The 144,179-nt window shown below is 35.3% G+C and overlaps 8 protein-coding genes, 1 long non-coding RNA gene and 6 pseudogenes across 12 annotated transcripts; 9 read left to right on the top strand and 6 right to left on the bottom strand.

Annotated features, from left to right (window-relative positions):
* Window positions 1-2,709: 2,709 nt before the first annotated feature.
* LOC125218879 (protein NRT1/ PTR FAMILY 6.3-like) lies at window positions 2,710-5,828 on the top strand. Its single transcript, XM_048120670.2, has 4 exons — window positions 2,710-2,968; window positions 3,055-3,272; window positions 3,534-4,120; window positions 4,732-5,828. Exons 1-4 carry the CDS (start codon window positions 2,842-2,844, stop codon window positions 5,585-5,587), a joined length of 1,788 nt encoding a protein of 595 aa, XP_047976627.1. The 5' UTR covers window positions 2,710-2,841; the 3' UTR covers window positions 5,588-5,828.
* Window positions 5,829-7,684: 1,856 nt separating this feature from the next.
* On the top strand, window positions 7,685-12,732 carry LOC148934420 (protein FAR1-RELATED SEQUENCE 5-like; annotated as a pseudogene).
* LOC148934421 (uncharacterized) lies at window positions 8,021-10,136 on the bottom strand (annotated as a pseudogene).
* A 4,983-nt stretch (window positions 12,733-17,715) lies between the features above and the next one.
* Window positions 17,716-22,358, top strand: LPPBETA (Phosphatidic acid phosphatase (PAP2) family protein). The gene is made up of 2 exons (XM_048121987.2): window positions 17,716-18,476; window positions 21,235-22,358. The coding sequence occupies exon 1, from the start codon at window positions 17,825-17,827 to the stop codon at window positions 18,461-18,463; it is 639 nt and encodes a 212-aa protein (XP_047977944.1). The 5' UTR covers window positions 17,716-17,824; the 3' UTR covers window positions 18,464-18,476; window positions 21,235-22,358.
* A 6,359-nt stretch (window positions 22,359-28,717) lies between these two features.
* Window positions 28,718-34,919, top strand: LOC125223628 (oxysterol-binding protein-related protein 2A). 3 transcript variants are annotated; one of them, XM_048126862.2, is made up of 11 exons: window positions 28,720-29,352; window positions 30,307-30,666; window positions 31,362-31,458; window positions 32,020-32,459; window positions 32,805-32,960; window positions 33,266-33,433; window positions 33,530-33,670; window positions 33,789-34,010; window positions 34,119-34,232; window positions 34,441-34,625; window positions 34,706-34,919. In XM_048126862.2, the coding sequence occupies exons 1-10, from the start codon at window positions 28,984-28,986 to the stop codon at window positions 34,615-34,617; spliced, it is 2,244 nt and encodes a 747-aa protein (XP_047982819.1). In that variant the 5' UTR covers window positions 28,720-28,983; the 3' UTR covers window positions 34,618-34,625; window positions 34,706-34,919. The 3 variants fall into 3 exon arrangements, with proteins under 3 accessions (XP_088926315.1, XP_047982820.1, XP_047982819.1); XM_048126863.2 differs by lacking the exon at window positions 34,706-34,919 and having other exon boundaries at window positions 28,719-29,352; window positions 34,100-34,232; XM_089070189.1 differs by lacking the exons at window positions 34,441-34,625; window positions 34,706-34,919 and having other exon boundaries at window positions 28,718-29,352; window positions 34,083-34,232.
* Window positions 34,920-43,269: 8,350 nt separating this feature from the next.
* LOC125220015 (uncharacterized) lies at window positions 43,270-48,412 on the top strand. The gene is made up of 14 exons (XM_048122123.2): window positions 43,270-43,792; window positions 43,896-43,960; window positions 44,543-45,415; window positions 45,521-45,584; window positions 45,655-45,717; window positions 45,903-45,966; window positions 46,068-46,161; window positions 46,233-46,316; window positions 46,403-46,492; window positions 46,628-47,090; window positions 47,300-47,361; window positions 47,587-47,696; window positions 47,768-47,855; window positions 47,926-48,412. Exons 1-14 carry the CDS (start codon window positions 43,384-43,386, stop codon window positions 48,178-48,180), a joined length of 2,784 nt encoding a protein of 927 aa, XP_047978080.1. The 5' UTR covers window positions 43,270-43,383; the 3' UTR covers window positions 48,181-48,412.
* A 1,568-nt stretch (window positions 48,413-49,980) lies between these two features.
* On the top strand, window positions 49,981-52,742 carry LOC125224149 (bax inhibitor 1-like). Its single transcript, XM_048127507.2, has 6 exons — window positions 49,981-50,165; window positions 50,800-50,943; window positions 51,047-51,138; window positions 51,980-52,166; window positions 52,270-52,425; window positions 52,517-52,742. The coding sequence occupies exons 1-6, from the start codon at window positions 50,049-50,051 to the stop codon at window positions 52,565-52,567; spliced, it is 747 nt and encodes a 248-aa protein (XP_047983464.1). The 5' UTR covers window positions 49,981-50,048; the 3' UTR covers window positions 52,568-52,742.
* A 505-nt stretch (window positions 52,743-53,247) lies between these two features.
* On the top strand, window positions 53,248-54,671 carry LOC125224150 (uncharacterized). Its single transcript, XM_089062295.1, has 4 exons — window positions 53,248-53,274; window positions 53,485-53,709; window positions 54,155-54,331; window positions 54,416-54,671. Exons 1-4 carry the CDS (start codon window positions 53,248-53,250, stop codon window positions 54,473-54,475), a joined length of 489 nt encoding a protein of 162 aa, XP_088918421.1. The 3' UTR covers window positions 54,476-54,671.
* Window positions 54,672-55,844: 1,173 nt separating this feature from the next.
* LOC125217718 (subtilisin-like protease SBT2.5) lies at window positions 55,845-60,032 on the bottom strand. The gene is made up of 9 exons (XM_048119240.2): window positions 59,873-60,032; window positions 59,652-59,799; window positions 58,584-58,981; window positions 58,411-58,506; window positions 58,269-58,338; window positions 57,674-57,956; window positions 57,255-57,583; window positions 56,904-57,171; window positions 55,845-56,587 (listed from the first exon to the last, which is right to left on the bottom strand). Exons 1-9 carry the CDS (start codon window positions 59,977-59,979, stop codon window positions 55,893-55,895), a joined length of 2,394 nt encoding a protein of 797 aa, XP_047975197.1. The 5' UTR covers window positions 59,980-60,032; the 3' UTR covers window positions 55,845-55,892.
* Window positions 60,033-68,593: 8,561 nt separating this feature from the next.
* Window positions 68,594-73,903, top strand: LOC125219469 (copalyl diphosphate synthase 2, chloroplastic-like; annotated as a pseudogene). The gene is made up of 14 exons (XR_016137814.1): window positions 68,594-68,878; window positions 69,263-69,441; window positions 69,514-69,808; window positions 70,418-70,604; window positions 70,685-70,899; window positions 71,305-71,425; window positions 71,660-71,772; window positions 71,851-72,080; window positions 72,157-72,272; window positions 72,348-72,446; window positions 72,537-72,774; window positions 72,864-72,963; window positions 73,172-73,369; window positions 73,448-73,903. The product of XR_016137814.1 is annotated as a copalyl diphosphate synthase 2, chloroplastic-like (transcript).
* Window positions 73,904-76,096: 2,193 nt separating this feature from the next.
* On the bottom strand, window positions 76,097-81,036 carry LOC148934419 (uncharacterized; annotated as a pseudogene).
* Window positions 81,037-84,331: 3,295 nt separating this feature from the next.
* LOC148934417 (receptor-like protein EIX2) lies at window positions 84,332-110,304 on the bottom strand (annotated as a pseudogene).
* LOC148934418 (uncharacterized) lies at window positions 93,027-94,000 on the bottom strand. Its single transcript, XR_016135580.1, has 2 exons — window positions 93,651-94,000; window positions 93,027-93,544 (listed from the first exon to the last, which is right to left on the bottom strand). It is a non-coding gene; the product is annotated as an uncharacterized LOC148934418 (long non-coding RNA).
* Window positions 97,984-104,341, bottom strand: LOC125198275 (uncharacterized). The gene is made up of 7 exons (XM_089070161.1): window positions 104,299-104,341; window positions 99,325-99,551; window positions 98,952-99,044; window positions 98,787-98,851; window positions 98,579-98,694; window positions 98,375-98,460; window positions 97,984-98,141 (listed from the first exon to the last, which is right to left on the bottom strand). The coding sequence occupies exons 1-7, from the start codon at window positions 104,339-104,341 to the stop codon at window positions 98,088-98,090; spliced, it is 684 nt and encodes a 227-aa protein (XP_088926287.1). The 3' UTR covers window positions 97,984-98,087.
* A 21,221-nt stretch (window positions 110,305-131,525) lies between the features above and the next one.
* On the top strand, window positions 131,526-132,107 carry LOC148934416 (uncharacterized; annotated as a pseudogene).
* The last annotated feature ends 12,072 nt before the right edge of the window (window positions 132,108-144,179 follow it).

Below are 144,179 nucleotides of genomic sequence, written 5' to 3'. Positions count from 1 at the left end.
GTTACCGACCAATGAAAAGTCAGAACTTGAATCCCCATCAGCTTATAAATTATTGTCACAAGTCAACACCCAAAGCTTTTGTGGACAATTGATTCTTTAGCTGGGTGTAGTGTGTATCTGTAACAATATTTATTTAGACTGTATACTAAAAAAATGATATTTACTAATTTCAATATAAAAAGAACAATACATATACGTATGATTCTTCTATTGCCATTTGTCATATCATTAAAAACGTGGCTCTTATCACATTCATCACAATTTCTATAAAGGAAATACAAGAATGATTCCTTATTTGAAAATGTGAAGAATCAATTACCAATATATGATATGTCCAGAGATGATACCAGCGCTAATATGCTATTGTGTCTTTATTAATTATAAATATAATTGTAAATTCTATAATAAAATTGAAACTCCGTGTTACGAGACATATTAATTTATCTTTCACGCTGTATAGTGCTAATTAAGAGTATGATGTTAGTTAATGATTATATATATGTAATTGATTTTATGATTTAGAGAAAATGAGACTACCATATTTATAGAAAAGGTTAAAAAAATAAATGCCCAGTTCTGATAATATAGTAGTAGTAGTATACATGAGAATACTAGCTAGATTATTTTTAACCCAATCTTGTGTTGTTCAATAAATTTTAAATTCCACAAGAGACATAATTCTAAATGTTACATTTTTATGTTATTTTACAGCCCTTTTAATCTAACTATGTGAAGTCGCAGTCTGCAGTGTGTACATACAACACATAAATCATAAATCTATTTTGTCAATTGAGAAGTCATGCATTCACCAGCGACATCCAATTTTAATTTGTAGATTAGCTTAAATTTTCCGTCAACAAATGCAATTATGTTTCGATTCAATTTTCATTCATCGTTCGTCAAATTCACTCTCGAAGGTATAGAGTTTTGTAGAAATGTAGGAGAAATATTTGGGTGACAATGATATCACCTGCAGTGTTTACTTACTCACTGAAGACAATTAAAAAAACATCTCATTAGAGTGGAATGGAGGAAATATAAGATCTAGTCCAAAAAATATATAAGTGTATATTTATTTTTAGCATATTTAAAATTCTATTTTACATGTCATGAAAATATGATGATCTAATTAAAAAAACATAGCTAGCTAGTTAATTGACAACCACAACCTGCAAATTGCTAAGAGTCACGAGTTGTCATGTACAGGTAAAACAAAAACAATGGAACAGGAACAGACATACAAGAAGATTTGCAAATTAAAATGCAATATTACTTCTTAAGGATATTTGTATAAAGTACTCTAAATTAGTGAAGTTATTTTTAGTTTAATTTTCTTAGTGTTATCTTAATTCCCATATACCACTCTTTAACCATACAAACATCAATGAAACGATTTTCATTGGACGAACAATTACGCCAAGTGTCATAATTTGATTACATATTAATTCGCTCTAGGTATACGTAGTACTCCCTCTATTCTATAGTAATGGAGGCGTTTCTTTTCGGCACGGAGATTAAGAAAAATTGTGTTAGGTGAGATAATTAAAAGGAGAGGAAAATGGAAAATGAAAAAGGTAGAGAATAGAGAGAATAAAGTAAGAGATAGTAAAGTAGGTGTAGAATAATGGGTTGACTTTACTAAAAAGAGAAATGACTCTATTACTATGTAACGTACCAAAATGACAAAATGACTCTATTACTATGGAACGGAGGGAGTATTAAATATCTAGTTCAATTTTTTAGCAAAATTTTGTTTTATCGCGTAGGATCAGCTGGCAAATTTTAAAAAAAGAAAAGGCAAACACGTTTATTAAACTAGAATTTGAAGTTATTAGAGCTGGCCAAATTAAAGAATCTCAAAGACTCGATGGTATTTTTATTTTTTATTATTCTTTTGGAATTTCTTGTGTACAATCATTATCAATTTTACAAATTTTGGTAAGTTAGTCTGTATACTTAGAGGGTATTCGGTTGGCAAGACTAAATCTCAGAATTAAATATGTATCATGTGTGGTTCATAAGATTGAACCATACAACTTAATCCTAGATGGATAGTCTCATGATAATTAGTCATAGCCTCCCCCCTCCAACTAAAATAATCTCGCAACTTAATCCTAGATGAATAGTCTCATGATTATTAGTCATGGCAACCGAAAGCCACATTATTGAATTAGTACTACTATTTATTATGAATAGTTTATTGTAAGTATACTAAACTAGGATATATATAGAATTTTGTGTTATTCTTATTAGAATAATTGATTCTAGACTTGATAAATTTGAAAGTGATTTGAGAAAATTTTGTGCATGCTATGTACTTGGGATAAATTGTCAAAAAAATCTTGAAGTACTTAGAATAATGGAGTTTGTCTTCTAACTTCAATGTCTTTGTCTGTCTACAAGGGAGAAGACGTTTCTTATTCATGTAGCTCTTCGTGCCTCATATTCATATCTCGAGTGTTAATACAAACTTTTGTCCAGTTAGGAAGAGCCAAATATGTCAGATTGCAGAATATACGAATCTTAATTATGAGTGGGCTAGGTTTTGGTAATATTTTCTAATTTAATTCTTACTTCTCCATTTAGTTTTAGTATGTGTGGAAGACCTCCGATCACAAAATTGTAGTTTAACTTAATAGTAGAATAATAAATCCAATGACGACTATATGGAACTTAAATATAATTTCCAATTCAATAACACTTCCACCCCACAAATAAAAAATGTACAAACACAACTATAAAAGGAAACATCTCCACACTCTTTGCTCCACCCATCATCAAAGAGAATTAAGAGCTTAAGTTATCCATTGCTCCACTCTTTGCTTAGACACACATTCATACATGGCGTCGGTAATCCCCCAAACAAATCTCGAGGCGGCGGAAACCCTCCCCGACGCCTGGGACTACAAGGGCCGCCCCTCTCTCCGTTCTTCCTCCGGCGGCTGGACCAGCGCCGCCATGATTCTCGGTACCTACTTATACTCAATTTATCTCATCACACACCATCGTCCATCGCATTACGTATATATAAGTTTTGTTGTGATATGTTATTAGGTGTTGAGGCCTTCGAGAGGCTGACCACGCTAGGCATCGCCGTGAACCTCGTCACTTACTTGACCGGCACCATGCATTTGGGCAATGCCGCCGCCGCCAACAACGTCACCAACTTCCTCGGCACCTCCTTCATGCTCTGCCTTCTTGGTGGCTTCGTCGCCGATACTTTCCTCGGAAGGTACCTTACCATCGGCATCTTCGCCACGGTTCAAGCTACGGTGAGCATTAAAAAACAAAGTTACTCTTTATTTTTCATCATGGAAAATCCGAAATACCTCCTTCGTCCCACAATAAGAGTCTTATTTTGTCATTTTTGTCCAACAATAATAGTCCTAATTTCACTTTTATAATAAATGATAAATAGTAGGTCTCACATTCCACTGGCTTATTCAACCCAGTGCCAAAATCAAACCGGACTAATAAATAAAATTAAATAGAAAAAAAAAATTAAATAGAATTTGACTGATGGAAAATTACAGGGAGTGACGCTTCTGACAATCTCCACCACAATCCCGAGCCTCCGGCCGCCGAAATGCAACCCTAGCAGCGAGGCATGCATTCCGGCGACCGGAAAACAGTTCGCGGTGCTCTACCTAGCGCTATACCTGACGGCCCTCGGCACGGGGGGCCTTAAATCGAGCGTCTCGGGGTTCGGGTCCGACCAGTTCGACGAGTCGGACGGGAAGGAGAGGAAGCAGATGATCAAGTTCTTCAACTGGTTCTTCTTCTTCATCAACACGGGATCGCTCGGAGCGGTGACCGTGCTTGTGTATATCCAAGACAACGTGGGGAGAGAATGGGGGTACGGGATCTGCGCCTGCGCCATTGTTTTGGGGCTGGTGGTGTTCCTGGCCGGGACCAGGCGCTACCGCTTCAAGAAGCTCGTCGGCAGCCCGCTCACGCAGATCGCCACCGTCTTCGTGGCCGCGTGGAGAAAGAGACTCCTCGACCTTCCCTCCGACCCCTCGCTGCTCTTCAACGTCGACGACATTCCTGCCACCACTGCCGCTCAAATTCAGAGTAAGAAGAAGAGCAAGCAGATGCTGCCGCACAGCAAGGAATTCCGGTATGTTGACTCGAACCTCTGACATATTAATTGGAGTAGAAACGTCGTACCAACTAAGCTCACAAAATAAAGGTCCAGTTTACTGTTTGGTTTAGTTAATTACACCGAGATTTTCATTAAAAATAAACAAATTTTGATCATGAGAGGTTAACTAGTGAATTTTTTCTCTGACACAAAGAGGTTAATAATGATTTTTGATCATGAGATAATCATTCATTGAGTTAAAATAATGGTCAATGTGTCTAGTAATGATCTAGTTGATGCAAAGAGTCACTTCTTTTGGTAAGGAATGTTGCATTATTAACATAAAAAATGACATATTTCAAGAGATGACAAAAAAAGTGAGGGGTTGAGAGTTGTTGGACCAGTTGAACTTGGAAGCTTGTCACATATCATGTGGTCAAGCCCCATTTCTTGATTGATGGTAGTATCTTTATAATCTTAGACCACTCATAAATATTCTTAAATTCATTTGTCCCTATTTGAAAACAAATATTTTCTGAATAAGTATCTTATTTCAAAATTAATGACGAATATGAAGCATACAAAATTTCATTAGTTATTATCATTATCAATTCATTAGTTATAATCTTATCTCAATTGTATTGCAGTTTCTTGGACAAGGCAGCAATAAAGGATACTGAGTCAACAGCCAAAGGCAAATGGTATATTTCGACACTAACAGATGTAGAAGAAGTGAAGATGGTAATAAGAATGCTACCAACTTGGGCCACAACAATAATGTTTTGGACCGTGTATGCCCAAATGACAACATTTTCAGTCTCCCAAGCGACAACCTTGGACCGCCACATTGGCTCATTCGAGATCCCGGCCGCCTCCCTCACCGTGTTCTTCGTGGCCAGCATCCTCATCACCGTCCCAATATACGACCGCATAATCACCCCCATCTGTCGAAAGCTGTTAAAAAACCCACACGGTCTCACGCCCCTCCAGCGTATCGCGGTCGGTCTAGTCCTATCCATCATTGCCATGGTTGCGGCCGCGTTGACCGAAGTCAAGAGGCTTCATGTAGCCCGGTCGCACGGCCTGACACATGACAGTGAGGCCACTCTGCCGCTTACAGTCTTCATCCTAGTCCCACAATTCCTGCTGGTGGGGGCCGGGGAGGCATTCACTTACATCGGTCAACTCGATTTCTTCCTGAGAGAGTGCCCTAAGGGCATGAAAACGATGAGCACGGGCTTGTTCCTAAGTACGTTGTCTCTAGGGTTTTTCTTGAGCTCAACATTGGTCACCATTATCCACAAGGTCACTCTCAACAAGCCATGGTTAGCTGATAACCTAAACGAAGGCCGGCTTTACGACTTCTATTGGCTGTTGACGATTCTCAGCGTTTTCAATTTGGCAATATTTTTGTTTTGTGCCAAAAGGTACGTGTACAAGGAGAAGAGGATGGCTGAGCTAGGTATTGAGTTGGAAGAAGATGATGACCTAGTTTGCCATTGATAGTTCTTTTTTTTTTTTTTTTGTGATAATCAGTTGCATTTCTACATGCCAAAAGGGTAGGTTTCCTTTCTTGAATGCTTTTGTATAAAATGGTTTGTGGAAAAGAGTCACAAAGGAAGTGACCTTTTCTTTTTCTTCTTTTTGGGTTGTGAGAGTAGTTAGGTAATAAGCATGCAGAAAAGTCAAATACTATTTGATTGCTTTGAAGCCAATATATATGTATTTGCATTCAACTTTTGTACATGTTTGGCTCCTTCTTTAAGCTTTAATTTCCCCAATTATAAACACTCGCAAGCTATCTATATTTGTAAGAAGATATGAGGATTGAGGACAATGCTAAATCTGAACTTACAAATTTCACTTTGTAATTATGTAGCATTATATAAATGCATAAGACAAAGAAATGCATAATTTCATTGAGTTTGATATTTCAAATGGCATCATAAACACCCATACAATACCTTATAACTATATACTACCAATAAGCATAGTTAGCCAAAAGAAATGCAAACACAGAAAATTAGCTGCATGACATAACATTAATGTGTGGCAAAACTGCTCTATAAGTTCATGACTTTGTATGCTACTTTTGGGAAAAATAAGAAAATCACATACTCTTAAAGCAGTTTGCCTTAAGAAAATTATAAGTAATAGATATAACTCTTCTCTTTTCTTTCGAAATGAATTAATAATAGTTCCTCATTTACTTTCGTGATAACTCGAACTATCAGCCTATTGGTTTATCCCCGTGATAACTCAAACCACCTTTTCTTCCCTGCAATTTACCCATCCCGTTGTCGTCCACCCCGACCCTGATAGATCTACTCTTCCTTGCGTCCCTCGATGTTCCAAAAATATTCTCATTCACCATTGAGTTTAGCTCACTCTCGGCCATTACCACATTGGCGGTCGTAAATACACAACGGACTATGTGTATGTTGAATTTAACGACTAATACATATTTCCTCTAGAACTCAAAGTTCACGATTTTGGTATTATCAAAATTTAAGGGTAAATTAATGTACAATTTTAAATCCAGAACTATAGCCAATTTATAAATCAAAAAGTGTCTCGAATTATAAGAAATTATTTAATTAAATCCTAGTACATTATTGATTTTGTATAAAAAACTGGAGTATTACGTGATAATTTTCCGGCCTCCGATTTCTCAATGTAGCTCACTCAATAAAACTATGTACTGGATAAAACTATGTACTGGAGTACTTAGTATTTTATTTTTTGAGTGATAGTTTGACATAAACCGATGTTTCATAGCCTAAAAAATAGATGTATTATATATTAATATTGTAGTAGTACTATAATTTAGGATTTAAAATTATATTTATCCAAATTACTAATATAGGTCTTTCTTTGTAGTTCCATGGTCAAGAGGGGAGCAGATCCTCTACTGTGATTAAAACACAGAAGGGCCTGCTATGGTAAAAAATGGTGTCGTCTGCTCCCATTAAATCAATGCATTTTATTTAGTTTTTAATTCCCTTCAAATCTGCCAACAAACCAAAAACGTGGATACGCTTCTTCCTATATATCAATTGCCAAATATTTCTTTTCCCTCCTTTTTCTTTTTTGCGTACAATGGAAACAAAATAATCTCTTCATCTCTTCTTTCTGATCTGCTTCTATTTCTTTTACGCCGGTTGTGGAGAAAATTAATCACTCTTCTATGTTATCTCACAAGTATGAAATTTTTTCTAATGAATGTCATGTGATTCATCTAATATTTGTTATTCCTATTTCTTTTTATGAACCGATGGTATTTAAATATTTTTTGTTCCTAAGACTTTGTGGGATGCATTGTTTTCCTTCATGAATATAATCTTAGTTTTACCTGTTATTTGAGCTTGCCAAATATTGAAAGTTGCGAACCATTGTTGCTTTTTCCACCATTTAATTCCAAGAGAAAAAGTGAGATAGGTTAAAAGAGTTAAAATTTATATTGAAGTTGAAGAAGCAAAGGTTAATCTCACATATAATATCATTGATGTTTCTATCTGCATAAAAATTTCTCATTGCATATCATCTAACATTTTCATCTTTTAGTGGCTACAATAGAGTTTTCCAACAACTTTTTCACAGATGAATATGAGCTCTGATTTTGATTTCAAGCCTAGAATCGATATGGAATTTGATAGCTTAGATGATGCTTGGATGTTTTGGGTTCAATTTGGGGGGAAAGTTGGCTTCGTTGTTCGGAAACATAACTTTACCAAATGTAAAAAAACTGGTCGAATAACATCATGTAAATATGTTTGTTGCAAGGAAGGCGTCCGTAAAAAGGACACAAGGGATTCTTTGAAGCTCAATCAGTGGCGAAGCTAGGATTTCGGCACTGGGGGGACCCAAGAATTTTTTTAAAAAATAAAACATAAATATTATTATAAAAAAATTCAATGTTCAAAAAATGAAACTACATCATAACATTTGTCTTCTATTCTTCATTTTCTGAAATCGCTGCATAATAGCTTCGTTAGTAACATTAAGAAGCACATCCCTTTCAATATATGGAACTAAACAATCATTTAATACTCCCTCCGTCCCCCATTAGGAGTAACACTTTGACCGGGCACGAGTTTTAAGAAATGTAAAGAAAAGTTGGTTGAAAAAGTTAGTGGAATGTGAGACCCAATTTTTTATATTGGTTTTATAATAAAATGTGAGTGAAATGAGTTAGTGGAATGTGGGACCTATTTACCATTTATGGTAAAAATGAAGTGCTACTCTTAATTGGGGACGGACCAAAATGAAAATTAGTAACTCTTATTCGGGGACGGAGGGAGTAATTGGTCTCCCATACTATTGCGTAGAGAAGTCTTGATGAACTTCATTGCTGAAAAAGCTCTTTCTACCGAGACGGTGACAACTAGGAAGATCAATGACAACTTAATCAACAAATAAACCAATGGAAAAACTTCATGTTTCCTAATCGAAACCATCTTCTGTGAAAGACCTCCTATCCCTGATATATGTGAAAAAATTTCATCTATGCGCACATTGATAATAAATGTTTCAAGTTTCCTTTCAAGCTCATATAAAGTAACTTTCGAAAATTTTGATGGATAATACCTTGCAGGGCGAAGCAGCTTCTTCGAATCAAATGCAGAAAATGAATCTTTAGGATCAAGACATGCCATGCATAAAAGTAAATATGTGTTGACTTCATCAAAACATTGATTCAAATCTTGAGATTGCATGTCAATCACTGAACAGAATAGCTCAACTCGATAATGGTGGAGATTCTTCATTTTCTCTACTCCTCGTCTTACTCTTCCTTGAGGTACAAACTCATCTTCCATGTCAAGCAGAGGTATTAAACGACCGATAGTATTAAAAAAAGACTCAATACTTGTATGTTTTTTAGCAACAACAACAATTATGAGTTGAAGCTGGTGAGCAAAACAATGTACATAATAAGCACTTGTATTTATCAAAGTTTTCAATCCCTTGAGCTCACCTCTCATGTTGCTTGCACCATCATATCCTTGACCTCTCAAACTAGATACACTTAAATCATAAGTAGATAATAAGGAGTCACGTGCCCTCTCAAGTGAGGTCGTTGTTATGTTACTAACATGCGCAAGACCAAGAAAGCGTTCCAGAACACATCCACTCTTGTCCACATATCGTACGACAACACCCATTTGCTCTTTGATAGATACATCTCAACATTCATCAATTAATATGGAGAAGAAATCATTTCCCATATCGTGCACAATAAGTTTTTTTTGTCTCAACAGCAATTGCATTTACGATATCTTTCTGAATATCTGATGAAGTTAGTTTGAGGTTTGCAGGAACATTTTTTAGTACAACATTAAATATCTCTTCACTGCAAGAAGCAATAACTTTCAAAAGCTCAAGAAAGTTGCCTTGATTTGAGGATTCTTCGGACTCATCATGTCCTCGAAAAGCCATGCCTTGCGTGATAAGATAACGAATAGCCATAATTGTTGCATTTAATCTGCAACGGTATTCAAGCTTAGATTGTGTTGACTGTTTTACTAAAGTAACCTCAATGTGTTGGGCTTGATTAATCAAATCTTGACATGCTAATCTACATCTATGATGAGCACTAGTATGATCTCCACCATGATCTCTCAATCTTTCTTTCTTGTGCCATGTTCTAAATCCTCCGGACACAAAAGCATCTTGTCCATTTCCATAGACTCTCGAAAAAATATAGCAATACAAGCAAAAAGTTGCTTCTTCGGTAGTACTATACTCCATCCAACCTTTAAATTCATCAAACCAAAAATTTACGTTTTCGATTTCCATCCATTGTAGGACGAAAAGCATGCTCGCGTGGTTGACATGGCCCTTTAAGTAAGTAAGCTCTGCGAACTTGTTCTATCAAGTTTGGTGGATAACTCATTATATCCGGTCGTTGCCCTGGATCACTTGGAAGATTGTCTAGATCAACTTCATTTTTCTTTTCATTCAATAATTCTAGTGGTTCAGTATGTGGAGGTCTACTAACTGGAGAAGATGAAACATCAAGACTAGGAGAAACTTTTTTGAAATAACGTTCCATTTACCTAATTATAATTCAACATATAATACTTTATTAATCTAAAACAATAGATAAATTATCAAATAATTACTGCAGTTAGCCAGTTAATGTTCTTAATAAATCAAAGTATAAAACTAAAACACATTAAATATCGAATCTAATATAATCTCTATTTCGTATGATCATATTCAATCATTCAGAAACTTTTGATGTTTGAAGTTAATCTCATAGCACAAGTTACAAAAATCAATAAATCAAATTATTTGTTATTTATTGTAGTCTTTTTTCATAGCGCAATTCCAAAAATCTAAACAATCATAATAGGAAAAACCTAATTCAATCGTCTATCACAAATACTTACAGAATGAGAATGAGATGGCTACTACTTTAAATTGTAAATAATAATAGTAGAGAACGACATCTGCACTAGATCTAGGAGAGGCAAAACTAATTCAATAGGAGTATACGTGTAAGGTATGTCATATTTATATTTTTATTATATAGCGAAATTACCAAAATACCCCTGGTTTTTTTACAAATTCATGGGGGGACCATGGGCCCCCTGGCCATTCTTTACCTTCGCCACTGCGCTCAATCCTCGACTTGAGAGTCGAACAAATTACCAAGTAAGGTTGGGGGTGACCTATGTGAAGGGTATATATAAAGTAAATGAGTTTAAGGAAGAGCATAATCATCTCCTTCACCTTCCCGAGACAGTACATATGTTATCTACTTAATGCCGCATTACTGAAGTTCAAACACATGAGATTGATTTAGCTGATGATGTTGGGCTCAATCATAAATAATCTTTTGATTTGATGACTAGACAAGCTAGAGGAAGAGATGGGATTGGTTACATTATCTTAGACGCTAAGAATAATCTTCGATCTAAGAGACAAAGAAACATGGTGTATAGAGAAGTTGATTGTTTAATGAGTTACTTTCAATATCAGTTATCTAAAAATCCATCATTTTACCATGCGAACCAAATGGATATGGAAGAGCAAATAACTAATGGTTTTTGGGCAGATGCAAGAATGTTTATGAGTACTTTGGTGATGTTGTGTCGTTGGATACGACATAATGTACAAATCGTGATAATAGACCACTTGTCGTGTTCTTGGGTTTCAATCATCATAGAATAGCTGTCATTTTTGGCGCAACACTTTTGTATGATGAAACAACATCATCATTCAAATGGTTGTTTGAAACTTTTTTAGATTCACACAAACACAAAATGCCTCACCGTCTTCACTAACCGGGATCAAGCTATGGGAAAAGCCTTGCATGAGGTAATCCCGGAGATATTTCATGGATTATGCACATGACATTCTATGCAAAATGGAATCAAACATCTGGGAAACCTTATGAAGGAAGGATCGTGTTTCTTGACAGATTTTAAGAGGTGTATGTATGGCTTTGAGGATGAAACCGAGTTTGAGGAGGCTTGGAGCAACTTATTGACACAGTTTAGTCTTCAAGACAATACATGGTTGAAGCATATGTATAGTGTGAAGGCAAAATGGGCACGATGCTACATAAAATCCTTCACACTTGGTATGAGAAGCACACAACTTAGTGAGAGGTTCAATTCTAGTATCAAGAATTATACGATGTCCAACTTAAACATTGCTCAATTTTTAAAGAATTTTGAGCGGGTTGTGGAGGATAAACGGTACAGTGAACGGAAGTGTGATTTTGAGGTTAGAGAGCTCTTCTATGTTAAGACAACTGTCTAAGATCTATACTCCATCAGTTTTTTATATATTTAAGAATGATTTTATCCTATTTGCAATTGCATACATCAAGCATAAAGATGAATCGGGATCATCATTTGAGAGTATGTTATTGGACTATCGATCATGATAGAGAATGGATAGTGACATATTATCCCAATACAAAGATGATTCACTGTAGTTGTCGAAGGTTTGATATGGTTGGGTTAATATGTTGTTACTCTGCGAAAGTGTTTGATGTGTTAAACGTGAAGTTGCTTCCTGAGAATTATATTCTTAAAAGGTGGACAAGAGAAGCTAGAACTAGTGTAGTCCACGACCATATTGGTAATGAAGTTGAAGAAGATTCTAAATTACAAAGTACTGAGCGGTATTGGAGACTATGTCAAATTCTTATAAGGTTGGCTAATGATGCCCATCAATCCACTTTCACCTTGGTGAATAAAACAATGTCGGATTTATACATAAAAGGTAATGGAAATGCGTTCAACAGAAAAAGATCAAGAACACAGTGACAGTGTGAATACCACTTCAACGGTCTCTTCTCTAATGGCATCAAAAGGATTCAAGAAAAAAAATTGGTGCAAAAGGTTCGAAATGATTGAAGAGTTGAGTAGAACTTCAGTCAAAACGAAGAAAAAAAAATCATAAAGTAAAGATATATACACAAATTATACTGTTACGTATTTGGAAAATAATTTTATTAAATATAAAATTTACTTTAATTGTAGGTTTTTGGAGCACGGGGTACATTGCATGTTTCTTGTTCGGCAGTTCCAGCACCTCGTGCGTGCCCTGAAAATCTGGCAATTCCAGCACCTCGTGCGCGCCTCGAAAGGACTTCAGATAATTTGAGTTTCACTGAATTGTTACTAGTATAACTATTTAGACTAAAGGTCCTTTTTTATCATAAAAATATCGCGATTTTACGATTTTGGTCCAAAACATTATCTTTTGAATTATTCGGTCCCTCACAAATAAAAACGGGTCACATAGTCTGAATAGGACAACACTGTTAAAATTTAGCAGTCAACGAATCTTAATTGGATTTTGACCGAATTAAGTTAAAGTATTCGAATTTTTATTCTTTTTTCAAAAAAATTCTAATTTTATTCGAAATTATTTTTAACAAAATGAACGGCTTGTCATTTATAAACCCTAGTGATAATTTTACATTCTCTTTCTCTCATTCATCTTCTTCCTCGGTTCTTAGGGGAGAGAAACCCTAGTTCTTGTAAGAACCCCAAGTAACCCGAACTCGCCAACCATGGATCGTTCGAACTACACAGAGAGACCGGTGAGAGTGGCGGTGGACGCGACCTTGATTCCGGTACGAGTTTTGTCATTGCAAGAATCAGGTTTCACTCCGAATCGACGAAGATTGCCATTTTTTCAAGTGGTGTGAGCCAATCGACGAAGACGACGCCGTGACTTCTTCAATGTCACTGCCGAAGACCGAATGTGAGAGTTTTAGTTTAATTTTGTCATCAATCAAGGAGAATAATAGGGCAATAGATAAATTACGTAGTGTGTGATGTATGGATTTTGTTTCTTTGTTGTGGTGTTTGTTTGTATATTCAAGTTCAAGTAATGAAATGTCGTTTCCATTGGTGAATCAAGTCTAGAATTTCGAAAGATGTATGAATTGCACTCCAGAATGGTATGAATTGCACTCCAAAGTGAAATATTTGTTCATTACAGAGTAGAAGTAGTACATACTTGGTTGCACACCAAGTGTTTGATAAAATACCCATTCGAAAATTACAAGCAATTCACTTCATTGATGTCTTACAAATTTGCTCCAATTCAACAATCTCGAGTTAGAGTTGATGATCGACCTTCTCTTTTTCTTCTCCAACTTTTGTCATGATTAGTGTATTGGATTTCACTTCGGCTACCAATTGTGTATTCGACGAAGTAGTGACGATGTCACCCGATTTCCTCAATTTTTTCATTATCTTCTCAAGCTCGGACCCCGAAAGTTTGTTGTTGTTATACATTTTCTATAAACTAGCCAACAGTCATTCCATGGATGACTCAAAGATCTTCCTTGTAATTCTTACCGAGATACCGTGCATTGGCACATCCATGGTTATAGGAAGCCCCGTCACACTTACGTTTGTTGCGGAGCTGTGAAACCTGCCAAAACCCATGGGCAGGCCTATGAGCCAGTTGCACGAGCCACGGACATTCGGTTTTCTTCTTGCTTCCCCAACAATACTCTTTAGTGACGAATTAATTCTTTGAAGTCTGCCTTGGAATTAAAATGCAACCCAATTTTCCATCCCGGGTCGTTGCGATCAGTGTCAGCCTTGTATCTTCTAGCCAAACGCTTTGTATCATCATAATGCTCTTTCGCTTCTTCATCTTCTGTTCCCGAACTTGGTGAGTCACTAGGTAGTTGATCACTGTCACTAATATCATCAGTAAGGTGCTTTACCATTACATCCACAACCCTTTTCCATCCTACCACTTGGGCAGCCCTAATATTATCTTTATCCTTATAACTGAGGTCTAGTCACTATTAACATATGGAGGCACCTCCACATTGTCCTCCTCAACAACATCAACCTTGCTCTTCCCCTTATCAGCCGCATCTAGCCTTTCATTTCCTTTGTCAGTGGACTTTCCATCATCAACAAAATCCCCCTTACTCGCTACCTTAACCTTCCCCTTACCCACTGCCTTAGCCTTCCCCTTACTTTTTCCCTTTTCCTTATCTACTTGTTAATTCTCTACTTCATCAGTATCCCACATCATTACCCACAGCTCTATCCTCATCCTCATATTCACATCCAGTAGCACCCATAACTCTATTCCCATTCACCCTTTCCCCATCAGTGTCAGTCACCCCATCCACATTAGTAGCATTCATATTATCTCCATGGTCTTGTGTTACTTAACTGACCAATACCCCAGTTCACATTATCTCCATGGTCTTGTATTACTTAACTGACCAATACCCTAGTTGTTTCCACAACATAGAGGTCAACTACCCCTGCTTTTACTCCAATTTAAGCCATATCCATAAAAGATATATTGTCAAATAAGTGGACCAAGCCTTCTTTTAAATTCATACCAGTCTAGGTAAAAGTACTCCAACTCACTTACATCTAGACCAAACCTTCTTTTAAATTCATACTAGTCTTCAGGTAAAAGTACTCCAACTCACTTACATCTAGACCAAGCTTCTTCTCAATAAAATCATCTACTTCAAGTTTGGACCATTTGTCCGGGTCACATTTGTGGATTTAATCAATCATCCCATCCACATATTGTTTTCCACGGCTTTCATCCATCTCACCAGAATAATGCACCCGTGTTGTGAAGGTCTCATATTTTATACAAAAAAAATAAAAATCATATCAGTCCTAAACATTTATTTTAAACAACCAAATATTTATGTCAACAAGTGTGGTCCCCACTACCAAAATTGTTCCCCGACACCAGCCCATAAGCATTTAAAATTCTAAACAGAACATACATCAAAGATTATACCCGACATGTTGACCATCACCAACCTTGGTCCCCACCAACACACATCAAAGAATATACACACATACTCCAGAAAACATATTCCCCACATGCTCAGCCAATGTTTTAAAAACTGGATCAGACCGGCCGATTCGACCGATTGGACCGCGAACCGGTACCGATCCGGTCTGGTTCGCACTATAAACCAGTTAGTACATCAAACCGCCGTGACCCGCAAGAACCGGCCGGTTAAACCGGTTGGACCGAGAACCGGAAACCGATTTAAATGCCTTTCAAAATTTTATTTTAAAATTTCAGCCTTGATAGGGCTTGAACTCAAGACCACTATGCAAACTTACCAACAAATCTACCACTACACCACAAGGACTTCTTGAATGTAATATGAACATTAGTTATTCTTATACTATTAAACATGAAATATTTTATATATATCAACTAATAATTCGTTTAATAGCAAAGTAATTAGTACTAATTATGATATTTAATTATCATCAACTTTAATTATGTATTGCTAATTACTTATAGTATTCATAATATATATTATTAATTATATTTTATTATTGTTTACTAAACATATATTTTTAATTCATGCTTATTTATATATCTTTACGTATAAAATTATTTTTCCATAATAATTTTTTAAAATAATATGAACTTATTTATTTTTATACATAAAATACAATTTTTTTTAGTTAGAATAACTTAAAATTTATATATTTAATTATATTTATTGATAAAAATATTAATAAAGTTCTATCATTCACTAAAATTTTATATGTAGAGGTGTAATGTTTTTAGGATATACTATTAATATTATATATTTTATCATTCAATAAATTAAATATAGTATATTATTTAATTATATGTATACATTTATACAGTATAACGGTTCGACTAGTAATTAAACCGGTTGGACCGGTTGAACCATGAACCAGTAGCTTCGCCGGTTCACTCACCGGTCCGATTTTTAAAATATTGTGCTCAACACACTTAGCAAGCACACCACATAGCACATATACTATATCATGAAAACCCAAAATCGTAAAATCACGATATGTTTAGGACCAAAAAGGACTTTAAGTCAACTATTTATAGTACGAAGTTTTTGGTGCAATTGGTTGTAATTTATCTTTATTTGTTGTTTTTTTTTTTTTTTGCGTAGACACCATTAGATCAAACTTTTTATGCTGCCAATGGAACATATTTTGATGGATCAACATGCTCAACTCCGATATTGTGTTATTTTTTGTTTTATGTACATTGTTTTCTTCTCCCTCTTTGAAATGTATATTTTCATCTTAGTATACATCACTTTGTTGATTCAACTCTTAACACTTATGACTTAAGATTTAATAATTTATGTGCGTATTTGAGTCTTGTATCACTATACAAAGCTCTGAAGGTACATCTGGTGCTAATTATCAATATCAAGATGGAGATCGAGATCATTGAGATGTCTTGAATGCCTTGCAACTCTATACAAAGCTTTGGAGGCACACCTTTAAATTTAAATGTAGTTTTTGATAAAATAACATCTCATGCCTTTTTGAACAAGTATTTTCAAATTAGTCATGTTTCAAAGTATGTATTTTTTTATTGTTTTTATCTAATTAGTTTTGCTAGTGTTATTTTGGATAATGAGAGCGTAGATATTTCCTTAAAGTTTTTTTTTGGATTATTCTTATCTAATTATATTTGTTGATGTTTTTATCTTTTGAAGAGGTATTCCTTTTGTCCTTGCCATAGCCATCTTTGTTTGTAGCCTTTAAGGATAAAAAATTGAACTAATACTCACTATATCAGCAAATATCATCTACAATACATAATCTGTCAAAACAATTTATGCTCGTCAAAAACTTACTAAAAACTGAATTACAGCTAAGTATATGTAGCCAATCTTATCTATAATGCATAAGCTGTCAAAACTATTTTATACTCATCAAACAATTATTAGACACAAAGCAAGATATATGTAGTAAATTTTAAGTTGCTAAGATCAAAATTGGGATTTTGAATACAACACTTTTCTATCTTCTCTCTTAGTAATTCATTTCATCAAGCCATTGATGGGTGTTCTTTAGCAAAAATTTTGGAAAAAAAATATTTTAATGCCTTCAATCGTCTACAAGATAGAGACTGCAAAATATATACTCCTTCCGTCTCATACGTCACACTTTCCTTTTTAGTTTGTTTTACAAAAAATATCACATTTCTTTTTTTTAAAAAAAAAAATCCCCCTCACGTTAATATAAATATATTATTTTCTCTCTCGAATCAGGCGTACAAAGTAACACCATCTAAAATCATGTTCACTTCTCTACTTTAGAACACAGGTCTATAAATAGATAGAAGAAGGAAATCGTATCAGGTTTTGATTGGTTGGCAGATTTGGAGGGATTTAAAAACTAAACAAAATGCAATGTTTTAATCGAAGGAAACGACGCCGTTTTTTACCACAGCGGGCTCCGGTCAAGAGTGATGGAATCGAAACCATCCGCGCATCCATCTCTTCTCCGCCGGTTGATCAACCTCGACGCCGCCGTCTCCCTCCACCTCTACACCTTCTTCCACCCCATCCTCCCTTTCTCTCTCCTCAAGTCCCTCGAGCTCTCCGGCGATGGCCGTCTCTTCTTCCCCATCACCCTCTCCATTCTCCTCTTCAACACAACCCCCACTTCCGCCACCATCCTCCTGCTAAACCTCCTAATCGGTTTAATTTTGGACCTCCTCCTAATCGGGCTAACCAAGCACCTCATCCAGCGCCCCCGACCCGTCTACAACAAGAATATGTTCCTCTCCTTCGCCGTTGACCATTGGTCTTTCCCCAGCGGCCACTCATCTAGGGTTTCGTTCATCGCCACATTCTGCTCTTTCTATTCTCGCCAAATTGCGGATTTTTGGCTTGTGAAGCTTCCTAATTTCGATGCTCAGAGTTGGATTGTGGAGTATTTCGCTTTGATTGTGTGGCTATGGGCCGGGATCACGTCGGTTTCTAGGGTGCTTCTTGGGCGCCATTTCGTGCTCGATGTTGTTGCCGGGGTTCTGTTGGGTGTTGTTGAAGGGTTTCTGGTGTTTCGAGTTTTTAACGTCGAGAATTTCAGCTTCTGGTTGAAATGACATTTACTGAAATGTGAGTTTTCCATACCAGTGAAGAATTTGAGTGTGGAAGTAATTGATTATGATGTGATGATTGAAGATGCATATTTTGGTTTCTTCAGGAAAAGTCAGAACTTTCTCTTGGAAGCACTGTAATTGTTTGCACTATATATATGAAGTTGCTAATTGATTTTTGAATTTTTTGATAGATAATAATTTGCAATTGCTTATAATGTATTGGCATGTGGACTTGCTTTTTGTTATCAGCCTGATTAGTTACAGATTTATAGATTCTACATTGGAGAAATAATGTTTCATAGAATGTGTATGTAGTTAAGCTGCAAGGTAGAATAGTTTAGTTTTGTAAAATTCTCTTTCAATGATTCACTTACTACACTAACTAAAATGTACTAGCTATCTCCTAATTGTTTGAAAAGTATGCTTTTATTTCAGCATATACACCTTAGTTATAGAAGCTTGCAAGGACTCAACAAGTTCTATCATGCATATAGTTCGCTGACTCTCGCTTTTTAGATTCTACTACATTGTTATCTCCAAAACAGAGCCTGGACAGTTCTTTGTCCTTTCCTTTTATACATTTATCAGCAGACTGCTATGGATACCCGTACGTTAAAAGTTTCATATAAAGATAATCTATCTCCTTCAATAAAAGCCGCTAAATAGATAGGTTTTACAATATCCATTTATTGGATACTTTCTCTTTGTTCATGAGCAGCTGCAGTTCTCATGAACTAAAATTCACTAGAAGCGGCTAAAATTGTTAATAAGTTTTGAACTAATGCTTTAGTCTTCATAAAAGTATAACCCAAGGGTAATGAGGTCAAGAATGTGCTACAATTTGTGCCATAGTGGTATCAGAAATGACACAAGTGGAACCAGAGTTATACATCGCTTTTAGTTTTAAGATTTGGAAGCCTAGTGTGTCAAATTAGAGGATAGTTGGCTCTAAATCCCTGAGGTTATGTCTGTACTCTGTATGTTGATTTCTCCCTTGAACAGGGGGTTAAAATAATATCGATGAATCGAATTATTGTTGTAGAACAACCCAACCTGATTATTTCTTCATTATCATCTAGTGATGCTATTCCTTTTCTTCTTCTTCTCTTACTCGTTCAGATGAGTGATGACTAGTGAGTCTATTAATCATGCAAGCTAACAAATGGGGTGATTTGTTGCATTACTTCAAAGGATTGAATTGCTGAATCACTTTTTTAAAAAGATCTTTATAGTTGAGGAATGGGGATGGCTTAGAGGGTTAATGGATTAGGCACACAAGTGACTCTGCCACGTTCAATCAATGGTTTGATCTTTGCAGTTGACTTGTCATTTTATAAAAGTGACAAAGTATTATGGGAATCATCGTCCAACCTATCTTGGTAAGAAAGAAATAGGTGAATTTCAAGGATAAAATAGAGTCCCTTGTGGAGGTTTGGATGGAGTAAAGTTTAGTGTTGCTTGACGGGCCTCAAATCACAAAGAGTTCCATGCCTCTTTTTGTGTTTGCATGGGCTATACATTCCGGGGTCTGCAGTGCAGGGCAGCCCAATTCCACTTGTGCACTCTGTGCGTCCTGCTCAGATTGCCATTTACCAAGGAGCTTAGCTCCAATTTTTGTGTCTAGTTCGGGGAGATTTCTATAACGAAGTTGAACTTTCTGACTTTTACAAGCCAAAAGGATAAGGCAGTCTAAGGATTTTTGGCTCACAAGTAATTACCGTCGCTTGATTAAGCCCCTTGGAGGCAGGATTGGTGGATGACTACAAGTGCTCTGTTGTCAATGTTGTGCTGAATTTCTGAGGTCGGACTGTGCTGTCGCATGAATTCTCATCCAGTATCCGTTTGTTGAAATAGTTACATGTAACATTATTCAATATTAGTTAGTTCATTATTGTCTGAGCCTATTTTGGGCTTTGAGTAAACTGAAGTGTTGAACTGTAGTGCGGAGACATACTTGTGTTGTTTTTCACATGTCCTTGTGATCGAGGTGGTGGTTGCCTTGGGCTGTTATAATATGAGTTTTCGCTCATTGGCTGAGGTACTCTATCCGACTTTCTTCCCTGACGTGTGGAAGTTATTTGTCGGTCATGATGTGGATTTGAGCTGTGGTTGACGAGTCGATGCTGTGAGATGAAACGACACAACAACAGATGGTGATGTTTGTAATAAACACTTATGAGACATGCAGATCGAGGTAGGTCAGAAAGTGTCCCTTAAGCTTCAGCTGTATCAGTGATGCATGATGTGTTGATTCATGATGAGCTTGAACGGATTCTGCATGATCGTATGGTGTTACAGGGAGATGATCTAGCGCAACATTTTTTGGTGCAGTGTTACAATAAAGGGTGATGATGATCCCATGTGGGTCGATGAAGCTGAGTTCACAGTGCAATTTCTGGAGTTTCATATTGAGGGCAAGGGTGTTTGGAAAGAGGGAGTTGTACACACCGGGCTTGCACCAGAAGAGTGTGCGCCTACCTCAGAAGAACACGTCTTGGATTTTAGGAAACTAGAGCAGTAATGCTCGTGCATCTATAACGTTTCAATTGAACCCCACTTTTATCTTCTTGTTTCCTCTCCACCCTGGTAGCTTCTTCTTCATGCTGATAGTGCACAAGATTCTGAGCAATTTATACAATCAACTAACATTTTTTTTGGGTCCTCATGAAACAACATTTTTGGTTCAGCTTATTTTGACCATATTCATTCATATAAACTTAACCTTTGCTATGCCCCAATGCTGTTATGAGTTACAACTAGTTTATATTTTGCAGGTAGCTTAACTCCATCAAACAAAAGCTTCAGAAATTGAGGTAGAGGCGTAGACCTTGTATCAAGAAGTAACTACCACTACCACAGTATCTAAATAATGTTAATTGTCCCTCCTAATATTTCCTTGAAAAATCATCCCTTTACCTGATGTCCTTCAGTCAGATTCTAAAGAGCTAAAAAAAGGAGCTAACTTTTAGCTGTTCTGATCTGTCCACTTGTCTGAAACAAGAACTTTCAATTATTTTGCCCCACTTAGATAGTAGAGACTGGGGAGGGCTATAGTCGTAGAAGCAAGGGATTGAGATTCAAAATAGGTGGCTGAGTCTACTTCTTGCTCCAACCCTTTCCTTCCGGGAAAGAGTTCCAATCGATTCCAGCCCTATGTTTACTCCCTTTGACCCCTAATGTGAAGGCAAGTCTTCTAAAGTTTCTTGACTTTTTATTTGGTTTTGGAGAACTGGATCTTGGCCCGAAATCGATCCAAGCAGTGCAATTAAGTATCTAATAGTACTATAAGATTTGAAGTACGGTTTCTAAGTAATTGACATAAACAATAAACAAGAGAAGTGAAAAGAAATAATTGCTGAATTAGGAAAATAGAGAGAAACAATACTAAGCCTAATGCTCAGAAGTGAATCCATTACTTTATTCCAGCTCTAAAATAACTAACTAAATGGTAGAAATAAAAGACAATTATTAACTAAATAATGATCACTATCAGTTACAGTTAGATGGGGGTTGAAGAAATAGAGGACAGTGGACTGGCTATGTAGAAGAGAAAATTGTTGGTGCCATTTTTGAATTCATGAGGCTCAATGCAGCATGGGGCGAGAGAGGTGTAATTTTCGGTTAGACCACAAAACCAACATTTTTTAATTAAAGTTCGTCTATTCCGTTTGTTTTTTTTTTTTTTTTTTGGATGCAGTGTTAATTGAGACTTGTGATTTTGCTTTTGCATTGAAATTTGTTGTATCTTAAACTGCATTATCAGAAGTGGAGGCGTGGAAATGTGGTTCTGTGTTGAGCAATAGTATTGGTTGTGGGTTGGCATTTGCTTCTACATTAGGCTCTGTATCTCATTGGTTATGCTTTTAGCCTTTAGGCTTATTTATGTTGTTTCAATGTCTCAGTGGCTGATGCATTCAATCCTTGGCCCAATCTACATTATTAGTAACTGTTGCTACATTACACCCATTGTTGCCAGCTGTACAACACCCTCAAATCTTCCCATCTCATGAAAAAACAAAATAGTGCCCTAACTTAAAGGCTGTCTAGTCTTGATAGAAAAACTCTCAACTCACTTTCAAAATTCTAGATTACACACTACAACTACAAGTTTGTGCTTCACTTAATTTAGTGCTAGTCAATTGTTGTGAACATGGCTGGACCTCGTATGTTTTCTTGATGTGGTTCCAAGGAATACATGTTGATGATGTGAGGAAGTGTAATCTAGATTAGGAAGAGTAGGTGAAAATGGGCACATCAATAAGAAGTGGGCATGGCATGATATTAGCTAACAACAAAATGAAAAGACATGAGTGGGACCAAAGGATCCAAGCCAAGCCTTCTTTCAACTCTCTCCTTGTTTGATTAAGGCCTAGATGTTAGTTAGCATACTAGACATACTTTGTTGTTTCTATCTAGTTGTAAAAGTATGTGCTTTATGTGAAAAAAGAGTAAAACTTTGTTGCAATTATTTGAATCTTCTGCAGGTGGTCCTATCCCTAATACAGTTAATGATGGTTTTGTTGATGATGTAGTACTATATATGGGTCATACAACATGTTATTAAGCAGTGAATTGGTGGTGTTTTTTTAAGTTACTAGTCAGTGTCTTTAGACACAAATGGTCCCAAATATTTCATTTTGCAATATTAATTATCTGCCAGCAGGAGATGTCTATTTTTATTACCCCATGGTCATTGCTCTTACAAGATATTTCTTTGGCCAATGGTTAAACTACTTACATTCACCCATTTCCAACCTTGCTTTCTTTTAGGAGACCTTATTATTAAACTCTTTTAATGTTCATTTCAGAACTAATCTGTTTGATTAAAATGAAAGCTATATCTGTTTGATTCATGAATATTAGTAATTTTGTGATGTCAACAAATATAAGTGAATCAACTAAAAATTATTGATATAGTTCTCATTTTAACCAACATATCAGTTCTGAGATGAACCACTTCCTAACAAATACTCCCTCCGTTCCTTCATAGTTGAGTCATTTTTCTATTTCGGGAAGTTTCCTCATAGTTGAGTCATTTCCATATATAGTAATTTTTTCCTCTTTCTTATTTTACTCTCTCTTACTTTATTCTCTCTACTTTATTCACTTTTTACTTTATTCTCTTTACCTTTTTCTCTTTCTTACTTTTTTATCTATTTATTTAACACACTCAACATTCATTTCTTAAACTCCGTGTCTAAAAGTCCCGCCTCAACTATGAGGGAACGGAGGGAGTAGTATGCATCTTCGTGCATCCTACTCCCTCCGTCCATCATTAAATGTCCCATTTTTCCTTTTCCGTCCATCCGCCAATAAATGTCTCATTTCACTTTTACTATACTTTGGTAAGTGGATCTTACATTCCACCAATTCATTCTACTTACATTTTATTATAAAACTAATACTCCATATAAAAATAGGTTCCACATTCCACTATTTTTCTATCCATTTTTCTACATAAAGTCAAATAATTTCTTAAGACCCGTGTCAGTCAAATATGGGCATTTAATCACGGATGGAGGGAGTAATATTTTCGACCGTGTGCAGGCGCTTGGAGCCGGCCCGTTTGCAAAAAAAATAAAAAATGAGTCAAGTGATATGTTATGCAAGAAATGTGAACGGAGATTAGGTGATCATGTGAGTTTGTGGATAGGGCAATGATGGTCAAAGATTGGAGGGCTGTGATTGCGACTACACATGAAACTTAGACTTAGTCGAGTCGACGAATGCTATTTCAGGTTTATGCAAATGTCTGTGAATTCAACACATCGTTTTCGTTATGGTAAATTTATTTTCTACTCAGAGTGTGTCAATTAGAAAGGTCATATTTTGATTTTGGGGTTCGTCAAACATTTCATTTCTAGAGCAGTGTGTTAGTCACACAGAAATATAACATGGCCAGAGAGAAGCATTCACTACAAATAAATTACGTATCACAATAACGAAAGCGATGTGTGGAAGAAAATAAAACAAAAAGGAAAACGATGTGTAGTTGAATAGAATCATTGAACAATTTTTTTATTATTAAATCACATGTAAATAAAAAATGAATTTTAAAATCACGTCGTATTTTAAATATATTAAATTGATATAGTAGAAAATAATGTTAAACATTATCGGTCGAATATTTTCGACAAAATTGTACCTATATATGTCGATGTGTTTAATAAGTTGATTGGCTGAGAGTTGTCCACGTTTTTTAAAATTATATTATACGTTTAAATCGATATAGTGTAGATTTTAATTACTATATTTACCTCCTGAAGTTTGGTGTGATTTCAATCAACCGACCGAAACTTCGATATATTACAAATAATTGGTACTATTAATATTAAAACTTTATTTAAATGACGATGTAATAACACTACAATTAATTAATGCGTATGTGTCAGACAAATGGATCCATCATTTTGAATATTTCACACTTTAATTAAACTCTAAATAAATGTACACACAAGTAGGCATAGGCGCATAGTATTTTGTAGACATGATTTTATAATTAGGGAAGTTGGAGAAGTTGCAGATCAAGATGGCCGAGTAAGTAGGGAGAATGCTTTCGCCTGAAAAAGCATTGTCGACTGCACCTCACTGATTGCATGCTCCGTCACCAGGCACACGTGGAATTGTTTATATCCGTTATTGACTCTAACCCGACTGGGTGAGAGAGTGTCGATATGTTACTCGGTCGGGTGGCCTGACGATTTTGACTAGAGACTCCTATCCAGCCAAGTAACTTTCTAAAACAATTTTACTTGGTAAGGTGGAGCGAAACAGTTAGTGTGATTATCTCCCCATTGACGAAAAGAAAAAAAAAATAAATAGAATGAAAATGGCAAGAAAATTTCCTCAAATGACGAGTAAATATCTTTAACATCATTTCATATGATTTTTCTAGTTTTTAGTGTTCTTGATTTCATTATGCTTGGCTATATCGACTTGCTAGTTGCTTCTAACATGTACAATAGATGGATTGTTCGTTTGTTTCATTCTGAATTGTAATTATAAGGATTGTGCTCACCATCTTTAGTTTTGATACTTACATTTATTGTTTTTCATGCCATCTAATGGTGAATTACATGCCCTATCTTGAAGCCTCTTTAATTGAAGATTTGATGGTTTACACTGGCGATTGAATTATTAAATTTTATTTCTTTAGAAGAAAATCAGATAATGAACGTTTAAGATTTGAAATAATAGAGCAGTTAATTTCATGTTTGTATGCATTTGTAATATTTTGGGATTGATGAAAACTAAATCTATTATGTGTTTCTACTAATGAAGAGTTAGAGGTATGAAGCATGTTCAGTGTTTTTCAATAAAAATAGTATAAGCTGTTAGGGACATTCGAGCAATGAACCTCCAATCAGGGATGGAGCCAGAAATTTATACCGACAGAGGCAAAATATTACGAGTAAAAATTGAAGAGTTCAACTGGGGCATTTAATAAAAAAATAGAACAAATAAATTTTATAATACATATTTTATATAGAATTGGTGTGATTGGAGGGGTGCAAATGCCCCTTTTAGCATATAGCTAGATCCGCCCCTGCCTCCAATATTTGAAAATAGAGTATAAGGAAAGATCAATGAGTGAGAGTGTTATCTCATGGAGTAATTATACCACCACTAAATTAATTATTTTTATTAATTTCATTATAATAAAATTATTCCAATAAGAAAATTAATGTACCACATTTTTAATTTGTCAACTTTAATAATCATTTTTATTTAATAAAAGTAGTACTAAACTCTAAAATAATTATATATCCTAACTAGATACTATAATTAATTATTGATAATTACGAGTAGTACTAGTACAAAATTCAACTAAAGAATATGCATTACAATAAAAAAAATTGAAAAGAAAACATAAAGTGATGTACAAAAAGTGAACTACTGCATGAATCTCAAGCGTACAAAAATGACATAACTCAACTATTAGGAAGCTATCAGCTATGTCATTTTAATTTAGAGAATTATCATCACAGATTGTCAGTATCACAATTATTTTGAATGCCCAACTATATAGAGATTCCCAAGTAATCTTTATTTGAAGACCGAGATCTTGAAGACATACTAAGTATAGAATCAATGAAGAAATACTAAGTATAGAATCAATGAAGAAAAGATCGATAAAACAACTGACAAGAAGGCAACCGATGAGATAGCATAAGGATAAATACAACTACCATTGACCTAACTTACCACCTTGGCTACAAATGAGATCTTTCGTACTACGTTATCTTTACAAAACATATATAAATTCATATACACACAAGATACAGATGACAAAAGCAACAAATTAATAACAACTACAAATTCAATCGAAAGAATATCCAAAATATAGGTCAAAATCTGATTGATGCTCCTTGCAATGACACTATTTCAGTTGGGACCAAAATCAAAAATCATTTTTCACAGTATACAGACTTTGTTCGTGCATTTATTTTGGAGTACAATAATTTTAAAGAAATAGCGTATGTGAAAGCAATCTTTAATTGATAGGAAGACTATGACATGACTTTACATATTTTCAAACCCGTATAAGATTTTGCATGTCTTCGAATAGTATATATGGTGTATATCCAATGAAAATATTACACGTCACCGTAACTATTTTCTCTAGAGAAATTATACCCGATTTTAAATTAGAATACTGGAGTAATAAAAAACAATGTCGCCATTTTACTCACTCATGTGTATCAATATATATATGTACAAACAATGAAATAAACAATGAGAATCGGTGCATGGTTCACTATTTCAATTTGTGTACCTCGTCACGATTATATACATTACTTTTACATTTATCACCTCAATTACAGTATTTTTTTATCAAATAAAAGTTACACAAAAATTGTTGGAAATAATTATACTGTAATTAATCATAGTATAAAACTGAAGTAAAGCATAAAAAATTAAAATTAATTATTTGAAATGGGATATAAAATGAACCACAAAAATAATTTTAATTAATCTCCTGTCACACCACCTTTTCTCCAACCGCCGCTTAATAGAGGATCATGGGGTGCAATTCTATTTTCGTTCAAGTGAAGTTTGTCTTGTCGCCTTAAGTTGACTTACTTTATTATACTATCAAGTTTATGCTTTTATTTATAAAGTTTACAATAAGATACATTGTTATTTCTCTTTTACAATTGACATTTAAGTTTAGATTCAAGTTTAGGTTTGACAATTTGTTACACAATAAGAAAATTTGATATAAATATAGGGCAGTGATAAAATGCAAATTTATATATTGTACAAACTCAAAACTTCACAACACAGCTTCAACACAGTTTCAATACAATATCAACACAGTGTAAAATTTCAAGATTGTAATGTCAACACAATATCAACACAGTATCAATCATTGACTACCGTTGAAATTCTGTTGACATTTTCTTGTTGATGTTTTTTTTTGGTCAAGTCTTATTGGCTCCTTATCCTTATTAGGTTAATCCGATTGAAACCTGATAATTTCAGGTTAGATCGGATTGGTTTCAGATAACCCATGAAAAATATATTTTATCATTATTACTATAATTTTTTATATTCTTTTTAAAAATCATATACCCTTTTACATTATTTCTTTAGGTTTGTGCAAATCAGATTCAAAAATCTGTTCTAATCGTATAAACCATATTTTTATCATGTATCGTGTCATTAACGAATTTGCATCGTGTACGGATCATGATCTAGTTTGAAGGTAGGATATCGAATTCTGGTTCCGTTGAGAGTTTTCTTAACAGTCCGAGTTCGAATTAGACCTTATTGAATTGTGTCGTTAAACAACTCAACTCACTATTTGTTGGCCCCATTTTTCACAAGCAAATGAACATAAATTTAGTATATGTCACAATTAACTCAAACCCCTAACATTGATCTCAAACGCTATAGACCACTCATCCACACTTATGTCACCATCTAGATTGGCATAATTAGAAGGTGAGAATATTTGTAAACTAAAATTTGAATTCGTTTGTTGCAACAAAACGAAATTTTCCGTTGGACCAAATTAATGTCAAAGACATTTACCAAATTAACTAAAATGACAGCACATTTTCCACCACTATTAATGATAAGCTTACAAAATTATAACCACACTACACATATAGATTTCAATAATCCACTACATTACCTAAACATAAAAAATACCAAATTCAATTTCTGCAAAAATTAAACAGTCATTATATACGTATATAATAAATATAAATATAACCCACACTATTATTTTATCTCTCCCATCTTCCCATTTCCCACCACCCTTCCCTTGTTTATGAATTCTACACATAAAATAATTACTCCTCTCTCTCTCTAAAAAATCCCTCAGTTTCAGAGTTCATCTCCTCTCTCTCTCTCTCTTCACAGTTCCTTGATTCCCTACAAATACATACAAGCTAGACCGGAATCCAAAGTCCGCACTCATGCGTCACTTTCTCCTGCTGCTATGCGCTGCAGCAATCGCGGAATGCCTATAAAAAATTCGGAGAGATCATATCGGATTTGAGTAATTCTCCACGATGCGGGTGAAGGAGATGCACCCGCTCTGCTGCATAACGCTGGAGAGCGGCGGGATCGGCGACGCCTCGCCGGAGCCGGCTCTCCTGAGGACCGGCTCCGCGGTCAATTTCGCCGCCCGCGGATCTGACCCCAATGCCGGAGGATCTGACGTCGGCACCAGCACCAGCGTCGCCGGGATCCTCTACAAGTGGACTAACTACGGCAAGGGCTGGCGATCCAGGTGGTTCACATTGCGAGACAACGGCGTCCTCTCCTACTCCAAGTCGCGCCACCCCCAATCGCCGCCGGGATCCGACGTCATCCTCATCGGCGCCGCCGCGAGGGGAGTTGGAAAGCACGGCAAATCCGCCGGCATTGTCCATTTAAAGGTCGGTGCAAAGTGGAGTGAGAGATAGATGCATGTTTGGGCATGGGGTAGATGAGAAAATTGAATTGAAAGTGAGGGCTTGTCTTTTATTGCGTGTACCAGGGAAAAGGATTTTTCCAATACTGGCAAAAAATTGAGCAGGAAATTTTACTAGGATTGTTAATCGTATGTATTTTGACGAAAATTGGCTGCATAATTAGCTTCGATATCTGAGCCGATTTGCAGTTAAGATGGTTTTAATCTCGAGATTATGGTTTAACTGAGTGTTGATCTAAAGTGGGTCACATCAGCAGATGAGTTTTGGCTGAGTGGTGGTGTAGGCCTGGCTAGGTTTCTTTCTAATTCATCGTTTTTACTGTCTGGTCACATCAACATTCTGGGATCCCCTTTTTTAAGTTTCTCTTTTTTTTATCTTTTCTCACCACAGCTCCAACATTTTCTATTTCCAATCATCGTCTCTTTCCTCACTTTTTCAATTTTTTAATGTGAAAAAGGTGATGTTGTAGAGGATGGGCATCTATTATTTGTGTTTTCTTGAGGAGATGGTATAAAATAAAACAGCAGAATGGGCAGAAGTACTTTTCATTCAAATGATACTTGTTGGTGAAAGGGTTTTTCGTGTTTATGTTTTGACCCAGTTTTTCTTACTGCAACAGTGCATGAATATTTTAGATCTGAAAAGACTCGAGACTTGTTTACGGGTCTATAAACAGAAAAGGAGAAAAAGTACATTTCTTTGAAATTTGGGGAGTCTCTCTTTACGCTGTTTATAAGGGTAACTGTTTTTTTGATGATTCCTTTATTAATCAATAGTTAATTGGCTATTCCGTGTACAGGCATCTTACTTTTTACTATGCTTCTACGTCAATCTAAATAGCTGTGCTTGTGCTTCTATCTTTTAAATTGGGCTGGGAGTATTTCTCAATTCTTGAGGTGGTTGTGAAATTGTTTGTAGATCTCTTCCTTTCGAGAGAGCAAGTCGGATGACCGGCGATTTTACATATTTACGGCTACAAAGACTCTTCATTTGCGGACAAGTTCCAAGAAAGAGAGAGTGGCTTGGATAGAGGCTTTGAATTCCACAAGAAGTCTTTTTTCTCTTAGACCGCGGGCTGACAACACCCCTCTCTTAGCTAGAGAACTGTCGGTGTCAACTGAAAGGCTGAAGCTGCGTTTGCTGGAGGAGGGTGTTGGTGAGGGGGTTGTCAACGACTGTGAGCAGATTGTGCTATCTGAATTCTCTGGTGTACAAGGACAGTTTCAACTTCTCTGCGAGGAGCGCTCCAATTTGCTGGATACACTAAGACAATTGGAGGTGATTTCACTTGATATCTTCAACTAAGCACATAGTATATTGCAATTTTGCATTACTTAATTGTTATTACTACTACAAGTCCATCATGTCTTAGAAGCATAATCTACAGAATGATTTTATGTCCTGATCAGGGTGGTTAAGAATGTTTTAAGAATCATGATTGGATTTATTGTACCATAAGGAGCAACCTAGTCGAGACTACCATTAGGACCTTAAAAGTAAGTACAATTTGATGGCTTAATGTGTTTAGCACAGCTATTCTACAGTTTGGCAAATAATGTACTGTCTTGATGGAAAGGTCTGATTGTCATTAATTATCTTGCATGAAGTAAAATTTTCCCTTGTCTCTTTCAGGAACGGTTATCAAGTTTATGTTCTTTGAGTGCTACTACATGATAGTACTATCATTTATATCTCAGATATTCTTGAGGATATATGAAAGCAGTAATTAATTTCCCTTCTACAATCAATTAATTTCACATTTACCATTCATGATGAGTTAGTAACAACCAATGCTCCTATTTATTTGAATTATGCATATTTCCCGCATCCATTTACAACTGAAGAAAAGAATATGGCAACTTGGTACCTTTTTCTTCTGGGGTGGTTTATAGTCCGGCATGTGTATAATTTTCAATTTAAGCAACTTTAAGAGGAAGTAAGGTAAGATAACCATTTCAAATATTCTTTTCCAGGCCGCAAATATTGAAGCTGAAGCCTCTGGGAGTAATGATGGTGAATATCAATTGATGAAGCACGAGTACAGAAATCTGGCGCAGAGAAAATATAGTGGTATAGATATTTCTTCAAAACTTTATTCTCTCCATGGAACTCTTAGAAACACTTTAAATCTTTCATTGCTGAAGTGACTTTTAATAAGAGATGACCTTTGTGATTTAATTTCTATTCACTTGCATTAATATATCCACATTTGTGAATCAATCTGCCAACATAGGATGATAGAAAATGGTTTCTTTGTTCTGAATAATTTTTTTGTTATATCCCGACTTCTTAACTAGTTGAGTTGCCGATTGAGAAAGTCACACACAATGTCCATGATATGAATCCAAGTGTTGCTTAGTACTATAAAAGCATGCAGACCTTTGTCAATGTTTATGGATCTATTTTTGCACATCATTGTCACATGTATGGAAGGGTGCTTCTGTTTTTGATTAAGAACATTGGTCCAGAGGGAAAAAGTTAATTAATCTCCTTGTGTTCATATACAAATTGTATGATCTTAAGCTATTTAATTCCCTGATTCCATTTACACAGAACTACGACATATGGTAGCTGTCTCTAAGTTGGAACATTGTACTAAATTCTCTGACATTATGTTGTTCTTGGTTATAGAGTGGAGCACTACAGAATCTTCAGATGATGTTGAAAAGCAAGAGCTTGATGAAGCATCGGATGAGGAGGAAGTTCACTTCTTTGACACAAATGAATATTTTTCTGAGCATACATCGTGTTCTGGATCAAAAAATGTAGATCAGATGGATGGTGGCATGAGTTTGGGAAATCAAACTAATGATGTGTGCAAAGCAGATGGAATGGAGAATGTAAATAATCCTAAATATCCAAAAGTTGAGAGACGGAAGAAGTTACCGGATCCAGTTGAGAAGGAGAAAGGTGTTAGTCTATGGTCTATGATTAAGGACAACATTGGCAAAGATTTGACACGGGTTTGCCTCCCTGTATATTTTAACGAACCAATATCGTCTCTGCAAAAATGTTTTGAGGATCTGGAGTACTCTCATCTTTTGGATCAGGCATATGAGCATGGGAAATCGGTATGACCCATTTTCTTTAATGTATTTAACTGCATAATATGCATATATATTCAATCCTTGACTTAATATCTCCTGATGCCTTCTGATACTCATACCATTCCAGCTACTATTTTAATACCAAATGCTAGTTTTGATCTGAATTTGCTCCTTTGACCTCATAAGTTATTCACAAACTACAAATCATGTTTGTAGTTGCTGCTGCTTCTTTAGCTGCTGCTTATTATTTTTGGTACTATACTGGTTGGAAAATGTTTTCTATTATAGTACTATAAAATTCTTCTTTTATACATCTACAAAGCTTGAATTACACCTGTCATGTTAATAGTTATGACCTTACAATTCCAGGGAAATAGTCTTATGAGGATTTTGAATGTTGCTGCTTTTGCTGTATCGGGATATGCTTCATCAGAAGGCCGTCACTGCAAACCCTTTAATCCTCTACTTGGTGAAACTTATGAAGCTGATTATCCAGAGAAAGGAATTCGCTTCTTCTCTGAAAAGGTGATAGCATAACTTACTTTTATTCATATTTGCTCATATATTAGTTTTATGGATTATGACTTTATCGCATGCACCTGTAAAATGTTAGCTTTCAGAAGTCAACAATAGATTAGCTTAATAAGTGCTGCATTCATGAAAGAACTGATGCTATCCCTTAGGATGATTCCGTCAAATCTGCATTAGCACTCCCTAACCTATCACCAAGAACCAAGGAAGTAATGTTTAATTAGTTGGTCATGAGTTTGTCCCTTGAATTCTTTGTTTAGATAGAATTTGATGCTGACTAACTTGTGATTTATATATAGGTCAGCCACCACCCTACACTCATTGCTTGTCACTGTGAGGGCAAAGGTTGGAGATTCTGGTGTGACACAAACGTTAAATCAAAATTTTGGGGAAGATCAATTCAAGTTGATCCTGTTGGAACTCTTAATTTAGAGTTTGATGATGGGGAGATTTTCCAGTGGAGCAAGGTGCACAATATACATCTTTTAACGGTTAACGGGTTTCTTTTTCTTTTCTTCTTCCTCTTAATGGACCCCTTCTTTACATATGTCGTCTAATTTCAGGTCACAACCAGCATCTACAATCTGATTCTTGGCAATATCTACTGTGATCACCATGGAACAATGCATATCCAAGGTAATCGCCAATATTCATGCAAACTCAAGTTCAAGGAGCAGTCTATTCTTGACCGCAATCCTCACCAGGTAATCTCACAGCATCTCCTCTATTCATGAAGCCAATAAAAGTAGTAAACGTATGCATCTGGAATTAGTTATTTTATTCTTTGACCAAATAATATAAAGATATGTACTAACTCGACAGGTTAATGGGTTTGTTGAAGATACCGCGGGGAAAAAAGTGGCTCAATTATTTGGAAAGTGGGATGATAGCATGTATTTTGTAAGTGGTGAAGGAACTGACAATGCAAAAGATAGGTCTGAGGCATCTTTGTTGTGGAAGAGAAATAAGCCTCCCCCGAACCTCACTCGCTATAACCTAACTTCTTTCGCTATTACACTGAACGAATTGACACCGGGACTGAAGGTATAGATGATGTATTGGATAACTTCTTTTTCATTCTGCTTTAAGCTTATGCACACTAATTGTCTTATATAGCTCTATCTGATTCCAAGTGTTTGATGACGGATGAAGGAGAAGCTCCCTCCTACAGATTCAAGACTCAGACCAGACCAAAGGCATCTGGAAAATGGGGAATTTGACAAGGCAAATGAGGAAAAGCTTCGTTTGGAAACGCGACAAAGAATGGTATATGAGTTTCTTTTTCTATAAATGCTGTATTCAGTTTTGTGGATCAAGGGGGCTCCTATCTGGGGAAGGGAAGGCCGGGATATGGGATCAAGAGAAACGGCTATAGTACTTGTATATGCGGAAGCTTTTTGTTGATGTTGGATATATATTAAGAAACGTTTTGCTGGATTTGGCACTAACTAGTTGATTCCTCTACTGGTGACAGTCGAGGAAAATGCAAGAACATGGTTGGAAACCAAGATGGTTCGAAAGAGTTGGAGAAGGACCTTTCCGCTACATTGGCGGATACTGGGAAGCCCGGGAACAAGGGATGTGGAACGGATGCCCAAATGTTTTCGGCGAGATAACTGAAGACATAATAAATTCCTTGGAGCCTTCTTAACCTTGGAGGTATTTTACTTAAACTTTGTTTGATTATCAAATCCTTCAAAAACTCAATCATATGTTTTGACTGCTGGAATATTGGACAGAGAAAGAGAGCTTGGGAGAGTTGGTAGCAGCATGCTCATAGATGAAATGGAGCTTAATTTCTTCGGAAAACTCCTTTAAATTCGATCAAATATTTTTTTAGAGTCGGCTAATTACGGTAAAAAAAAAAAAAAAAAGAGAGAAGCAAAGGCAGTACTATAATGTGACATTCTACCTCACAAGACTTATGCGATCTACCATTTTACTCCCAGCAAATTTGTTTCGTATAGGCAGCTATTTGTTATTTTTACTCTAAATAAAAATAACATTCATATAAATATATAGTACTAATGTATTATAAAGGGCACAATAATCTCTTGGCTTAGCATTAATTCATAAAGAGCATGATAATCTGTTGGCTGGTCGTTAATTCCGACCAGAAGCTCCAAATATTAAACAGAGCCCGTCACTTTTAATTTTCATCATCTTCTCCAAAGAACTTGAGGCATTAAGTTATTGGATATTGGCATCTAATATCACGAAACTTTCAAAAAGTTGGGTTTTTCCCACGAACTTTAAAATTGGTAAATAATATCACGAACTTTACCCCGAGTTTGTTTTTTCCCATGAATGAAAAAATTCATGTTATTTTAATAGATTGAAGAACAATTTTGGAGGGTGTGCTTCAAGAAAAACTATCTTCAAAGATTGAAAAACTTGAAACTTTCAAAATTGTTGTCGAGAAGTTACGAAAAAAAATCGGTATCATAATATTATTTGTGGGAATTTTTTCATTCGTGGGAAAAAATAAACACGGGTAAAGTTTGTGATATTATTTGCCAATTTTAAAGTTTTTTGAAAAAATCCAACTTTTTGAAAGTTTGGTGATATTTGATGCCAATATCCCTTAAGTTATTGCTCATCATCTTCTTCAAATCACTTTTATTTTTATGATATGTTCATCTAGAACCATAATAGATACAACAATGAGGTTAGTTATTCCCTTCACCGGCGAGCCACATTCACGTGCTAATTTTGTAGGCACTTCGAAGGGTGGAATAATTGACCCATCGATTTAAAGTTGCTCCATATGTAGGGATCAATCTCTTAGCTATTTGGTTAAGAATTGACGAGTTTCATGCTACTCGATCATATCTTACCCCGTTAATTCTCTCCTTTTCAATTGTACATATACTTCTCAATTGATCAACTCCATATTCGAAAAAGGTCACATTTAATCTAGAAACTATTATCTCCGACTGCTAATGAGAGATTATTGAAAATTCTTGAACTGGCTAATCCAAATTGTGATACATAAAACTACAAAATCAAAAATCTTGAACAAAAGAAGAAAGAAAAAGGGCATATTAGGATTAACAGAATCATAAATCTTGAACAAAAGAAGAAAGAAAAGGGCATACTTGGATAAACAGAAGTGAAAAAAGGAAGATTATAAACAAGAGAGAACCAACGTCCAATGTACTATTTTATCATTTTAATTTGTTTATCAAAATCTCTTATTTTGCCTTTTTTTTTTTACAATTTCTATTTTGTAGTATCACAGTTTACAAGATCAACTCAGCGTTATATCAAATATCACAGTTCACAATATCAACTCAGCCTTATGTCAATTGATTTGAATCATGCCACGGAAAATTAACACAACTTAAAATAGAATTCATCTCTCACAATAGATTTTGCTGATTCTTAATGATCCATATTGAATTACTGTTATGGAAAATCAACACAGATTAAAATAGAAGTTCATGAGATATTTCTATCTCCCATAATCCAATTTTGTGCTTCAGGGTACTGAGAAATCTGCCCCAATATATTACCAAAAAAAAAATATTAGGTCTAATACATACTTGAGCACGACTTCCAATAGCAGAAGCATATGGAACCTTTTGCGTATTTTAAAGACTAAATTTATCTCCCATAGTTACAAGAGTATTTCTTTACTTATATTATGCACACTTTTTCGATATTATCACTTTTATGACAATTGAAAAATATCTCGAGAGGCGTATTTATTCATATGGCATATAGGTTAGTTATAAATTAATACAAAGAAATTATTTGAAGAGAGCAATAGAAAAGAAAAGAAAAATCCCTATGCTATGAAGGCGTTTCACGAGAGAATGTAATTTATTTAATTTCATTTTTACGTCTTTTCAAATATTTCCCACATATTTATAATATGTAGAGATGAAAGAGATATCTAGAAAGTAAATCATTTAACAAGAGAATGTAATTCTTTTAATTCTTCATTTTAATTTCTAATCAAATATTCTCCACATATCTATAATATGTAGAGATGAGAAAATATATCTAGAAAGTAAATTTGGAAAACAAATTAAATCCTAACTACTATGGAAGACAAATCAAATCCTAACAACTAAAAACCACAAATAATAAAATATAACTAAATAAGTATACTGATATTATTAGCTTCTTTCCAAAATAAAATAAAAGTCTAGATCATATCAACTCCCCGCAGTTGAAAACCATATTGTTATGGAAGTCAAAAAAATAATCTTTCATCTCGGTGTTGTTGTTTTGATCATTGTTTGCAATTAAAATTATATCATTTAGCTGGCATGAAACTTCTTCAGTAACGTAACCAATGATGACATAAAGAGTTTTGAGCTATGGAATTTTGGAGGAAATTTGGTTTCCATTGTAGCAATTGCCTTTGTCATTTAATTGAGAATTGCGTCATCTCGGTAAAGATGACAGTGGATGGATCAAATTTTTAATAAACAGCTTCCATAAATCTCGCCATGAGCAATCAAGATTCAAGCTTAGATAGTCATGGAACCATTCAGATGTTGGATGGTAAATTTTCCCACAAAGAGCAATCAGTCGGTATCAAATAACTTGATATAATTAAAATTTTATTGAATATCTAAAGTCCATCTTACGAGGTTAACACTAGTGAACCAAAGGGCACAAGGGGAGCTTAATAGCACGGTGGACATGGTGGGAGAAGAGTACATTAGTGAAAGCACCAATTGATAGTTATTAATTTTATAAGAGAAATTATTTGAAGAGAGCAAAAGAAAAAGAAAATCTCAAATTTTGTTGGGGAGATATATTAAGGATAGGATACATATTAGCATACAGGGACGTGATCAATTACTAACTTTATCTAAATTGCTAACTACAACTAATTAGATATCATATGATCTTTAGAGATCTAGTGGTCTATATTTTGCCATGTGTAAATTCGTTTTGTTATTATTAAAATTTAAAGAGATAAGAATATCTACCAAATTTAGGGTTTTGGATCAAAATGCAGTGGCGGACGCAGAAAATATTAGTGGTAGGGGCTTCACTATATATATATATATATATATATATATATAGAGTTGTAATCAATGTCGAACCCTTCTTAAAGACCGAACTAGAGAACAAATCTGGGCCATAAGATCTAGTTTTTTGATGAGATATGTTGTTGTGTAAATTTTTTTCGCTCTTCATTACAAGCCAATTTTACTTCATTGTATAGGTTTATTACTTCATTCTGTACGTAATGCATTGAAACTACAACATGTTTTTACTTGCTTCAAGTAGGTTTTGAAATGATTTAACATATGCTTCGTTCGAATTCATTGACATGAGTTTTTACTTTATTCACATTAAAAAATGCAATTTATTCAAGTGAATTTATTACTTCATTCAGAAACGTTATTACTTCATTAGATAAGGTTTTTATTTCATTCCAGTAGGACTTCAAATGCTTCTACACATACTTCATTCATATAATTTATTATATTATTCCATGTGTTTATTACACCATATCAACGTCGTAGCGGTGGTGATAGATATTGTAGAGAGAAAGAACGGCACGCGACGGCGAAACTGCATTTACGTACTAGAATGAAGTAATAATCCTATTATAATGAAGTAAAAACCTACCGGAATGAAGTAATATATTCTGGAATGAAGTTAAATATTCGTAACGTGTTAGTATGACTTATTTACCTTCGGATGAATAATAAAAGACCGGTGATGAAGGAGAAAATAATTTATAAATTTTTGAATCTCATCCATAAAAAACTAGATCTAAAAACCCTAATTTGGTATGGTTCGGTGGTTCGGTCTTTAAGAGTGGGTTTGTGGATAATGGGACTCTATATATATATATATATATATATATATTCGTCTGGTCTCTACTAGAAGTCTCATTTCATATTTACTATTTTTGGCAAAAGGACTGCATATTCCACTAACTCACTCTACTTACATTTTATTACAAAATTAATATATAAAAGTATGATCCATATTTCACTAACTTTTTCTAACACTTTCAATTATAAAATTAAACAATTTCTTAATACCGATAAAAAATAGAATTTCTAATGAGGAACATGGGAGTACATCACAAAAAAGTTTCATACAACAAGTTTAACAGATTATAAGAAAAATATACTAGGAGTACTACATAAAAACTAGTTCATTATACCAAAAGAACAAAATGCCCATGTTAGAGCACTCCCAATGCTCTCCCTAAAAACTCCCTTATTTCTCCCTAACTCCTGCCACATCAGCGCCACATCAGCACCAAAATTTATCCCCAGTTTTTAGCCAACTTTTAGCCAACTGCTCCAATGGTTTCTCCCTTATTTCTCCCTCATTTCTCCCTAACTCAACATTTCATTTTTACATCATCATTTTTAATATTGTTTAATTTTCCCTACAAATGTGTTTAATAAATAGATTTATAATGAACAATTCATCGTTGTATTAATCATTGGAAAATATAATACAACGAGAAAAAAAAAACTACAAATAAAAACCATAAAAAACAAAGATTTAAAAAAACAAAGATTTAAAAAAAAAACTACAAATAAAAATCATAAAAAACAAAGATTTAAAAAACAAAGATTTTAAAAAAACTACAAATAAAAACCATAAAAACAAAGATTTAAAAAACAAAGATTTAAAAAAAAAAAAAAAATTATCGCCGATTTATCGCCGAATCGCGCCCACAGTGGGCGGCGATGATTCGGCGATAAATCGGCGATAATAAGGGAGTTTTATCGCCGAATTCACTCCAACGCCCGGCGATAATCCGGCGATAATCGGCGATTTTTCGCCGGATTTAACGCCGACCCATTGGGAGTGCTCTTATATTATATAGTACTCCCTCCGTCCCATTTTAGGAGTCCCGGTTTACCATTTTCGGATGTCCCACTTTAGGAGTTTCAGTTGAAATATTCCATAAATGGCATTAGGCCTCATATTCCACTAACCTTTTTTCACTCACATTTAATTATAAAACTAATAAAAAAAAGTAGGACCCACATTCCGCTATCTATTTTCACCAACTTTTCTTTACATTTCTTGATACCCATGCCGAACTCAACCGGAACTTCTAAAAATATGCCGAACTCAACCGGAACTTCTAAAAATGGGACGGAGGGAGTACTATTTATTTTGCTAAAACAATGACAATTAAATTTTATGTATTGGTGGCTTTGGAACAAACAAAAATCAATACACACATTTTTAATAAATAGTATATTTAATTTTTGCTTGAATAAAGCCGCTAAGACTGATCAAGTAGTTAAATTTGGATGGATTATGGAATTTTATTTATGCAATTTAACCATACTAGGTGTAAATTTGAATTTTTGCTCAATTTATGCGATTTAACTTCAAGTGGAGACATGACAGCTATAAGCCTATAACTTTACTAGTAATTTTAAAGTGACTACAAGGAGTATAATATTATTATACTTAAATTTTTTGTAAAGAGATCTTCTTCCCGAAGCTCTACGGCAGCCATTTTTGCATTCATTTTTCTTCTCTGCAAATTTCTGATTCACAAATTAGATCAGCCCCCTCATATGATTCAGCTTCCAGCGATTTAGTGTTCAATCATGTTTGTTTAGGAAGGGCTAAGAATTGTTTTAAATAACATTCAACAAATCTAAAAGTAGAAAAGATATGAAAAAAATCTAGTTGGGGAGGGCTTAAGGCCCTCGTTCCCTCTTACTGTGTCCGCCACTGTAAAAATGTCTGTATTAAAATTTAAACATATCAATACGATGCCTTGAATATGTCAACACAATTTCGAATTGACATTTTATACATGTATTATGTTCACGTATCATATTGACATTAACTATTTCATGAAAAATACGAAAATTTAAGATTTTTTTTTCAAATTTTGAAATCGAAACATATGTGTTAGACTCCTTATAAAATTATCTTTAATTTGATATATATTGTGTGAAAAAATAATTTAAATTGAGATAGTTATTTACATTAAATATTATGAGATATTTTTTAAAAGTTAGTTATAACTAATTTGTTGTTAATTGACATAAATACTCTAATTTTATTCACTGTATTTATACTCGGAATTGAATGATGATGATGTGTCTATCATTTAATTGTAGTTAGCAATATAACACACCCTTTAGCATACAAATAGGATCTAGAGATATAATAGAGATGGGGTGTGATCCGTTGCTAACTTTTCTTAAATTGCTAACTTGCTAACTCATCAACGTAGTGTATTAAAAATGTCAACACGATGATACTGAAATGTCAACATAAACTTAAGTTGATATTTTAATACATTGTGTTGACATTAATATTTAAATGTCAACACAGTTTATTAAAATGTCAACACAAATATGTGTTGACATTTTAATGTGATCGTGTTGATATTTTTAATACACTATGTTGATGAGTTAGCAAGTTAGCAATTTAAGAAAAGTTAACATTATAACGCACTAATAGAAATATATACAAATCTTATAGATTTGAATGAGAAGATGCATCCTTGTACAATTCGACTCCTATAAAGAGAACTTTATGTAATATATACTACTCTTTCCGTTCCATACTACTTGCAATTTTCATCTTTAGTCTTTACCGCTTAAATATTTAAGCATAAGTAATTAATGTGATAAAATTAGAATTTCAAGTACTCCTTCCATCCCAACCTAAGTGAGATGTTTAATTTTCGCATTTGTTTTGAAAAAATAATGATAAAACCTGTTTTAAAAAAGTAATGATAAATAGTTAGAGCTGAAATAAAATTAAGACAAAGAACAATATAGAAGAGACTAGTATGGCTGTATGGGACGGATGGAGTATTATTCAATCTTAACGTAATCCTCTAGTTCCTAAAACCAATATGGCATCAATTAACAGCCAGGACTCCGAACCTGGAATGACTTCATCACCATCCACATTATCATAGCCGAGCCAAACCAACAAAAAAACCACAATTTTTGTCCAAACCCTTAGCCAAAATACATTAAATAGCCGCCAAAATTACCCTACACCTAACCCAATATTCTGATCAGCAAATAATTACATAATCCTCAAAAATATCCAGCCAAAGCCTACATATCAAGATAACAAAAACATGTCAAATAATAATAACAACGAATTAACACATCAAATTGCCAATCTCCTCCAAAATAGCCTCAACCTGCTTTCAAACTCACAACCACCAAATACACGAGATAACCTATCCATTGGATGGAAATAATTAACCACTTTGGGCGACTTTGAAGAGACAACACGACCATTGAGTTTTTACGTGGCTGATCCAGAATATCGAGCCATGGTTGGAGCTTTTTTATTGATACATGAATTAAAATTTTTTAAAGGCAGTGCTATGAAGAATTCTAAACGTAGAACTTTGGTCTCAGACAATATCGAACTTTGATCCCAGACATTATCTCTTTGTCGCTTTACCAATTCACACACACAAAATTTGAAGGACACTTTAGTTGCCTGAATAATACTTCATTCGTCCCACAATAAGAGCATCCACAATAGGAGTAGACTAGCATCCCAACCTAAAACTCCCTCTCCCACACATCATGCTCTTCCAACAGCTTAGCCAATCTAGCTAGCAACAATCCAGCGAATGCCCTAGCCCAACAAATATAAATGACAAATACGAATTTAAATTGGACAAAAAAATTAAGAAAGTTCAAATGTATTAATTTTAATAATAATAATGAAAAAAATTGGCTAGCCGCGCACTCATCCACGCCCTAGCTCTAGGGCGTTTTTTTATTCTTCCTCTTGGCTAGCCTACCGCAATAGCAGACTAGCCGAGCGCCTAGCCGCATGCCGATGGATAGGGCACCGGCTAGTCCACTATTGTGTCTAAGAGTCCTATTTTTTTATTAAAGTCCGTCTCACAATAAGAGTCATATTTTACTTTTATTGGTAAGTAGACCCTATATTTTAACAACTTATTCCACTTATATTTTATTATAAAATTAATATATTACATATATATATATATATAAGTGAGACTCATATTCCACTAATTTATTCAACTTTTCTTTATCATAACTAAAGGATAGAGGAAGTAGTCTTTAAACAAAGGGGGTGAAGAAGAAAAATTGAAAAGAAAGACAAAATTTCTAAATGTGAATTTCGAGTAATTCTTTGATCGTAAAAAAAGATTATGAGATAGACTTCGATAATTAATTCACCATTTATTTATAATAAAAATTTAATTAAAAAATTACTCTAATCCTATATTTATTTTTTTACAGTATAAGTAGTATTTTGTCAAATAAAAAATCTCCAGAAAATACACTGAAATGGCTGGCGGGAAAGCCACGGCCAAGTTTGAAATCCTTCCATAATCTACACCCAAATCCCTAACTTGCCGCATTCTTATCCTCATCAATCACAAACCACTTTTCCTCTCTATCATTTTTGGTCTGGACTTTCCCGGATCTGACAACTGATGGAAGCTCACCCGCTCAAATCTGACGCCGCCGCCGCCGCCGCCGCCTGGCAGTTGCTCGGCCTTTTGCTCGCCCAGGGCCGCCCCGCCCATCCATCCGAGCTGGCTTTCCGTTCTACTCCAGATTTCATACGCTTCCTCTGCTCAATCCCTAATTCCCCCATCAGTCTCGATGATGAAGATCTCGTCACCTTCTCGCAAATCGGACTTGCTGCTCTCGCCCAATTCCTATCTAATTCGGGTTTGATTTCAACATACTTGGATTTGCCAACCTTTGTGCCGCGCTTGTTGGCAAATGTTAGATCAAATTCCTTAGTGAGGACGCATTGTAGAAAAAGAAAGTTTGAGGCACTGGAGCTTGAGGATTTTCTGATTATGAAGAAGAAGAGGTTTCACCTGGATTTAGATGGTAAAAATTCTCTCTCTCTCTCTCTCGCTATCTCTTAATAGTTGTGAGCTGCATTGTTTTCATGTTTTGTGTTTCACTTTGAATTCATCTGATGAAATGACAGATGAAAAGAGCTCAAACCAGATGGCGATAAAAATCCCCAATAAATTTCAGAATGTGGACACTCAAGTAAGTTTGGGGAGCTAATTTGTGTATTTGTTCTGACACTTGTGATAATGCTTAAGTTGCGTAAAGGTTACATTTGCAACTGCTGAAGCTTTACTGATATGCAATATGTGATTTGCTGTAACTCTTAGTTAAAACATATTCTCTGACTATTAGGATAATAGGTCATAGGTACCATGGATGAAATGAATCATAATTTCAGTAGTCAAATATATTGAGGATAGTATCGAAAGTATTCATATTCTGCATCAAAATGTACTTAGATTTTGGGGGAGCCTTGGTGTTGCTTAAAATTAATTCAGTGCTCAGGATGTGCTCTCTTGCACTCGAGCATGTTTAAGGCTGTGTGTCTTTGTGCTGGCCTACCATACAAAAGTATTGTGTGTCTGCTTTAATTGTTGGTTTGCCCATTGCTTAAAAGATCCATTTGAAGCTTATTGTTCATTGTTATCTCACATTTTCCGGGCTTCACTTGAATTAAGTATTTACAGCATGCATCTCCTAATTGATTTGATCTCTAATTGGCATTGGCTTACTGGAACATTGCACTGATTTTCAATGGCGTTATACTGCACCGTTTTTCAGGGAATTGAGACATTATCAAGCCTGCCCTCACTCTCATCTTCTGACAGCTTGAAACTTAAAAGTGACATGTTTATACCTATAGTGCATAGAAAGTTAGAATGCAACTTTGAAGTTGATGGTGCTTCTGAACATATTGCAGACAAAATTTCGAATAACTGTTTACATAGAATGAATTTTAAGTCATACTTTCTTGATCTTGGTAGTAGTCCATATAAACACCAAATACAGACAGAAGAATTATTAAATTCTGTCCCTTCTCCAAAGAAGCTACCACATTCATTGAGTAGTATTAATTTTGAAGAAGGGGGTGGAATTGGTGACACTGTTTCAGTACACCCTGTAAACTCCATAACTATTTCTGCATCATCTAAGGCGGAAATAGATGAGCAGATGACAGCTACACACAAAAGAACTGATGCTATTATTCAAGGGTGTGATTCATTGACTGAAGCCATTGATGGAAAAATAAAGGAAGTTTTTCTACATGGTTCTGGTGGTTGCAAAGGCCATAAGCAGCATCAGCAATTAGATAGAATCCGCAAAACTAAGTATGACAAAGATTATCCTGAACAGGCTCTGCCCAAATCCTATAATAAGGGTCACATTTCCAGCAGACAAAGAACAGAAAGCCAGGGAGACATGGTGAATCATTCCATCAAGCATTCCTCTGCCCTCGATCCTGATAGGAAAAAACCTATCTCCCCCACAAATCGCAAGCGTCTTACTGGTAAAAGTCAAGAACAATGTAAAAGAGATAAAAACCCAGTTTCTGTACAGCAAACGAAAAAGGTCGATTGTGACCACATTGTAAATGCAAAAGAGAAGTGGGATGCATCATTTGAGAATAGGGATAAGCCTTCCTCCACATCCAACGTAAGCTCTCACCTAAGATTTTATGGGCTGACTAGTATGAATGTATATTTGCTTCCATAAATTTATAGTACTACAGAAGAATTGAGATGTATACATGCTTTGCAGAATGCTCAGCAAGTACCTTTTCCGGAATTTGAGTCATTTATTGTGGAACAAGAAGAGGGTTCAGGTATCCTTTGACTGTTAGAGACTCATTTTTCATGTGTTATAGATCTAAGTTTTTCTCTTATTTTATGCAGGAGGTTATGGCACAGTTTACCGGGCAAGAAGGAAAGCTGATGGAGTAATATTTGCCATCAAATGTAGGAGCTTACCATCTCGTTTTAGCCTTCTCTATTATTTTGATATTTAGTCATGTACTTTTTCTGTTAAATCATGCATCCTGCATCTTATTGTGTGTAGTTTCTAATGTTGCTGAGCCTACTTACTGCTCTTATTCATTTTGCGCATTATGGCTACTTTAACTTTTGTTTTAATGGTTTTCCAGGTCCTCATGTCAACGCCAATAAAAATTCTGTGAACAATGAGATAAAAATGCTAGAGAGATTGGGGTAAACTATAGTTGCAATATATTTAATTCTTAACACATCCCAGTTCTTCTGTAAATTTATTTTGGCAGTGCTAATGCTTTGTTTATTATGCTTAATGGCAGGGGAAAAAACTTTGTGATAAAGTATGAAGGTTCATTTAAGAGTAAGAGTGCTGATTGTCTTGTTCTCCAACATGTTCAGCATGATAGACCTGAGGTATTCATCATCACTTTAATCCTTTGTCTGTAATAGACCTTGTTCTCTTGTGACAGTATCTCAACTTGCAGATCCTGAAAAGACAAATGACTGTTGCTGACCTACAGTGGTATGCATATTGTCTGTTCAAAGCCCTTGCTGGTCTACATAGGCAGGTCAGAAAATAAGTGGAGATACATGCAGTTCAATTCTTTCGGAAGGAAAAAATGAAAATAAAATTTGACCACTCTTGTGCTTACAGGGAATTGTTCACAGAGATGTTAAACCTGGAAACTTTCTTTACTCTTGCAAGGTCAGCAAGGGTTACCTGATTGATTTCAATCTTGCATTGGTAAGACATTGCTCCTGAAGATTTTTCCCCTCTATCTCCAACTTCTAATGTCATGTGTTCATCTTCCCTCACAATTTGAAGAACCGAATCTGATTTATCATGTTTTAGTAAAATTTTTTATTGTATGATCAACAGGATATGCGCAAAAAGTATGGAACAGTCAGTAAGTTAATGGATGTGACATACGTAAACACAGTAAACAAAAATGCTGGAAAAGCCTGTAAATCCCTTCTACCTCCTGGGAACTTGAAAAGAAAGGTTATCGCTGAAGCTAGCAGCAGGAATATCATGAAAAGTCAGGGTGCTGATGGTTCTGGGATAACTTCTGCAAAAGATGCAACAAGCACTATAACAGCGTCTGCAGAAAGGTTTAGAGAACCATTACCATGCAAAGGTAGAAAGGAGCTGTTAAGCCTGGCGCAGGACGCCATGCAGGTGCAGGGTGGAAATCATGGATCTGTCGATGCTCCCAAATCAAAGAGAAAAAGAGTTGCTGCACCTAGTGGGGATGCATGTAACAAACTTTTGCATGTCACTCCAATGCCACTGTATGCCAATGGAAAGACCGTTTGTGGGGCTGGATTACTTAAAACCAAAGGTTCTCTGCTCCTTTTGTTAATCATGTGTGATTTGTTGGCTGATTTCATTAATTGAAATATCTGAGCTGGGATTTACTAATCATCTGCGGGGCTGCCGGGCTGGGATTCAGTAATCCTTACTTGTTAGCTGAATTCATTAATTGAAATATCAGAGCTTTTATGTACACGGGTTTTAACTGATAATAATTGTTTAATACTTTGTTTATAGGAGATGGGAAGCCTGCCAGAGAGGGTCCTTGTGCAGGAACTAAAGGCTTTAAGGCTCCAGAAGTAAGTTGTTTGAACGTTTTTCTTTATTATTTTACTCATTTCTTCCCGATTTGTGGTAAAATGGAACCTACTTTTTTTACTTCAAAACAGTTTGCTAAAATAAAATGCAAGTGCATTCAGTAATCATAAATCAGAGAAATTTGTCTCAGATAAATACATCATTAAAATTTCAAGGAATGAAACTTTGCTTTCCATTATAAGCTAAATGGCCATCATGCTTTCCAGGTATTATTCAGATCTCTACATCAAGGTCCTAAGTCTGATATTTGGTCAGCTGGAGTGACCTTGCTGTACCTGATGATTGGCAGAACACCTTTCACTGGCGATGCCGAGCAGTAAGAATTACGGACACTAGCAACTTAAACTTAATTCATTTGGACTTTCATTCTAACAGTGGCATGAACAGGAACATAAAAGAGATAGCAAAGTTAAGGGGGAGTGAAGCTCTCTGGGAAATCGCAAAGCTGCACAACCAAGAATCATTATTTCCAATGGTACAAATAATACAAAGTCTTAGTCATACTCCCATTTTGCTCAAGACTTGTAAGATTCTTTCTGTAACAGGACCTGCTCGATGTAAGATACATGGCACCAATAACTCTTCAGGATTGGTGTGCACAAAATGCACGACGACAAGATTTCTTTGATGCCATGCCAAGTTCACTATTTGATCTCGTAGATAAGTGTTTAATGGTGAATCCACGACAGAGGATCACTGCAGATGAAGCTCTTGCACATGACTTTTTTGCTCCTTGCCGTAAGGCTCTCAGAAGCCACCGGCTGCAAAGGCAAGCACAGGCCGAAGCTGTCGTGGAATAGGAGTATCTACACAACCGTTAACAGATACACTTATAATCCATTTACAATACAAAATAGGTCGTTAGTAGTTACATTTAGTGTAGAGCTTATACCTCTGTTGTCTTTTCTTTCTTCCTTCTATGTCTGTCGTATCAAGGCAATTTTAAATGTTTGTTTGGTAGAAATTTGCATGTATATAGCCACACCAAAAGAGGTAATGATAATTCATTTTTCTGCTGGATTCTCATTTTCATTTCCTTTCTAAATCTGAGCTCCATTTCCTTTCTTTCACTCTGTGAATTTAAAATACGATAATAAACATGAATTATATAGGGAATGACCCAACATTTGATTCGCTTAAATGAGAGTGGGCGTATCACGTAGTAGAAATTTTTCAAAGTGTGGCAAGTGTCACATTTCTAATGTATGCTAGATAGCGACATAACTGATCCTCATTTTGTTATTTTGAATTATTAATATCAAATTTATCGTTGAATAGATCATGACATGAACCGTACAGTTGATGATATGGCCTGCTGTGATTGGTAATTGTGCGTTGTGCGAAGATATGTTATAAATACATTCTAGTAGGAATATTAGAGCATCTATGATGGGTTTAGGCTAGCCACAAACTACTCCTGCCATATTATCAGCCTAAAATTCCTCCTGCCACATCATCAGGACAAACAACCACAATAAACAAAATTAAAAAAACAACTAAATTTACGGAATTCAACACAAAATACGAAATTAAATTTACGACACATATACGAGAAAATTCATTAATTTCATTTTTTTTAAAAAATACATTAATTAAAAAAAATACATAATTAAAGAAAACGGGAATCCAAACACGAGCCCCTCCTCACTCTACTCATCACTAATTTATAAAAAAATACATTAAAAATATAATAAAAAATGCATAAAAAATTACATAAAAAATACATTAAAATAATGCAATAAATAAAAAAAATCCATGAAAAAAAACATTAAAAAAATGCAACCAGCTAGCCGAAATTGAGCCTACTATGACGGCTAGCGCATCGGCCAGTGGATCAGCTAGCCCCCGCGAATCGGCTAGAGCTCGCCAATCGGCTAGTCTAAATTGCCGCAATGGACCATTGTGAATGCTCTTAATGTACTGCTATTCCCCAAATTCAAATATAACTCATCTATAATTGTTGACAACTAACTTAGAAATCTAGAATACTCCACATTTTATCTAAAAGTTGAAATGTTGATAAAATTGAATATTAAATAAAAAATATAAATGAAAGAAATAACATGTATTGTGATAAGGAAAGGACTCTTATCAAGTGAAGAAAATAGGAGAAAGTCATGAGGAAATCGAATCTCGTCAATAATCTAGAAACTAGAGTTTGCAAAGAAAATAAACGATAAAATAGAAAAGCAAAAAATTGATATTTATTATTTGATTAGAAAGAAATAACAATGTCACATATTTATAATTCTAGTAATTGAATGAGTAAGAAAATAGATATCCTGAAGATATAATAAATTAAAATAACTAATTAATAAAGATATATGGATCTTTATATTGATATGCACGTATCATATTGTCACTCGTCGAATGAGATTGATATGATATTCAACCTGATATGCAAACCGCCTGCGTAAAGTATGTAAAAATATAAAATAATTTATAGCAGTATTTAAAAATTAAAAGTTTTTTACGATTCAAATAAGAAAAGAATATAAAAATCTAATAAAATAAGACTAAAAATAAAATCTAAGTCCGCAGCATATGAATTCTCTACGAATATATCAATTCTCTACGAATATATATACCGATGTCTGCATCTTTAATTCAATTTATTTCATCAGATCAAAAAGCAACGACTCTCTCAAGACGAAGATAAGCTAAATCAATGGATTCGTTTTCTTCCTTCGTCGATTCGCAATCCTCCTCTCGTAACAGATGGAGTTATGATTCGCTCAAGAATTTCCGCCAGATTTCTCCCGTTGTTCAAACACATCTTAAACAGGTGTTTATTTCCTCGCCGATTCTCTGTTTTTTCAATTGATTAATTTCTTTGTTGTTTAAATCATTATGTTGTCAGCTTTCGCGCCGATGATTATGGTGTTTTGGTATGTGTACATTTTGACGTGCTGCGATTCAGGCAAAAACCTAATTGAATTTATTTCGATTTAATTTCCCTTTCCCCAAATTAGGCTCATGAGGGGTTTTTAGTATTGTTCAGAATTGGTTTTGATCATTGTCCTAGAATAGTTGCAGTTAGTTCCGGATGATTTAGTGATCGACGAGCTGTCAATACATTTTTCATAGTTTCGGTGGTTGAAGATAAACGTTGAATTTCGTTAATTCGAATGCATTCTTATTTGACTGTTTCCGGTTGTTCCGTTTCATATGTGGACGAAGTAAATTCTAGAACGTCGCTTCATCCTCTGAATCTCTGTTTTAGCAGTTTATGTTGCCAAGGAATGTGTGTTTTTCTTTTCATGCGAGTTCTTTTGCAGTTTTTGCGGATTAGTATTCACTGTATCTGATCATCAACAATGATATTGCCTTAGCTATGCTTTAAAGTTTGTTGAGCATCTATATTAATTTGAATTAAAAAAAAATGAGGGGTTTACTGTTATGGGGTTGCTTGATTTCAGGTGTATCTCTCTCTATGTTGCGCATTGCTGGCATCGGCAGTTGGTGTTTATCTCCACATTCTTTGGAACGTGGGTGGAATTCTCACTCTTCTTGGATGCATGGGCTGCATCTTTTGGCTGCTAGCTACTCCATTTCACCAAGAGGTTTTTCTCTTACAGTTGCTCCTTTTTTTTTCTTTTGTATATTGCTCAAAACTTTTGGTTTAGGTTTTTGGTTCTGATCCTTATATTATTTGATGATTGGCAGAAAAAGAAAGTATCCCTTCTCATGGCAGTTGCGCTCCTTGAAGGAGCCTCGATTGGTCCTCTGGTTAAACTGGCCATTGAATTTGACCCAAGGTATTAGTTATATGTGTTCCATAAGCGTGCATATGAGTTTGGAGATATACTTAAGACTGTTTTCTTATTGGATGCCACTGTTGATTTCATTTGGTCCATCAGAAATAAACTTTAATTGTTTAAAATCATCTCATCCGTTGTATATATCAGATATTTGTGTATTGTCTTTTTACTGCAGTACTTTGTCCGACATACTTTCTTTGGGTATCTGTGTTATGGATTGCTATGGATATTAAAATGTGAATGTTGACACCTGAAGCTTCATAATATCATATCTGACTGAATCATGTCTTTTCTTCTCCTCAGTTTCCTCCAAATATGGCACCAGTTATGTCTATCATTTTATCCCAACCTTTCTTCTCAAATGGTTTTTGTGAACTCACAAGTCTTTGTATATGGTTTTAATCAAATGGAAAGATGCATATATGCTCCCTGTCTTTCAATTTTTTTAATCGGATCCATGCATAATGAATCCCTTTACTTCCTTTTAATTAAAATTAAGTTCCTTCTGTACAATTTGAGTCTTTCACTTGTATGTGTATAAGTCATTTTGGTACTACTGGAATCATACCTTAATTTTGGCATAAACAGAAGTTGAACAATTACAAAGTTCTGTGACCAAATTTACGAAAAAGGAAGTAATTTAAGAACAATATGAAATATAGGTATAGTTCATCATAGTTATGAATAAGAGTGCAAATATTAATTCCAAAAACCTGGAAGTAGACTCTACTTTCCCAGTTCCACAATGCTGAATGTTGACAAGCTAACTATTACCTGTTCTCTGAGGTGGTAAATGGCTTGGACCAGTATACTGAAGTAGTCAAATTTTCATTTGCAGCATTTTGGTTAGTGCTTTTGTTGGTTGTTCTCTGGCCTTTGGTTGTTTTTCTGGAGCTGCAATGGTTGCTAGGCGTAGAGAGTACTTGTACCTTGGTGGTCTGCTTTCTTCCGGTCTCTCCATCCTACTTTGGTTGCACGTTGCATCCTCAATTTTCGGTGGTTCCATGGCCCTATTCAAATTTGAGGTATTGAATTGTGTTGTTCACTTGGATTAAAATACTGAAATGCATGCTTATAATCTTTTGAGAGTCTAAATCTAATTCCTTTCATGCTACTTGTGTGTCACAGTTGTATTTTGGACTGTTGGTGTTTGTGGGCTACATCGTAGTTGATACCCAGGATATAATTGAGAAAGCACACTTGGGAGACCTGGACTATGTGAATCATTCTCTTACCTTGTTTACTGATTTTGTTGGTGTCTTTGTACGAGTTCTTATCATTATGGTAAGTGTTGAAAATTATGAGAGTTGTCTATCTAATCTTTCTCTTCTTTATTTTTCATTGGCTTATTGTGAACTTCGATGATTTGTTGCAGTTGAAGAATGCATCTGAGAAAGAAGAAAAGAAGAAGAAGAGGAGGGACTGAGTTATCCCGAAATTGGAGAGAAGATGAACAGGGTTCTTCTTGGAAATAACACTTGTCTATAAAACTTGGTGTTTTTTGGTTGGTAAATTAGGTTACTACTTAGTTCTGCGTCCAGTACATTGAAATGGTTTATGGATACTTGACTTTTGATGATGGATTATGTTTGGTTTTGAAACCCAATGTGTATCTTTTTCACTACTCATGTTCATATCTTGTTTAGTTTAAAGTTGATTTACAATGAGTGCAGAGGAGCAGTCTTTTAGCAAGAAATGGGTGTTTAGAGGTTAACTAGACAAAGAATAAATTAGGAAATGAAATAAAGTAAGAGAGTATAGATTTTTTCAAAAGAAACGATTCAATTATTTTAGGATGGCCCAAAAAAAAGAACATAACTAAAACATGACAAATGACAACTGAATGGGATTTGAGAAAAACGTCCTAGTAGTAAAATAAACGGGTCCAACTATAGACAAAAATAATACTAGTAGTAAATGAATAATTAAAATTATACTCCATTGAGATTTTCTGTCATCTGCTGAAAATGGCAAAAAATAAGTTATTGAGATTCGTGTGAAGTTAGTCAATGCTGATGAAGTGAACGGCTAGCCTGCACTCCTTTTTGTAATCTTCTTCATTTGGAAATCCACATCTTTTTCATACTATATTAAACTAGTGAAAAAATGAATTTCTTGATTGGGCATTCTAACGTATGTTGAGTTAGACTTGTAACATTTCGATCCATCCAATGAGGACCCTCCCTTTGTCTCATTTCCTTGATTATACTATTAAAGAAAAACCTCTAATCTCTTCATAGTAGCAGAACAACCCCACTGTGCAACATGGTTATTTTCTCTTTCTCTTCTTCCATTAATTTATTATGTGTTGATGATTGATGGAAAATCTGAATGTTTGCGTAGACGACGAGCAAGTGGTGCAGAAACAGGGATGTTGTAGTGGTGGTTTATGCAGAGAGGAGGGTGAGGCAGAAGCGAGGCAGCCGGCGTAGGAATGTTGATGGCACTGCCAGAGTTAGAGGAAACAACAGAAGAGCTGAGCTTCTTGACTACGCCAAGCATCTCCGGTCTCCTGCAACTGTAACTGCACCTCAATCACCTCCACCATCTCACATCAAACAAAAACAGGTCAATCCATTTTCCATTTAGATCATACATAAGTTTTGTAACTTGTAAGTTTTAGAATTCAGCATGAGTCTATTTATTTTCTCTAGCTATCAACACTTGATTTTATGGAGTCCGATGCATGATCTGAAGGTAACGTTAGAAAGCTCTCGATCATATCTTTTTAATCATACCTATAAATTTTGATTTAATCACATGAAGTGGAAAATTACCTAGAGTTTATGTCATGAAGCCTTTTCTTCTTTTGCTCGAATTTGGAATCCTGCGCCCATACCATTGTCGAGAACTTTCCAACGATACCTTAGAATTCAGATTTTTGCACCAACTCTATCGAACTCCAAATAATCAAAGGGGCAATGAGAATTGGACTCTATCAAATTCCAAAACATACATAATGCATATATCAATAAAAAAAAAATGGGTTAAAAGAGTTTTTGTAAAATTCTAGGCTTTGGGTGCTGATGGAGGAAGAAAGCAAAACAATTTGAGTACTCCAACGTGTTCCAACAAATGGAGCTTTGTAGTAACAAGATTTCTGGGATGTATGAGGGGCCCCAAAACCACCAAAGATAAGAAGAAAAAGAATCATAAGAGCAATGTGAAAGCTCTTATACACAGTTTTCAGGTCAAATTTGGTCTTTACTTTTCACCATAAATTAGGTTCTTCAATATACAATGCCAATACTTAATTTTTCTCCACACTTTTTAGACAAAGAAACGGGGGAGCTTCGTATCAAAATTGCTTGCAGCGTTGCAGAAACGACGTTAGGAAAGACTCATCTCGAGTCGTGTGTTGCTTACACCGAGGTGAAGGAGATCTTCCAGCTAACAAGTTGAGTACTGCAGATTTAAGAGTTATTCTTAAAATTTAGCCTAAAGTTTGAGGTCATCATAGTACACTTTAATCTGAATTAACAAAAATTACTAATATAAATCATCAATACTTGTCTGTTTTGTTCACTTAATACATTGAGTCAATTAATATTTCTGGCCGATTGAATATTGCAGGCACAATCAAACTTAGCTCAACCATTTTCTTTGTTTTGTTCAATAATTCCATGGATCAATAGTTGTACGGGCCTGCTTTAAGATCACATATTTAATTAATTTACACTTGTAGCATGCATATTCAACAAGTTCTTTATATTTACATTGAAAACAATCAACCTTAAACAAGAACGCCAAAAACTCTCTTGGGAGGTAAATTTAAATAAAAACATTTATTTATTTCATGATAATACTCAGTCAACAAGATGACCTGACAATTAAATACTAATATAATGCTGTCACCTATTTATTTGATGGATATATAAAATTACCTAATTGAGCCGAGTCAGCAAAATCTAAGGCCTCGAGCTTAAGTGTCGTCCTTGCCGAAGTTGATTTTAGCTCAAGTTTGGTAGTAATTTTTTTGACCAATACCTCCATTCAACGTTTAGAATAAAGCAACACTTTATTTATATTGTAATAACTGCGGTGTGCTTCTCTTAGTGGAAATACGCTGAAAATTTTCTCTAAAACATCTTTGACTCCAATTGGTTTTATGATAAAGCCCCATGAATTTCTGTCATAATATTAGAATGAGATCTGATTGACTGAACCTGCAATATACTCCCTCCGTCTAAAAAAATAATCATATTTATGGATGACACGAGTGTTAATGAGAAATTGGTAAAATAAGAGAGAATAAAAAAAAGTAGATAAAATAAGAGATCCATCTATGGAGAAAAGTGAATAAAGTATGAGAGAAATGAGAAAAAGTAGATGTATGAGAAATAAACTTTCAATTTTTAGAAATAATATTATTTTTTTATGGACATTCTAACATGATAAAATGAGACTATTTTTCATGCAAAAAAAAAATATAAAGTTCTAAATTTGGGCTATTTTGATAGAGAGATGGTCCAATCGATTTAAAAAACTTTTATTTCCTTCAAGGTCCACCTTAAAGGGTTTAAGGGATTGTGATTACACATGAAAGAAAAAGACATAACAATATCACGTAAAGAGAGTATTGAAACTAGCTATTATATAAGGCTCACGAGTTATTCATCCTATCAACAGTTAATTTTAGGATAAATTCTTATGAATTTCAAGTGGATGTAATATTATTTACCACTCTAGACATGATGCAAAGATAATAGACACTTTGTAGTAGTATTAAAAAGCAGAAACGGAGGGGAGAATTAAGCCTGCAAGAGGCTGCTAACAAACACAGAAATGGGAACTCTAACAACATGATGTCTACTCCCTTCCAACACCATCTCCCCAAAGGTGTATCCATTCCTCCTCTGCCTCGCCTCCATCATCATTATAATATACCTCGACGCGTTCACGCCTATCGTAAACTCACTCGGCGCAACGCTAACCTTAACCCCCAAAGGCGGCCGCACCACCACCCGATACCTCTCCTCCGCGCCTCCCACGTTCGTCACTCTCCTCGTCACCTTCCTCGTCCCCACCAGGTTCGACACCGTCACGCTCGCCGTGTTCAGGTCCGAGCACCACTCCATCCTCTCGTCCGGGGGCGGGCACCCGACCCCCACCGCCCGCTTTATGGACATGTCGTCCACTCCCGGGACCGCGCACAGGAACTCCACGTAGTGCCTGAACGAGGCGTCGAAGATCAGCCCCGGGTCGATGGCGCGGGACGGGTTGATTAGCCCTGCCCCGAGGTCGAAGGGGGTTGCCGGGTTTAGCCTGCTCGTGCACTGGGCTAGGATGGGGCTGCCGGTGCGGTCGGTGGCGTTGGCCGTTGTCATCATTGCTGAAGTGATGGCAGCCGGGCTCCACGTGCGGTGCTTGTGCTTTATCAGGGCCGCGATGCCCGCCACGTGCGGTGTCGCCATGCTTGTTCCCGATAGCATAGCGAAAGATTGACCTGCGCGACAATTTGAAGCATTGTTAGTGAAGAAATAAAAATGATAGCACAAAACATATCAATTGCTCCAATTGATATGTTTTGTGTTGCTAAGTGATTTATTTTGTGCTGCCAACTTACAAGTTAGCAAGTTCTATTTTATGATAGTTCTCAATTTAACAACTCGCTACATATAGTACTAGTAGTGTATAAGTGTTTTCCATGTTCAATTATTTGGACGTCTTATGAGAGTGGTCCAAAAACAAAATCCATGCGAACTTATTTCAAAGCGGACAATATTAAACTAATATGCAGTCTAGAGATGATAATTTGTTACCTTTGATGTATTCATCTCCTACACTAGAAGGAGTCCAAGCAGCCCATATGGAAGAACCCGGAGCCATGATGTTCGGCTTCAGAACATCGACCGTCTCCAAACGAGCATTGTTGAGGTCTGGACCCCGAGATGAATACGATGCCACCACTGCTCTCTTCCCACCATAGCTTGCCTTTCTTCCATCCAAAATCCTCGCAGTCGCTCCGAATATCACAGCCATCCCGCTAGTGCTCCTCACCGTATTCGCGTTGTAATACTCCCACAGAGCCTGCACCATAACATCAACTTATTAGGCCTTGGCTAACCTTATTCTTAAAAAGATGAAACATGATGAAGGGTATGTAAACATACCGAAGAAGATCTCATGTTGTATAGAATAATTCCTGGGATGCGGAGGGTGACGGTGGCGCCCTTGATCTGATCAGCACCGATGTCGGGATCCATGGTGAGAATGAAGCCAGCAGCCCCTATAGTTTCTACAGTAGCTGCAACTCTGGAAATGGTTGCTGCCTCAGTGTCGAAGTCGAATGTGTAGGTGCAAATAATGAGTTTGCCGCGAGCCAACGAGCGAATGAAGGCATCCTGGCTTTGGCAGCTTTCCACCAGCCCTGCTGTGATGTTCCTTCTGCAAACGTCCGCGGCCGCTGCAATCTGGAAATGCACACTACCCATAGTTGGCGCTGCACCCACAACAATTCATAAATACTCTGTTTTTACTAAGGGAATCCTGTATTTTCTTATAATAAAGTAGGAGAGAAGAAGAGAATTACGTGCTAGTCCGATTCCTGTGTAACGACGGCCGTTACCGAGGTAGAGAGAGCTGTTATACTTGCGATCAGTGATGGAGGCAGCGACGCTGGTGATCCACGGGCTAAATGAGAGGATGGAGCTGGAGGAAGGGCCGCCATTTCCGACTGCTTGGACAACGAGGACACCGGCTTTGGTTGCAAAGAGAAGCTCGAGTTCTAACATGTTGAGGAAGGCCGAGGCGCCCGAGGGAACACCGGTTGGCCCTATTGAAAGACTTAGTATATCCACTCCATCTTCCACTGCCTAGCTTCACAAAACACATTTCATTCATTCCTCTTAACTAATTTAGTTAATTCAATATTATCTTCGTCCACAAAAAAATAGTTATATTTTTTTATTTATTTTGGTTGTCCACCAAAATTAGTTTCTATATGTATTTATAGTAATATTTTTTCTCTCCCTCTCTCTCGTGGGTTACATTTTCCTCTAACAACACTTCAACCACATTTTCCTCTTCATATCTTTTTTACTTTATCAAATTTGCATTAAAAACTGTGTTATTCACTACTAAAACTATTTTTTTTAGACTGAGGCAGTATATCCTGATCGCATCACCTGATCAACAGCCGCCACAACGTCCGACATGTAGCCCCCGAAAGGAAACATAGCTTTATACACTGCAATGCTGAAGCATATATATACAATCATAGCATAAATCTTAATATTATTTGAATCAAACCAAGCCATGCTTACTTACCTAGCACCTGGTGCCATGCCACTAGCAAAGCCATAGTTGAAGTTGTTCACTTTCACAGGAATATTGTGAATTCCTGCTGCTGTGGATGCTGTATGGCTGTAATTACATTCACATAATTTAATTTAATTACTTTTGTTGTGTACTAGTAATAGTGAAGCATATTACTGACTTGCCTTCCGTGGCCATCTGGGTCGAAGGGGGAAGCAACGTCGCGCGTGGCATTGAATTCTCCGGCTGCAATGGCTGCTCTTGCAAAATATTGTGCAGCAACTATCTTGGCATTGCATGATGAGGCTGGAAACTGGCGGCCGGTGACACATTTTCCCTTGAACCTGCTGAATTTGGGAGGTGTTGACGAAGTTCCGGTGGTGAAGCTTGGATGTGAGGGGTTGATTCCGGTGTCTATTAGGCCTATCACCACCCCTTTCCCGGCGCCCGCGTATCCACCTAAGGCTGGCCAAGCGCCGCTGTTGATCTCCAACAGTTGTGGTGTGTATGTTGTTAGCTTCTGCATTTTCATATCTTCATGGATGTATCTAACTCTTTTTGCACTTCCAAGCAGATGAACAACCTGTATGTAAGATGCATCAGATCAGATACACCAAAATGTTGCATGAGAGAGTTGAACATGCAACCAGTTTGTGATGAAAAATAAACATGAACTTTGTAAGAGAAAGAAGAGAAAGTAAAGTAAAACAAAGAATAAGATGTTTTGTTTTTAGCTAAAAAGAGAAATGACTCAAGTAACTTGAGACAATTCAAAAAGGAATACGACTCAAGTAACTTGGGACGGAGGAAGTACAAGACAGTTGATAAAGATATGTCTTTGTGTTGATAATTTTAATATACAAAATAGAAAAGTTATGCGTTATGTATTGAAAATTAGTTATTGTTATAATACGACCCTAAGCCAAGTTATTTACTCCCTCCGTCCCGGATAATTCGTCTCAGTTTTTCATTTCGGTCCGTCCCACATAATTTGTCCCATTTCACTTTTACCATTTTTGGTAGTGGACCCCATATTCCACTAACTCATTCCTACTCACATTTTATTATAAAACTAATATATAAAGATAGGACCCACATTCCACTAACTTTTTCAACCCACTTTTCATTACAATTTTTAAAACCCGTGCCCGGTCAAAGTGATCCGAATTATGCGGGACGGATGTAGTAATTATTAAAATTAAACATAAAAAATTAATCAAACATACTAGTATTATATTTGTGTGTGCATATACCTCCTCATTTTTTGCATGAATGGCAAAGCCATTCAACAAATGAGTATAACTATAGAGCTTGATGTAGGAGCCTCGCTCGAGCAGGGATTCGAGGAAAATGTCGTGCTGCTGCATCATTTTCTCCTTGTAAATTCCAGCGTCGACGTCGCTTTCAAGGAAAGAAACATAGATTATTAGCAATGCCTAAACATAGAGAATAAGAAGATGAGTTAAAGATGAACCTTGGTGACATGGTGACGAGAGGGTCGTCCTCCATCAAAACCATCAACACTTTGGCATCGGCCGTGAAACAAACGATGAGGATATTGATGATGAAAATGGATATCATCGTCAACAATAGCCAAGTTAAAAATTATTTAAGAAACAAGATCAGAGATTGCAGTAGTTGAAGTGGAAAAATGAAATATGAGTAATGTAGATATATTGACTGTAGATTAGCATGAGATATGTGTTTTCAAACTACTAAAGTCCATGCATTTCACACAATGAAAACTAGAATACATTTTTGCTTCATTATCAAATCGGAATGGCAATTACACTTTTCACATACCTAGCTAAGAGAGTGCGTGTGTCACACACGATCCAACAAATAATTCTAAGAAATTTCACATTTATCTATATATATTAACATGAGGATGTGATCAAATGCAAACTCTTAATACTGTACAAATTCTAAACTATAATCTGAATTTTTAAAAAATGTCAACAGATGACAAAATAGTAGCAACAGAAAATGTCAACACAGTATCAACGGTTGATGCTGTGTTGATATTGTGTTGACACTGTGTTGACATTTTCTATTGCTACTATTTTGCCATCTGTTGATATTTTTTAAAGGTCCAGATCATAGTTTGGAGTTTGTACAAACTTACCCTTAAATTGCTAACTACAATTAAATAATAGCCCTTAGATACTTTTTAAAGATCCAGATCACACTCTTCTACCTTAATACCCTTGTTTACGTTTTTTTTTATCGTATTGACATTCCGGAGCTGATGATCTTGACCCTTGATTTGAATATCTAAGGGCTATTATTTAATTGTAGCTATCAATTAAATATTGAGTTAACAATATAATACTCCTACGTTTTAGTGCATGTCTCTATTGAATTGATATATTTTTGTAGTACTTCTTTTGAATCTAATTCTTCTTCTTTTAGCATAAAGGTAGAAGAGTGTGATCAATAAGAGTGTGATTAATTTCTAACTCAACTTTTAATTGCTAATTACAACTAATTTAAAACCATAAGATTAGTAGAAATATAGTGGTCTACAAATTGTTACGTATAATTTTGTTTTATTATTATTTAAATTGAAAAAGATAGGAAAACTACCAAAATTAGGGTTTTCGATCAAAATGTTAATATAGTGTATTAAACATATCAATACATTCATTGAATATGTCAACAAAATTTAATATTGACATTTTATATGTATTATATTGACATATTATATTTATGATAGTTATATTGACATTGAACGGTTGCCCAAAAAATACGAAAATTCAAGATTTTTTAAAAAAATTTGACTTCGAAACATATGCAAACATATGCAAGTGAGATCTCGTTAGAATCCTTATAAAAATATCTTTAATTTGATATAATTTGTGTAAAAAAATAATTTAAATTGAGATAATTATAATCATTTAAAGTTTTTTGGATATTTTTTGAAAGTTAGTTATAACTACCTTTTGGTTAATTGACATAAATACCACTAATTGATATTTTATGTGCATTGTATTGAGATGATCTTGTGTCTTGATTTCATGATCTAATGTTTATCATTTAGTTTTAGTTAGCAATTTAGGGTTGAGTTAGCAATATTTAGAGCATCAACAATGGCGGATGTCCAGATGGACGTCGGACCGGCATGCCGGATGTCCGCGCGGGACGTCCGCCGTTGGGCGTGTAGAGGCGGACGCGGACGTCGCTTGCAGACACCGCAGATCCGCAGTTTTCCGACGACGTCCGCCATTGTGGTGCCATGACGGACGTCCCGATTTTAAATTAAAAAAAAAACTCTATACATACGGCTCATTGCAAACTCTATAACGGCTCGTTGAAACTCTATATTAACGGCTTGTTGCAAACTCTATATATACGATTTTTTAAAAAACTCCAACGCATGTATTATCGTCGAAAATGAAGGCCTAAAACAAAAACATATCATACCGTCGGGATAACATATAACTTTGTTTAAATCGTTATTTTGGTTTGGGATCGTTTTTTTTCGGTGAACTATATATTTTTTAAAATTTAAATATGTATGCTTTTTTAAAAAATAAAATTGTTGCATTTTCCCCGTATTCGTGTCGAAATTTTAATTCCGTAAATTGCATATTTGTGAATTTGTGAATTTTTATTATTGTGGATGTCCGCCATTGTGCAGTGGGATGTCCTTATGACGTGGCAGTGCAGTGAGAGGTACTTATGACGTGGCAGGAGGTGTTTTTGGGAAGTCCGCCGGGACATCTGCCGGGACATCCGCAGTGCTCTTAGATGAATTTATACATACTGGACACCTTATTGTTTAAATAAAAGAGAACCGTATTTTATAAGTGGGGAAAGAGTATCATTTTATTGTTTTAATTTTAGTTAATATAGATAATTATAAGTCGTACGTGTTCTTTAATTATGACAATTAAATCGTTTAACTGTTATTAATTATTTTTACATCACTTACTACGGAACACATAAAAGTTGTGTAGAAATTGTCAACTGATATATGTACACTATCGAATTGCATACAGTGAAATTTAAATGAAATTGTACAATCATCAAAATCTATTCATTTCAATGGTTCACACACAGCCTTTAAAAAATAAAATCCGTTGGCCTAGCTTTTGTGGTCTCTACAATAATCAGTTAATTTACCACATCTAATTATTTCAGAGAACACTCAAATAGAACACTATTGCCAAATATTTTAGCTAATTTTTTAACATCAAAATAGAAAGACAAACTTTATAACGTGAAGTTAATTGGCATGCATGCTGTTGTTGAGTAATTGCATTAATGAGCCTATTATGAGCTTTGGAAAACTAATCTAGTTACATTTCTAGACCTCGTCTACAATCTTACCGTGTCACAACTCTAGCCAAATATATATATATACTCTTATTACCATTAACAACACGTAATTTTATTTTGGTAGCTAAAACGATAATTAGGTAGTTAATTGGTAGCCGGATTGCTACAGCTAGCTATCTCAGGCAAGGACTTTTGGTCTTAACTCTAATAATACTACCCTCCCTAATCATATTTAAAAACCACAAATTTTCGATGCTTGACCACATTATTTTATAAACTGTTTGCGATCAACTTCCCTCCAAAACTCAGGTAAAAGAAGAATGACCACTATGTCCCCTCTAAATTTGGGCCGAGCACCGGTTACCAGTTGTAGGTTGCAGCAACCGGCAAAAGTTCACATGCCCGAATTTTACACCGGTAACGACATATATTTCTTAGTTATTTCCTTCACATAAGTTTTTTTATTAATCGGGTTAGATTAGACCTCTGCCGACCTGACTTATAGTGCAGCACAAATTAACACATACTGATGAGTCAACTGTTTTATATTTTCGGTCAAGATATATAGTGTTAGGATCGTTGACTGCACATTAGTATGATATTGTCCACTTTGGGCCAAGCCTGCTCCACTTTTGACCAGGCTCGCCCGCATGGATTTGTTTTCGGGTTACTCCCAAAATGCCTCAAATTTGGAGTTGGACATCACTTAATTAGAGCTTACAACTTCCCTCCCTCATTCGATATGAGATGAGTTTGTAACCCAATATACATATAAATACTCTAGTTAATACAATGTTTCATGAAAGAACAAAACACATAGAGATCGATTGTCCTCGAGCCTATGCATATCCGCAACACGTGGTTGACGAATATTCACAGGTTAAGGACGTAGTTAGAAGTTTGTTAGGAAGTTATGGAACAGTTAAGAAATAAAATTCCTTTCTTGATTCCTATCTTTTTCTATTCAATGTTTAGGTTCTTTACGCCTTTACACAGGAAAGTCAACCATGTGCATTAGGTTAGAGAAGCCAACCGGCAACCGTGTCGTGGATACAACTTGTCTATACGGTCATCAATTCATTCATCAATATGTTTAGAAATAGTAGTACTACTGAAATAAATATACTGTTGAAAGTGTTTAAGATAGTAACGTTTTCTGATGATGTTTAAAGTTGAATAAATACACTAATTAAGGAGAGAGACACCTCATGGGCTATTCTAATAAGTACTCTCCCCTTCCACTTAAGACGACACGTTTTCCTTTTTAATTTGTTCCAACTAAGATGACACATTTCCTTTTTTGGTAACTTTCTCTCTCCAATTAATACACTTAACCACTTTTTCTCACTCCTATTAAAATATTCATCTTTCTTCATCTCTCTACTTTAATACCTACACCCACCTCCTCTTTCTCCAATTAAACACTTTAACCAATAACTCCTAAAATCTCGTGCCGGCTAAGCAATGTGTCATCTTAACCAGGACGGAGGGAGTACTGTATTATTGACTCAATTCAATTTTCAAAGAGTGAAATATTGGTTGAGGGTATTTTCGGACTTCAATATAACTAATTAATTATGTATGATTCCCATTTAAGGTATCTATTAAAAAGTAAAGTTTAGGCTGGAACATATTTAATTTATTATGGAATTAAATGTAGATACTATATAAAATTATCTGTTTACGAAGAATCTGCATAAGAAGAATCTGAATAAAAAATAAAAGGTCTTATATTTTATATAACTATAAGACATGGCAGGGACGGATGCACAGATAGCTAGCATGGGCAAATGCCCCGCCTCAAATTTCACCATATATATATAAAATATATATTATAAAATTAATTTGTTGTAATTTCTCACTATTTGCCCCTCTTAAAACTCTTAAATTTTATCTATGTATAATTTTGCTCCTTTTTATATAAATTCCTGGCTCCGTCCCCGAGTCATGGATTATCTAATGATCATAGGCGCGATAAAGCAATTCCACCATTTAATTTCACATGCTCTTTTCTGTTATTCTTGATTAATTTATGCTAAATAGCAACTCATTTATTATGTTCTTGTTTGTTTATGAATCCATAAAATCTAAAGGTTTGTCTTTTGTGGATTTATTTGGTTGTTTTAATTAAATGTTTGCGCACACATACTGATGAATTCATAATTGAAAACTATTGTTAATTGCTGTGGAGATTTTTTGGTTGATTAATTAAGAGTTCAATTTAGATTTGAATCGAGAATATATTTAGTTGATATTAATTTTCCGCTGAATGATTTGTATGCCTACTGCCGCCGCAGCAACATGGAGGAATGGATGAATTATGCAACTTTAAATTTTGATTTATGATTAATACAGCTGTCGCATCCTTGTGGATAGTGATTTGCATGCTTAACAAATCTTGTTTGTTGTTGAATTGGACGTCATCATCTTGTTTTGGTCAAACATATTTAATTATTTGATTTGATTTGATAATGAAGAATTACGCATGTAGAGATTTTTTGCATTGATTGAATTGATAATTCAATTCAATTGAGAATTGAATTGATACTTTTGACTAGGCTTCTTTATTTAGCCGGTTCCAGTTCTAATCGGATTGATTGATCGGTTAACTGATTTTAAATTTTCATAAATCCTAAAATCAGAACTGTTGACCGATTAACTAGTTTAAAATTTTCATAAATTCTAGAACCGGTTTCAACTTATTGACTAACCACTCGGTTCCGGTTCTCATTCCAATTAACTGAAAATTGAAGAACCGTTTAAGCATCCCTTCCTTTGACTAACTGTTTTGTTCTTTTTCAGTTCATGGTTGTACATGTGCAAAAGTGTGATTTTAGAATTGAGAATTCTTTATTATAAATATAAACAATAAGATTTTTTCTTTGGTAGATCAATTTTGTATTTGGTTTAGGAATTGATAATTGAATTCGTTACTTTGCGGTAATTTTACATCTTTAAATAGATTAGAGCACTCCCAATGGAGGTGGCGAATTCTCGGCGATAAATCGCCGATTATCGCCGAATTATCGCCGGCCATTGTGGCGAAGTCGGCGATAATTCGGCGATAATGTTACCGTTGCTTCGCCGAGTGGCGATTTATCGCCGGATTATCGCCGAGCGATCGCCGGCCACTGTGGGCGACGCTCGGCGATAATCGGCGATTTTTAAAATTTTTTTTTTTTTTTTTGGCCGAACGGCTATTTTATCCCACCCCTATAAATATTTCATCCTCTTCCTCCATTCATCACCCACAAACTTCATTCACACAAATTTTCAATCTTTTTTCTCTCCATCTTTATTAAATGAGTTCTGATTCATCGTCTCGTGCTCAGTCCGACGAGGAAATATCACATTCTTCTTCCGAAGAAGAGGTACCTCCCGCTCCCACCGGATGGGATGTAGCGGGTTTCGCCAACAACCCAATCAACAACTATATCTCCCGCTGCATACAAAGCGAGATCGCTCGAATGCAGCAGCCACCCCCCCAACGGCCAATCCGCCGGCGGCGCCGATACATCCCTCGCAACCACACTGGTGCGCACGATCGGCTGTTCGCCGATTATTTCGCGGAGGAACCACGTTATCCGGCAGATGTATTTCGTCGCCGGTTCAGAATGCGCCGCTCCCTCTTCCTGCGCATTGTTAATGCGTTGTCCGCGCGTTACCCCGAGTTCCGGCTCCAGCGAGACGCAGCAGGGAAGCCCGGACTATCGCCCCTACAGAAATGCACTGTTGCCATCCGGCAGTTGGCATATGGAGGGTCCGCCGACATGTTCGATGAGTATCTGCAATGCGGCGAGACGACTGGCAACGAGTGCCTGAAGAATTTCTGTCAGGGCGTGCGAGAGATATTTGGGGAGCACTACCTTCGCTCGCCGGACGCAGCTGACTGCCAGTTCCTACTGGATTGGCACTGGAGGACCCACGGCTTTCCGGGGATGCTCGGCAGCATCGACTGTATGCACTGGCAGTGGAAGAACTGCCCAACCGCGTGGCGAGGCCAGTTTACTACCGGCTACAAAGGTACGCATCCCACCATCATTCTTGAAGCCGTTGCCGACCAACGGCTTTGGATTTGGCATGCTTATTTTGGTATAGCCGGGTCGAACAACGACCTAAATGTTCTCAATTCCTCGCCCCTTTTCAACGAGCGGATCAACGGATTAGGCCCCTCCATCGAATTCACGGCCAATGGCAATGTGCATAACATGGGGTACTACCTGGCTGACGGCATCTATCCGCAATGGCCCGTGTTTCTGAAGACGATCAGATGCCCACTCGGAGATAGAAGAAGGTATTTTGCCCGAGCGCAAGAGTCTGCGCGCAAGGATGTGGAGAGGGCATTTGGGGTGCTCCAATCGCGATTTGCACTGGTAAAGGGTCCGACGCGCTTTTTCTACCAGGGGGATATTGCCGATATCATGTATGCGTGCATCATCATGCATAACATGATCATCGAAGATGAACACGAAGGCGTCCTCGACGTCACCAACGACCCAAGTGTTGCATCATCGAGTCACGGTGTCTCAACCGAGTCCGCCCGCCAGGGTGTACCGCACAACGAACATGAACGGTTCCAGGCGTTCATGGACATACACCAGAAGGAGGCCCATCAAGCACTACAACACGATATCATCGAAGAATTGTGGGCAAATAGAAACCGCGCCCACCGCCCTTGAATTTTTTTTTCTTTGAATTTTTTTTTTGATTTTTTATTTCCATTCGTGTACTTTTTTTTTTTTTAATTTTCTTCGTTGTAATGTGTACCCGTGTTTAATACAACGAACTTTATTACTATTTATTTGATTTATCTTTATAAATTAAATAAGCTAGCTTTATTATATATAAAAATAAAACAATTAAATTAGTGATGATGTAAAAATGAAATGTTGAGTTAGGGAGAAATAAGGGAGAAATAAGGGAGAAACCATTGTAGGGGTTGGCTAAAAACTGGGGATAAAATGTGATGCTGATGTGGCGCTGATGTGGCAGGAGTTAGGGAGAAATAAGGGAGAAATAAGGGAACTCCATTGGGAGTGCTCTTATGTACAGATATTGAGATTGACTTTTAATTAATGAGTGGAGATTTCGATTCTACTTTATCGTGATATTTTCTATTGTTGATGGATCGTGAATTAATCGATGTCTTCTAGTCGATTAATTGTGACTTAATTAACTCATAATTGTCAAGTTTCTCAAATATTATTTGGTCAATTAAATGAGAATTGAGATTTTTTTTATAGTTCAATTCAGCTTTTAAACTAAATTATTTGATGCTATCTCATGATGTTCCTTTATTTTTTTTAATTATATTCAAAATAGATTAGTTAAAGTAAGATGTTGCAAAAATTTATCTTCACTTATTTGCCGTGGATATTAAAATGTTGATGTGTGTTTTTAATGCCAGTATTAGTCGGCCTAAAAAAATTAATATTTGGCACGCGATATGTACCTGTTGTGACAAAAATGTGACAATTGTCCAATTTTTCAATTGTAATTGCAGACTAATAAATTAGAGTTGAATAAATATACTGTGGAGGGTGACACCTTGGGTTATTTCAGTAAAAATCGATATTTTGACGACTCTATACAAATTTTAAAAAGTGAAATATTGGTTGATGGCGTATAATCTCAACAATTTGATGGCTGTTAAGTTACATTTCTAACCGTGGATTAATAGATTAGAGGTTTAAGTCATTTTTAGACATAGTAAGACACCGTCATTGATATTATTTTTTAAATAGAGAACGGAAAACTCAATTTTAATTTAGTACGCATATAACCATCCCAAACAAATGAAGTGTCAAACGGTGTTTGATCAACTTCAAATTTCCAATTAACTATTCCCATTTAAAAGATATGACAACTATTTATGACAATTTTTTAAAAGATATGACAACTATCAGCATAGGCAAGAAATCAGATCTCAAGTATGTCAATAATTTATTGGTCGCCTTCCACTTAATAATGTCAATTGTATGCCGAAGTATTCCAATTTCAATAGATTCAGTAACTTAGATAGTTGAGTAGTTAACTGGTAGCCGGATTGCTACAGCTAGCTATCTCAGGCAAGGAGTCTTGTTCATAAATTGAAAAAAAAGAATGACCACTATGTCTACTCTAAATTTGAGCACAACACCGGTTACCAGCCGCAGGTTGCAGCAATCGGCAGAAGTTCACCTGCCGGAATTTTACGCCGGTAACAACATATTTTTGATTGCTCTAACCATGTTTATATTTATTTACCTCTTTCTCATCAAAGAAAAAAAAAATCTCCTAGTCAAATATTCTGTATGTGTAGCGTGATTAATGTCCACGAGACTTTTTACTGAACGAGTTGGACCAACTCTCTATTGCATAGATTTAACCTTTTACTAACAGGGTTAGACCCGCCCTCTATCGAACTGACTAAATTGAAGCATAAATATTGTTTCTGGTCCAATTATATACTGTTGGGTTAGTTAAAAGTTTTAGGCTACGCTTATTTATCATGTAACTAAATTGGAGTGGCCCGTGAAACTTATATAATGGTTCTAATTCTCTCTTTTTACATTCACATGATTGTTTTTATTTGCCGACCTAGTTTACGCATGGCTGAATAGTAGCACCAAACACGCGCGATTGAGTTGTCGAATTCGTCGCAAGCAGCTATCGAAATTAACTGAATGTCGAGGTACGTACCCGAGCAAAAACAAAAACAGTACGAGAGCCTTGATTAGTTTGGATGCGTCCCAAGTGAGTGAAGAAAACACTCCTCTTCAAGTAAGCCTGAACTGACACATCAAATTTGTCACAATTAATCTTGAACCGAAATTTTTTGGTTTGTTTGTGAAGGTGGACAATCAGATCGAGGGCTGTATCGAGCATGTCAAGAATCTGTTGATGACGTCGGGAGACGGGCGAATAAGCGTGTCGCCCTATGACACGTCGATAGTGGGCCTAATCAAGGACTTGGAAGGGCGCGAAGCCCCACAGTTCCCGTCGTGCCTTGAGTGGATAGCGCGGCACCAGAAGGCCGATGGCTCGTGGGGGGATGACTTCTTCTGCATATACGATCGGATTCTAAATACTTTAGCGTGCGTGGTGGCCTTGAAATCATGGAACCTTCACGATGACATGATCGAAAAAGGTTTGTCTACTTATTTCTATATTGTTTAATTATATATTTTCTATAAAATAAGGATAAATAGCCAAAAAAAACCACGTTAAAAAATTCTAGTAAAAAATGACCAATTAATCATATATAACTTTGACGAATTTCTGAATTGTCCCATGGATTTTTTAAATTTGAGGGAAATTGAGCATGGCAATATGAACACCGGGAACATATGGCGTCAATGCCGTGGACGTACGGCGTGGAATAAATTATTAAACGACATCGTTTCACATTAGATTTTCGTCTTTTACACAAAATAGGGATGAAACAAGACATGCAAATTAGCAATTGTTGAGAATGATTCATATTGAAGACATAAATCTGGGATAGAACGGTGTCGTTTAATACTTTATTCCACGTCATTCGTTTCTTGTATCCACATCACACATTCCTTGCATCTATGTCACGCTCAATTTTTCCTATATTCAAACCCATAGGATAATTTAGAAAATCATCAAAGTTATGATTTAATCGACCATTTTTTAAAGTTATAGAACTGATCAGAATTTTATCAAATTTTGTGATTTTTTTGTTATTTTCCTTAATATAAATATGTTATGCATCGTACTTGTCGTCGATTAGGAGTGACGTACATCAATGAAAATGTGCACAACCTCAAAGATGGGAACATTGAGCACATGACATCGGGATTTGAGATCGTGTTTCCTGCCCTTGTCCAAAGAGCCAAACACGTGGGCGTTCAAGGCCTTCCCTATGATCATCCCCTTATCAAGGAGATTGCTAGAATAAAAGAAGAAAGATTGAAAAAGTAACTAGATAATTTCTTATGAAATTGACGAGTATTGTGTAACCAATCAAAATTCAAATTTGTAACATGGCACTTGACAGGATACCCAAGGATATGATATACGAAACGCCAACAAGTTTACTATACAGTTTAGAAGGGATGGGAGATTTGGAGTGGGAAAAGATGCTAAAACTGCAGTCAGCCGATGGCTCCTTCCTCACTTCGCCCTCGTCCACCGCCTACGTCTTCATGCACACCAAAGACCAAAAATGCTTCGATTTCATCCAGAACGCCGTCAACAATTGCAACGGTGGTGGTAATTCTTATTCTCATTTTAGGTTCACGTCTTATATAAAATAGACGACGGTTATATCATAACTTTGATATTTTTCTCAATTTTCTTCAAGGGGAAAATTTCAATGTCCTGCCGTACATATATAAAAAATTAAAATGTGGTAGACTAACTATAGTAGATGACGTCGTTTTAAATTTATAAAACTAAAGATGTGGCTTTGGTTATATGCATTTTCCTTATACCACATCAGAATTAGTTTTTCCCAAATATGAGATTATGAGAAAATTGAAAAATAATGTCAAGATTATAAAGCCTAAAGTTGCAAAATTGACCAGATCTAAATCGACCAAACTTGATATATTTTCTAACAATTTATCTTTTAATTAATTAAATAGCTAATTGTGGACTAGTGCAACATATGTGTAGCGCCACATACATATCCCGTGGATATTTTTGCAAGACTTTGGGCAATCGACAGACTACAACGCCTGGGAATTTCTCGTTTCTTCCCGCAAGAAATTAAGACTTTTTTAGATCACATCAAAAGGTGTGAATGTTTATACTCTCTTAGTCCTTAAAAATGCAGTTATTGTTATTTCGTCCGTCTCACTTTCATTTTTGGAAACATTTTTCACACTTCATTAGTATTTTTGTCTCATTCTCTTTTATTTTTTCATTTTCATATTAAAATTTGTGTGGTTCCCAAAGTCTATAGTCAGTATGTGATAAAGCGGCATTGATTAACAAACATAATTAATCAGTGTTAATTTTTGGAACACAGTGTTTGGACAGAGAAGGGTATTTTCAGTGGCAGAGGTTCGCAATTTTGCGAAATTGATTGCACGTCCATGGGTGTCAGGCTTCTAAGAATGCACGGATACAATGTCGATCCAAGTATACATTTTTTCATAATAATTCAAATATTTCAAAACAAAATAATTGATAATATATGGTTTCACTTCACTTGATTAGATGTACTTGAACATTTCAAGCAGCAAGATGGTAAATTTTCATGCTACGGTGGTCAGATGATCGAGTCAGCATCTCCAATATACAATCTCTACAGAGCTGCCCAGCTGCGATTCCCCGGAGAAGAAATACTTGAGGAAGCCTCAAAATTTGCATATAACTTTTTGCAACAAAAGATAGCCAACCATCAACTTCAAGAAAAATGGGTCATATACCACCACTTCATCGATGAGGTAGGTCATTACTAATTGCAAAAATTATATAAATTCTTTTTGGTTTTCATATCAATGAATCTTCATATTCAAACAGGTGAAGCTAGGGCTGAAGATGCCATGGTACGCAACTCTACCACGTGTTGAGGCTGCGTATTATCTACAATATTATGCTGGTTCGGGCGACGTATGGATAGGCAAGGTTTTCTACAGGTTAATTAGCATCACAAATAAATATTTCTTCTCTTTTGGTGAACTGGTGATCCTATATCTAACTTATATATGCAGGATGCCGGAAATCAGCAACGACAGATACAAAGAGCTCGCGATAATGGATTTCAACAGATGCCAAGCACAACATCAGTTGGAATGGACTTACATGCTAGAGTATGCATATAGTCTCAGTTGATCATACAATAAACTAAATGGAGTAATATCTTACGTGCAATTTTTGTACATTTGTGATAACTTGTGCAGATGGTACCAAAAAAAGTAGTGTTAGTGAATTCGGGATAAGCAAACGAGACTTGCTTCGTGCTTACTTTTTGGCTGCAGCAACCATTTTCGAACCTGAAAGAACACGGGAGAGGCTTGTGTGGACCAAAACCCAAATTGTTTCTAGGATGATCACATCATTTCTTAACCATGGAACTGCACTATCTTTGGACCAAATAACTCTTGTTACACAAATCGATGGCCTCGATCAAGCAATAGGGTACACATATTCTTTACTATTCATGATGAAATTCAAGTTAAATCTCAAAACTCAACCATTTTTTTTGCTTCATGAATTATGTGACATAGTGCTAAGAAAGATCATGGACTGGCTGGAACTCTGCTGACAACCTTCCAGCAACTTCTAGATGGTTTCGACAGATATACTCGCCATCGACTGAAAAATACTGTGAGTCCAATGTTAACTGTTTTCAGTAAATTAAAACCCAAATTGTGGATTATTATTTATCTCAATCATAGTTTAATAAATTAACTTGATAGGAGATTGATTAATAGGGTTTATCAATACCTGATTATATCTGATTATATTCAATAAACCTTAAAATATGATGGAAAAAATACTCATTTTTTATTTGTTTTGTGGAATTGATGTGCAGTGGAGGCAATGGTTCATGAAACTGCAACAAGAGGAGGCAAATGGTGGGGATGAGGCGGAGCTCCAAGCAAACACAATCAACATATGCGTTGGTCTCACTGCTATCAACGGTGACGTATTGTTGCACCCTGAATACACGACTCTCTCAACCCTGACTAACAAAATATGCAAGCGCCTTAGCCTAATTAAAGATAAAAAGGTTTGTTATTATCTTTGTGTTTCCTTGCAAGAAAATAATATGTCATGTTGCGAACTATTATTGACTCAACATGTTCAGACACTGGAAGTTGTGGACGGGGGCATAAAGGACAAGGAGCTCGAACAGGATATGCAGGCGTTGGTGAAGTTGGTCCTCGAAGAAAATGGAGGCTGCATCGACAGAAACATCAAACAAACGTTTTTATCTGTTTTCAAGACTTACTACTACAGCGCCTTCCACGATGATGAGACCATCGATGTTCATATTTTTAAAGTGCTGTTTGAACCGGCTGTATGAATATTTTCAGATCCGACAGTATTGTTAAACATGGACTGAGAGGAAGAAGAATGATTTTGGAGCCACTGTAGAAGGTTTGAAGGTGTTGATTTGTTGTAAGTGTCTCCTGTTATAGGAGACTGTAATATGTAATTACCCTTACTAATACAATAAAGAATCTTAGCGTGATTACAAATGTAGATCAAACTACATAGCGCTAATTAAGTGAGAATGAAATGGAAGCAAAAAATGACTGTGATTATGCAAGTAAAAATAAAAATCAAGTTCGGATTATATTTCATTTAGCCGAGTGTGTGCAATATGTCATTTACAGATTATATTTCAATCCAAGAAGCATTGCAAGTTGGAGAGGAGTGATACTAGAGAATAACAGGGGAAGGCCACATAAGATTTGAGTTTCTTGGTGGCTTTTCCTATCAGGAGGCAGTAACAGTTAGTACTATCAAAGGCTTAGAGCTTGAGCTTGAAAGGTATTTGACAGTCTTTACAACCATCGACTTCTCCAGCAATAATTCCAGTGGAGACATGTTGGAAATCTCAGTTCACTTTATGTTCTCAACTTAACACACAATTCTTTCTCAGGTAAAATTCCAAGCTCCATTGGAAATCTGAAAGAGTTTGGATCACTGGACCTTTTCTGATAATCAGCTGACAGGGATAATACCAAAAGTGCTCACAAGTCTCAATTTCCTTTCATTTTTGAACTTATCCTACAATGACTCGTATGGAATGATCCCAAGCGGTAGCAAATTCCAAACATGTTATGCGGAAAGCTTTGCAGGGAATTCAAGACTCTGCGGATTTCCCTTGAAATGGTGCGACAAGGGGTCCGTTTCATGGGGTTGGGTAAATTCACCTGCAAGCTTGAACAAGAGAAAATACAATTGGCAATTGATAATCACTTGTTTGGGTTATGGAGTTGGATTACTATTAGTATTTCTTCCAGTTGCATTGTGCAAGAAGTGGAGAAAATACTACAGCAACCAACTCATCTTTCCCACACTCAGATTCACTAAATCAAAGTATAGTGCAACTTTTTCATGATAAAATTGTTACATCTTCTCAATTTACTTTGAGTTTCCAATTTATGTTACAGTCCTGGACTAAGAGTACGAGGACGAGGACAGGAATGAGGAAGGCGACATTGAATTCTCAGGGGCTAAGAAAGATGAGACAGAGATCCAAGTTATCTTCCTTTACTCAGTGTGCATTTATAGCTTTAACCTTTTTATTCTCTGTTCCTGAACATTGATAAGCATTATCATTATTATGTGGGTCAATTTTGTTTCGTTTGTGGATAGTTGCCGTCATTTTATTGTTTTGATCGATATTAGAGGCGCTCTCAGGTACGTGCACCATTGTTGCCGTCAAGGAGTTTCTTGCATTACCATGCAGCCTAACCGAATAATAGCAGTACACAGCTGAGCACAGTGCAGAAACATACAATGGATCTGGCTACGCTATTTAAGCAATGGTTTTGTCTCTCATTTTTCATGCAGCAGTATTACATGATCAGACACCAAAAAGGTAGAAATAGTATCACTATAAAAGGATTTGCATGTATCAGATTGCCTTGAGAGAAATAACAAAACTCAAGCCCAAATGACAATGATTATGCAATAGACCCAGAAAATGCTTTCAATAACATGTTCATTCAACAACATTACACCTAAATCTAACTCTATTCAATACACAACCAAATTATGATGATATCTTCATATAACTATAAATACAGTACAAGCAATTTACAACACTGAAGAATAAATCATCCATACTAGCTATGTTAATCAATCATAGGCAAGCATAACCAATATCATACACAGTCAAATCAAGCAACCAACTGAACAGGAATTTTTTTTTTTTCAAGAAACCACAATTCTCACCTGAAGTTCAATGTGCCTATCAATCTCAGCATCTCGTCTCTGTAAATCACAGTTAAGTGCTACATGCCTTAACTTTGCGTTAACTTTTATAAACATAATCGAATACGAAGAAGAATGGCTATTCTAGACATAGTATCATTTTGACCACTATTACCATTTAGTATTAAAATAATAGTAGTAATAAATTTGTTAAGAATTTTAGCTATTTTACAAATATTGCTCTCTTTAAAAACATGTATATTTAACTAACTCCATACAATCTCAGTAAAAGTTTATTCCAATCACAAAATAAGAGACCACACAATTAAAGTTATATAAGAATTCCAGAGTATAAATCGTTATGAATTTTGCAACTCTTTTGCTATATGCAGAAGCACAATAAAGAAGCTTTTACACCAAAATCCAAGACGAAGACAATAGAAACAATGTCTTGACAGATCCACCATCAAAGTCAGAATGTGTTAGCCCATTTTCAGTCCAGAAACTTAAGCAATTGCAGAGGCGGCTGTTTAGAAATGAATTGTACAGAAAAGTGGAGCTAGTCTTGTCATCGAACCAACAGTTGAATGAGTGCCTTGCCTGTTGCTGTTTGAGTCTTTGGACAGAGTTGCAAATCAGCATCTCTGGTTAATAAGATCTCATCACCATCTTCATCCCTGTATTTCAACTTGAAACTACCTATCTCCAAATTTAGACTCTTGGCCACTTCTTCTGTAAGCTTTGTGAATCTTAATAATGATAGAGACAACTCAAATTTTATTAAATCTTCTGTAAGCTTTGTTTGCGCCTGTATTTATTTGTGTCACATTCTCTAATGGAGGAAGGTTGACTGTTGATGGCGACACATCTTGCTCTGAATCTGCAGCACTTTCTTCTTCAAAAAGGGATAAATTTTTGTTGTGTTCTCTTCTATTTGGCCACCTAGAAATGTCGTTTTTCCTGCATGCACGCCTCCTCCTCCTCCTCCTCCTCCTCCTTCTTCTTCTTCTTCTTCTTCTTCTTCTTCTTCTTCTTCTTCTTCTTCTTCTTCTTCTTCTTCTTCTTCTTCTTCTTCTTCTGCTGCTGCTGCTGCTGCTGCTGCTGCTGCTGGCTTTATTATTGGGAATAGAAGGCTCAAGAAGGACCGAACATATTTATATGTTGCGGGACCTTGGTAGAGAAAGAACTCCATAACATAAACAAGGTAACCGGTGTGTGAACTATGCAAACAAATTGCAAAACAAGCATCACGTCGATCACCCATCTCAAAGTGTGACATGGGTTGGTCGACTATGCTAAGTTCACTTAAATATGGATAAAAACATGATTTGTTTTCGGAAACCAGTACCATTCCAATAATCCCTTTTCTGGCTTGGACATTAATCTGGTGAACTGATTCTGTAGGCATAAATTTCATAGAGTAACGAGTAGATATTACTAGCTCCATGCAACTTCTATTAGTATTAGTAGTGCTAACACATTCTCCAGTAGAGACCCAAACATTTGCCATATGGAGTTGGGGAATGTCCAAATTGATTATTCCAAGGGCATTGCGGATTTCTGTCAAAGCTCTTTTCCTGCAATTGATAGTCTGATCCAAATAGAACATATTAAGTTTAAACAGATTGAATTCATATAAAGACATATAAGCATGTTGGTTATAGAATTACACATCTGAAATTGTGTTAGAGCATACATTGACAGGTTCATTTGCTAAGAATCCTGGATGGATGTCTATGTGAGTCGAGCACAACTTTGCTGCCTGCATGGAACTGGACATCATTTTCACAACAAATTTTATATAGTGACAAGTCAAAAATGTCAACAGACAGTACCTCTAGTTGTTTTCCAATGCTTCGAAGGTCGGAATAATAAAATCCTAGGAACTCTAGTACACCCACGAGCTTACGATTTCCTATGTCTTCATCATCAAATACGGGCAGGGCCAAGTATCCACGATTACAACAAAGCATTGCAAAGTTTCTTACTGGAAATTCTTGTCTAGTGTAGTAGAAGAGGTCAGGGCTGATTTCAGGGTGTTCGAATCTGAAGACACGTCCAGGGGGTCCGAGTTCATCTTGTGTGGCTTGGTCGTCAACAAAATAGTAACTTTCCGTACATTGTTTCCTGAAAGCAGCTATACCCTTTGCAAGACAACCAACAACATAAGGTTGATCTGAAGTTTCTAGATAGCACCTATTTTTCTTCATTTTAGGCGCCCAAAATTGGACTATCCATTTATTGTGTTTCCAAGATTTTGCTGCTATTTTTTTCATTAAAACTTTCATCTTCTCCTTGATCAATGATGAGTTACTTTTCACGTGGTTTTTACAATATACGCTTTGTTTAGCTGGCAAGCTGAAAACCCACCCTTTGTTCGTACCCGCTGATGCAGGTTTTAGGCAACAAGAGTCAACCATCTTCAAGTATCTTGTTATGTTCAACTCCAGAAAGTTTTGCTTGTAAGACTTGATCAAACTGAACCGATCAATTGATTCGCATTCTATTGCATCAGGCCTTGCATATTCCTCTACAAGTTGTTTCCCAGATAAAAATATTGCACTCTTGAGATTGATCTCCAGTATCCTTAAGAGCAACTATAGGGAATGATCACCGCAAGCATCTTGTATATATTTTGGCCGAAGGAAAAATTGAATAACGTACAGGTTGGTATTGCTTTGATATGAAATTCCAAAGCAATGAGATATCCGAGCCCTCTGGGTATAGTGGGCCAACGGATTCTCAGATATAGTGAGACCACATAAATTTGAATGGCCACTGTGAAGATCTATTTGAAGCTTGTGAAATTGACAAGCTTGAAGATAGTCATGCATGTAATCATCAATATCACCCCAAGAATTGAATATCTTACTTTGAGAATTTATAAAAGATATCATCTCCATGCAGCCTAAGTTGGTGGAGATGTTTACACATTGGTTGTTACAAGGGATCCAAACTTGTGCCAGGTATAGTCGTGGGATTGTCGCCACAGCCAATTCAAGTACCTCTGTTATTTCACTTGCAGGTTGATGCTGTTTATATTGAAGGGACAAAATAAGAACTGCAGTCATGAATGAAATAGTATATTTTAAAGAAACGTTATGTTTACCATTTCTTTTGTCGGGTTGCTAATAGCAATGGAATCGTGATTTGATCTCAACCCTGCAATCTGAATATAATGATATATGCGTGTTTAGTTTCAGTAATAATCCATGAAATATTAAATTTAATCAAATATTTGATGTACATACATTAGTCTTATGATAATAACTCGTCACACTTGACCACCCAAATTATAATGTGAAATTCTAAAAATATCATCTCTAAAATTATAAAAAGGATCAATGTGAATTAAATTATACTCCCTCCGTCCCAGAGAAGTTGGCATACTTTGAAAATGACACGGGATTTTAGGAGGTTTTGTTTTGTGTGTTAAATGGAGAGATAAAATATAATTTTTATATTTATGCGAGAGAGAACTTTTTCCAAAAAGGGAAATGTGACATTTTTTGTGGGACAAACTAAAAAGGAAAGTGTGCCAACTTCTCTGGGACGGAGGGAGTAATACTTCATCCGTCCCAAACAACTTACATGGCACAAGAATTAAGTTACCTATATGTGGCTAATTCTCTGCTTTACTCTTGGCATGTTGTATTATTTGTTAAATCATGTTTTCTAGATAATTATTTCTCGCTTTATTTTTATGAAATTAATTCATTTCCATGAGTGTGATTCTAGCTTGTGTTATTTTGACTATGGCTTAACAATATAATAATTGTATATTATTTGTTGTCTCTTTTAACTCAGAAAAAAGAGCAATATATAAATTAGAAACTCTTGGGCTAGAAATATTCAGGAGATAGCTTTTGATGAATAGTATTTATGCGTGTTAGAAGTTAATATGACGTTTAATATGCTTTCGCGTGGCAAGAGATTAATGGGAAAAAGACTTTTAGTCGTATTCAACTTGGATTCAATAGAAATAGAACTTAAAATAAACATGATTCTTAATTATATAAATTAATTTAGGATTCCGTCTATTTATCGGGTAAAAGTAAGAGAAATTATATGCTACATACCTTATGTGAGTACCACTCTCGTTTGACACACGTTTAATATTGTTCGTTTCAATTTATCTATTTGGTTTACCTCTAATATATTAAAAAATGTTATTACAATTTTTAATTTCACAAAATTCATAAAAATCAAAGCTCGATTTGCTCGATTTCTCTATAATTTTAAATAAATGAATAAAATAATAAATCAAGCTTTGATTTTTATGAATTTTGTGAAATAAAAAATTGCAATAACATTTTTTAATATATTAGAATCAAACTAAATAGATAAATGGAAACGAACAACGCTAAACGTGAGTCAAACGAGAGTGGTGCTCACATAAAAAGCACAGATAAGGTATGTAGCATATTATTCCCCGTAGAAGTAAATCTAATGCATATAGAAAGAGTGGTTCTTGCTGCTTTGGTTCTTTTTTACCCTGCTTTATTTTACTTAATCTAGTTTCATCAAATTTCTTCCATAAATCTAGTTTATCTATAATATAATTAGCTTACCGGCCTCTTGGATTTAGACATTATTTTCTTGTTTTTAGGATAATTTCTTAGTTGATATAATTTGTACTCCATCAATTTTATACTCTAAAATATACAATAAGAACCCTAATTTTAGTTTTAGTCATACTCCTTTAATTGAAATTTTATCAACCTAGCCAAACACAAACGCCTCTAAGTGGTGAGTATGTATATTTAGTTGAGAAGAATAACCTGTAGTGCTCGATCCAGCAGAGATAGTAAACGATCCCTTTCATAATGAGAACAATAGCCGTGAAAGAGCTCCAGCACACCATAGTATTCATATTTATAGGAATCAAATATAGGCAGTGCCATATAAGGTTTGAAACCGCAGCGAGCAGCTTCATCCCGCATCGGAAACTCATGGGTGGAGTATAGTCTCAGATCAGGTGTGGATTCAGGTAGCTTGTTCCGGTACACCCGTCCCACGCCTCCAAGCTGCTTCTCATCATTATCTCCTCCTCCGACCACATCAACGACATACTCTTGATCTCTGCATAGCTTCCTGTACAAGCATAACCCTTTGCACAGACTGCTAACATAAAAAGGGTGGTGGGAGGAAGAAAGGTAGTGATGTCTCCCCTCCACTTTCACCACTCCCCAAAATTGTATCAGATCATGGAAGAGAAACTGGCTGTGCGATGCAAAGTGTTTGAGCAGCGCTATGATTTTGTGTTGCTCTAATAATTCCTCATACAAAACCCATCCGTTTTCCAATTTCTCATGTGACAAAGCCTCTTCTCCCAAATCTTGCTTGAAATTTGTTATTGAAGAATACGGGTCAAATGATCCCCGTCCTCCTCTTAGGAATGGAAGCTCACCTTTACGTTCCTCATATTCCTGATCCATCACACACTGAATGATTGAGAAACTTTTTTTGCTAAGTTCCTGGCCAAGGAAGGTGACTTTGGGGATTGTAAGTCTTTCGAAACATTGATAATAAATTAGAGAATACTTTCCCAAGATAATAAGTATTCTCCGTTCTAAGTTAGTTGAAGTGTTTATTCTGCAAATGAGATTGAAGAAATTAATAATTAAAAGATTAAAATAGAACTAATAAAGTACTTCCTTCGTCCCTATGTAGCAGTAGAGACGTTTCTTATCGGTACGGGATTTTAAAAAAAAATTGTTAAAAGAGTTAAGTATATGAATAATAAAGTAGAAAAGAAAAATATAAAGAGATGAAGAGAGAATAAAGTAAGAGAGAGGAAAAGTTGTTGTTTTTTGTCAAAAAAAGAAACGATGTTAAGTAAATGAATAATAAAGTAGAAAAAAGAAAAGATAGAAAGATGAAGAGAGAATAAAGTTAGAGAGGATAAAGTAAGAGAGAAGAAAAGTTGTTTTTTCTCTAAAAAAGGAAACGATATTAAGTAAATGAATAATAAAGTAGAAAAAGAAAAGATAGAGAGATGAATAGAGAATAAAGTGAAAGAAAGTAAAGTAAAAAAAAAGAAAAGTTGTTGCTTTTTGCCAAAAAAGGAAACGACTCAGCTACAGTGGGACAATCCAAAAAGGAATACGACTCAGTCACACAGGGACGGAGAGAGTATGATATATAGTAAAATAAGAAAGATTAATATTTTTGCCTAAAATATAAATGACTCAACTACTTAGGGCAATCGGAAAAGAAATACTCCCTTCGTTCCATAGTAATTGAGACGTTTCTTTTCGGCACGAAGATTAAGAAAAATTGTGTTAGGTGAGTTAAGTAAAGGGAGAATAAAGTGAAAAATGAAAAAGGTAGAGAGATGAAGAGAGAAAAAAAAGAGTAAGAGAGAGTAAAGTAGGTCTGAAAAAATGTGTAAACTTCTAATCTCTCCGTCCCCGATTAAGAGTCACACTTTGACCGAACACAAGTTTTAAGAAATGTAAAGAAAAGTTGGTTGAAAAAGTCAGTGGAATGTGATACCCATTTTTTTATATTGGTTTTATAATAAAATGTGACTGAATTGAGTTAGTGGAATGTGTTACCTACTTACTATTTATGGTAAAATGAAATGTGACTCTTAATCGGGGACGGAGGGGGTACTAAAAAGAAAAATGACTCTATTACTATGAAACGTACCAAAATGGCAAAATGACTATATTACTCCCTCCGTCCCGGCTAAGATGACACATTGCTTAGCCGGCACGAGATTTTAGGAGTTATTGGTTAAAGTGTTTAACTGGAGAGAGAAGGTGGATGTCAGTATTAAAGTAGAAAGATAAAGAAAGATGGATATTTTAATAGGAGTGAGAAAAAGTGGTTGAGTGTATTAATTGGAGAGAGAAAGTTACCAAAAAAGAAAATGTGTCATCTTAGTTAGTACAAACTAAAAAGAAAAGCGTGTCATCTTAAGCGGAATGAAGGGAGTACTATGGAACGGAGGGAGTACAACTCAACTTTCTTACTTTGGATGTAAGAGTATTTCTTATGGTATTTCAACTTGTTGTCTCAATTTTTTAGTTATATGTTGCACATCATTTTGTATAAAAATATAACTATACCTATGTCAACCTATCACGGTAATGGCAACTTGCACGTCTCATTAAATTTGACTGATCATCAATCCTATTATTTCTCATTAAAAAACTTTGCAACGTCCACAATCTGATAACTTGTTAATAGGCAAACGTCGATTTCTTTGATGAGTATTTGAATGTTGTGGAAACACTGAACCTGAATGCTTGAAATATTTTCATGAAAACGTGAAAAAAATGTGTTCAATAACGTGTTCATTCAATTACATTACGCCTAAATCTAACTCAATTCAATACTCAACTAAATTATGATCCTATCATACGACTATAAAAACAAGCAATTTACGATTTTGGTCCCAAACATATGACATTTTTACGAATTTTGTCCTAAACATTACATTTTGAATTATTCCTCCTCATATATTTAAAATCGGACCGGACCCAGTCCAAAATGAATGGCGTTACAAAAAATAAATGGTCAACGGCTGTATAGCTGATTTTGACCTTATGCATTTTAATTAAGAAATTATTCTTTAAAATAAAAAATTACTAAATACAAAGAACCCTTCTTCTCTCTTATTCAATTTCACACACGCATACATTAATTACAATCTTAATATAATCAATCACCGTCTGATACAATAAGAAAATGACGAAATTAACAGGTCATCGGAATCGTAATTCAGAGTGGAGATATCAGCGCCTATATCCTCCATTTCATCATCAAAGCTCCTCTTCCTCTTCCTCCCCAATTCCACCGGAAGCTGAACCTCGATAAGCCTCATTAGCTTAGGCCTGTTGGGATCCAATCCCACTCCACCGCTGGGGTCGAAACCCTCGAAATTGGTTGCGTTTGAGGCACCTCCAGTAGCGGCGTCATCGTCGGAAAAGGGAAGCATCCGCGTCGGGAACTCAACGTTGGATTGAAATTGCGAATTAAATCCGTTAAAACCCATCATCATAGGCGCGGAAACCGCGTCCGGAGCGGGGAAGTAGCTCTGGTCGCTGCTCAAATCGAAGCCGCCATTATCAAAATTGGTGGTGAAGAGAGAGGGCATTACGGATTTAGGGGGTAAAAATGTGGGCATCTGCAGGGATGGGAGGGAGAGCAGGAGGAGGTGGAATCCAAAGGATTGAATAAAAGGGAGCTGAATTCAGGGAGGATGAGCGGATTAGGGGCGGTGATGGCATTGTTGAGGAAGCAATCGGAGTCGAGCATGGACTTGAAGGAAGTGAGAGAGGCGTTGTTAAAAAAAAGAACATTCGTTATTTTGTTGGCCTTGTTGGTAGCACAGAGTCTTATTTCATTTTGTTCGTCTTATATACTAGTATTATACCCGAAAGACATACTCCTTTCGTCCGCCATTAGGAGTCCCATTTGTTGGCGGTATGGGTTTTAAAAAATGTTAAGAAAAGTGAGTGGAAAAAAATTATATGAATATGGGTCCTACTTATATATATTAGTTTTAAGTGAAACGTGAGTGGAATGAGTTAGAGGAAGGTGATACCCTTACTATTTATGGTAAAAGTGAACGGAACTCCTATTCGTGGACAGACTAAATGGGAAAACGGGACTCCTATTCGTGGACGGATGGGGTATATTCATTTTTAGAAGAACCAAACACGACATAGAGTATACAAATGAAAGTCAAAAAAATATAAACAAAGTGAAAGTATAAAATAGTACCAAAACAAACCAAATTGCATACTTAAAAATTTATATCGCCATGCGTTTCTTCACCTTGATTCATAAGTGTGTGGTTTCACTCCTGAAAACATTAGGGGTGTTATTCTATAAAATGAAATCTTGGAGACAACATTCAAAAATAATTTGAGTAAATTAGGACAATAAACCTAAAAATGATTTAATCACATGATATGTAGTTAATATTACCTCTATTAATTTCAACTTGGTCTGAATTTGGATACAAGCACACCACCTTTGACGTAGAACCAATCTCCAGCAACGTCCAACCAGTTGAAGAATGCATCTCTCCATGATTTCTTCAGTACAAATGAACCAACAACTTCCCATAATCCAATGATAAAACCAAAGACCATTGATATATCAACTTCTTGCATAAGAAAGAAGCTATTGTTGTCTTTCTCATTCATGTTATCCGGTGGATTAGTGGTGGATGGCCTCAAGCTATCTTCGGTGCACTTTGGCAGAGGGTCGCCACAGAGACCATTATTACCGGCATAAGCGGATGCACTGAAGCTCTGAAGTTGAGTACTCGTTGGAATTTTTCCAAACAAACTGTTGTTCGACAAATCAAGAAAACCAAGAGTGTATATTTCTGCCAAACTTGTTGGTATCTTGCCAGAGAGTTGGTTTTGTGATAGATCAAGAGAATCTAGCATCTCCATTTTACCAATATCTGGAATTATACTTCCCGACAAACTATTTCTTGATAGATTCAAGGAATTTAATTCCTTCATATTGGAAAATGATTTGGGTATGTTCCCCTTCAATCTATTACTTGAAAAATCAATGAGTTTGAGAAACTCGAGATTTGTCTTGTATCCTGATTCCTTACCTTTCCATAGAAATGAGGAATATCCATAGTGCTTATTTTCATTGTTGTTGTAGAAGTATATACTAAAAAGAAATGGATCAAGATATGTGATACTCTTACTAGCCAAAACAATAAAATTGTTGAAGCAGTCAGGAATTATCGAAGACAAGTTGTTTACCGACAAATCTAGAACTTGAATATTAGTAAGATTGCATATCTCAGGGGGAATACTACCATGCAATTTATTTTCACGTAGGTTTAGAAATTGCATTTGATACATCTGGCCAATCTAAGTGGGGATCTCTCCTGTTAACTTGTTCCCTCCAACATCAATGATTCTCAATTTTTGGCAGTGTGTCAAATTATAAGGCAACTCACCGTATAGATTATTACCATGCATCTGCAGTGCAACAGAGTTTTGTAAATTGCCCAAAGAAGGAGGAATTTCACCTGAAAACTTGTTGCTAGCCAAATTGAGGGAGTGTAAGTTCGGCAATTTCTCCCAGCAGTCGGGAACCTTTCCAACCAACTGATTATTGGAGCGATCAAGGAACATAAGGCCATTGTGGCTAGTTTTGCAAATAGATGAAATTGTACCAGAGAACTTATTTCCACTCAACTGAATATTGACAGCATTGGCAGGGAATAATGGTATATGACCTGAGAATTGATTATAACTAAGATCTATGATCTCAATGGAGGAGGATGAGAGACTCGGAATTGTACCACTTATTTGATTGTCTGAGAGAAATAAGCAGTATAACAAAGATGAACTACTCCACAACCAACTTGGGGTTTCATCTGTTATATTGGCACCACGAAGATCAAGGACAGACAATTTCCTCTGAGTTTGAATCCATTTTGGAAAAGATGGGCCTACATTGCTGATACGGACTTACCAATCAGACATCAGGAAGTGCAAGCCCAATCAATGAGCGGACCAGCCCAAGTGCGCGACGAACCAGAGCCCAGCAGGCCCTCGAAGGATCCACGACGGAAGAGCCCAAGACCGGTGCGGAACAGGCCAAGACCTAGCAAATACAAAGACTATGTTTCCCACTAAATGTATCTAGTTGTTAGGATTTGCTGATTATTTTCCTTCAGTTGAGAGATGTTCATTAGATTAGATTGAGTCAACTCCTCGGTTTTCTTCTTGGTTCTTTCCCGAGCCGTAAGTCCGAACCAAGTAGGGGGAGTTCTATAAATTGTAGAGCTCCCATAGATCGAGTCATGATTGAGAATTAAGGAAATAAACATTCTTCTTTGTCAAACCCTGCTCTCCAGATCCTAACTCCTCGTTGGGAATACACTAATCTTGTTCACATTCCTTTACTCCATATCGAACCGATAAGACCTTTGGTCTTATCATCTGGTGCTTATCATTTCGACCTCATCCTCTTTCACACTATGTCCTCATCCACTCCTTCGACAGACGATGTGTCCGCGGAGTATTCGATCCAAGAATTGGGTCAAATGTTGTTCGATGTCAAAGTCCGGATGGCGAGCACCGAAAAGAAATTGCATTTGATACATCTGGAATCTACAATAATGCTTACTTGTGTGGGTATATAGAGTTGTGATCAATGTCGAACCCTTCTTAAAGACCGAACTAGAGATCAAATTTTGGCCACTCATTTTTCTAATATCCCTTAATTATTTAAACTAATATTCTTTAATAGGAATCTACAATAATGCTTACTTGTGTGGGTATATAGAGTTGTGATCAATGTCGAACCCTTCTTAAAGACCGAACTAGAGATCAAATTTTGGCCACTCATTTTTCTTTATCTTATGGTTATGATTAATTTAGAATTAATTTTTTATTTTATTAAATAAAAATGTTTTTAATTTTTTTTTTTATTCGATAAAAACTTGTTGGAGTAAATAATGAACTATATTCACTACATAATGAACTAAATGAATGTATGTTATGAAGTAATTTTTTGTATTCATTATATACTGAATTTATTTCAACTGAAAGATAATTATGTCATAACACATTATGAAGTAATAACCTAATAAAATGAAGTAATAAACTAATGAAATGAAGTAATAACATAACTGAATGAAGTAATAAACTAACTGAATGAAGTGATAAACTAACGGAATGAAGTAATGAACTAACGAAATGAAGTACTAAACTAATATAATGAAGTAATAACATGACTGAATGAAGTGATAAACTAACGGAATGAAGTAATAACCCTAAACCCAACTGAAAGATAATTATGTCATAACACATTATGAAGTACTCCCTCCGTCCGCGAATAAGAGTCCCGTTTTTCCATTTTAGTCCGTCCGCGAATAAGAGTCCCGGTTCACTTTTACCATAAATGGCAATAGGGTCCCACCTTCCACTAACTCATTCTACTCACATTTCATTTAAAACTAATATATACAAGTGGGACCCCTATTATACTAACTTTTTTCCACCCACTTTTCTTAACATTTCTTAAAACCCGTGTCGTCCATGAATGGGACTCCTAATGCCGGACGGAGGGAGTAATAAATTAATGGAATGAAGTAATAACATCACTGAATGAAGTAATAAACTAACAGAATGAAGTAATAGCATGAATAAATGAAGTAATAAACTAACGTAATGAAGTAATAGCACAACTAAATGAAGTGATAAGCTCATAACAATAACATGACTGAATGAAGTAATAAACTAACAGAATGAAGTAATAACATGACTGAATGAAGTAATAAACTAATGGAATGAAGTAATAACTCTAAACCCAACTGAAAGATAATTATGTCATAACACATTATGGAGTAATAAACTAATGGAATGAAGTAATAGCATGACTGAATGAAGTAATACACTAATAGAATGAAGTAATAGCATGAATAAATGAAGTAATAAACTAATAGAATGAAGTAATAGCGTGAATAAATGAAGTGATAAACTAACTGAATGAAGTAATAGCACGACTGAATGAAGTAACAAGTTCATAACATGCATTCATTTAGTTCATTATGTAGTGAATATAGTTCATTATTTACTCCAGCAAGTTTTTATCGAATAAAAAATAATTAAAATTTTTTTAAAAAAAATTTAAAAATTAAAAAAATCCAAAAAAAAAAGTTTTTATTTAATAAAATATTAAATTAATTGTAAATTAATCATAACCATAAGAATAAGAAAAATGAGTGGCCCTAATTTGATCTCTAGTTCGCTCTTTAAGTGTGAATTTGTGGTTAATAGGACTCTGGGTATATATATGTACAAAATAACCATTATATTTGAACCATTTTTGTTTAAATGGAGTCTACAATGCAATGCTTACTTGTATGGTATTATTTATAAAAATTATCCATTATATCTGAACCATTATTCCGCTAAAGTGGAATGGCTTAAAATAAAATTCACGTAAATTTTGCGGTCTGATACTATGCAATAAACGTGACTTCACGTTTCTTACAAGCTTGAAAAAAATACCACTTAGCAGTATTTTGTTCCAGTAATTATTTTTCTGCTAGATACAGGTCTTCCCAGTTAATTGTTTATTTATAATTGTTGTTTTGTTACAGTTCATGAAAAAAAAAAAAAAAATTGAAACCCTAACCCTAAGGGGCTTCTTGTTATGATGAAATGGAATAAGGAGGGAATGGAGTGGAGATGAGAATGGAATGAGGATGTGAATAGAATGTGGATTCCATTCCATTCTTGTGCTTGGTTAATGTAAGGAATACAAATGGAATGAAATTGAGCAGTGTGTAAATTATGTGTAGTGTGTGGAGAGAGTGTGTATAGTGTGTGTGCGCACACATTGCGTAGTGTGGATTTTTATTAATAATTAAAAATTCTAAAACTATAATTTTATTATAAAATTGACTGATATTAAATTTAAATATAATGCTTCCTCCGTCCATGAAAAATAGACCACATTATGAATGGTACGTAAGAGAGAAGTGAAAAAAGTAAAAGACAAGTAGTGTTAGTGGAATGCCGGTCTATATTATTAGTAGTGTTTAATTGTGTTAGGTAGCAAATGTGAGGCGCTTTTTCAAACTTGGTCTATTTTTCGTGAACAACCAAAAATGCCAAATGTGGTCTATTTTTCGTGAAGGGAGTATAATACTACTATGTTTTATAATTAAAATCTAAAATAAAAAGAAAACAGAAAAATGGAATGGAATGGTCCTTCCTTAGCTAAATGGAAGGAATGACTATTACCATGTGGAATGGAATGGTGATTCTAAATGAAATGTGTAAATGAAGGTAGGAATGTCATTTCATCCCACTATACCAATAAGGCCCTAAGGGTTTCCTTCATCCTGGCCTAAAGGCAGAGGGATGTAAGCCACTATCTTGCCAAAAGGCCACCTCCCAGGCCTCACACTTGTGTTTGAAAGGTATTGCAACTACACAGCAGTAGTGAGATTCGGTCCTTGGTCATTTTTGCAAATCTATCTCTCCGGAACCAACTGCACTGCCCATACGGGATTGTTGTTATGGTTTGCAACATTTTTCATTACCCTTTAAAGCTTTTATTCGCTTTTATTTTGTCACTTGTGAGTTGAGATATTTCGAAGCCTAGCTATAGTCCGTTAACTAAATTAAAACCGATTTTTATGTGTCACTAACAATTTGTATACTTTTAGAAATTTTATACCACTTCGTTCCCTCATAGTTGAGGTGAAGTTTTTCGGCACTGGATTTAAGAAATAGATGCTGAGTGTGTTAAATAAATAGATAAGAAAGTAAGAGAGAATAAAGTAAGAGAGAAAAAAGTAAGAGAGAATAAAAGTGTTACAATATATAAAAATTACTCAACTATGAGGGAACGGATTATCAATTTCAGTTTTGAACATTTAGTTTTATTTATGTAATGAATGATTATAATTAACTTTTACCCCATTAGAGTATTGAATCATCTGTTTGTATTTAATTTAGAATCTTATTAGTTAATACTCCCCCGTCCTCTAAAAATAGAAAGTCTTTCTTTTTTGGTCCGTCTCTTAAAAATAAAAAAAAATTCTATGTTACGAAATTTGTCTTAAAAATAAAAAAATTTCTACGTTACGAAATTTGTCTCTCTAATGAGGTGTGACTCAGTTTCCACTAATACATTTTTCTTTCTATCTCTCTCTTACTTTACCAATTTTAGGAAATTTCTCTCTCTAATGAGGTGTTACTCATTTTTCGCTAACACACTCTTTGTCTTACTTTACTAATTTTACATTAAACTATGTATCATTTCAAAAGTTTCTAATTTTGAAGAATGGAGGGAGTAATTGATTATTAAAGTAGATAAATTCACAGTGAGATTATTTAAATTTTTGCTTCAAGTTTAACCTTTCATTATAAATGTTACACTATTTTTATATATAGGTCAATAATAGTCTTTTACTATATTCTTCTTTTTCTATTTGGTCTTTTTGCCAATAAATAATGCATTAAGCTAGTCGAGACGGCCTAAAGAAACCATATGTGGGATGGAGAAAATAATATAGTATTTCATATAATTCTAAAATAGAATATAAATTAATTATAAGTAAAAATATAAAATTATATAGATATAACTATTTTTTTATTTATAATATATAATACTATAAAATTTTAAAATATGTAAAAATTTTAAAAATATATGAAAGCTTTCTACGCAATCTAGTTTAGCCCAACCAACTTTACATACTTTTTAAGTTTTAAGATGACAACCGTGATCTTAAACATCAATTTATCCTCATTTCTTTTAAAAACAATTTCACATGTTTCACTAAAATTGTTATGAGGGCAATTTCCAACTTTTTACTGTAATTTCAAATTTATTTTTAAAGTATATGCATATCAAAAGTAGTTTAACTCCAAGTATTTATATCAAATTCAAATTTTATATTATTTATTTATATACTCCCTCTGTCCACTCTAACTACAACATTTCTATTTCAGTACGAGATTTTATGTAGTGTTGTTTTATTAGTTGAGTGGAGAGAATTACATACGAGATAGGAAAACAGTAGAAAGAGTGATGTTTTTATTTATGGAAATGCGTCGTTTAGAGTGGGACATCCAAAAAGGAAAATGGTTCACTTTTAGAGTGGGACAGAGGGAGTATGTCTCACAAAATTTTTGTAGTAGCTACAGTACATACTCCTAGTTCATTATGTTCCATAGCCAAATGCAAAAAATATATTTTAATTTGCAGTATAATTACATAAATTTCCTAGGCTAAAAATGAGATTTAGCGTACTGATTATAAATAGTCTAAACATGAATAGGATATTAGTGTGTGCATATTCTTGTTATTTTGAGTTTGACAGGAAGGAAATCAACTGGTATCAAGTATGTATTCAAAGAGCATCTGCAACGGGTGCTCCTGCAGAAGAGCTCGTCCTTGCCTTAGGCACGACGAGCAGCCGCTCGCCGCTGCACTCGTGCCGTCATCCATTTTTTTACATGAAATTATCTCTCATATTTTTTTTATACAACTAACCTTCATCAAATTAGGAATTTAATTACTCAATTTTTTATTTTTAGGATTTCAATTATGCACATTTTTATTTTTTTAATATATAATAGTATTTAGAATATTTATAATGCATTTTAATATTGTGGAAATGTTTTTAGTAATTGTAGTATTTAAATTAAATAATAAAATGTGAGTGGAAAAAGTTAGTGGAATGTGGGTCCTACTTTTATATTAGTTTTATAATAAAATGTGAGTAGGAATTAGTTAGTAGAATATGGGGTCCACCGCTAAAAATGGTAAAAATGAAATTGGACAAATTTTGTAGGACATACGAAAATAGAAAATTGGGACAAATTTTCAGGGACGGATGGTGTAATAATTTTGTTTGGCATCAAATTTATTATATGAACGATGTGCATAATTGCTCCTCAATTGTGTGTATTCTTTTATTACCTAAAAAAATTAAAAGCGAAATCATATAAATTTGCTTGATTTAAACCTATAATTGAATAAACCTTTTAATTTGATAGAGTCATTGTGATTGTTCAAATCATTTTAAATAGTATAAAAATAATTTTGCAAATAATTTCGGTAAAATAATATTCCTTGTAACATAAATAGATGTAACCGTTACATGTCCAAAGAGTGAGAAAAGTTAAATAATCATTTCCTCTTTCTCATCAACTGAAATGCAAGCTTGTTTCTTCAAAGTTCAACCCTATTGCATCGCATCCCTACTGTTCATTCTTACTCTCATTTTATTATAAAACTAACGTATAAAAGTAAGACCCGCATTCTACTAACTTTTTCAATTCACTTTTCATTACATTTCTTAAAATCCGTATCTGATCAGAGTGAGACAATCTTTGTAGGACAGAAGGAGTATTTGAATTTGCAGTATAACTATAGAAATTTCCTTGACGAAAAATGAGATTTAGTGTATGATTGGAGATAGTTTAAACGTGAAGATGATATTAGTGGGTGCGTATTATTGTTATTTTGAGTTTGGCAGGCAGGAAATCAACTAGTGTCAAGTATGTATACTACTCCATCCGTCCCCCAAATATTGTCCCACTTTGATCTAGCACGGGTTTTAAGAAATGTAATGAAAACTGAGTTGAAAAAGTTAGTGGAATGAGGGTTCTACTTTTATATATTAGTTTTATAGTAAAATGTGCGTAGGAATGAGCTAGTAGAATATGTGGTCCACCACCAAAAATGATAAAAATGAAATTGGAAAAATTTTGTGGAACGGACGAAAATAGAAAAATGGGACAAATTTTTAGGGACGGATGGAGTAATAATTTTGTCTGGCATATATCAAATTTATTATGTGAACGATGTGCATAATTGCTCCTCAATTGTGTGCATTCTTTTATTACCTAGAAAGAGTAAAGCGAAATCATATAAATGTGCTTGATTTAAACCTATAATTGACTATGCTTTATAATTTGATAGAGTTATTGTGATTGTTCAAATCATTTTAATTAGAAGAAAAATGAATTTGCAAATAAATTGGGTAAAATCATTTGTCCCTTGTAACAGAAATAGTTGTTACCGTTACACATCCAAAAGTTCAACCCTATTTCTCTTTATTGATAGAGCACAAAATTGATGGTGAAAGATGCTAAATCTGCCCAGCCCGAAAATGGGTCCGAACCAAAACAGGGACCGTCAGTGGAGGTTGGCGGTGGCCGGGTGCGGTTTAAAGTAGAGCTGAATCCCAAGGAGACCACGATTGTTTCCTGGAAAAAGCTTCTGAAAAAGGCAAATTTGAGTGAGGCCAAGGGCCCGGTCTGTCGCCTCCGGGCCCGTCTCTTGAAGCCCGTGGCGACGCCATTGTAGAGCCGCCTACTCCTAGCTGCGGCGGCTTCTCATATGAATGAAACGGTGGCTAGAAAATCGAAGGAATCACAGGTGAACCGTAGGAGCAACGTGATAGAAAGGATTGAAAGAATGCATCCGAGTTCGTTCCATCTTCATCGTGGCTTTCATTTTCTTCATTCCACATACGCCAACCAAAATCCACCTAAGTCAAAATCGAATCTTGGATATGAATTCACCAACAATTTCCCAAACCAGAGTGTTAAATGGCAACAATATAGAATGAAAATTGATGAAAATGACATTCTTACCGCATACATTCTTTAGATCCTTTCAATCACGTTGCTCAAACATTTCTTCTGCGATTCCTTCGATTCATTATCCGCAGTTTCATTCATACGAGAAGCTGTTGGAGGAGGAGGTGGCAGCTCCTCAACGAGGTCCCACAGGCTTCAACCCGGAGCAGACGGATCAGGCCCTTCGGGCTCACTCAAATTGACCTCTTTGAGATGCTTTATCCAAGAAACAATCGTGGTCTCCCGAGGATTCATCTGCACCATAAACCTCACCCGGCCGCCGCCGACCACAACCGATGGCGCCGGTTTCAAACCGTGCCAATTCTGGCCCGTCGGATTCAGGCCTTCCACAATCAATTTTGTGGTCTACTTATGAAGGAAATAACCTTACATTTGAGTTGATGAGAGATTGAGTTCATTATCTTATATTTATAACAGTTACAATTATGACTGACATTACTTTCATTATTTCAGATTCCACCCAAATTCTTTTTACATATTCATTTTCTAGCTCTGTTTCTTCTATTTACCCGATTAAAAAAAATCATAATAACTCTTTCAAGTAGTTATAACCTACATATCAAAATCAAAATTTTATTAGTAACGATAATGATAGGCAGGTTAGATGAGTTATAGTATATGCACAGTAATATACTATTGATGTTTATAATAATTAATTAATATAGTGAAACATTTAACAATTTTTTTTATAAAAAATGTGAGCATTATTTGATGTTTGAAAAATCTGGCTTGACATAAATATGAGTAAGATCACGGTTGTCACCATAAATTAAAATAGGTAATTGATTAATAAGGAATGTACAATGTAATGCTTAGTTGTATGGTTTTTATACAAAGTATTACTAGGTATATAAGTTATATTACAATTGATTAAAAAGGAATGTAGAATGTAATGCTTGCTCGTATGCTCCATTTATACAAAGTTTCATTAGGTATAGAATTTATATTGCAATTGATTAAAAACAAATGTACTAATGCTTAGTTGTATAGAATTGATATTAAAATTGATTAAAAAGGAATGTACAAATTAATGCTTAGTTGTATGGCTATATTAATACAAAGTTACACTAATTATTTTATATTGTACAGTTTTAGTGAGAACAATTTTAAAATGAGAACCTTAAAAACTAAAAATCATATTAATTCTGTAATATATTAATATCAGTTAAAATTTAAAAACGCATCAATTTATGATATTCATGAATTGACATATATTTAGTCAGGAACTGATATATAATGTTATAGTATGTGCTCTAATATTAAAAAAAGGTTTTTAAATGAATCACCGCCCTATATATATCATAACCATTATATTTGACACCAGTATTATACTAAAGTGGAATGGAAGAAATAAAGTAAAATTGAGACAATAAATTCACGTAAATTTCTCAGTTAGTTACTTAGATGTGCAAATAAAGATGATTTCACATTTCTCGCTAGCTCGAAAATACAGCCAAAATCCTATACCATTTTCAATTATTTATCCATTTACATTTAATATATGTTCATTACAACTCAGAAATATTATCAAGTTCAATGTTTTCACACAAATATTAGCAAGTTCAATGCTTTTCAAGTTTGTGCCCTTTCTCCGCTCTACCAAATTACCAGCTTCTCAATGAGAAGATTAGCTTCTGCCACCTCGGCATTGTGCATCCATTTTGCTTTCTTTTTCGGTTGCAAACATTTGATGGCTTTGTATCCATATGGTGTAGGTTGCTGCTGGTGATCAACTTCTTTAACTTGTTCCATGTGAATTGCTAGAGGCATCCAGTGTTAAAACATTTTTCTCCTTGATTTTATCTCGATCCTAAGCCAACAAATGAAACGAAGATGACTGTGAGCAGAACAATGAAACACTAACATGGGACTCCATTGAGTAAATATAAGGAGAAACCAATGATTATACATGACATAAATTTTGAACATCATATATAATTCATCAATTTTCCACTAATTTCTAACTGCAAAGACAAGTCCCACTATTTGCCCACAAAGTTATCTGAATCAAACAACGCAGGATGGGGCTTAAAGGCAAAACCTTAAAAACATACCTCCCGGAAACTGCGAATGCCTTTCCTTTCTTTAGCTCTGTATATAGCGCGTTTAATCCTACTAGTATTCATGAAGCCACCGGGCCACAATGAAGCCAGCTGCATTGCAATGAATTATATCAAATATAATGGTTATCACATAGTTTGACAAAGACAACATGCAAAGAAATAACCACCACCAAATACAGATATTCAATTCACAGCATGAACCACGCACACTAGATCGTGCAGTTCTATTTTTCCAACGTAGGCACAGCAAAACATACAAACATGAAGTATTATTAACTTTTATCAATATCTTCTGCAAACACAATTAACTAAACCTTATCCAGAGAAGGCATTGGCGTTAACTCAACATTTAAATTACCTCTTCATATAGCGGTTCGACTGGAGGTCCTGAGAATTCTTCTAGCGTCTGAGATGAAAACCAAATAACAATTAGGATTGAAAACCTACAAAAAACTAAAATATACTATCTATATCTTTCGGGGGATTAGTTTAATGTTTATTTTCCCATACTCTTGAGCTACAGAAATCAGATACATACCTCAACATAAAAATCATATAATTTACAAATTTTATTTTCCAACACATGGTTGAAACTGTGTTTGTGTTTCTTTCCCGCAGCCCGTAATTTCACCATTTCAGCAACTTCTTGTTTCATCATCTGTAGTTTATCATATTTCTCTTGTTTAGCGGATAATCCCACTTTAGCCATAGCTCGAAGATTTCTCTGCCAATAGATATGCTTAATGATTCAGTAATTAGCGAGGTAATCACACTTGAGAACACATTATATTCGAGGCTAATAATGCTAAACAATAATAAAAAAACAACGATAAATATAACGTAATCAAGAAGCACAAAAATGGTTGAAATTATCACCCTCTTCCCCGTAAATAATTTTATATAATCAAATACGCGTTAATTCCAGGAAAATAAAGCACCCGGTATAGTCCACCACGTGTCGCATGGAATAGCGCATCAAAGGAAAAAAAATGTAGAATCCTACACACTTTGAGCGATTCCTCAATAAATGGTATCCTAGTGATGTAAATGCTATAAACTACCATATATTAGTTTCACATATGTATACCGGCTTATAACTATAGACTTACACATATATATGTAATCCAAAGCTTATGAAAAATATAGTGAGTCCATCATGTGTGACATGGAATAGACCTCCCATGCCTAAAAATATGTGAACATGCTAGAATCCTAGTCGTTACCGCTACAACTCACTTTTAGACTCCTTTATAAAAGAAACGCGCTACCCACGTGAGGGCAAGTTTTAATATTACATATCTTAGATACAAAAACAGTAGGAACCGCGACGATAAACCTACAATCCTAGGCATCTTAATTGAAACTTACAATGAGAGTGGGAACTAATTTATTGTTATGCTCTATGTATGTTAAAGAGTGAACAGAAAACTTACTTCCCTAACCATACTTGGATATATATCTCCGTTGTAGTTTCATTGTAGCATTGTTATCCTTTTCGAACATTCTACCATAGAGTGAACATTCTATTACTCAACATGAGATTCTTTATTTTATTGACATATATTTTCAAATTTATGTATAAAAGGGTGTATTAGGGTCCTCACACCTCTTTAGTATAAAGCACAACACAAATCACAGTCTTTGTATCCTTGGATTTGATGATTGTGATAAGCTGCATTATTAGACTAAGATGTTACCTTATTAGACTAATAATCTACCTTATTAGACTAAAGTGCTAAAGTATTTTACTAAAATAGTACATTATTAGAATAATAATCTATATTATTAGATGACACGTGACATTAATCTAACCGTTTAATCACAAGACTCAATGGACTAACTAGTGTTTTGTTTATAACAATATTTACCATATGAATAAGGATACATCCCTACATAATGTTTGAACAGCAAAAGAAACAAAATGAGAAAGTAGCATGGATGGATAAAGAAAATTTTTAGTTAGATTTCATTGGATGGTTCTGACTCATTAAATCCCCCGAAGATTTATAAAAGAGAATGAATTTCAGACTACTAAAAATAAATTTCACAAAATTCCATCAAATTGATCTTTTGTAATTGCTAAAATAAAGTCTTCAGCTCGCAAACATAGAGGTCTGACTAAAGATGGACCATTATTAAACTCTTCCTGTGAACTTCACAATTCTCTTCGTTTGTTACTTGAGGAATTAGTCTATGTTGATAGGAAAACATAACTTTAGATGACCATATAAATTTAAGGTTTAGGAAAAAAAATATTCCCAAAAGTTAAAGTGCTTCAGTTGTTGGTGATAAAGAAAATAGTTCTACAACAAATATCTACTTCTAAGCCATGCATCTCAGAAGAGGAGTTCATTTCGAATACATGTCTTTAACATTTTGGCTTTGTCTCAGCCAAGACATAGCGTTCCATCTCGACATACTTCTGTAATGTCATCACAAAAAAAGGTTATCAACAGCAAAATATCAATATGGAATGTCAAAATAATGAGATAACAGGACCAAAACCATCCAGTCAATATGTATTCCAGGTCATCAAACAGTAAAGACAACCAACAAAACAATGATGGACGATTTTTATGTGAAAGCCAGATAGCAAGAAGAACAAAACACAGTAACCTTAAAAGTAAAAGTCGTTATCTTAAAGAGGGAAAATACCTTCAGTGTCGCAATCTTCATCAAGTGGCCCAAAATGGTCATTAGACGGCTGATCACATCCTCTGGAATCCGTCTATAGCAGGAGCTTTGAACAATAAAAGACATGGTTTTGACTTATACTGGCCAATTAAGCATAGATATAAATGATGGTACTATAAGTTAGCTTTGTAACAAAGATGGAAAATTTTCAATTGCTTTTGAGTACCGCTATTCTAGCCACTTTTGCAAGCTCCAGTTTTATTTCTGAAGGCAATCTCTTTTTGTCGGAGTGAGATTGATTAACATGATCCTGGTGAGGATCTGTAGAAGGTGGTCTAACTGTTTATGCAAAAACACAAAACAATAAATATGGCATGGATCATACTAAAATAATAGAAATAAACTAAGATGTAATATAAGTAGTGAGATATATTGTGCAACTGCCTTCTCCAACTCTCCAAAGGCATTCTCAAGATTTGTAATATTTGGAGATTCCTCCTGTAAAAAAAAATGGTAACACGTTAAATTTAGGGTGATAAAATCAAACTAAGCATGTGCACAGAAAAATAAGGCAACTTGATGAAAGAGCAGTGCACACCAACTCTGTATCATCAATGAAAGAATCATCGGTGTTGTAATCATCATCATCAGGCATGTTTAGAAGAACAAGATCCTCCCCATCCCTGCTGCCCTGCAAGTTCTGCATATAAAAAACAATATCCACCCCAATCAAAACCAGATCTCGGATACGAATTCACCAACAATTTTCAAACCAGAGTGTTAAATAAAAGCTAGGCCAACAATATACCTACACAACTAGTAGCTCAAAATAGTAAAAATCACAATATAGAAAGAAAATCAATGAATTAATTAACTCTAACATAACTGCACCAGCAAATTCAACATAATTAACAAACATGCAGCATTTTTTTTCACAAAATCATCAATAACAACATTGCATGCAAGATTACCATTTCATTCATTTGAGAGGCAGCCGCAGGAGGAGGAGTTGGCTGCTCGTCGCCACGGGCTTCAAAAGATGGGCCGGGAGCTGACGGGCCGGGCCCATCGGCCTTACTCAAATTTGCTCTTTTGAGAATCTTTTTCCAGGAAATAATCGTGGTTTCCTCGGGATTCAGCTCCAATTGAAATCGCACCCGGCCGCCGCCGACCTCCACGAATGCTCCCTGTTTTGATTTGTATAAGTGATTGTAGAACAAACTTGAAACCGACGAGAATTGACTGGGATTGGAATTGCAAGATTGAAAATGTAATTCTATTTACTGATTGTTGAGAACGGAAGAAAAAACGATTACAACAAACTCCAAACAAACTTGTATTTAAACCTATCACAAAACTAATTGATATGTAAATCCAACGGTTCAGATTAAAAGCCCCAAACTTAAAATCTAATCTGACGGTTGCTGAAAGAGCTGATTGAGAGATCAGCTGTGATCAGCTGCTTCTTCTAATCATGCAGCTGAGCCATCAATTCCTTACAAACTCCACCTTGATGGATTAGCTGCTAACTGAGCTTCTCTTGCAAAGATTCACAAGTTTCATACACACATCGAGCTTCTCTTTCGGTACTGGTTTAGTTAGCATATCAGCTGGGTTCTCAGCTGTGTCAACCTTGAATACTCTAACTGAACCTTTTTCTATCTCCTCCCGGATGAAATGCAAACACACGTCTATGTGCTTGCTTCTCTCGTGGTACACTTGGTGCTTTGCTAAGCTCAATGCACTGTTGTTATCACAACCAATGCTGACTCCTTCCTGCTTTATACCAAAATCCTCCAATATTCCCTTAAGCCATTTACCCTCTTTGACAGCAGAAGTCATAGCCATAAACTCTGCCTCTGTAGTCGACAAAGCAACCACCCCTTGAAGGCTACTCTTCCAACTGATAATGGACCCATATAAACTGAATAAGAAACCAGATTGTGATCTTCTAGTATCTATGTTCCCAGCAAAATCAGAGTCACACCATCCTGTCAAAGCATCTCCTTTAAACTCAGCATCCCCTTTAAACAAGATCCCAACATCAGAAGCTCCCTTCAAATATCTCATTAACCATTTTAGTGCAGACCAATGTTCCTTCCCATGGTTAGACATGTACCTGCTGGTTACTGAGATGGCTTGCGCAATGTCTGGCCGGGTACCAATCATAGCATACATAATGCTTCCAATGATGTTAGCATAGGGGATATGCTTCATTTCTTTCTCTTCGGCCTTGCACTTAGGCTTTTGATCAGCTGACAGTTTATATTGTTGGCTCATGGGAACCGAGACCTCTTTAACATTACTCATCTGAAATCTCTTGAGCAATCTCAACACATAATCTGTCTGTGTCAACCATATTTCCTTCTTCTTTCGGTTTCTGATAATGGTCATTCCCAGTATGCGCTTTGCAGGCCCTAAATCTTTCATCTCAAAAGCCTTTTTGAGATCAAGCTTTACCTTCTGAATCTCCTTTGGACATGCTCCAGCCAAGAGCATGTCATCAACATACAGTAACAGGTAAGCTACAACAGCTCCACCTACACTTTTAATGTAAACGCATTCATCATATGCTGACCTCAAAAAACCACTTTTGATCACATGGTCATCAAACTTCCTATGCCATTGTCTGCTAGCTTGTTTGAGGCCGTATATGCTCTTTTTTAATAAGCATACCTTGCCCTCATCTCCTGCCTTCACAAAGCCCTTTGGTTGTGCCATATAGAGAGTTTCCTTCAAATCCCCATGCAAGAAGGCTGTCTTGACATCAAGTTGTTCAAGCTCCCAATCTCTCCTTGCAACTATTGCCAATAGTATTCTGATAGAAGTATGTTTTACAACCGGGGAAAAAACTTCATCATAGTCAACGCCATGCTCCTGTGTAAATCCTCTAGCAACGAGCCTGGCTTTGAATCTGACATTTTCACTATCAGCACCCTCTAGTTTTTTCTTGAAAATCCACTTACAGCTCACCACTCTTCTTCCATCAGGCCTCTCTACCAGCACCCAAGTTCCATTTCTGAGTAATGAGTCAATTTCTTCAACCATGGCCTTCATCCACTTTTCCCATTCCTTACAATCCATGGCTTCTTCATAAGTGCTAGGGTCTGAGTATTCTACTTCCTCGGCAACTAATAGTGCAAAAAACAGAAACTCAGCATCAGAATACTTAGCTGGTGGTTTTATAACTCTCCTTACACGATCTCTTGCCAATTTATAGCTTCCTGGTTCAATTTGTGTCTGTTGATCTGACTGAGGGGCATCAATATCAGCATCAGTAGCAACTCCACCTTGCCGGTCACCATGTTTATCAGCATCAGGAGTAGCTCCACCTTGCTGCTCACCATTTTGCTCATCCTGCTGCTTCTGAACAATTTCCTCAGCCTCCACCTCAAACTTAGAAGCTTCAGTCACAACATCAGCCTTTTTCTTAAATGGCAGATCATCTTCCCAGAAAGTTACATCCCTGCTTATAATGACCTTTGCATTTCCAGGTTCCACACACCACAACCTATATCCCTTGACTCCACGTTGATATCCAATCATGACACACTTCAGAGCCCTTGCTTCTAATTTGCCCTGCTTTACATGTGCAAACACTTTACAGCCAAAAGTTCTAAGAATATCATAATTGCTGTGTCTTCCATACCACCTATAGTCTGGTGTATCACCTCCAATGCTGGAAGAAGGACATTTGTTGATCAACTTCACTGCTGTGGCTGCTGCCTCAGCCCAAAAACGCTTCTCCATTCCAGCAGCCAAGAGCATGCACCTCACTCTTTCAAGAATAGTACGGTTTACTCTTTCTGCCACCCCGTTTTGCTGGGGATTCATAGGGACCGTTTTATGTCTTCTAATCCCTTTTGATCTACAAAAAACATCAAACTCCCTTGATAAAAACTCCAAGCCATTATCAGTCCGCAAGCATTTCAAGTTCATTCCCTTTTCAGCCTCAACTTCCATACACCAATCTTTGAATTTGTTGAAAGCTTCAGACTTTTGCTTTAAGATGTAGATCCAAATCTTCCTAGAGAAATCATCTATTATACTCATATAGTATTTACCACCTCCAATTGAGTCTTCTTGAGCCGGCCCCCATAGATCACTATGGGCATAGTCTAGAGGCATAGTTGAAGAGTGTGTACCTCTGGGATATGGTAACTTTTTGGCCTTCCCCAATATACATTCCTCACACTGGATTGCACCATCTTCATCAGAGCATTGCAGAACTCCTTTCTTGATGAGTTCTTTCACACTTCCAGCAGCCGGATGGCCAAGTCTAACATGCCATAGATTCACAGAACCAGCCACAGTGTGTAGCTCCCCAGAACTCCTCTGAACGGTAGCTGTCATATAATATAGACTCCCCCTTCTTTCTGCTACCATCAACACCTTTTCAGCCCTGCTCACAATCATCTTTCCACCTTCTGACACAAATTTGCATCCCTTTTGCTCAAGAGAGCCTAAAGAAATCAAGTTCCTCTTCACTTCAGGAATATACCTAACACCATTCAAGATAACCGTGCATCCACCCTCAACTTTCAATCGCACAGTGCCTATTCCCTTTACATAACAATATCTGATTGTTACCAAGAATGACAGATCCAGATGTTTCTTTAATATCATCAAACCAGCTCAAATTCGGGCACATGTGAAAACTACAACCCGAGTCCATTATCCAAGATCCTCCCTCCTTCGTTTCCATAACATTCAATGCCTCAGGAGACCCATCTTCCTCAACTTCCTCGGCTGAGTTCACAACCTTGCCACTGCCACTCTCTTGTTTTCTCTTCCAAGCATAACAATCTCTCTTCAAGTGGCCCGGTTTCTTGCACCAATGGCAAGATCGTGTTTCCTTTTGATCAATTGAGCTGGCTTTGAGGTTATCATTAGGCTTCTTGAACTGCCTTTTTCCTTTGAATTTCTTTACATTCAAACTCTCAGATGTCGAGTCTCCCAGCTTCGAATCTCCCTTCTGCAGTTCCTTCGACCTCATTGCCGATTGCACCTCCAACAGGGTTATGGTCTTTTCACGGCCATACAAGATCGCATCACGAAGTTGATCATACGATGGAGGAAGCGCATTCAATAGGAGAATAGCTTTGTCCTCATCTCCTATTGACACATCGATGTTTTCAAGATCATCGACGGTCTTATTAAAATCTTCCAATTGCTCCAGGATCCCTCTCCCTTCCAAGAACCTGTAGGAGTATAGCCTCTGCTTCATCAGTAGGCGATTTGCAAGAGACTTCGTGAGATAGAGATCCTCCAATTTCTTCAAGATATCCGCTGCAGTTTTCTCCTTCGCAACTTCTCGAAGTACCTTATCACCAAGGCAAAGGACTATTGCGCTATGAGCTTTCGCCTCAATCTCCACACGCTTCTGCACGCCCTTTTTATCGAGATCTTCCTTCTCCTTGTCTTCTTTCCCCTCACTCGTCAGAGCGGAAGCAAGACCTTGTTGTATCAGCATAGCACGCATCTTCATCCTTCATAATGCGAAATCATTCTTGCCTGTGAATTTCTCGGCCTCAAATCTTGAAGCCATCGTCTTCGCGGATTCGATTCCCCCAAATCAGACCTCTCCCCCGAGCTTGATTCCTCTTCGTCGGCGACCTTCCCACAGACGGCGCCAATTGTATAAGTGATTGTAGAACAAACTTGAAACCGACGAGAATTGACTGGGATTGGAATTGCAAGATTGAAAATGTAATTCTATTTACTGATTGTTGAGAACGGAAGAAAAAACGATTACAACAAACTCCAAACAAACTTGTATTTAAACCTATCACAAAACTAATTGATATGTGCATCCAACGGTTCAGATTAAAAGCCCCAAACTTAAAATCTAATCTGACGGTTGCTGAAAGAGCTGATTGAGAGATCAGCTGTGATCAGCTGCTTCTTCTAATCATGCAGCTGAGCCATCAATTCCTTACATGATTCGGGCCCATTTTCGGGCCGCACGGATTTAGCACCTTTCACCATCAATTCAATTCTTTGCTCAACCAATGAAGAGGAGTAGGTTTGTTTAGAAATGGGGTTAAATTTTGAAGAGAGAAGCTTGCATTTGAGTTGATGAAAGAGTGAGATGGAGAGTGGGAAAGATGATTTTCATTTTCTCATATTGTAACGGTTACAGCTAGGAATTAATGAAGAGCTTGTCTGATCCCAACAAATTCCCTAATTTTAAGATTCCACCCCATATCTTTTTTACAAATTCATTTTCGAGCCATCTTTTCAGTCAAATAATTGATTTAAACAATCATAATAAAAATATCAAAGAGTTATAACCCACCGTTCACACTCAATACAATACTAGTATTAATATTAATAATAATAATAATAATAATAATAATAATAATAATAATAATAATAATAATAATAATAGAGTTTGATGAGTTGTAATATGTGCACACCAATATCTTATTGCCGATTATAACAATTTTAGTGAAATACTCCCTCCGTCCCATGTAATTTTACCCAATATTCCATTTTGGGTCATCCCACATAATTTTACTCATTTCATATTTATCATTTTTGGTAGTGGACCTCATATTCTACTAACTCTACTCACATTTTATTATAAAACTAATACTTTAAAAGTAGGACCCACATCCCACCAACTATTTCAACTCAATTTCCATTACATTTCTTAAAACTCGTGCCGAGTCAAAGTGTGTAAAATTATGTGGGACGGAGGGAGTATTTAACAATTTTTTCTATAAAAAGCATGAGGATAAGTTGACATTAGGAAGAATCCAATCGGGCAACCTAGAAATTATGGCTAGAAAAAAAAATGAATACAATCACGGATGTCACCATAAATCAAAGTAGGTATAGAGTATATGTTTAATTTTACAATTAATAAAAAGGGAATCTACAATGTAATTCTTACTTATATGGCTATATTTATATAATCAATTTGAACATTGTCATTTTATTTAGTTTCTCTCGTAGTCCATTTGGTATTAATAGCTATGCTTTAATAGTAATTATTCTAGATTTACTTGTTGTTTGGTATACAAGTTTAATTATTCTAGATTTACTTGTTATTTGGTATACAAGTTTAATTACTCTCTCCGTAAAAAAAAAGTTCTATTTTGATCTATACGAGTTTTAATGAGAAATTGGTGAAGTAAAAAAGAGAGAAAAAAAAAAGAAAAAGTAAGTAAAGTAAGAGAAATAGTGAGAAAAAAATTGATAAAGAAGAGAGAGGAGAAAAAGTAGATAAAATATGAAAGAAAAACTTTTTAATTTTAGAGAGTAGTACTATTTCTTTGGACATCCCAAAATAACAAAAATGATACTACATTTTTCGTGGACAGTCTAATATACATTTCATTTTACAATTAAATACTACCTCCGTCCCCCAAAATTTGCTACACTTTGACCCGACACGGGTTTTAAGAAATGTAATAGAAAGTGAGTTGAAAAAGTTGGTGGGATGTGGGTCCTACTTTTAAAGTATTAGTTTTATAATAAAATGTGAGTAGGAATGAGTTAGTGGAATATGTGGTCCATTACCATAAATGGTAAAAGTGAAGTGTATCAAATTTTCAGGGATGGACCGAAATAGTAAACCGTATCAAATTTTCAGGGACAGAGGTAGTAAAAAGGAATCTACAAGGTAATGCTTACTTGTATGGCTATATTTATACAATCAATCGACCAAGTTAGGACAACGTTACTATGGGCCATATGAGATCACCGAAAGAATAGGAAAGGTGGCTTATCGTCTTCAGCTTCCAGTGGATAGCAAAATTCACGATGTATTTCCATGTCTCCTTGCTTCGGCCATTTGTCAAAACCAGAGATGCGGCGGTCGACCTCCCTGAAAATTTTGATCGCCACATTCCAATGGATATCCCCGTTCGAGCTTCAGCCAGTAGGGTGGTGTTGGTGGATAAACTTCCCGTAGAACAGTGGCTGGTGGAATGGTCTTCGGCAAAGTCCAGCTCACCGACGTGGGAGCCCGTCTCTGTACTCAAATCCAATTTTCCTCATCTTCATCTTGAGGACAAGCTGGTTTCGGTGGGGAGGGGAGATGATACGGACTTACCAATCAGACATCAGGAAGTGCAAGCCCAATCAATGAGCGGACCAGCCCAAGTGCGCGACGAACCAGAGCCCAGCAGGCCCTCGAAGGATCCACGACGGAAGAGCCCAAGACCGGTGCGGAACAGGCCAAGACCTAGCAAATACAAAGACTATGTTTCCCACTGAATGTATCTAGTTGTTAGGATTTGCTGATTATTTTCCTTCAGTTGAGAGATGTTCGTTAGATTAGATTGAGTCAACTCCTCGGGTTTTCTTCTTGGTTCTTTCCCGAGCCGTAAGTCCGAACCAAGTAGGGGGAGTTCTATAAATTGTAGAGCTCCCATAGATCGAGTCATGATTGAGAATTAAGGAAATAAACATTCTTCTTTGTCAAACCCTGCTCTCCAGATCCTAACTCCTCGTTGGGAATACACTAATCTTGTTCACATTCCTCGTTTGGTCTTATCAATTGCACCCGCCAAAACATATACTTTCCAACTGAAAAGGAGGGATCCAATCAGAGGAAATATGCAAGATCAATGAATTGTAGGATAAAGTTAATGTCTTTAACTTATCAAGCTTGGAAAAGTGGGATTCAGAGACTAAACCTTCTAAGGAAATAAAAGAAATATCTAGAGTTTGAAGATTTGAGAGTTGGCCAATATATGGAGGAACTAAACCTTCAAAAGAATTTAAAGAAAGATCTAGAACTTGAAGCTTTGAGAATTTTCCAATACTTCAAGGAATGTAGCCAGAAAAGTTATTTTCCTTAAGGTACAGTTCTGTCAATGAAGAAAATGCTCTAAGGTCTGGCATCGATCCATTCAGTTGATTATGAGACAAGTCCAGTATTTCGAGTGATTCCAATACTGAAACAATTATGGAAAGAGACGTGGAACTCAAAGAGTTATCAGAGATATCAAGTGTGCGTAGGTTGGTAAGGTTCTCTATATTAGGAGGAATAATCCCATGAAAGTTAGAATCCTCAAGAGACAAGTGTTGTAATTGTTTCATGGAACCAATAAATTGTGGTATTGGAATGCCTTCAAAATTATTCCCACTGAGGTCAAGATAATTCAAATGATGCAACTCGAGCAATGAAGAACGAACCTCGCCTTGCAATCCGCAATAGTCACATTGGAGGGTGATGTTACGAATTCCATATCTTAGGTTTCCTTCCATATCTTTTATTTAGTTATCTTTTGATTCATAGTATCTTCCATATATCTGTTTCTTAGTCAATAAGTTAGGTAGTAGTATTCTCCTATTATAAATAGGAGAGATTATATCATTCTATCGTCAATGAATTAAAGAAGAAGTATTTGCCCACATTATTTGCGTGATACACACAAACCCTATTATATCTGCCGACGGAGAGATCTCCGCGCCAGAGAGAGAGTGAGCCGCCGACCCTCGAGTTAGGGCGCCGGAATTGCTGTATTGCGTACTTGATCCGTCAAGTATTCTTCGTTAGGAGAGAGAGCTCTTAACAAACTGGTGCTTTCATTGAGCGCCGGATTGTCTATGGTTTCCGTTTATCGTGTGTGGGATTGATTGTTAAGGAAATTGATCCTTAACAAATTGGTGCTTTCATCTGTGCTCATCCTCCATCTTCTTCATCACCCCAACTCTCATCGATCAATTAAAAAAAAAAAAAAAAAAAAAAAGAAATACCTTCTTCACCAAAAATAAGTACCAACAATCGTTTCCCACTGCCGAGCTTCACCGCTACCATTCAACGTCATCATGTCACACAACTACACCGGCTTGGGGCGTTATGAACAAATGTTTGATCAATTGGATGTCGCTATCTCCAGGTTGGAATCACGTTGTGACAAAATCGAACGGCGTGTGACAAACTTGCGGCGTCAAAAGCAAGGTATACACAGCAGCCCGATGCGTGCTACAATCCTCGTAGAAAGCTTCGCACTCGTCCGCTGCCGGAGCCACCGCCACATCGGTACTATTCGCTGCCTAGCTGGGACTCTCCAGGCCATCGGCAACAGTTCGTTCAGGCCGCATATGAGCCGCTACCTGCTCGCCGGAGGTCGCACCATCCTGGTGGCCGAAATCCAATGCGATTTCCCCCCTATGAACAGCTGGAACCCTATCGACGGCAACACAACACATGTGCGTACAATCAGCCTACCTGCTGGGAGACGCAGGGACAACGCACTTCCCATGGGTCCTCGGCATATGATCAGTCGCCGCCTAGTTGCTGGGATCCGCCAGGAAGGAGGCAGCCGCAGCGGGAACCAGCCATACCCTACGAGGCGCCGACTTGCGAACCCCCTACCTGCTGGGACTATCGCGTGCAGCAAGGATGCCAAGAATATGATCAACAACACCCCACATCAGGTCCATTGGTATTGAATGATCCGGTTTCTGATTTCGCAACTTTCGGTGACGGAGAGAGTGATTCCGTATTTTATCCTGATTATTATTGGGATTCTGGTGAATATGAAGGTGAAAAGCGACCTTGCCGTTATAGGAGACATAGTAATGAGCGAGGGGAGAAGTTGTTCGATCTTAATGGCTTATTGAGGCAGAAAGATGGTGACTTTGCTCCTGAACATAAGAGAACAGAGTTGCTTACTTTCAACATAAAGAACAGAGAAGATGAGATCAATAAAAAAATTTCGGGGCTGCTCGAGAAAGAGGAAATGGCTGAACCTCTCCATTCTAGCTTAGAGACTAAGGAACATGATTTCGGTGTGTTGACTGCAGGCAATAGAGAGAGCATGGAGTTTCGGTGCCTTGTTGATGAGCACACGGATGGTTTTGAGATAAAAAACCAGGACAATCAATTAGAAATGGAAGAGAAGCAAAGGTTGATTGAATATGAGTTTAAATTAAAATCGAAGGAATTGGGTAAGAAAGTAGGGGCTCACACTTTGCAAACACTTTGTGTCTATGTGGATTTGAATGTCATGATTACAAACATGAATCCTCGACCATCGCTCGACGCACGCCGATGCAACCATTTTAGCGTGGAATTTGGACGACCACATCAGTCGGCCTTTGTTGATTTTTTATGGAGGTGATGAAGGGAGAAGCTCAGCTGTTCGGTCTGTGTTTGGTCTAGGAGGTTGGGAACGAATTCTTGGTTTCTATTTCTTGTCTGTAATCGCGTTCGATCCCGGAGGGAAATTCTCGATGCTTTTGTTATCATCGACTTGGTCCGTTGTTTCGTGGTTCCCACCTTGAGGACAAGGTGGATTTCAACCGTGGGGAGTTGTTACGAGCCTCTTTTACTATATTATTTTGTTTAGATCCTCTTCTATTATATTATTTTGTTTAGATATTATAGGGATTTAGCATATCTTTCCATATTGTATCCACATATATTTATTATAAATATGTGTGGAGTCTCTCTTATTAATCAATTAATGAAACCCTTTTACGGCCCCAATCAGTTGGCTTCAAGAAATCCTACGTAGAAGTTTCTACGTATCCTTCGCTGCCGACGAGATCTTTCTCGCGCTCAGCTCTATCACCGGAGATCACCGCCGACCCAAGCTTTTGGGCGCCGAATTTATCTACGGTTCGAGTAACTCACTCGTGCTCAGCTCCTCTCGCCGGAAAACACCGCCGACCCAAACCTCTTGGGTGCCGGATTGTCTACAGTTTCCGTTTATCGTGTGTGGGATTGATTGTTAAGGAAATTGATCCTTAACATTACATGGCTAGTGGTGTTGCTGCACTCAACACCATACCAATCACAGCATTCACCGCTTTGCCACGACGAGAGAACACCACGACCATCGATGAGGCCATTCTTGAAGGTGAGAAGAGCTTCTCTCTCCTTATCTATGCATCTCACTTCAGCATCTCCCGAAACAAAAATACAAAAAAGAACAACAGGAATAAAATTGATTGATATTCTTTTATTAGAAATCATACTCTCTTTATTGTTGTATTGAAGTGAAGTGCATTTGTGGGGAACTCCGTTGTCTCATGTGTAACGGCTTAAATAGGAAAAAATTAAAAGATACTTCCTCCGTTCCATAGTAATGGAGGCGTTTCTTTTTGGCACGGAGATTAAGAAAAATTATGTTAGGTGAGTTAAGTAAATGGAGAATAAAGTGGAAAATAAAAAAGGTAGAGAGATGAAGAGAGAAAAAAGTAAGAGAGAGAATAAAGTAGGTGTGAAAAAATGTATTGACTTTTACGAAAAATGGAAATGACTCTATTATTATGGAACGTAAAAAATGACAATATGACTCTATTACTAAAGAATGAAGGGAGTATAAAATAATATTCCTACATAAAAAAACAAAATTAAACGTCGGAATTGCGTCTAATGAAAAAAGACATTAGTATAGCGACGGGTGACTAAACTATAATCACTAATAAACTGCATGATTGGAAGATAATTCGTGATGATTATATTATATAATATAGACATGTCTCATCAATTGTACATGATTTTCCAACATATAAACAAAATTTAACATTGGACATTTCTCATCAATTGTAGTGCTACATGATATTCCAACATATAAACAAAATTTAACGTTGGAATTGCGTTCAAATCAAAGAAAAAGAATAGTTAAACGAAGGTTGACTGAGTCTTAGTTATTACCACTACAAATATACATAATAAATGGAAAGATAATTCGGGTTGGAAAATTCCCGCAGACCGTAAAAGTTTGAGACTTAAAATTTGGAATTTACGGGAAAATCAAAACGTGCCCCAAGTTAATGAAATGAGCGGCTAATACCTCAACATTTAATTTACAAAACAAAACAACAGTAAATAAACTATTGTTCGGAAAAAAAATACTTTACATTTAATAGGATGGAAGAAGTAATATTTTTTATAAAAAAAGTTATATACTACTACTAAATTGTTGGATTAATTAGTTACTCCCTCTGTATCCAAATATGTGTCCCACTTTGGCTCGACACGGGTTTTAAAATGTAAAAAAAAATTGAGTTAAAAAAGTTAGCAGTATGTGAGTCTTATTTTTATATATTAATTTTATAATATAATGTGAGAGAATGTGAATTAGTGGAATGTGAGTTTTATTATAAAAAATAGTAAAAGTGAAAGACAGACCAAAATGAACAACGGACACGTAATAGGGGACAGAGGAAGTATTGATGATGAAACGCAATTAAATTAGTAAAACACTCCTCCAGATTCAACCAATAACTCAGAGATATAAGTCACCCAATTTGTGTGAGTTTAGTGTGGTATTCAAAGTTGGCTACTTGACTTCTCATAAGTTGATAAAAGATAGTCATATTTGTAAACTTTAAAAATTACGTCTCATATCACGGTTGATATATTCACCTTCTTGTAATATTTATGTATTACTAAATTTTTAAAATATAGATTTTGGTATTACAACAATAATGAATACGACTGATTTTTGGATAACTACTAAGTACGGTGTCGGTATTGGATTCTGATCAAAACAAAAACTTAATTTTAATGACAAACTGCAGAAATGTGATTTTTAGATATATGAAAGTCATTGTTAATTCGTTTTAGGGTATTTTATAAAATCTGAATTTAAAAAATACGAAAGTCAATGAACTAAAACTAATAAAAAATGAACGACATGGCATTATAAGATTGAGTTATACATATATCACAACTTTGTCTATGATAAATTTCCTAGAATAAATTTCTAGGTTGAGTAACGAAACCAAATTTCTCGCAAGTGGTATTCATCCAAAAATATTCCATGGATATATACACTCTATATGATAAATTTCCTAGAATAAAAACATCATTTTTCCTCCGATTAACTCGAAACAACACTATAGAATAAAATGTTTCACGTGACAAAAGTAGCATTATTTTAAATGTGTGTGTTGTGTATGCGCTCGCATGGTTCCGTAGGGCACAAGCGCGCGTTTTCAACCGTGTATGCAATCTGTACCACGACATTCAGGCAGTGTGCCCGTGCAACAACCCTTTGTGTGCCGCACCACTGGTCCGGGTGTCTTGCCCCGTGGATGGATTGGCCTCCAAATTATGTTGTTAGTAATAGATATAAAAATTAAATCAATAAGACTTTTAAGCAAATTTCTAAAATAGTTGAGATTAGATAATCTGAAATATGATTATATAGTATAATATTAAGATATATCGATCAAGGGTAATTATCAGTAAATAAATTAACCAAGATCTAGCCTATATTATTGACCAAGTAACATTTGATTTTGATGTGTCTGGAAAAAAAAAACCATGGGAATTGGAACGGTACATATTAAGAAAAGTAAGATTTCTTTTTTTTTTTTGCATTTTATAAGATTGTGTAAATCTTCTGTTGTGCCTAATATACAGCAGATCCTTTGATTTGATACTCTCTTCTCTTCCACGTCCCATTCATGAATAATCACTGTAGAAATCAATTTGCCACTTTTAAAATAACTCAGTTTTTTTGCATTTTACATGACTTTCTTTATTCTAATTGGTACTTCCTCCGTCCCAAGGAAGATGACCCTTTCTTGGGCGACACGGAATTTTATGCAAATTTATTTTGTGTGTTGAGAGGAGAGAGTAAATTAAGTCAGAGAGATGGAATAAAGTAGAGATAAAGGTGTTTCCATTTTAAGTAATGGGTCATCTTAGTTGGGACAAATTAAAAAGGAAAGTGGGTTATCTTCAATGGGACGGAGGGAGTATTTCATAAAATTAAACATAAATCAAACTAAATATAATTTCATGAAAATTCTGACTAAAGTTTTACGGCATATATTTATATAAAAGAATTCATGGTCATTATCAAAATAAGTTTTATTATGAATTATAATGATTATTTTTTGTTATAATGATATTGCCTGAACGCAATACTAAATACTCCCTCTGTCCACGAAAAATAGGACACATTGTGAATGACACGGATTTTAATGTGGAATTGGTAAAGTATGAGAGTAGGTCCCACAAGAATATGCACTTTCTAATTTTAGAAAGTCTATTATCTCTAATGAGGTGAGACTTATTCTCCACCAACTATTTGGAGTATTGGTAGTGGAAAATTGAGCTCACCTCGTTTGAAAGAAAATGGTTACTAAAAATAGAAGTGTGCTAATTTTATGAAAGAACGAAAATGAAAAGAGTTTCTATTTTTATGGGACGGATGAAGTAATTTAGAATATTTACATTGAAATCGATTTAATTCTAAAATAAAAAAATAAATGAAATAATAAGTGAATTTGGAAGATTTACATTGAAATCGATTGAATGCTAAAATATTTCAAATTGTTAAATTTAAGAAAAAACAAACTTCTAAATTATAAATTTACATGATTTTAACGCTTTCACACACACTACACAAAGTACTATAATTTCAAGTAATTTCACAATCATCACTCTACAAAGACCCTTTCCTCCAAGTCTTCCCCTCTCTTCTTTCCCTAAAATACGAAAATCACAGCCCCTCTCTCCCTCTTCCCCCTCGCTCTTCGATACAGAGCTTCGTTTCATTACCAATTCATACATACTATTTGTCATAATGAAATATATCTTCTTATTCTGTCAAAATTAAGAGTCATAATGAATAAAGAAATCATGTTATAAGTTAGAGCTTCCAAACCAAACACACCAGTTATTTAACAAGCAACTGCATTGCCTCAGCAAATTCATTAAGAGTAATTCAAACTGATTTCCAGTACAAAATTTCTCCATAATATGCATCAACACATTATATAAAGAGTGGTGATAAATTAACAAAAATTGTATATACAAAGTTGGATATTTTAGGTGTTTTACATTTATAATAAATTAAAGGTAAATACTTAATTTAGTGTATTACATAATTAGCCTTCAATGTTCATTTAGGAAAATTAAGTTTTCCGTAATCTATATTTAAACATTTAGGAAATGATTTAGTAATCAATTCCATAGAAACATACATTAATTGCATAATTTTTTTCTACTAATAAAAAAGACTGCATCATATATGCGTAATTTTTAGTGTTAATCATCCAAATAAATAATATTAGTATTTTGTATTTAATTTTTATTATTAAAATTTTAAGTTACAAACGTCTATATGCTCATATACATAATTCCTAAGTGTCATAATCCAACAATTTAATCACAATCATTCACATCCAATTATTTTATTATTAAATAATTTTTTAATTTCTAAATATGAATTAACTACATGCATATATACTTAATTTCTTTGTGCTAACATCAAACGAAATAATCATAGTCTTCACATTCAATTATTTTATTATAATAATTTTAAAAATTCGGACTACATTATTATATACATAATTTCTTAATGTTATTATCCCATGAAATAATACTAATATATTTTTCATCTAATTATTACTATTAATAAATAATTCTTAAAATTTTAAATTATAAAAGTAACTACATGCATATATACTTCATTTCTCTGTGTTATTATCTAAAATTTTATTCATAGTCATTCATATCCAATTATTTATTATTAATAATTTTATAAAAATGACTCCATGCATATATACTTAAATTCTTTGTGTTACCATCAAACAAAATAACCAGTCATTCATGTCAAAAAATTTTGTTATTAAATAATTTTATAATTCTATGTTATAAAAATGAATACATGCATATATACTTAAATTTTAGCGTTATCATCCAACGAAATAATAATATATTTCGCATCCATTTATTTTATTACTAATTAACTTCTAAATTTCTAAATTATAAAAATGGCTACATGTATATATACTTAAATTCATAGTGTTATCATCAAACGAAATAATCATAGTCATTCATGTCCATTTATTTTATTATTAAATATTTTTTACAATTTCAAGTTACTAGTAACTACATGATTCTATCTTAATTTCTTAGTGTTATCATCCAACAAAATAATAATAGTATTTCATATCCTATTATTTTATTGTTAAATAATACCTAAAATTCTAAGTTATAAAAACGACTACATGCATATATACTTAATTTCTTAGTGTTATTATCCATCAATTTAATCATAGTCATTCAAATTTGGATTATATTATTATTAAATAAATTCTAAAATTTTAAATTATAAAAATGCCTACATGCATATAAATACTTAATTTCTTAGTGTTAGCATCAAACGAAATAATTATAGTCATTCACATTCAATTATTTATTGTTAATTTTTTTTTAAAATTCCAAATTATAAAACGACTAAATGCATATATACTTACTTTCTTAGTGTTATCATCAAACAAACTAATCATAGTCATTCACATCAATTTTTTCATCATTAAATAATTATTAAAATTTCAAGTTATAAAAATAATCACATGCAGATATACTTAATTTCTTAGTGTTATCTCGAAATGAACTAATATTATTATTCCTTAATAATAACTCTTAAAATTCCAAATTGTAAAAATGACTACAAAAACTTGATGCACTATTTATTAGCACTAAAAATACATGCAAGTATACAAGGTAGATCTAGTATAGCTAAAGGTCAGTACCGGGATATCGAACTCAGGGAATAAGATTGCAACTGTCTATCATATACTAAGCGTCATGTACTATTTAGAGACACATAGTTTTTGGGTTTGAATTTATAAACTAGACATAAAGAAATAAACAAATAACAGAAAATATAAAAATAAATAATATACAAAACAGGCTAAGGAATGCAGAATTTTAGGAACCACAATCAAAAGCTAGAATCCAAAAGACTTCCTTGAATTACGGTCTCTAGAGTTACTAAGCTATCACGTATGTAAAACTATATCTTCTCTCGAAGCATATAATTTGTAGATTGCTACCTAGAACCGAAGTGTCCTTCCTAGAACTAAGGCAACAACTCCTAAAAGGTCCTAAGATAATTTTGCTTCATTCAAAGGCTCAAATCTCTCGATTATATTGGCAAAGACGTCAATTTCTCCTCTTTCAAATTAGACTACTCACTTCTCAGTTCTTGTAGTAAAATCCACATGCATTCATAAGATGGCCAATCAAACAAATGTATAAGCACAAGAGAAATCGAAATAACTACAAGAGCTAACAAGGAAAAACAATTGAATTAATAACTCAAAATCATAGAATATTACCAAAAATTCTACAAAAGATGTTTAATACTCATAGACAAGTAAAACAACAAAAAGTACTAGACATGAAGAAAAACAAAACAAAACCCAAGGTTGAATTATGCAGTCTTCAGTCTTCTCTTGCCTGGATCTGCAGAGCTCCGCTCCAATGGAAGATGAATGAATTTAAGTGTGGAATATGGTATGGAAGAAGTATAGGGATGGAGAGGATTGGAGACTCTGAGATGAATATTATGAATTAGGTTATGGGGTATATATAGGCTTGAAAAGGATTTATAATTGGTAAAAAAGTATCCTCCAAGTAATAGAAAAGATGGTAATTTCGAATCCTACAATTAATAGGAGAGATTTGATATCACAAGGCAACAATTTCTTTCCTTTCTTCAATTTCCGCCAATTTCCGCCTAATTTTGACTGCACTGCGCAACGTTCGTAAAATGGCCATAACTTTCTCCACAGAACTCCGATTTAGATGTTCAAGGTACCCACGCGAAGCTATTTCGAAGACAAAGAGAATGGTATGTATTAAGCACTGATTGGACTTCAAACTCGTTGGCAGATGGGCTCGAACAGAGGCTGCTGAACCTTGACACCTTTTTTGCACATTTTTCTATCTTTTTCTATCATTTATCAACAAACACATCAAAATACCAAAATATATAATATATGCAATTTAAGAACATAATTTGCAAGATTGACATTTAAAACGAGCCAAATCTAGGCCTTAAAATCATGCAAATCCCGTGTTTATCACATGCCTATATACTTACTTTCTTAGCGGTATTATCCAACGAAGTAATAGTCGTATTTCACATTCAATTATTTTATTATAAAAAAATTATTAAAAATTCCAAATTAAAAATATGACAGTATACTTAATTTTTTTAGTGTTATCATCAATCAAAATAATCATAATTATTAATATCCAGTTATCTTATTATTAAATATTTTTAAAATTTTAAATAATCATAATCATTCACATCTAATTATTTTATTACTGTAGAATTCTAAATTGTAAATTAAATCATTTTTGAAATTTTAAATATTCTCATAGCTATTCCATATTCGCATCAAATTACATATTTTTTTTGTAAACATAAATTTATATATGAAATTAATTTAAAATTATAATATAATTATATTTGTAATTTAATTTTGAATTGTTTAAGTGAAATTTAAAAACCAGAAATAATTGCACCCTAAGATATAATTACAAGTAGATGGAATAAAATAACTAGGCAACCTATTAGATGCAGCACTATTAAAATCAGCTACGAAAATTTATTATAGTTCAATTTATGAAATTTCTCTAAATAAATGGCACCATTTTGTTGCATTGGTTATCTATATTTTTCATATTTCCATATATAATCATGTAATTTGGTAATGATTTAACAATAAATATAACAAAAAGGTAATCAAGTAAAGGAATAACTAGCTTATAAGAAAACTGGTTTAAATAAAAATCAGTTTAAAATTTAAGGGCATTTTGTATGTACAATTTTTGTTAATTTATCTTTATTCTTATATAATTTAAACTCATTTTCAATACCAAACTTCACCATAATTCACCATCCATCGGGGAAAATTTAATATACAACTCCAAACAAACAGGACATTGCACTCAATTAATGAGATCAGTTACTAACAAATCCAACCCAACTCCTCAATCAACAACAGAAAACCAGCAAAATCGAAAATTGTATGAAAAAGCTTTATACCATTTCTTCGATTTCCTTTCCATGCAGGTGTTGTAAATATATCAAGAAAACAGTCCGACAGCATAGCGTTATCTTCCCTTCCATTTGTCTCCTACCTCTTAGTTTAAGTCAGCGAAGCAAAGGGACATGGATTTTTAACTAGTTTAACTCAAACAAGCATCACGGTCACGGTGCAGAGATCTTCTGGCTTTATATAGACAAATGTTTCTTAATAGCTCAGTAAATCATAAAAAAAATTGTTCTTTACAACAACTTTTTCAACCTCCATATGTGAAAATTTTTTCAGCTTATATTTACATTTTTATAATTGATAGCTAGTTGACATAAACATATCAAAATTCAAAAACTGTTACAAGGACTTAATAAAACAAAATAGTACAAAAACTTAATGAGATACACGAAATCTATTGTCCATTTATGGCTCAACATTGTGAATACCCTTTCTTGTAAGCGAAAGAAAGCTTGGAGTATAAACAATATTGGAACAACATGCTTCATATGCCTCAAGAAGACCATAAGCCCCAACAGTTTCGATGTTTTTGGAGTAGATAAGTAATTGATTATCGAAACCTGATACGAACAACAAGTCATCATTTGCCAAATCGTTGGGCGGGATAACAATTCCATAGATCATTGATCCGACAAAGCTATATTCTTTCGTCCAACAGGCAACGAGTTCAGCCACAGAAGATCTGCCATCGGGATAATATGTTACGGGTAAAGGACATAAGAAATTCGGATAGAAGAAGCAAAACTCAAAAGGTTCAAAAGGTCCTAAAGGCCCTAAGCCAAAACATCTGCAGATATTGCAAAGAACTAGGACATTGGAAGGCTGATTGTCCAAAGATAAAGAAGAAATTGGGCAAGAAGGAAGATGCTAATGGTTCTGCGACAGTGGCAGAAGCTGATGACACAAACTCGGAAGAAGAATTGGCCTTGGTTGCGGATGAACAGCCACATTGTAATGATGTGTGGATTTTGGATTCTGGCGCGTCATATCATCTCTGTCCTCACAGGGAGTATTTCAACACTTATGAGCAAATAGATGGAGGCAATGTTACTATGGCCAGCAGTGTTGTCTGCAAGGTGGTCGGTATCAGCTCAATCAGGATTAGTGTAACATCTCGGAATTTAGAACCCTAATTTTAGAGCCCTAGAATTTATTATTGATGACGTGGAAGGTGTGAATTATTTGATAAGTGAATTTATTGCATGAGCTTCTTTGACCTGGAAGTTTGAAAAGTCAAATTTGTTGACTGTGTGATGTGGCATGTGGTTTATTAAATTATGAGATTATGTGGTAAATTAATTGTCTAAGGGTGAGTGAGAATATTAGGGATAATTTCCATAAATGCTAGCCATTTTCGACCCCCTTGTTTTTTTTGAAGAAGAAATTCCATTTTTCCGGATTTAATTTAATTCTTGGGATATTTATCCAAGTTAAATCCAAGACCTAATTATTCCTTATTTTAAAGAGGAAAAATCGGCACCCCCTTTTTGGTGCCTAGTGATTTTCGAAAATCACCAATGTAAGGAAGGGAGTATTATTTTTATTTTAGTTAATCCCTTCTTTGATTTCCTTCCATACCTAGAATTTAAATATTCTACCAAATCTTTCCATACCTCAAGAGATCTTGCCTTATCTCATTCTAGTCAATATTAAAAATCCATGCCTTATTTAAAAGGCATAGGGGACGCCTCTTTTAACTCCAAGTTAGGAGAATTCTTATTTTCATTTTGCTCCGTGATATTTTATTCTACTCCGTGAAATATACCAAAACAAAATCTTGGCTAATTAAAAAGCCTAATTTTCGAAACCTGCATGCCTTGGAACCCTAGAGCTTGTTTTTGGTATTTCTTTTTCCCTACTCCATAATATTGATTATTTAATTGTGGAGAATAAAATCTTACCAAATATTCTAAAGATCTTGTTGGACTCTATAAATAAGAGCCAAAACCCCTAACCCTAGCCCCCATATTTTCGCCCCCCACCCTAAGTACACGCCCCCTCCCCCTTCTCCTTACTCTCTCAATTTTCTTCTACTTTACTCCATTAATCCTTCATCCTTTGAGAAGAAATTGAAGTTTGATCCAAGAATTTTTGAAGAAACCAAGTCTTTACTTAATTTCCACCGTTCATCTTTCTCTTAAGGTATTTTTATCCATCTTCTTGATTCTACTCGATTCCTCTTCTTTCTAACCGATCAATCGGTCTTCTTGAACCCTCATGCATCTTGGTTGAGTGAAAGTGGGATAAAAGGGATGTGGGAATATGTTACATGTGTGTGTGTGGCGTGTGTGTGTGTCGTGTATGTGTGTGTGTGTTGTGTTGTGTAGTGTGTGTTTGATGGCTAAATATTCTTGTGTGATAAACATGATCTTGATTGATTAGTAATGATAAGATAAATCGATGGGAAAAGGGAAAAGTGTTGAGACATGCATGAGTAAGAGTAGTGTTGAACCTAATTTGTGATCTGTGCCTATGTGATTAAAAGGTAAAACTTTGGTTGCGAAGCCGGATAACGGAAAAGCGAAACTACTTGAAATCTAAACAGTCGAGGTGGGCTTTACTCTTAAACTCTTTTATGTGCAAATTTATGAATGTGGAGAAATAAGGGTGGTTTAACTGTTATGTCATGCCTATGTCTGTTTTGTTGTGATATTGTGCGCCTGATGCCCAGTTTGAGAGTTCGCTCCATTGGGCTATAGGGCTATGGATATGATTAAACGAATTCGGGTCTGAGTACGGGCCGCAAACCCTACCAGGCTGTGTACACGAGGGGATCGGGAGCCGTCCTTGCTAGTCGGCCGGTCTCGTGGGTGAAAATTGTGGCCACACTTTCGTCGCACCATGGAATGATTGTGATTGTTGATTTTGTTGAGGAAAAATGGGGAGTTATTTTGACTGGCCAGTCTATGGAAAATATATTTTGTGATACTAGTGATATCTCTCTTATAACTGCTTAAAACTCGAGTTCACTTGGTAAGGGTGGCATAACTTATAAAACGTTTTTGCAATGAGCTCACTGAGTATTTCAAAATACTCAGCCCTGCATGTGTTTTCCTTATGTGCAGGTTGAACGATGACGAGTGGTGGCGGGTGTTGAGCATGATAATTAATTAAGATGGTTGTTTTGAACTTCAAGCATAGTTGTTTCTTCATACATAGCTGTTCTTTCTCTTGGTCGCTTTCCGCTGAGTTTTGATACACTTATGTTTATTTTGAATATTTTGCACTCTCCTTTCGGTTTAGAGGTCTTAGACTATCTTGTGGTTTTTATCTTGGAAACTATGTCATACTCTTGAGATTTTTGATCGTAATTTATGATACTTTCATTTTTCTTGTTTAAGCTTCTAGGTTAAGTTGTTGTTTTAATGCTCTGCTAGTTCCTTTAAATTTCTGGTCAAAACTCTTTAAATGAAACCCTAGCCTATGTCAAATTCTTTAAGTCCGTTTTGGTAGCAGTCGCCGCATTTATTGTACCCTAGGAAAGCGGGCTGTTACAATTAGGACTCATGATGGGGTCTTCTGCACCTTGAACGATGTTAGGCATGTCCCACAGATAACGAAGAATCTGATATCCCTGAGTACATTTGATAGTAAGGGGTTTAGTTTCAAAGGTGAAGGTGGAGTTATGTGTATTTTGAAAGGTTCAAAGGTGGTTCTGACAGCTTTGAAACAGGGTACCTTATATGTTCTGAGACGTTCCATCGTGGCAAATTCTGCTGATATTGCATCATCCGAGGTTGCAACCAAGGATATGACCAAGCTGTGGCATATGAGACTCGGTCATACGGGAGAACGTTGCATGAGAATCATGTCGAATCGTGAATTTCTTTCGGACCATAAGGTGCAGAAACTTGATTTTTGCGAACACTGTGTGTTGGGGAAGCTTCATCGCAGCAAGTTTCCAAAGAAGGGTGTTCATCGAAGGGGACACTTGACTACATTCACATGGATTGTTGGGGTCCCTCACGTGATGAGTCTGTTGGAGGACACGAGTATTTTGTGTCGATGATTGATGACTACTCGAGAATGACTAGGGTGTTTATGATGAAACATAAAGGTGAGGCATTCAAGAAGTTCAAAGAGTGGAAGACTCTAATTGAAAACCAGACTGGGAAGAAGATCAAGCGATTGAGAACAAATAACGGTCTGGAATTTTGTTTGTCTGAGTTCGATGAGTTCTGTAGGAGTGAAGGGATCATTCGTCATCACACCGTTAGACATACACCATAGCAGAATGGTGTGGCAGAGCGCATGAATCAGACATTGTTGGAGAGAGCAAGATGCATGCTCTTCCAAGCTAGTTTGACTACGAAGTTTTTGGCAGAGGCAGTAAACACGGCTTGTTACCTGATCAACTGTGGACCTCACACTGGCATTGACTGCAAGACACCGTACGAGGTATGGTCTGATTCAGCTGCAGATTATTCTATGTTGAGAGTTTTTGGAAGTACTGTTTACTATCATGTGAGTGATGGAAGTGGTATCAGAGCCAGGTTGGCATCGGGTCTGGTCCGATTTGCGAGACCCATATTTGAGTGGGGCCGACGATCCGTCTGAGTCGGAGCCCATTATGTGTTTCGATGTGATCTTCTTGTAAGCGAAAGAAAGCTTGAGGTATAAACAATATTGGAACAACATGCTTCATATGCCTCAAGAAGACCATAAGCCCCAACAGTTTCAGTGTTTTTGGAGTAGATAAGTAATTGATTATCGAAACCTGATACGAACAACAAGTCACCATTTGCGAAAACATTGAGCGGGATAACAATTCCATAGATCATTGATCCGACAAAGCTATATTCTTTCGTCCAAGAATTTATATCTCCATAGTTGTTCATCCTCCATATAACAACATGCAAACCATCTGAAATATCGATCGAAATAAATTTAATGCTCAAATAAATATAATATCCATATTAGAATCAATCGAAACATACGACGATTATAAACCTTTGTTATATACTAAAAAAATTTCGTATATAATGATGCAGTCATTTGTTATAAGTAGAAAATGCAATTAATGTATGTTATCTATGGAATTGATTACTAAACGTTTTGTAAATATTGATTATTGATTATGATAAACTTATTAATATATTCCGCATCTAGTTATTCTATTATTAAATAATTCTTTTAATTCTAAGTTATAAAAACAACTAAATGCATATATACTTATTTCTTTGTGTTATTATCAAAAAACTTAACCATCGTCGTTCACATCCAATTATTTATTAAATGATTTTATAAAAATGACTGCATGCATATATACTTAATTTCTTTGTGTTATTATCAAACGAAATAATCATAGTCATTCACATCAAATTATTTTATTATTAAATAATTTTTATAATTCTATGTTATAAAAATGAATATGCATATAGTGTTATCATCCAACGCAATAATAATCGCATTCAATTATTTTATCATTAATTAATTTTTAAATTTCTAAATTCTAAAATGACTACATGTATGTCCACTTAATTTCTTAGTACTACCATCAAATTACATAATCATACTCATTCACATCCATTTATTTTATTATTAATTATTTTTAAAATTTTCAAGTTACTAAAGAAATAACTACGTGATTATATACTTAATTTCTTAGTGTTATCATCCAACACAATAATAATAGGGTATCTCACATCCAATTATTTTATTATTAAATACTTAATACTTAAAATTCTAAGTTATAAAAACGACTTCATCCATATATACTTAATTTCTTAGTGTTATCATCTAGCAATTTAATCATAGTCATTTAAATTTAAATTATTTTATTATTAAATAACTTTTAAAATTTTAAATTATAGAAATGATTATATGCATATAAATACTTAATTTCTTAGTGTTAGCATCAATGAAATAATCAAAGTCTTTAACATCCAGTTATTTATATATATTAAATTAAAATTCCAAGTTATTAGGAAGACTATATGCATATATACTTACTTTCATAGTGTTATCATCACACAAAATAATCATAGTCACTCACATTTAGTTATTTCATAATTAAATAATTTTTTAAATTCCAAGTTATAAAAACGACTACATGCACATATACTTACTTTCTTGTTATCATCAAACAAAATAATCATGATAGTCGTTCACATCTAATTATTTCATTATTAAATAATTTTAAAATTCCAAGTAAAAAAAACGACTACATGCAGGTATACTTAATTTCTTGTTATCTCGAATGAAATAATATTAATATATCACACCTAATAATATAATTAAATGAGTAACTCTTATAATTCTAAGTTGTAAAAATGACTACATGTGTATATATACTTACTTTCTTAGTGTTATTATCTAACAAAGTAATAACAGTACTTTACATTCAATTATTTTATTATTAAATAATTATTGAAATTCCAAGTTAAAAATATGATATTATACTTAATTTTTTAGTGTTAGCTTTCAAAAGAAATAATCATAATTATTCACATCCACTTATCTTATTATTAAATAATTTTTTAAAATTTTAATAATCATAATCATTCATATCTAATTATTTTATTACTATAAAACTTTGAATTCTAAATTAAATATTTTTAAAATTTTAAATAATCATAGATATTCCTATCAAATTATATTTTTTTTATAAGCATAAATTTCTATAAGAAATTAATTTAAGATTATAAAATAATTATATTTCCAATCTATTTTAAAATTGTTTAAGTGCAATTTAAAAATCAAAAGTAATTGCAACTGAATAAGCGATGTAATTGCAGTTAGATGGAGTACTGTAAAATGACTAGGCAAAGCATTTGATGCAACAGTACTATTAAAATCGGCTAATTTATCATACTTCAATTTATGAATATTCTCTAATTAAATGGCACCATTTTGTTGCATTGGTCAACCATATTTTACATGTTTCCATATATATTCCATGTAATTTGTAGTGATTTAACTTAACAAATATAACAAAAGGGTAATCAAGTAAAAGAATAAGTAGTTTATAAGAAAACCGATTTATATAAAAATCGGTTTAAAATTTAAGGGCATTTTGTATATACAATTTTTGTTAATTTATCTTTACTCTTAAACTATGGGTAAAACTTTGTAATTTAAGTGATTTATATAATTAGTGATTAGATTGTGACGGTTATAATAATGAATTGAATTTTTATAAGCTAACTAAAATTAAATGGATTTAATTTTTAAAATTACATTTATATCCCAAGCATAAAATGATTATTTAAATAATCCAAAATTCGTCTTTTATATATAGATAGATTAATTTGCCAGTTTTATAAAACGTAGAGACGGACCTATTCACTAATTATAATTGTTTTTATAATTGCGAGCAAATAACTGGAATTGTTTTTTGAAAATTATATTTCTTCATATTTTTTTTGCTGCATCATGTGATTTTTAAATTATCAAACTATTTGAAAAAAAAATGCGCGTCCTCTTCATCATTTTTTAGCCGTAATTTATTAATGGCCTTTGTTCCTAAATTACATCCTCAAAATTCTCCTTATGTACCCTAAAAACTTGCCCTTTATATTGTAAAGATTTATTACAAATACTATATCTGAATTCGTTGCCAATTAAGAAACTGAATAAAATGAGTTTAAAATCTAAAGATTCATGCTCTTTTTTACATATAAATATTCATAGCAGTTACTACAAATATTTAAATTATCGAGAATACTACCCAAAGTTTATAAATATTCACAATCTAGTATAAAACTCATAAATAGACAAAATTTAGTCAAAAATAATAAATATTTAAAATCATACTCAAAACTTATCAATATTCAAAATAGAGGCCAAAACTCGTATATAGATAGATTGTGATACAATCACAAATAAGAGAGGACAGTGGAGGATAATTAATTGTGATTGTATCAAATTTACAATTGACTAATGTTAAAGGGTTAAATTAATTGTATTGCAAGTTTAAAGAGGCTTATGAGAATCGAAACAGAAAATTGAGTATTGAAAAGCAACACCGGTGATCAATTGTTAACTCATCATTTAGTTGCTAACTACAATTAATTTAAGACCATAGGATTTTAGAAAACGTGTAGTCTACAATTTGCCACGTGTAATTTTCGTTTTTATTAATTAAATCGAAAAAGATAAAAAAAAACTCCAAATTAGAGTTTTGGATGAAAATGTCAATATAGTGTTTCGAAAATATCAACACAATACTTTAAGAATGTGAACACAATGCTTTAAGAATGTTAACCCATTGCTTATATAAACATTCTGCATGTATTATATTGACATATTTTATATAGTATGTTGACATTTCTGCTTGTACGAAAAAATTAAATTTTTTTGAATTTTTTTTCAAATTTTGACGTCGGAACATATGCATATATGATATCGTAGGAATCCTTATGAAATTATCTTTAATTTGATATATGTTATATGAATTTAAAGTTTTGAGATTTCTTTTAAAAGTTAGTTATAACTAAATAGTTAATTGACATTAATACCCCTATTGATATTTTTTTGGAATTAATTATATGACCTTATTGACGTTTTTCGTTGATCGTATTGACATTTAGGGATTAATGATCTAAGCCTTTAATTTGAATATCTAATGACTATTATTTAGTTGTAGTTATCAATAAAGTCATGAGTTAGCAATATAACACTCCCCTGCAAAGTAAATAAGATATTAAAGAAAACCTGGGGCTTCTGTGATTAAAAAAAAAAGCCCTTTACAATCGACTAATGATAATAGGGTAAAATTAATATCACAAGTTTAAAGATGCGTAAGTTAATCGAATTGAGTGTTGAAAAGTAAACAAGAAATTGAAGAAAACTTGTGGCTTCAGTGATCAAGACATGGACCAACGGATTCCCATCTTTCACCTTCTACTCTCTCCACTGAAATACAGCCGCTGCCTTGTTTCTCCTTCTAATTTCAAATCGGCCGCGCCGCCGCCTCTCTCCACCCAATTTTGGGGCAGTATCACACATACATATACTCCATTTGTCCATAGAAATGAAACGTTTTCCTTTTTAATTTGTCCCATTAAAAATGAAACATTTCCTAAAATGAAAATATCTCTATCTCTATTTTTTCATCTCTCTTTCTTTATTCTATCTTCATTAATTCACAAAAGTCACTACATAAAAACCCGTACCGATTTTCAAATATTGCATATTTAATGGGACGAAGGAAGTATATGTGGACTTAGGACTTGGATCCTCTGCACCATAAGCAATCACAACACAAAACGATAAAAGTCACATTTGTCATTTTAGTCCGTCCCATAATATGAATTCTATTAAATAACTTTATTCACATTTTAATATAAAAATAATATAAAAAAGTGGATCTTATATTCCGTTAATTTTTCCAATACATTATTCTTTCCATTTCTTAAAATTCGTGCTATATCAAATGAGACTCCTATTGTAGAACGGAGGAAGCATTTACAACTGTTTTTTAATCCAGAATAGAATTTTATTTAATATTGCCAACAGTGTTAAATATATTTAAAATGACACTATAATATAGAGTATCTATGCACATATATATCAAATTTTTAGTTAATATCAATAAATTGACTAATTTAAGTTCATGGTTAAAAATATACGTAAGAAATAGTAGAAGATTGGATCCCATATAGGGATGTCAATCGGGCTAACCCGTTCGGGTTCGGGCCAGTCCACTCGGGTCGTCGAACTTGGTGCGGGCCATTCGGGTTATGGATTTTTCGGGTCATAAAATTTTCAATCCTAACCCTAACCTGCCGGGTTTTGGGCTAACTCATCGAGCTATTCAGGCCTAGGGATGTCAATCGGGCCGGCCCATCGGGTTTTGGGCCAACCCTACTCGGGTTGCGGGTCAATCGGGTGCGGGCTTGCCGGGTTGTAATTTCTTTCGGGTTGTAAAAGTTCGGCCCTAACCCTAAAAGCTCGGGTTTCAGGCTAGCCCGACGGGTTAATCGGGATGCTACCGATAAGGTTAAGGCTCGAACAATCCAATAAATTATGATGAAAATTAGTTATATTTATAAAATATAAAATATTTAATTATGATAAATTTGATATATATGCTTAAACTCAATCATAAAATACTAATATTTGTGATATTTCGTGAAATTTTAATGCATGTTAAAAATTTAAATATTCTTTTAGTGAGATTAATTTATTTAACATTTATTATATTAATAAAAATTCAATATATAATTTATATATTTACCATAAAATTGAAAGTTGTCTTTTTTTAGTTATCTATGTCATAAAATTAGTCAACGAAGTGTCGAATTAGGAGTAAAAAATTGAAAAATATAAATTTTACCGGGTTATCGGGCCAGCACATCGGGTTTTCAGGTCTGGCCCTAACGGGTTGCGGGTTAATCGGGTGCGGGCTTATCGGGTTTTATTTTTATTGAGCTAGAAATTTCCGACCCTAACCCTATAAATTTAGCGGGCTATTCGGGCCAGCCCACGGGTTGCGGGCTACATTGACATCCCTATTCAGGCCTAAAAGCTTTTGAAAATAATCTCTTATATCAAAATTTTCTTCTATAAAATGATTTTAAATTTTATATACTTTTTTTCTTTTTAGTTTGGAATCATATAAAATCTTCAAATTTTTATAGTTTTCTTCAATAATACTTGAAAAGAAGCCTTTCATCTCGATCAACTACAACATAATGGAGTGGCTAAACGAAAGAACATAATGGAGTGGCTGAACGAAAGAACAGGACCATCGTTAAGATGACTCGAAGCATGCTAAAGACAAAGAATTTGCTGAAAGAGCTTTGGACATAAGCAGTGTCGTGTGTCGTGTACCTGTGTAATAGGTCTCCAACAAAAAGTGTCTGGGGAATGACTCCTCAAGAAGCTTGGAGCGGAAGAAAACGAGGGATCGCCCACTTGAGAGTGTTCGGGAGCAAAGCCTGTGCACATGTACTAGATCAGACGAGGAGTAAACTTGATGACAAAAGCAAACCATTCATCTTCGTCGGGTACGACTCTAACACTAAAGGCTATAAGTTATATGATCCAACTTCGCAGAAAAGCATGATTAGCCGAGACGTGGAGTTCGATGAAGAAGTAGTATGGGATTTCGGCTCAAACAATAACTACACCTTCATACCTCTGTTTGGAGATCAAATAACAGGCGAGCAGACGAGAGAGAAGCAACAAGAACAAACAACTCCAACTACATGTCCAGCTCGGGTGGCCACAAAAGGAGCCAACAACTATTTCTGTGGATAACAAGTCGGTGATTGCGCTATCCAAAAATCCAGTGTCCCACAACCGAAGCAAGCACATCGACACCCGCTACCATCAGAGAATGCGTTGCAAATCATGAGATTCAAGTAGAGTATGTGAAATCGCAAGATCAAGTTGCCAATATTTTCACAAAGCCCCTCAAGTACGAAGACTTTATCAAGATCAGAATGCTGCTTGGAATGACAAATTAAGTTTAAGGGGAGATGTTGGAATATTAAAATGTAAACTTGATTTTATAAATATCTAGATATTAGTATCTAGATATTATACTAATATCTAGATATTTTGTAGAATTATCTAGAATAGGCATAAGAAAATATCAAGATATTTTGGTAGAATTAACTAGAGAAAGATTTTAGTAGAAATATCTAGATATTTAAGAAGAATTTCCTAGAATGTTAGGAAAATATCTAGATTTTTATGGAGAAAAAATCTAGATATAAAATACTAAAGAATCTAGTAGAGAATTCTAGAATATGAGATGTATGCCTATAAATATGGCATAGTTGTACCATTTTGAGTAGTTGAGAAGTTGAACAAGTTGTGAACTTGAGAGAGTATGAGATGTATGCCTATAAATAAAATGTTTCTTTTGTGTTCCCACATCACCAACCTCTCCTAAATCATTTCTCACATATTCTACCCATTCTCCTCTCAAATATTTCCTCCTAACTAAATTACTCCTCCAACATATACCTTATATATTCCAACAAATTCTACATATTCTTCTGCATTAATAAACATAACATAAATAATGGAATAGAAAAACAGAATTAGGAAGTAATCCACACAAATTTAGAAGAATTAAATCTCAGTAGGTCCATGTATCTTGTACTCCCACTCTTCATGTATCTCGGACTCCAACTCATCATGTAATTTTATTACAAAATAAAGGTTCATTATAGGAATATCATAAGCTTGAGTTGTTTCATTATCGACATTAATACACTAAATTAACTAAAATCAAACTATAAAAATGGCGAAATAACTCACAAATGGCAATGCATCGTAGAACACATCCTCATCCATGACCACGTAATCCTTAATAAGTAGGAAGGATTAGATTAGATTTCAACAGAAACTGAATTAAACGAATATTATATATAAAGCAAATTAACAAATGATAAATGGAACAACGAGTACCAAGTGACAACAATTAAACGGTCAATTATAATGAATCAAGCAGTATTTGTTGGAATTAAAATTAATAAACTTGATTTTTGTAATAGGATTATCATACAAATATCTAGATTATAGAATTTTCTAGAATTAAGTAGGAGAATATCTAGATATTTTAGTAAAAATATCTAGATATTTAAGTAGAATTCCCTAGAATGTTAGGAAAATATCTAGATTTTTATTGAGAAAAAAACTAGATATAAAATATTAAAGAATCAAGTATAGAATTCTAGAATATGAGATGTATGACTATAAATATGTGACGGTTGTACCATTTTGCATAAGTTGAAGAAGTTGAGAACTTGAGAAAGTTTGAGAAATAAAGTGCTCTTAGTTTTCCCACATCACCTCTCCTAAACCATTTCCCATATATTCCACCCATTCTCCTCTCAAATATTTCCTTCAAACTAAATTACTCCTCCAACATATATCTTATATATTCCAACAGTATTTAAACTTATTTATTGCAAATTAACGATCGATTCTTCTCCTTATTTAGCGCGTAATTTAACGATCGGTTCTTCTCCTTATTTATCGCGTAATTTGTTGCAAATTAATGTTCGGTTCTTATCCTTATTTATTATTGCGCAATTTATTGCAAATCAACGAGTGCACCAACCCCATCCAAAACCTAGGTGCACTACCTATTTTCTCACAGCTGCCTCCCATATCAGTGAAGCTGACTGAAGGGAATTTCCTAATGTGACAATAACAGGTAGATGTAGCAATATATGGCTACGGGCTTGAAGCTTATCTCACATGAGAAACAAGTCCTCCTTCACAGATGATACCAGATCCATCAAGAGAATCAATGGTGATAAATCCAGTCTTTATATCATGGCAAAGACAAGATAGAAGAGTAGCAGGATGGTTGCTCTCTTCTCTGTCAGGGGGAGCTCTTACTCTTGTTGTGGGGCTCAGGTCAGCAAGGGACATCTGGAGTGCCCTTGAGACCAATTTCGCCAACCGTTCTACTGCCAAGGTTATGCAGTATAGGCAGCAACGACAAAATTTGAGAAAGGACTCACTCACAATGAGTGAGTATATCAGTAAGATGAGGACTTACTTTGATCTTCTTAGCTTTGTTGGGTGCAGGATATCTGATGCAGAGCAAATCTTACTTATTCTGGGAGGTTTGGGCCAAGAATATGACCCAGCCGTGTGTGCAATCACTTCAAGAATAGATCCATGGAGTCTTGGAGATGTCAGTCCATTCCTACTGAGTTTTGAGTCCAGGATGGAGACAACAAGAGCCCACACTGCCAGTTCTGAGGGTTCACAGCCTATGCTCAACCTTGTGCAATAATCTGGTCATAAGAGAGATACACCACCCTACACCAACAAATTTGATTCTGGAGGAGGAAGAGGAGGTTCCAGAAATCAAAGAGGTGGCAGAGGTGGTAGGGGTTTTGGAAGAGGAAGCAACAAAATCATCTGTCAGTTGTGTGAAAAGCCAGGCCACTCAGCTACGAAGTGTTGGCACAGATTTGAGCAGAACTATACTCCTCCTCAAGTCCAGTTCAGAGGCAGGGCACCACCACAACAACAAGGATATTTCCGACCCTAACCCTATAAATTTAGCGGGCTATTCGGGCCAGCCCACGGGTTGCGGGCTACATTGACATCCCTATTCAGGCCTAAAAGCTTTTGAAAATAATCTCTTATATCAAAATTTTCTTCTATAAAATGATTTTAAATTTTATATACTTTTTTTCTTTTTAGTTTGGAATCATATAAAATCTTCAAATTTTTATAGTTTTCTTCAATAATACTTGAAAAGAAGCCTTTCATCTCGATCAACTACAACATAATGGAGTGGCTAAACGAAAGAACATAATGGAGTGGCTGAACGAAAGAACAGGACCATCGTTAAGATGACTCGAAGCATGCTAAAGACAAAGAATTTGCTGAAAGAGCTTTGGACATAAGCAGTGTCGTGTGTCGTGTACCTGTGTAATAGGTCTCCAACAAAAAGTGTCTGGGGAATGACTCCTCAAGAAGCTTGGAGCGGAAGAAAACGAGGGATCGCCCACTTGAGAGTGTTCGGGAGCAAAGCCTGTGCACATGTACTAGATCAGACGAGGAGTAAACTTGATGACAAAAGCAAACCATTCATCTTCGTCGGGTACGACTCTAACACTAAAGGCTATAAGTTATATGATCCAACTTCGCAGAAAAGCATGATTAGCCGAGACGTGGAGTTCGATGAAGAAGTAGTATGGGATTTCGGCTCAAACAATAACTACACCTTCATACCTCTGTTTGGAGATCAAATAACAGGCGAGCAGACGAGAGAGAAGCAACAAGAACAAACAACTCCAACTACATGTCCAGCTCGGGTGGCCACAAAAGGAGCCAACAACTATTTCTGTGGATAACAAGTCGGTGATTGCGCTATCCAAAAATCCAGTGTCCCACAACCGAAGCAAGCACATCGACACCCGCTACCATCAGAGAATGCGTTGCAAATCATGAGATTCAAGTAGAGTATGTGAAATCGCAAGATCAAGTTGCCAATATTTTCACAAAGCCCCTCAAGTACGAAGACTTTATCAAGATCAGAATGCTGCTTGGAATGACAAATTAAGTTTAAGGGGAGATGTTGGAATATTAAAATGTAAACTTGATTTTATAAATATCTAGATATTAGTATCTAGATATTATACTAATATCTAGATATTTTGTAGAATTATCTAGAATAGGCATAAGAAAATATCAAGATATTTTGGTAGAATTAACTAGAGAAAGATTTTAGTAGAAATATCTAGATATTTAAGAAGAATTTCCTAGAATGTTAGGAAAATATCTAGATTTTTATGGAGAAAAAATCTAGATATAAAATACTAAAGAATCTAGTAGAGAATTCTAGAATATGAGATGTATGCCTATAAATATGGCATAGTTGTACCATTTTGAGTAGTTGAGAAGTTGAACAAGTTGTGAACTTGAGAGAGTATGAGATGTATGCCTATAAATAAAATGTTTCTTTTGTGTTCCCACATCACCAACCTCTCCTAAATCATTTCTCACATATTCTACCCATTCTCCTCTCAAATATTTCCTCCTAACTAAATTACTCCTCCAACATATACCTTATATATTCCAACAAATTCTACATATTCTTCTGCATTAATAAACATAACATAAATAATGGAATAGAAAAACAGAATTAGGAAGTAATCCACACAAATTTAGAAGAATTAAATCTCAGTAGGTCCATGTATCTTGTACTCCCACTCTTCATGTATCTCGGACTCCAACTCATCATGTAATTTTATTACAAAATAAAGGTTCATTATAGGAATATCATAAGCTTGAGTTGTTTCATTATCGACATTAATACACTAAATTAACTAAAATCAAACTATAAAAATGGCGAAATAACTCACAAATGGCAATGCATCGTAGAACACATCCTCATCCATGACCACGTAATCCTTAATAAGTAGGAAGGATTAGATTAGATTTCAACAGAAACTGAATTAAACGAATATTATATATAAAGCAAATTAACAAATGATAAATGGAACAACGAGTACCAAGTGACAACAATTAAACGGTCAATTATAATGAATCAAGCAGTATTTGTTGGAATTAAAATTAATAAACTTGATTTTTGTAATAGGATTATCATACAAATATCTAGATTATAGAATTTTCTAGAATTAAGTAGGAGAATATCTAGATATTTTAGTAAAAATATCTAGATATTTAAGTAGAATTCCCTAGAATGTTAGGAAAATATCTAGATTTTTATTGAGAAAAAAACTAGATATAAAATATTAAAGAATCAAGTATAGAATTCTAGAATATGAGATGTATGACTATAAATATGTGACGGTTGTACCATTTTGCATAAGTTGAAGAAGTTGAGAACTTGAGAAAGTTTGAGAAATAAAGTGCTCTTAGTTTTCCCACATCACCTCTCCTAAACCATTTCCCATATATTCCACCCATTCTCCTCTCAAATATTTCCTTCAAACTAAATTACTCCTCCAACATATATCTTATATATTCCAACAGTATTTAAACTTATTTATTGCAAATTAACGATCGATTCTTCTCCTTATTTAGCGCGTAATTTAACGATCGGTTCTTCTCCTTATTTATCGCGTAATTTGTTGCAAATTAATGTTCGGTTCTTATCCTTATTTATTATTGCGCAATTTATTGCAAATCAACGAGTGCACCAACCCCATCCAAAACCTAGGTGCACTACCTATTTTCTCACAGCTGCCTCCCATATCAGTGAAGCTGACTGAAGGGAATTTCCTAATGTGACAATAACAGGTAGATGTAGCAATATATGGCTACGGGCTTGAAGCTTATCTCACATGAGAAACAAGTCCTCCTTCACAGATGATACCAGATCCATCAAGAGAATCAATGGTGATAAATCCAGTCTTTATATCATGGCAAAGACAAGATAGAAGAGTAGCAGGATGGTTGCTCTCTTCTCTGTCAGGGGGAGCTCTTACTCTTGTTGTGGGGCTCAGGTCAGCAAGGGACATCTGGAGTGCCCTTGAGACCAATTTCGCCAACCGTTCTACTGCCAAGGTTATGCAGTATAGGCAGCAACGACAAAATTTGAGAAAGGACTCACTCACAATGAGTGAGTATATCAGTAAGATGAGGACTTACTTTGATCTTCTTAGCTTTGTTGGGTGCAGGATATCTGATGCAGAGCAAATCTTACTTATTCTGGGAGGTTTGGGCCAAGAATATGACCCAGCCGTGTGTGCAATCACTTCAAGAATAGATCCATGGAGTCTTGGAGATGTCAGTCCATTCCTACTGAGTTTTGAGTCCAGGATGGAGACAACAAGAGCCCACACTGCCAGTTCTGAGGGTTCACAGCCTATGCTCAACCTTGTGCAATAATCTGGTCATAAGAGAGATACACCACCCTACACCAACAAATTTGATTCTGGAGGAGGAAGAGGAGGTTCCAGAAATCAAAGAGGTGGCAGAGGTGGTAGGGGTTTTGGAAGAGGAAGCAACAAAATCATCTGTCAGTTGTGTGAAAAGCCAGGCCACTCAGCTACGAAGTGTTGGCACAGATTTGAGCAGAACTATACTCCTCCTCAAGTCCAGTTCAGAGGCAGGGCACCACCACAACAACAAGGATATTTCAACCCATCAGCACACCTTGTTCAGACAGTGCCAAGGTCTCCATCAGGCTCATTTTCTCTTGGGAATCCATCAGAGTTCAATTTTGACTCAAGTGCTTCTACCAGCTGGTATCCAGATTTAATATATTGGAGGTAAAAACTTGGTACTTGGAAATGGATCTCTTGTTTCTATTGCATATATTGGTGAATCTTCTTTTAAGTCTCATTCTGTCAATCTTTCCAGAGAGCTATCTCTTAAGAACCTCTTACATGTTTCTAGTATCACCAAGAACCTTCTTAGTGTTTCCTAATTTGCTGAGGATAACTCAGTGTTTTTTGAATTCCATCCTAACTTTTGCTTTGTTAAGAATCTGGGAACCAGGGAAACCATCCTCAAGGGAACCCTTGACAAGGGATTATATCACTTCCTAGTTGACCATTCACCAATCAAGAGAAGCTGTAGCTCCATTTCTTCTTCCAGCCAAGATATCCCAGCTGTTCACTCTCTCAGCATGGCCACTTCAAACTCTAGCAGTAGTTCAAAACTTAATCCTTGTCTAGATAGAGTCTTGTGGCATAATAGACTAGGACATCCTACTCAAGATGTTGTTAAACTTGCTTTGAACAGTTGTAAAATTTCTTTTACTTCAATGAAAGATCCTTCGCTTTGACATCCACATTGTGTCTCTAAAGCTCATAAACTGTCTTATTCTTTATCACATTCTGTCTTTAACTCACCTCTTGAATTGGTTCATAGTGATTTATGGGGTCCATACCCAGTTATATCCAGAAATAGTTTTAGATATTATGTGTCCTTTGTAGACCATTAGTCAAGATACACCTGGATTTACCTTTTGAAACACAAGAGTGATGTCTGCACTGTGTTCAAACAATTCAAGGCAATGACTAAAAATCTTCTCAATTCCAAAATTAAAATTTTTCAGTCTGATTGGGGCGGTGAATTCCAGAGTCTAACTTCATTTATGAAAAAGAGTGGAATCATTCATAGAATCTCTTGTCCTTACACTCCACAGCAGAATGGCTTTGCTGAAAGAAAACATAGGCATGTAGTTGAAACCGGTCTAACTCTTCTAGCTCAGTCTTTTCTTCCTCAGAAATTCTGGGATGATGCTTTTGCTATTGCAGTGCATCTCATAAATCGTATGCCATCAAAAGTCATCAAAAACTTGTCTCCATTTGAGAAATTGTTCTCTAAGAAGCCTGATTACTCTACTCTAAAGGTTTTTGGTTGTCTTTGTTATCCTCTGATCAGACCATACACCAAACACAAGCTAGATTTCAGGTCTGTCAAAGCCACATTCTTAGGATATATTGATTCACACAAAGGATACAAAGTCCTTCTCCATGATGGAAGAGTATTAGTCTCTAGAGATGTTATTTTTGATGAGCTCACTTTTCCATACCAGTTAGAATCTCTCATCAAAATTCAACAAAAACCTATTTCTGTTCTAGGACAGCTGCCTTGTCCTTCATCATCCCCTATACTCATTTCCAATATTCCACCCTCACCATCTGTTCCCCCTCCCTCTGCCATACTCCACCATTCTGATCAGATTCCTTCTACCTCAAACACTAATTCAGATCACTTAGCTTCTCATCATTCTCCTCAAACTTCTCACTCCAGCTCTTCAGCTTCACCTCTCCTCACTGACCCTCAGCCTGATCCACCTACTCAAAAACATCAGCCTACTCATTACATGACTTCCAGGTCAAAAGCTGGGGTCTTGAAACCGAAAATCTATTCCTTATCCCTTTCACCGTATCTCATTCCAAGATCAGCCTTTGATGCACTGCTCATTCCCATCTGGAAAGCTGCCATGTTGGCTAAATTTATTGCTCTTCTCAAGAACAAAACTTGGTTCTTAACTACTCTTCCACCAGGCAAAAACCTTATAGGCTGCACTTGGGTGTTTAAACTCAAGTTTCACCTCTCTGGAGCTATTGCTAGACACAAAGCAAGGCTTGTTGCTCAAGGTTTTGGTCAGCAACCGGGTTTTGATTTCAATGAGACCTTCAGTCCAGTGGTTAAACCAACTACTATAAGGTTTATTCTGAGTTTGGTAGTTTCTTTTGGCTGGGCAGTTACACATCTAGATGTTAACAATGCCTTCCTTAATGGTACTCTACAAGAAGATATTTACATGAAACAACCGTTGGGATTTGAGCAGGGTGGCCCTCACCTGGTCTGCAAATTGAATAAGACAATATATGGCCTCAAGCAAGCTTCAACGGCATGGTTTTTCACTATACATTCTGTGTTGTTATCTCTTGGTTTTTCTCAGTCTCGGGCAGATACTTCTATGTTCTTCAGGAAGAGAGGGGCTGAAGTCATCTATCTTTTGATTTATGTGGATGATATGTTGGTTACAGGTAACTCTCCATCTTCCATCCAAAAGGTTATATCTCAGTTGAATGCCCATTTTTCTTCAAAAGATCTTGGGGAGGTAAGCTTGTTTCTAGGAGTGGAAGTGGTTAAGACTGCTGAGAATGGGCTGCATTTATGCCAGTCCAACTACATCAAAGATCTTCTAAAGAAGGCTAACATGACAGGAGCAAAAGGTTGTCCAACTCCCATTGTTTCAAGTTGTGAATTTGGTGAACTTGTTGAAGATGCCAAGTTGTATAGAAGTATTGTGGGGGCTTTACAATATGCAACAATCACTCGGCCTGATATAAATTATGATGTGAACAAGGTCAGTCAATATATGTATTCACCATTAGACACGCACTGGAGAGCAGTCAAGATGATCAGGAACCTTGGATTTTGGGATTCAGATTCATAAATCAAATGGAGATGTTTCAGCATTTTCAGACTCAGACTGGGCTGCAGATTTGGATGACATAAGGTCAACAACAGGATTCTATACTTATTTTGGAAGAAACTTGATTTCTTGGTGTGTGAAGAAGCAAACTGTTGTAGCAAGATCAAGTACTGAGGCAGAGTACAGAGTACAGAAGTCTTGCTCAAGCTGCTTCTGAAGTGGCATGGTTGAATTCTTTACTGGGAGAACTGAATATTAGGAAGAAGACAAGTGATGTGATTTGGGTGGATAACATGAGTGTCATAGCCTTGGCATCAAATCCTGTGTTACATGCCAAAACCAAGCATATAGAGCTTGACATACACTTTGTCCGAGACAAAGTTCTGGCAAAGGAAATTGATTTAAGGCATGTTCCAATAAAAGATCAAATATCAGACATCTTCACCAAGCCTCTTAGTAAACAATCATTCGTGAAGCTAAGAGAAAGACTTGGTCTAGTTTCTTTAGCCTCACTCGGATTGAGGGGGAGTGTTAGAGAACTTGGTGAAGAGACCAATCCTCAAGATAAAGTTATGTGCAACATTGAAGTAAAGGAAGATGATCCTACATGTAAAGGGAAGGTTGACATGGCTGATTGCATTGCTGAAGTATTGTATGCAATCTCAGCTTGGTGAAAGTACTGCCAGTGAGCCAACAGTTGTGTCAAGGGACCACCAATGTAATTGGAGAGACGTGTTGATCAAAGGAGTAATGAAGAAAGCAGTGTAGTAGACTTTGTTGTGATTAGTCTGTTAAGTGTGAGTTTATGTTGCAGTACATGGATTAAGAACTAGTTCTAGATGGATATATATATATAGGGATGTATTCAAATACTTTTCATATCTTTTGTCCTTTTTCCTTCTTAATCCTAGCCCCACGATTTTATCATCTGACGGTTAGATTAATGCCACATGTCATTTAATAATGCACATTTTCATTCTAATAATGCACAACGGCTAATAATGCAACATTATAGACTAATAATGCACATTTTCATTCTAATAATGCACAGCGGCTAATAATGCAACATTATAGACTAATAATGCATTGATCACAACCATCCAATTCAAGGATCCAAGGGCTGAGATTAAGAAGGAAATATGACACTTAGGGTGCAAAGGAGCCTAACGCACCCCTATATATATATATCCACAAATCCACCCTTAAAGACCGAACTAGACACCAAATTAGGGCCACTCATTTTTTTTTCTTAATCTTATGGTTATGATTAATTTATAATTAATTTAATATTTTATTAAATAAAAACTTTTTTATTTTTTTAAATTTTTTTAATTTTTTTTAATTTTTTTAAAATTTTTAAATTTTTTATTTTATTTTTTTTATTCGATAAAAACTTGGTGGAGTAAATAATGAACTATATTCACTACATAATGAACTAAATGAATGTATGTAATGAACTTATTACTTCATTCAGTCGTGCTATTACTTCATTCCGTTAGTTTATTACTTCATTTATTCATGCTATTACTTCATTCTATTAGTTTATTACTTCATTCAGCCATGCTATTACTTCATTCCATTAGTTTATTACTTCATAATGTGTTATGACATAATTATCTTTCAGTTGGGTTTAGGGTTATTACTTTATTCCGTTAGTTTATTACTTCATTCAGTCATGTTATTACTTCATTCCGTTAGTTTATTACTTCATTCAGTCATGTTATTACTTCATTCCATTAGTTTATTACTTCACTCAGTCATGTTATTGTTATGAGCTTATTACTTCATTCAGTCGTGCTATTACTTCATTTCGTTAGTTTATTACTTCATTTTGTTAGTTTATTACTTCATTCCGTTAGTTTATTACTTCATTCAGTCATGTTATTACTTCATTCCATTATTTTATTACTTCATAATGTGTTATGACATAATTATCTTTCAGTTAGGTTAGGGTTATTACTTCATTCCGTTAGTTTATCACTTCATTCAGTCATATTATTACTTCATTCTATTAGTTTAGTACTTCATTCCGTTAGTTTATTACTTCATTCAGTCATACTATTACTTCATTCCGTTAGTTTATTACTTCATTCAATTATGTTATTACTTTATTTCATTAGTTTATTACTTCATTTTATTAGTTTATTACTTCATAATGTGTTATGACATAATTATCTTTCAGTTGAAGTAAATTTAGTATATAATGAATGCGGAAAATTACTTCATAACATACATTCATTTAGTTCATTATGTAGTGAATATAGTTCACTATTTACTCCAGCAAGTTTTTATCGAATAAAAAAAAATTAAAAATTCTAATTTTTTTTTAAATAAAAAAAAATTTAAAAAAAATTGAAATTTTTTTTTAAAAAAATAAAAACGTTTTTATTTAATAAAATATTAAATTATTTCTAAATTAATCATAACCATAATATAAAGAAAAATGAGTGGCCCAAATTTGGTCTCTAGTTCGGTCTTTAAAAAGGGTTCGACATTGGTCACAACTCTATATATATATATATATATATATATATATATATATATATATATATATATATATGTAACTGACAGGACTCTAGAAGTGCAGTGCTAGAAGATCATGAAACTACAAGAAAGGGGTCGTTGGATGCACTCTATTCCTTCAAAAAACCTCAATCCACTATAGTACAACTTAGCACATGGAAGTAAAGGATCGATCCCACGAGGAAGAAGGTGTTACGAAACTGCATTTGAGAATGTTTTGGGAAAAGGGGGTTGGCTGCTGACACGCAATTTTTGTGGGTCGAGAACTTAAAACTACTAGGTCTGAGAGATAGAAAACTTTACTCTACCTACTGCATTTTAGAATGTTTTGGGAATGTACGGAACATACACGACTGAGATATTTTAAGGCTCTAAAACAGCTGGAGTAAACTTAACTAGAAAGACTTTCCTAATTTGGACAGACAAGCATAAAGCGAAAAGCAAGACAAGTTTCCTTAAACTACCAGCGTCTGTAAAAGTATGCAGAAAAGTAAAAGAGACAAAGTAGATCGTACTGACAGGGTCTGGAGGATATGCAGAAAAAGTAAAGTACATGCAGAAAATTACTGACGTAAAGCAGATCTGGTTCTAACTACCAACAACTTCATCTTCTTCGGGAATCAAACGAGAATAGCAGATAAAATAGAGTTTTAAACACTATGAAAACAGAGCAAACTTTAGATCTAGACTTAAAACGAGAAATTAAGGCCTAAACTAACAGATCTACGCTACTGGACCTAAAGGATGAAGAAACAGAAAGGAAACAGCCATGATCATGCACAACGTAAACAGCAGAGACCAAATACGCGAAACTCCAACTCAAAAACACCAAGATTCAACAAATCCAAACATCTCCGTACGCAAATCCCCAACCTCCATCAACAAACCAACGTATTTCAGCTCCAAACATCCAATAACAAACAAGAATGAAAGCTAAAAGCAAGAGATAAACATAAACTCAGCGATATCCAACCAAAAGCAAACATAAACTTCCATAATAACTCGAAATAAGTCTGAATCCAGCAGATCAAAGTCAGAAACTAGAGTTGCGGACTTAAAAACCACAAAGTACTAAACGAAAGCAAGTAAGATTGTTTCTTCGCCTTCACAAGGCGGTGTTACACAGCAAAATAACGATGATAACGATGAGAACCACGGTGGTCAGAATCCTCCATGTCCAAGAGCGCAGCAGACGAAATAAAAATTTGAAGTGTGGAACTAGAGCTAGAGCTAGGAAAGTGTAGAAGTGGTTGTTCACGGCTCCTTTGTTCTTCAAGGTTGAGCTCTTTATATGTGTGAGGCTCTGATCCCTAGGGTATTCCTCTGGTGATTTGACGCTCTTGCCCTTGAGTAAGACTCTTTAAAATAATCTGCTCTCGCTCCATTCTGCTCCTGTCGCCAACTTTTGATTCTCCCAGGTCCGAACGACGACGTCTGATTTTTACTTCAATTCCATCTCTTTTGCATCTGCCAAGTCAGGTAACAGCAACTCCTACTCCTGGGTCCGGCAGATTTACTACGCACCTGAACTCATAAACGCACATTAGCGCCCCAAGTGCACAGAATTTTAACCCTAAACCGATGCATGAAACGAGCCTTATCAGTAACGTTGCAAAATTTTGAATTCAATGAAAGCTACAACTCATTTACATATGATATGTTTTTAGTATTATTATGCATTGCTTTCTTCAACATGAATTCCAATGCATCCTTTTAACGACTGCTATCACTATGTGGAGTTTGAGGCAACAACGACAATTTAGGGTGGTGGAGAGCAAATTAAGAAAATGGCATGCCGTATGAAAATATCCAGCAGGGAGGACAAAAGATGGGGTAGCTAATATTCTGCACCTTTTCCGGATCCTCCAATGCATTCACCCACATAAAAGGAACCTTACACCCCGTGGTGTCTGGTAGAATGAGTCCTCCTAACAAAATTAGGGCATGGATACATGCCCTTTGGATGTATACATATGTATGTAGTTCATCACCCAAAGGTATCCTCGTTTGATTGATCGGAGCGGTCATCAGCAAACCGCCTTGCTTTGTGTCTGTTGTTGTATTTGGTAGCCATCCCAATATATCTCAGCACTTGCTAGGCCAATCGGCATATCCGATATGAGGTCACGGCCTGTGATAACGCGACCGTCTGCTCTCAAACCCCAAATGGCTTGCATAACTTCTAAAGTCACCGTCGCCTCTCAAATCGGTAGATGGAAAGTGTGCGTTTCCGGCCTCCAACGCTCAATCAAAGCTGTGATAAGCTCATTGTCGACCTTCATCGACTTCCCACAATCCATCACGTCTTTGAAACCAAATATGTCAAGCCAATAATACATCACACTGTCATGAATTTCCACATCCCAAAACTTACTTTTCGTCCGTCGAACTTTGAAAAGTTGTGTTATGCCATCATTCAATAGTTTATCTTAAATGTGTTTTCTCTGAAGATATATACTGACGGATCTTCGGGTCCATATAATAACTGATGTGGAACCTTGTATTTTATGATCCATTAACCCAAGATGTATACCCATTGTGATGCTTGATCTAGATATTTTTTTTGTGAGAATTGAATTTCTATTTTATCAATCAGAGCAACCCAATAAGAAATAAGGAAACTAAGATGAACAAAGAAGTAAATAACATTGGATAGGGTGGAAATTGGGATACATAGTCATTGATGAAGCAAGTTAAGGCACTTACAACATAGCTAACATGTATTCATGGCTAGATCTTCAAGGAAACCACAAACCTCAAAGCATACCTCTACTTGATCCATGCTTGAACTAACAATTGATGGAAATCCCATACTTGAACTAGAAATTGATGGGAAAAGCAACCTAGAAAACTAGGAATTGGATAGGAAACTCTCTTCAAGAGGAACAAATCTCTCAAGCATCTATTTTCATCCAAGTCTAACTATAAAAAATGAGGAAAAATACTATTTAAAGCTTGGGTGGCCCGTTGGGCCAAAATGGGGACGGAAAATGTCACCCGGCCGCGTGGAACTTGTCTACACTGCGCGCCTTTTGTAAAACGGCCATAACTCCCTCCACCGGACTCCGATTGGGGCGTGCAAGGTACCCGCGCGAAACTCTTTCGATGTCAAAGACATTGGTAGTAGTTTCAGAGCTTTTGGACCTCATATGAATAGTCTGAATACTGATTGAATCCAGATGCAGGTACAAGCTTTGATGCACGGGTTCCATGATCGTATCA

This window comes from Salvia hispanica, chromosome 1 (assembly GCF_029641045.1).
Source record: "Salvia hispanica isolate PSC_SH4W2 chromosome 1, Shi_PSC_v1, whole genome shotgun sequence".
Taxonomy (NCBI): Eukaryota; Viridiplantae; Streptophyta; class Magnoliopsida; order Lamiales; family Lamiaceae; genus Salvia; species Salvia hispanica.
The sequence above is the reverse complement of the archived record's forward strand: the minus strand, read 5'-3'. Positions and strand labels throughout refer to the sequence as shown.

Excerpts from the sequence above, each read along its gene's own strand:
- LOC125218879 (XM_048120670.2), top strand. The coding sequence starts at position 2,842 with ATGGCGTCGGTAATCCCCCAAACAAATCTCGAGGCGGCGGAAACCCTC. Across the intron at positions 2,969-3,054 it reads CAGCGCCGCCATGATTCTCG|GTGTTGAGGCCTTCGAGAGG; the intron begins GTACCTACTTAT and ends ATATGTTATTAG. Across the intron at positions 4,121-4,731 it reads CCGCACAGCAAGGAATTCCG|TTTCTTGGACAAGGCAGCAA; the intron begins GTATGTTGACTC and ends ATTGTATTGCAG.
- LPPBETA (XM_048121987.2), top strand. The coding sequence starts at position 17,825 with ATGGAATCGAAACCATCCGCGCATCCATCTCTTCTCCGCCGGTTGATC.
- LOC125223628 (XM_048126862.2), top strand. The coding sequence starts at position 28,984 with ATGCGGGTGAAGGAGATGCACCCGCTCTGCTGCATAACGCTGGAGAGC. Across the intron at positions 33,671-33,788 it reads TTGACCGCAATCCTCACCAG|GTTAATGGGTTTGTTGAAGA; the intron begins GTAATCTCACAG and ends CTAACTCGACAG. Across the intron at positions 34,011-34,118 it reads AATTGACACCGGGACTGAAG|GAGAAGCTCCCTCCTACAGA; the intron begins GTATAGATGATG and ends TGACGGATGAAG.
- LOC125220015 (XM_048122123.2), top strand. The coding sequence starts at position 43,384 with ATGGAAGCTCACCCGCTCAAATCTGACGCCGCCGCCGCCGCCGCCGCC. Across the intron at positions 46,162-46,232 it reads TTCAGCATGATAGACCTGAG|ATCCTGAAAAGACAAATGAC; the intron begins GTATTCATCATC and ends CTCAACTTGCAG. Across the intron at positions 46,317-46,402 it reads TTGCTGGTCTACATAGGCAG|GGAATTGTTCACAGAGATGT; the intron begins GTCAGAAAATAA and ends TTGTGCTTACAG.
- LOC125224149 (XM_048127507.2), top strand. The coding sequence starts at position 50,049 with ATGGATTCGTTTTCTTCCTTCGTCGATTCGCAATCCTCCTCTCGTAAC. Across the intron at positions 50,166-50,799 it reads TTCAAACACATCTTAAACAG|GTGTATCTCTCTCTATGTTG; the intron begins GTGTTTATTTCC and ends GCTTGATTTCAG. Across the intron at positions 51,139-51,979 it reads GCCATTGAATTTGACCCAAG|CATTTTGGTTAGTGCTTTTG; the intron begins GTATTAGTTATA and ends TTTCATTTGCAG.
- LOC125224150 (XM_089062295.1), top strand. The coding sequence starts at position 53,248 with ATGAATTTCTTGATTGGGCATTCTAAC. Across the intron at positions 53,710-54,154 it reads CTCACATCAAACAAAAACAG|GCTTTGGGTGCTGATGGAGG; the intron begins GTCAATCCATTT and ends GTAAAATTCTAG. Across the intron at positions 54,332-54,415 it reads CTCTTATACACAGTTTTCAG|ACAAAGAAACGGGGGAGCTT; the intron begins GTCAAATTTGGT and ends CACACTTTTTAG.
- LOC125217718 (XM_048119240.2), bottom strand. The coding sequence starts at position 59,979 with ATGATATCCATTTTCATCATCAATATCCTCATCGTTTGTTTCACGGCC. Across the intron at positions 59,800-59,872 it reads CTCGTCACCATGTCACCAAG|CGACGTCGACGCTGGAATTT; the intron begins GTTCATCTTTAA and ends TTTCCTTGAAAG. Across the intron at positions 57,957-58,268 it reads TTGTGGCGGCTGTTGATCAG|GCAGTGGAAGATGGAGTGGA; the intron begins GTGATGCGATCA and ends TTGTGAAGCTAG.
- LOC125198275 (XM_089070161.1), bottom strand. The coding sequence starts at position 104,341 with ATGGTGAAAGGTGCTAAATCCGTGCGGCCCGAAAATGGGCCCG. Across the intron at positions 99,552-104,298 it reads GCGGCCCGAAAATGGGCCCG|AATCAAAACAGGGAGCATTC; the intron begins AATCATGTAAGG and ends ATCACTTATACA. Across the intron at positions 98,142-98,374 it reads TGAAGATTGCGACACTGAAG|AAGTATGTCGAGATGGAACG; the intron begins GTATTTTCCCTC and ends ATGACATTACAG.